At 44.3% G+C, this 144,179-nt stretch overlaps 1 protein-coding gene across 1 annotated transcript; it reads left to right on the forward strand.

Moving 5' to 3' along the window:
- Window positions 1-15,493: 15,493 nt before the first annotated feature.
- On the forward strand, window positions 15,494-101,995 carry SFMBT2 (Scm like with four mbt domains 2; the record flags this gene model as incomplete). Its single annotated transcript, XM_082279904.1, has 20 exons — window positions 15,494-15,599; window positions 20,338-20,432; window positions 23,135-23,375; window positions 46,886-46,974; window positions 50,163-50,409; window positions 55,151-55,248; window positions 67,113-67,214; window positions 67,848-67,995; window positions 73,425-73,507; window positions 76,698-76,824; window positions 81,010-81,123; window positions 82,419-82,461; window positions 83,040-83,110; window positions 84,221-84,360; window positions 88,654-88,763; window positions 95,803-95,978; window positions 97,455-97,627; window positions 99,363-99,611; window positions 99,748-99,876; window positions 101,855-101,995. The coding sequence occupies 20 exons, from the start codon at window positions 15,494-15,496 to the stop codon at window positions 101,993-101,995; spliced, it is 2,682 nt and encodes an 893-aa protein (XP_082136030.1).
- Window positions 101,996-144,179: the final 42,184 nt, after the last annotated feature.

Genomic DNA, 144,179 nt, shown 5'->3' on the forward strand with positions numbered 1-144,179 from the left:
TGTCATGGTTGCCAACAAATGTAGCACTAAGGAGCATGGATAGCAGTGAAATTAATGGAGTTGCTTTAGATCAGTGGAAGATACATCCCTGAGTGTCACTGAGTCTGAAACTGGAGCTGACCTCAGTGTGGTTTTTCTGACAGGGCTTGAATCCATTTTACATTTTGGGATACTACACTGGGACAATTCAGTATTTCTCAAAGCACTTTCTTTTTTTCCCAATGCTGCTCTCAAAGGTTGTATTAAAATGAAATCTCTTAGCTATTACTGCAGTTCATGTCCACTAAACACAATTTGTATTCTCAGCTATGTACAAGATGCAAAGTCTTTGCTGCCAACTGGAGCAGTTAGTCATCCCCAGACCAGACTGATATAAATCTGCACCTTTTCATTCATATCTGAAAACTTTGCTGTAGCAGCCACTTAGAAAAGTTCCAAAGGAATTTTGTTCCTCAGCTTTAATTACTCCTAGTTTCTTTTTTTTTCCAGGCCACTTCCTTAGACACCATCCACAGACGTAAATTAGATCACAAACTCTTTGGACAAGGAGAAGGCTTTCTTCCACATCTCTACATACAGGAGCAATTGCATTGTCATTGCTTCAGAAATAGTCTCTAAGTAAAACTAAAAGAGGCCAGGACAGAGAAAATCAAGGTGAAGAGGGAAGAAGAAGCTCCAGAGAAGACAGAGGAACCAAAGCCTCTAAGAAGACCGCTTAAGCATGAATGGAAATAAAGCATGAAGGTATCTGGTGTTAAAAGAAAAGAGATGGAGAAACACCTGAAGCGCTGTGAGAACCACTGTGACTGTGTCTGTCCCAAAACTGGATGGTGCCTCCAGCTTTAGATGAAGATAGGCTGCAGCCAGAGGAAGCTCAGTGTAAACTAACTCAGAGCAGATTAAAAGGACAGCGAACACAGACATGGTGTTTGCAGAGCATCTTCCTTTCAAAAGTATGTTGAAAATTTGAAATGTCACCGTGCTGAAAATGTCACCCACTTTCCACAATCATCTGGAAAAACAGGAGTTCAATGCTCTGCTGGCATCTGGTTGGGTTTTTGGTCTTATTTCGAAGTTCTGACAGTGTTCCCTTGCTGTTTTGAAATCCCATCCAGCCCAAAGCCTGAAAATAGGAACTGCTTGATTTGTGTGTTTTCCAGAAAATCTGCTGGAACAGGAGAGGCTGAGTGCATGCCCGTGGCCTCTCAGAAATGGAGTGTGAATAGCAAGAACATGGATTGTGGTGAAGAAACACTGTCTGCAATATTTGCCCTTTTTTCCCAGTCTTCACTATCTTCTCAAATATATCCCAGAAACGAATCACATCTTTCTTCATCTTTATTCCACTCCTCACTTGTCCTCTTGCACAAAATCCATGTGGTGTGCTGGGGGTGTCTATGAGACGCCTGTGGAAAAGAAAGGGATTGGAGAGAGTGGAAGAGAAACGGACTGGGGAGGTTCAGTGATGAATCCCCAGCAAGAACCAGTGAAAAGGGTGCTGGTGCTTGCAATGGGGCAGAGAAGAGCTGGGGTCACCTGTGGGAAATCAGGGCTTCCCCAGGTGTGAGACCACCCTCCCTGCTCCTGCAAGAAGGGATGCTCAACAAAATCAACCTGGAAACTTCAAGCCTCGGCTCAGAAATGACCTGAGAAAGGCAAGTGGAGACAGCACTTGCATCTGAGCTTGAGGGGTGATGTAAATTTGGCAGCCCGGGCGTGGGGAAGGACACAGCAGCGTTTGGGGTTAATTCCAGGGTGGAAAGGACAAAGCCCAGGACTGGTTGCTGCCTCGAAACAGGGATATCCCTTCCCTCCGCTCTCCTCCAGACCTGTTGAATGCGTGTTCCCTGCACCAACCCCCACCCCGGAAGATGCTCCAAAAGCATCCACTTGAATTCTCAACCGTACCAATCATGACTGCAGGGAGGCAGGAGCTGGGGCTCTAAAAATCCCCATCAAAGATGCTTTACGCAGTCCCTGAGCAGGGCTGCAAAAGGGGAGGCGAAAACCCTGCAAAATTCACCCCCAGCCCCGCTGCTGAGCAAACCGGGACAAGGGAACCTCTGGGATCTGTCGGCGGTCGGAGCCCCCCGAGAAACCCCGGCTGCAGAGGGGGGGGTTTATCCCCATCCCACCCATCCCTGCGGATTTTTCTGGCCCCCCCGAGGACCGGACCAGCCGGGGTGGAGGGCATGGACAGTAGTGTCTGGAATAATTTTCCAGCCCTGCAGCGGGGCTGATTTCTCGAGACGGGAGAAAAGAGTATGTGTACCATCTGAAAAATCCCGCAGTGTGCCTCTACGTGCAAACACCCCCGCACCAGCACGGCCGCGCACACCGGCGTGCAGCGCGATGCCGCCGTGAATGCCCCGCAACCGCAGAGAAAGGAGAAACCATCAAATAACCCGAAAGAAAAAAACCCATCCAATAACCTGGGGAGCAAAGGAGGGAAAGTTGTGCGTGTCCCTGCGCGCCGGGAGGGCGGAGGGTACCCACCAGTTGATTTTGCATCCTGCCTTGTGCCTTCGCCGGCTTTTCTTGATGTATTTTATTTATTTTCTGCAACAGGGAATAAACAGGTAATGCCGGAGCCCGGCGAAGCGGAGGGAACGGGCGGGCTGAGGGATGCGCTGCATTTTTTGCTTTCCTTCTTTTCCCTATCTTCCCCCATCTCTTTCCCTGGAAGTTTCTTGGCGACACGAGATGAGGAGGAAAAGCTGAATAAAAGGTGGCGGGGAGCGATGGGGAGGGCAGGCTGGGAGGCAGCGCTCCGGTGTTGAAGGCTTTATGATATTTTATGGCATTTAACACGCGGGCGGCCAGTCCGGGATGCCGCTGCGCGCTGCCCCGCGCCGCGGAGCGCGGCCGAACCGCGGCATCACTTCCACGCGTGGATTCCATCCCTCCCTTCACCCGCTGAGCCCAAATCCCCGGCGGAGGCGCGGCTCGAGGCGCGGAGGCACCGCGGGCGCGCAGCGCGGCGCAGCCGGGGCGGTGTGGGTTGGGATGCGAGCGGGATTATTTTTAGGGATTTTTTTTTTTTTTTTTAATCCCTTTCCTTGAAACTGCTGAAAAAGGTCACCGAAGGAGTTGGCTGCTAAATATTGAAAAAAAAAAAAAAAGGGGGAAAAAAAAAAAAAAAAGAGAGAGAGAGAAAGAAAGGGAAAAAAAAAAAAAAAGAGAGAGAGAAAGAAAGAAAAAAAAAAAAGCCCTAAAAAGAGCGGCAGGCATGCGCACTGCGCGGATGCCATATTGGAATGAGTCTGCCGCGGGTGCGGGCGCAGGCACGGGTGGGCTCCGCTCCGCGCAGCACCGCGCACCGCTCCGCGGGGGGGAAAAAAGGGGAAAACACCCCAAAATAAGCCAAACTCGCACAGGTAAGGCACCGCGCCCGGCCGTCCCCCGTTCCAAGCCATCCCGGCTGGCATTTTCCTTTATTTTATTTATCGGGTTTGGCAGCGCTTGGGTGGAGAGAGTCGCTTTCCCCTTTCCAAGATGTATTAAAAATTCCGTATAATTTTTTTCTTTCTTTTTGAAGCGCGAGAGATGTGTGTGGACTTCTCCCCCTTTTTTCCAGAGGGTAAGCCCGTGGTGGAGTTGTTGGAAGTGTTGGCGTGCCGGGGCTGAGCCCCCGGCCGGGACCGGCGCTCGGAGCGCGGCTGCCGCTGCCCGGCTGCGCTCCGCGGGCCGGGAGGGTCCGCGCTGCCTCTGGGATCCAGCGCAGGCGTGGGGAGCTTTCTTTTTACCTCGACAGATCGCATTTTAGATGCTCCTATTTCCTTTTCCCCCCCCTTTTTCCCGCCCTCCCTATCCCCTTGTTTTCTATTTCTCCCTTATTCTTTTTTTCTTCTTTTTTCCCCCTCTTATTCTCTTTTCCCATCTTTCTTTTCTTTTTTATTTTTAATTTTTTTTTAATACCTATGATTTTTCTGCTTTCCTCGGGCGACATCCTTTCAGATTTACGAGGCTGATGCACATCTCTCGGAAAGAGTTATTTTGGGTGTGCGGGTGGGTTTCTTCTGAATCTGTGGGGGAAGAGGAGGGGGGTAAAAAAGCTGCTGCAGGAGGCGAGAGGGAAGGGGGAAAAAAAAAAGAAAAGAAAAGAGAAGAAAGCAATCAGCTGTGCCAAAATGTGCAGCCCTGATCTAGACGTATTTTCCCGTAGCGCTCCCGAACTGCGGTAAATGAATATTTATAAAGCTTGTTCAACATGGCGGGTTAAGGTGTCTTCAAAAACTGCAAATAAACATTTTGCGAGGAGAAGAAGAGGGAAGGCGGGGTGCCGCGCGTTTGGTTCAACTCTCTTTTGTTGCTCGGAGAGGTGCGCTGGGGGATTCAGTGCGGAGGGATGAGGATGGATCCCAATTAAGGGTCCTCCCCCCGCAGGACCCAGCGGTGGGAAAAGTACCGGAGCATTTGTGTGTGCTGGGAAGGGACGTGTGGAGTTGGGAGCGCGGCCGATTTGCCTTTGAATGCCGAAATTGCAGGCGTGCCATGAGAAAAAAAAAAATAAAATACGCCGGGAGACGGAGCGCTGATTTATTTTGCATTAGCCGTAGACGTGTCGTGGGATGAGATGTCCTGTTGGAGCTGTCAAACCTTCCTGGGCGCAGTCAGCCGGGAATGTCTGGGGTGGGATTTTTTTGCTTTTTGCATGTTTTTGTTTAGCAAAAACACTCTGGAATTGCTCCACGCAGAAATTTGGGCGGCAAACAAGTGACTTGAGCAGTGCGACCTGCGTCTCTCTTGCAGAGAAACCCTAAAAGCCCCACAGTGACGGAGGCAAATCGCAGCTTTTGGAAAGCAAGAGAAGGACTTTGCAGAGAGTTCTCAGGGAGTTATCTGTGCCCTTCCCCGTTGCCTTTTCCAAATGTATTTTCCAGGGGATTGGAGGAGTGAGGCTGCCTCAGAGGCAGGGGGAACTTCCCCGTTCCCGTTCAGGGAGCACTCGGTGCTGCTCTTCTGGGGCTGTTTCACCGTGGCTGTAAGATGTTAACTTTGGAGCATCGGTGTTTTGAAGTGCGGGAGGCAGTGGGATGCTCCAGCTTTGCAGGCTGTCAGTGCCTGGCTGTGGATGGAGGAGCCGGGGAGAGCCCAGGAGTGGCTTTAGAGCTGATCTGCTGCTCATTTCCCTGTGCCTCTTGGAGGTGCTCCCCAGAACCTCACTGTGATTTCATTTAGCAGGAACAGTTGGAGATGCTGTTTGCACACCTTGTCATGCAGGGTGAGGTTTCCCATTCCAAAAGGGCTTGTCATGATCCATCTGCCCTCCCATTTTCCCCCTCCTTTCTCCAGCTCCCGGCAGGACCAAGCTGGCTCAGGGATCCAGCAAGCTCTCACACTGGAGCATGTGGTGGTGGGGAGGGGGGCAGAGGAGAAGATGGGGGTGACATTGTGGTTTCTTATCAAAATAGCTGAAAATGGCATTAATTATAAGCAGAGAGGCTTGGAGGACAGTTATCAAACTGTGGTGGGATTTGAGTGGCAAAATCCAGGAGCTGCAGTGGGGTTTTCTTTGGGGTGGGAAGGGATGGAACCATTGCAGAAGGGGAAGGTGTCTTTGCTCTCTGCTTCCTTGCATCTCCCCATCCCCAACTTTGCTGTCCCTTGGACAGGACAGCTTCTAAAACCAGTTTGTGCCCCTGGTGCTCTTGGGAAGAAAGTGTGGTAGCACAGTGGTGACCTGGTGTCTGAGCAGAGAAGCAGCTTCTCCTGGTTGTGTGATGGGGATGTGGAAATGGAAGGGATTTGATAGGGTCTCTGGAGATCCCTCTGAAGCTGGGGCAAACCTTCTCCAAGGAGTTTCTTCCTGCTGTGCCAGAGAAAGGTGCTGGCTAGGATTTAGTGCAATTTGTTTTGCTCTCTGGAAGCCTTTAGGTGAAAACAAATTTGATTTCCTTTGCTGGTGGCAGAGTAAGTGCAGGCGAGGCAGGTTCTTTCTGTGAGATTGGCACTGCTGCCTGGGTGAGCAGGGATGCAAGTGGCTTTATTCCTCCTTTTTTTTTTCCCCTCTCTCCAAAAGATTATTTATGAAAGGGAAGAAAACATCATCACAAGTCTAGTAACTTCAGTGCTTATAGAGGATTAGGTCCTAATAACTCCTGCGATAAGATGGAGGCTCGGTGTAATCTAAGTGAAAATCTAAAAGCCATGTAAATAAAGGCAGCCAAGAGCTATAGCGAGATTGGTACCTTGTACACAGCAAGGAAATACGTTTTTAATGATTTTTAAGGGGTGCACAGGATAGTGGCACAGTAAATATATTATTAGCAAGACAGAGTAATTTCAGTTCTATACTGAGGAAACATTTGCAAATATTCAACAGATGTTCCATGTGGCAGAGGTGGAGAGTGTGTTTTGCACAGATGTAAGAACATCTGTAGAAGACAGTATATAGTTATATAGCTGTGATTATGAGTGATAATTGACTGGCTGGACAGACAGTTGATGTTTTGATGAAGCATTTATTAAAACTTTATGGAGGCGTTACTAGAAATAGGATAAACGCCACAAGTGCCAATGCTTCAGACTGGGATGCTTTTCCCCCACTCTTGGCTTGTGCTGTGCTGAGCTGGTGTATTTTGGGTCACTGCTTCTGGCCTTTCAGAGCTGTGGGATGCCAGTCTGATACGCATGAGGGGCTGTGATGTTACCTTGTTGAAGGACAGGAGATGGTAAAGAAGGTGCCATCTTGTTTCTCAACAGATGTTGTGAAGAAATTCTTGGCTGTGAGGGTGGGGAGGCCCTGGCACAGGGTGCCCAGAGAAGGTGTGGGTACCCCTGGATGCCTGGAAGTGTCCAAGGCCAGGTTGGACAGGGCTTGGAGCAACCTGGGATAGTGGAAGGTTTCCCTGCCCATGGCAGGGGCTTGGAACAAGATGGTCTTGAAGGTCCCTTCCAGCCCAAACCATTCTGTGTTTCTGTGAGTCTTCAAGGACTTTTCACTGGTTAAATTCAGTGGTTAAATTGGGGTGGGGTAAGCAGAACCATGGAGAGTGTCCGAGGAGGTTTGCAAGGATGATGATGGTTGAAGGAGGTGTCTGGTCCCTGACTGTCCAAGTGACAAAGTAAAGGAATTGTGGAAAACTTCAAAACTTGTGACAAGTAGCCAAAGCTTGAAGCAGAGGAGCCAGAGGTATGTTCATCAGGGTTCACAGAAAAAAATTAATGTGGTGATCACAGGGTCCATGTTTTAGATCACCTAAAGGTGTCAGAAGTATTTTATTACTATGAATATTGATGCAGAGTCTATCAGCTGGTGCAGCAGGGTCCTCAGTGCTGAAAATGAAATGCTTTTGATAACAGTGATGCCACCTGAAATATGAGTTGGTTCTGTCATTGTAACATCTGGTCCCTGGGAGCAGGGTTCTTTTAGGATTAAAGTAGCTGATGGTACCTTGTCAACATTTAAAACTCGTAATTTGAAACTTGATCTTTGCATGACAGACCCTGATGAAACCTGTCAAATACATCCTATGGGGTTTTTTGCCAAAAGATTTCTCTTTCCTTTATTTTCTGTGTCTTGAGGTATGACTCCTACAGTGGTTAAAAAGGTTTGAGTTACAAAATAAGGAAATACAGAAATAAGAGTGAAGACTTTGTCACTGACATTTAAAAAACTCCTGAAAAAATTCTATTTTGAGATTGGCCTTTTGTAAGACCTCAACAAAGCATTCTTGTGAAGGCTGGTTTGGAAAATGTGTTCAAAGTGTACTCCCATTTTTATGAATCAGAAGTGTTGCTCTAAAATTAAATAGTAACAGAAAGAAAAAAAACCCAAAACCAAGTAATTCTTGACAGCTGACCCAGAGATCAGTTCTGAGTAGGTGTGAGGCTTAAAAAAAGTATGTGCAGAATTCTTGCTATTTTTACTCCCAATTCCTGCTTTCATGACTAATACTCTTAGCATCACTGGATGTCTTGTGCAAAGGAGCCCTCTTTTTCTGGGTAAAGTTCTGAGACCCAATTTAAATATAAGTTAATTAGAAAGTCTTGCATTTATCTGCTTGGCAAGGAAGTGGAATTCCCTCCTAAAATCCAGGAGGTGACCTTATACTTGCCCCTGCAGTGTAGGAGATTAGCCAGGACAACCATGGGTTGAGGATCCTTAAAGTCTAAAAGTCCCTTGTGGAGCCTTTTGGGTCGAAAGCCATTTCTCTCCTAGGTGCATGAAAAATACACCTTTAAAGAAGGTTCAGGAAAAAGCAAAAATAACTGGTTCTTGGAAGGTGTTTTGAGCGTGGGATCTCAGGGCAAGTGTAAGATCAGACTGCAAAATGCTTTGTTGGGATGGTGGTGGGGCATTAAATCTGGATGCTTTGCAGCAGTTCTCATGTTCACATGAAAGGGAATCCGATTTGTTTTTGGAGAAATTGGGTGGAATTAGCCCTGTAAATGGGACTTGTAGGACTCTATGAGTTAAAATGTCTTGTGCAGTTTGGTTCTGGATAGACCTTGGCAGGGGTCTGCTGGCTGCTCTCCCGTGTGCTTGGCCAAGGGAAGGGTCCTCCTCTTCCTGCTGTTGTACCGTGAGGTGGCTGGAGATGGTTGTGAGGGCTGGATTTTTAAACATTTTTATTTTTTTAGCAGATCCTGCCAGTCGGTGGAGCTGCTTCTGGATGCAAAGCACTGACAGGGATGTCAGTGCATGTAGGACTAAGAGCCCAAGCACCGATCAGCTGTGCTGTTTAAATGAACCAAACAGTGCCAAGATCTAAAATGTCATTTTTTTTCCTAAAAAGTGTTGGAAGCAGATGGCAGATGTTTCCTGGATTCTGGTTTGCATCTTGTATTTTTTTTTTTTTTTTTTTAAATGGCTCTGACTGCTGCAAAGGCGTAGAAGGCAGAACTGATTGCCCTGGACAGTGGGAGTTTGGTTGATGAGGGACTTCTGAACTGGCCTCTAAATTAAGTCCGTGAAAACAGCGTTTTGTGATTCCTGCTGGGTGACTTCTGTGGCTGGGCTGATTGGTCACACTCAGGGGGTCTGACTGATTAATTTGGTCCATGTGGATGGTGTTTCGAGGTGATAAGCATCAGGTGATGGGGGTTGGAACTCAGTGATCCTTAAGGTCCCTCCCAGCCCACACCACTGTGTTCTGTGGTTTTACCTAAGGAGATGAGATGTCTCAGGACAATAAAGCAGCTCTGTGTCTTCAAGTTACCCCTCTCAAAGGCTTCCTAGTTTCAGCTCTGTTTCAAACACAGAGGTGGAAGAAGACAGAGTGCTGCACATGGTTGTTGCTGTGTTTGTTCCTTGCAGTTCCTTTTCCTGTTATAAAGGGCCCCAATCTTCTTCGTGGCCCTGGCTCAGGTGAAAGCTTTAGAAGATACCCAATCTTAAATATGCCATATTTCCAAGTAGTTGATGTATGTTGGGTGCTTAGCATGGGTAGAAGTGCTTTACCAAAATGGGAAATTGTGGAAATTGCCTGTGGAGTCGTGGAGAAGGTGACAGAACAGCTGGAAGCAGGAAATGTTAGTATGTGGTGACCTCCTTCTCCTTGGCACACGTGCTTCATGGGATGCTGAGCGTGGGGATGTCCAGGGTTCACAGGGGTGATGGCAGGCATAGAGGTGGGGCAGCAATACCTCCTTGCCCTTGCTTGTAAAACATCCAGCTCATTCAGAAAGAAAACTTAATCAGAAAGTGCTTAAATTTTTGAGGTTTGATCTAGTCTTCAGAGAAGTTTGTGGCAGGTTTTGGCTTGGAAGTCCATCTCTGGGGTCCTTAGGTTTTATTTACACACAGGACAGCTAAGAGGGGGATCTGTACCCAAGCCTGGGTGTCTGCCTGTTATCTGTCTCTCTTTTTTTTTTCTTCTTAATACTGCAGGGCTTTTTGCTGTAAACAAGTTAAGAGTCTCTAGTTAGATTTATTTTACTTCCTGTTATCTTATCTTACTACCATTTATCTCAGTGTGTATCCTGGACTCGGGAGCATGCCAGCTAGGGAGGATGAGAAAATTGCTTTGTGAGACAGGTTTGTCTCTGTTGGCATCAAAAGTGTGAAGCTTTTGGCACCAGTGCAAGAAGAGAGGAGAGCAAGGACCAGCTGAGTTACAGGGACTGCTACCACCTTGCATAATCCCTTCTCTGCCATGTGCTTTCAGAGGAGTTTGGTTCCTGTCCTTCTCTGACTTTGAGGTGGACAATCCAGGCCTTCCCTACTCTGGTGGTTCCCTAGTTTCCTGTTCTTGCATGTTTTCCCTCCAGGCTGACTCATTTATTTTCTGCTGCTGCTCAAATGTTGACTTCAAGAGCAGAAAGATGAGCCCTGTTGAGTGGCTGGAAGAGGCCTTGTACAGACCATCCCATACCCCAGGGCAGGATTAACTCTACCAAGATCACTTTCTGGACAGATCAGCATCCTGACTCCTCCAAAAAGCCCTTTCCACAGTGTATCCCACTTCTTCACCAGATTCATTGTAAGTGATTTCTTCTCCTGCCCAAATCAAATGTCCCCTCCCTGCAGTTTAAACCAAACTGCCTTCTTTGATCCACCAAGAACATGGAAAACACATTGTATTCTTTCCCCATTCAGCTGTTTTTTATGTATTTGAATATTGTGAAGATTCCTGGTTCTCTAGAGTACATGGTATTTGTTTCTTCCACCCTAGAGTACAACACAGAGCTGTTCAAAGCAGTAAATTTTCCCTTATTAAAATCCTATGGGGTCTTCAATATGAAAGAGAAATTGTCACTTGATATAAGTGAAAACATTTGGTGAGGGAAGCTCTCAAATAAATAATAAAAAACCCCTCACAGGAATTTGGAATAAAAGGTTCTTAAAAGGTTTCCAACTTGTACTTTGTCTGAGAGGAGAGACAGGCCCTTTTTCTAGGAGGTAAAACTGTGCCTTGATGTGTTCAGTAGCCCTTTTGAGTGAGCTTGCACTGCATTGTGCAGATGCTCAGGGATGTAAATGTTGTGGAAGGCTGCCACTAGCAATGCATCCTGGATCATGTCCCACAGGGATGAGTCCCCCTTCGTCCTGATCCACGAGCAGCACCAGTACCACATGGCATTTGAGCATCTCCCTTCACCTGGGCAGGGGGGTTGGAACCATATTATCTTTATGGCCCAACCCAAACCATCCTATGACTCTGATTCAGCTTGTCTGCTGGGGAATTTGGATATTTAAAATCTTAACAGGTGCTGTGCAAGAACAGGAACCCCCTGCGGGCTGTTCATCTCATCTGAATTTCAGGTGTCTGACTTGGACCACTTAAGTCATTCTTTGGACACGATTTTTCTTGGCTTGGTTTAGGCCAGATATTTGGAAAAGGTTCTTCACCCAGAAGGTGGTTGGGCACTGGAACAGCTCCCTAGGGAAGTGGCCACAGCACTGAGCCTGACAGAGTTCAAGAAATGTTTGGACAGCACTCCCAGACACATGGTGGGATTCTTGGGGTTGTCTTGTGTAGGGCCAGGAGTTGGACTTGGATGATTCTGGTGGGTCCTTTCCAGCTCAGGATGTTCTGTGATCCTCTGACCTTGCAGCCCTGCTGCCACTCTCAAAGTGTCACTGCGCTGAGAGCTGGGAACATCTCCAGTCAACGTCTCTTGCTGGATTTTGGAGGGGCCAAAATCAGTCCCAGTTCACTGGGAAAGCAGTGGAATTTATTTTTCCACTTAGCATTACATGGGCACACCTGATTCACCATTCAGGCAAGAGGTTTCAAGGATGTACGGTCTTCCTTGTCCTTATTGTGTCAATCCCAATTAACCAAGTGTGTATTTGAGGGAGAAAGTAAATTTTTCAGGGGTAGCTTTAAGGAAGAGCCCCAGGGTGTTGGATTTGTGTGTGGGTAAGGGACCTCTCCCTACAGGGAATTACTCCAAAGGGAGAAAACCCAGGATTGAGTTGACAGGAGAAATGTAAAATGGTGTGAGGAAGCCAATGCTGGTGCTTGTACAAGGAGCCAATATTGGTACAGATGACAAGGCTGGAGATAAAGGCAGGGCTGAGACTGACAGCCGTGGGAAGAAGGAAATAAAAGAGATTCTTTATTGTATTGCCTGGCTTTTCCTGCCTGCGAGTTAAGAGCCTGGATCTGAACTAAATACCAAGGGAATGGGAACTGCGTGGGGGGAAGAATCGGATCAGTCTGAACCACCACTGTGCAGAAACAATGAGCAAGGGATCTGAAACCAGGGAATTTCCCCCCTCCCTGTTCTCTCAAATGCATTTCATAGAATTTTCCTTTGTGCTCCTGCCTGGTGTAATGTCACCTCGAGCCTCTTTTGGTGCTGTTTCCCATCACCTTGTTCCCAGGCTGGCTGTGTGGCTTTTGTGGTCCTTGATTCGGTTTCCAGTGGATTTCCACTGGCAGAGAAATTGGAGTACAGTGGTGTGTGCTGCTTGTGTAATGTTGATGATTGCAGGCCAGCCAGCGTGCTACTGTTAACAATATGGCTGGGGACTCTGTTTGAAGTGTTAATTAGCAGCAATTAATAAGAAGTGAAAAATTAATACCCTGTGTCAGCTTTCTTTGCTAGTTAGTTATATCAACACTAAAGCTCAGAGCTGTTTTGAAGCTGGTGTTTGCGTAAGAGTTTGGTCTTGTTGTCACGTGGTATTGGGAGAATACTGAAGTGCTCTCCTGCCCTAATTTGTAAACTAGTTATTCCCAAAGTAAGCCAAGTAATGGCCTCTAATAGATCCAGTTGCCTTGGCATGTGAGTGCTCTCGACATGACGTTTGAAAACCAGTAAGTTGCCCATAGCTTAAGCAAAAAATACATTAAAATAGAGTGTAAAAACCCAAAAATGTTGATGATGTTGCTGAATGTGCCTCAGAGGTTCTGTATTTCCCCCCTCTTAACTGAAGTGGGCTCCAACCCAGTCCCAGATGGGGCCACTGAGGATGGGTTCCAGTTGTGTTGCAGACACCTTGGGCAGGTTCCTGCTGGTTTGCCCATCCATTTTCCATTTCTGATGGGAAATTCCATGATCCAGGGGTTTGAGTCCCTCATAGGTCTGGTGGCAGATTTGGGGCTTGGCTGTGTAAAAAAAAAAAAGGCAAGTACTGTTGTTGTCTGGTAGGGCACCTTCAGCTTTTTATCAGCTCATAACTTTGTTTTATCAGCATCATAGAGGCATCACGAGATTTAACTACAATACCAAGAGGGTTATGTTCCTTCTTGGTATATATATTGTTACCCGTGAGCTCTCTTTAAGATGGTGGATTTGTTGTGTTTAAATTGATCTCTTTGTTTCTCTCTGTTCTTTGAATTTTTTTGGTAGACCTGGGTTACCTTCCATCCTTCTGTGGTCCCACGCAAAAATGAAAACAGCCATGTCCACCCAAGGTTCATCTTCAGCTGGCATCTCCCCTCCTGTCACATTTAACAAGCCTGATGTAAAATCCTGATACTTAACTAATTTATTATTAATGATATTTATGGAAGTGTTCTCTACCAAAGGAGAAGTGGGGTTTTTTTGGCTTTCAGTAAACTGACTGCTTCTAGTTTCATGGTTAATTGAAACTTAATATACACTGGGGATGAGTGATGTGTATGTTCTGAGGTTAGCTGCACTCAGAACACTCGGAGTCTATAATACACTTAATTCATTAGCAAGTCTCATGTCAACAAAGAATAAAGATGAAGTGCTGTAGTGGCAGTGGGAAAAGGGTCGTATTTATGGATAACTGAAAGTTCAAAGAGCATTTTGTGAAGAGACCAACAACCATATTGCTCTGAGCTGGTTTATGATCTTTCTTTTTAAAAATACTTTTTTATCTTTCATTAGCAGGTTCCTTTGGGGTGGGGAACATGAATTTCTAACTTTGCCTGAACAACCTTCAGTGGGGGGTCAAGTCACCTGCCTTGGTAATTTGCTTCCACCAGTGATTTTTCTGTGAAACACCCGTGGTTTTTGCAGGGTTTAATTGCAGCTGTGATTGCTCCAGCAGACAGTCCCACTGTGGTCCAGTTAATGGATATCAAACACTTGACATGCTCCTCGTCTTTTTTGCTTCTGCTATAACTGCTCACACATCTCTGTTTCTTCTTTTAAATTGCCATTGTGGATGCCTTAAAAACTGGGAGTGAGAAATCCATGACAGAACACTCTCCTCCTTTCTATTTTATAACCATCATATCTAGTCTTCTAGAATATGCCTCCAGAGTAGTAAAAGTTGAAAAAAATCCCATATATTTTTACAATCTTATTACACCCTGCTTTGCCTGGCTTCTGGCAGTAAACTTCTTTCCTACTTTTAGTCACACATTTTGCAGAGCATTTGGCATGGGTGCTGCCAGCACAGTCCTCTCTGTCCTGCAGGATTTGGAGGCTCCTCTAACAAGCAGGACCAGTCCTCCCCATCAGATATTCTGGACACACACCTTCCCTACTGCCTGTCTTTGCTTTAGCATATCTTGTGTGAGAAGCTGGTTCCCTCTGTGCCCATAACCCCAGCTCTTGGTTTCTCTTTTTCAGTCGTCCTTTGACATCTCGTTACTCATTGGCATCTCAGAGTTTTACTGAAAAGCTCACTTTGGAGTTCTTTTTAATCTACTTCTAAAGGTGTATCTCGGGGTATTGCTTGTCTGGTGGCTTACTGGGGCTGGAAATGCAGTTCTCATTTAGTCTGGTGTCTGATGCAAAATCTGGTCAGCCTGGATGCCCTTTCTCATATAATTTTTAATTTCTGTGTGTTTTTATTCCACTTTGAATTTACTCTGGTCATTCCTTCTAGAAGAATCTCCTCTGCTGACATAACCCAATTTAAAATGAGTTAGTATTTGCTGCCCTGCATGTTAAAACTGGTAGTTATCTTAGGTCAGTCTAAATTCAATAAACAATTGCATCTAGCACTATTTCATGAGGGTATCTGCATTTTGCATGCTCAGTTTTATTTTTTAGAGTTACTTCAGTCTCTCATGAGTATTTTTGCTTCAGTGTTTCCTCTGTTTCATTATCCCAAATCTCCCCATTTGGAAGTTTGAATATTTATGGAGTGAGATACCTCCCACAGTGTTAGCCATCAAAAAGCTGGAAATCAGGGGCTGAAATGGGTGGAAGATGGTGGAGCTGGTTCTTGCCTTTTTTTATTTGTTTGGTTTTTTACCATGGGTTGTGCTGCCTTGTGGGCTGATCCTTCTGTCTCTGTTGGTGGCATTGGGAGCTGGAGGGAACTTGGAGATGTGAAGCCTCTGAATACTGTTTATTTCATTATTGTTGCTGTTGATATTATTGCCACTATGGTCCTTTTTTGTGGTTTTCATCCACCCCCAGCTTCAGCTTGGAGACAAGAGCAGGATGGAAGGGTCACCATCAGAGAGTCATGGAATTTTTTAGTCTGGAAAAGGCATTTAAGATCTTTTATTCCAACTGTATCCAGATGGGATGACATGAGTACCATTGGGAAAGGCTGAGGGAATGGGTTGGTGTAAAATAAATCACTCATTGCTTTCTTTATTTTTCCTTTAGCTTGTCCTCCTTGCTGCAAGATGAATTAGGAAGGCAAAGCCTCTTCCTCTGAGCGATGGAGACAAGGGCATCCTTCATTGCCAGCATGAGAGAGACCCAGCACCTCTCCCCAGAGCAGGATCCCAGCCCAGCCAATGGTGATGGGGAGCAGTTTGATTCAGGTGAGCTCCCCTTGCCCTCCACGAGTCCTTGTCACTGCTGCAGCTCATCACAGGTAGAGGTGGGGACAGCCATGCAGCCAGGGAGGCGTTGGGAATGGTTGTACAGCTCCAAACCCTTTTACAGTCTTAGGGATTCGACTGCGTCCTGCGATTGGTGGGAAACAGGAGCTTTTCTTCTTCGAGGTCTCTTTGACAATATGTATCAGCTATTCAAAATTTAAACAAAAAGCCATGGAAAACTTTTCTCAAGGCATCATATTGTGTTCTCCCAGCTTCCCCACCGTTTTTTATTACGTTGAAGTTTTGTGGTTAAGAGCGACGAAACAACCATTCAGAAATTACAGCATTTCTCTTCTGTTTTGACCTTCCCCCTCATTTCCTTCACTATTTTTCAGAGTGCTTCAGGTGAGGGGGCTTCACGAAAACTAGACCAGCCAGAGGAGAGCTGGTCACATGTTGTCCTTGTGCTCATGACTGGATGCTTTGTAGTGTTCTGGGAGGGGCTCCCGAAGCTGCAGATTTGCTGTGCTAAATTTGTTCATTCTGTGATAGATACAGAAAAGTGGATGCTACATTCTGATGATTTCTGATGGAATTAGGTGCTTTAACTTCCCATATCCAGCCTTAACAGGAGGAGACCATGTCATATGATGAAAAAGTACAGTCTGGCTAGACCTAACCTACTTTCTTTCTGATGCCAAGCTTTTCCCTGCTTCTCCCTCAGCATGACAGAAATTTGGTCACCCAGCCTTCAGTTTCTGCACTTATTGTAGCAGCTAAGTGATTTTCCTGTTCCCTTGGACACCAGGTCTTTGGATTTCCAGCGTGGACATGTCCAGGGTGATACAGTCACCCCGGATCTGTTTTAATCTGTGGAAGAGAGATGGGAGCCTCTAAGATGAGGTTCAATTGGCCACCCATAGACATTTTTTTGGGAATGAGGAGAAACTGGCCTGCAATGCCTAAATTTCTGTGAGGATAAAGATTTTGATGGCTCTTTCGAGGCCATTTGTGGTTGATCAGGTGTCTGTGTGTCTCCTTGTCCCCACCCCTCGTCTGTGAGCACTTCAGTGTTCTATTCACTCAAAAAGTCATGTATGTGTATCTAGCTGCTATAAATAGGATATTTAAGCAATTTGCCTTAAATACTTTCTCCTACAGTGAAGCTTGGGAAAAAAAAAACAAACTTGTGTTTCTGGAGCCACAGAATTTGGGTATTTTATCCCCTTTTTTTCCATAGCTGAACATCCCAGGGGGCTGTTAACAGCTGGAACAGTTGCATTTTTATGGTGTCAATGCATGAGCACTTTAAAGCCATTGAGAGGCTCGCAGATAATGACTTGTTGATTTTATTTGCCATCCTGGGCTTGTTTATACATCACTGTATTGTAAACCAGCCAGCCTTGACTCCTTCATTAAGAAAAAGCTCTGGACCTAAGTACCAATAATTGGAAAGGGAGCTGATATGTAAAATAGGTTTAATGCCAGATTTATCACCTCTCAGGGGGTCCTGTGCTCCTCAGCTGTTGGGTTTTTCTGATGGATGAGGAGATTTGTGTGCAGCCCTGTTGCAGGTGTAGGTGGTGTTGGGTCCTTCGGGCTTGTCTCATCCCAGTGCCACTCTCTGCCTGCTCTGGATGCTCTCCTGCCAGAATTCCAGCAGGGAACAAAGTCCATTAAAAAACCGTTTTGAAAACATACAGTCCCTTCAAAATTCGTTGTGGTGAAATGAAGCAAAATAAACCACTGATGCTGTGATAAATGAGTACTCTGACATTATTTTTACGGACCTTGTAAAAGTAATTTCCTGATAAAGTCTGCAGATAAAACACGGTAGAGGAGCCAGGCTGGTGATGTGTCAGAGAGGAATGAGCTGACAGGGAGGGAAGGCTGCAGCTCTCACTCTGCCTCACCTGCTGGCCTTGCAGCCTCTTTATTTGGGTTTAGAAAGGAGAGATCTGGGTGATATTTTGTTGAACAGGTGCTGTTGAGAGTTTTGCTGGACAGCATGTGAAAGAAGCTGCCAGCAAATATCTCTATGCTGGCCTGTGGCAGAGTAGGTCAGGGTTAATAAGGTTATGAAGCACAGCAGGACTTCATGCATCCATAACTAGCACCTATTTATATTTATTGAAAAGTTTTGCCAAATTCTGGAGATGACTTCGACCCCTGGAGACATTGCTCCTTGCAAGGGCTGGAGATTAGGCACTGAACAGACTAAAAACCTCTGCTCCCACTGCTCTGTGGAATGAATCTTTCCCATAAGATTGCTGAGGAAGACTGGAGAAAAGGAGACATGCTGAAGGAGGGCTTGGCTCACAAAGGAGATTAGAGCAAAAACAGGAATAAAGATTGAGAGTACACAGAGAGCATCCTGGGCTGAGGGAAAGGACGCCTACTCTGAAATGGAAGTGTTTGAGCAGGACAGAGGAGAGCCCAGGGCTGACCTGGAAGTCATAGAATCACAGAATTATTTAGGTTGGAAAAGACCTCTAAGAGCTTTGAGTCCAGCCACTCCCCCAGCACTGCCAAGGTCACCACTAAACCGTGTCCCCGAGTGCCACATCTGTGTGTCTTTTAAATCCCCCCAGGGCTGGCGACTCCACCCCTGCCCTGGGCAGCCTGTTCCAAATCTCCTGTCCATGTCCTGAGGTGGAGATGCCCTTGGGGTTGTAGAGCAGCCCATCCCCAACTCCACAGACACAGATGGGTGTGGGAACAGGGAGCGATGAGGCAGAGGGGATGATGCACTTTTAGCTTTTCATGTCAGGTGCTTCTGACTTTTGGTGGGATGGGGGTTGGTTGTGCTCAGAGTAAAAAGTTAAGCACTTTTAAGCCTGGAATGGATAATCATATGTGCCCATCTACTGATGGACTAACAGACTTGGTTTTAGAGGCCCAGCCTTTGAAATCTCTGCACCCAGCTCTTCTCTGTAACATTAACTCTGCAGGGTTGCAGGCATGAAGGCTGAAAAATATCCCTGTTCATCTAAATTGCCTGCCTGCACGATACAGAATTTTTCCACCAAGCTCCTACCTTGTGGTTAAGTTGTGGCTTATCATTCAGTCAAGGTTGAACAAAGCCCTCATTCTGGGTCAGATATCTCAAGTAGAGCCAGCTTCTGTGCCTCAAGGTTTTTTGCAGGGACTGCAAAAATGAAAACGAAGCCCATTCTTTATTCTGCGTTGAATTTGTCTGGTTTTGGATTGTAATCATGGAGTTGGGTTATTTCTTGCTGAGTTGAAGAGTCAGCTGATAGCCTCTTTATCACTGAAGTAAATGTTGATTTACATCTCCATATTTAAGAGGATTATTTGAGTTTAGGGCAAGGAGTCAGACTTGATGCAGCAGTGTGCAAGTGTTTAACAGTGTTGACAGCTCAGCTTTGAATTCCCAGACAGATCTTTACCCTCCAACAGCTCTGTCTCAAAAAGCCTCTTCTGATCCCCTTTTCCCCCCCTCACCTACGTGGGTCTGGTGCCACAGGCAGCAAATAAAAACTGAGTCTTCCCCTTTTAATAATGAGAGATTCCCCTTGCACAACATAATTTTCTCTGGTCCTGGAAGCTGGAGACCTGTAGCAATAATTGCAATAAATTAACCCTGCCTTTTTCTTCATAAAACTGTCTGGGGAGGGTTCTTAATTCAGTTTGTCATGAGTCACTTTAATTACATCATGACCACGCTGATGAATGTTTGGGCAGGTAAAGGGTCTCTGAGAGTTTGCCTGATAAATGCTTATTGCAAAGAGCTCATTGCTAGACTGTAAATATTTTTGCTCTGGGGATGAAACTGGGCTTGCAAGATTGCTTGGGAACAAAATGAAAGCGATCAGATTTGGCTGATTTTCTGTAAGTGAAATAAGATTTATTTTTAATTATTGCTGTGTGCGTTTCTGTGATGGTTTGGGGCCTTGGCTCTGCTCAGCGTGGTTATAAAGAAAGAAAAGAAAGAGTGGTCATGTCAAGCCCTTCCTGTGGGGAGGGATTGTGTGGGGCAGTAGTGTGGCTGGGCAAGAGAGAGTGCAGAGTCCCAAATCTGAAGGGGAGCAGGGAGCAAGAAGGCTGTAGGGGTCTAGTGAGGTGTGTTGGGGGGTTTGGGGAAAAGCAGCTGTAGTCTTGGGGGAAGAGGGAGGCAGGGGGGGTTTATCTGAGATTTATGGGTGGAGCAATGCTGAGGAAGGAGAAAAAGGATGGCAGGAGTGAAAATGGGTCTCCCTCACCCCAAGGATTGGGGTGTTTGGTCTACACACTGCTCAGCCAACAGAAGCATCTTCTGATTTATCACTGGGGCTCTGCTGTAATTGACGGTGCTGGGTGAGCCACTTGGAGGGCACAAGGACATGGCACCTCAGTGACAGTGGGCAGGCAGCCACCTCCCTCGCAGCCAGAGAGTCATCAAATGCAAAATAAAAGAGCACGAGTGCCTGTTGCAGTGTATGACAGTTTTTGTGCCCCCACTGCCATGGAAGCAAAGTCATCGCTGGTGTCAGTGTTGGCTGCTAAAGCCCCAGAGTCTGCTGAAAGCATAATAAGAGCTGGTCAAAACACAGATCCTTACAGCAAGCTTTCTGTTTTGCCTTCTGTTGATGTTTATACTGGTTGCTATTCTCACCCTGAACTCTTTGACACAACTTTTGCCTTCTTTGGCTGTGCTTTAAGCTGCTTCTCTTTCTCTCGTTTGGTTGTTTTTTTGGTTTTTTTTTTTTAATTTTTAAATTTTTTTGCTTTTGAGCAGATGAGGGCTCCAGCATTGAGGACACAGACTTCAACTGGGATGAGTTCCTGGAGGAAACAGGAGCCAGTGCTGCTCCCCACACCTCCTTCAAACACGTACGTGCTTCCTCTGAGCCTTGTGGGTGTTGTACATGTTCCCTCTTCTGGTTTTCAGGGGCTCCCTGGAGAACTGGAGTGGAGTCTGACCATTTTGGGGAGAAACTATCCCTCCACACATGTGACAACCTGAATGGGAATAGCTCTCAAGGTGGTGTTAGGTCACCTTGGGGTGTTTGCAATCATAGCTTGGAGCTCTGTGTCTGTGCCACTCCCTTATCCTCTCTCTTCCCATCAAATTTTCCATTTTTGAGGGCTTAGGTTGCTCTCCTTATAGTGCACTCATTTTTTTCTCTTCACCTATTTTCCCCTCTACATTCATTGTTGTCCATGCCAGCCTGTAGAGATTGATGTCACAAGAGTTTCTTATTTCTCCAAAGGTCCTTTTAATGCCTGATTTACTGACTGGCAGAGTCACTCAGCTCTAGAGTTCAGTGTGGCTCTTAGGAAACCATCTCTCAGCCTTGTGCCTGGAGATGCTTTCTCAAAGTGTGGGAAGCAGGGAGTTGGGCAGGTGGTGCTTTTCCTGGGTGAACATGGAGCATACGGACAGCTGTGGTAGTGACAGGTCTGTGCACAGATCCAGCACAAGCAGCATTGGAAGAGACCTCTGGAGATCATCAGGTCCTCATCTTTGATGATCTCTGGAGCTCATCTTTTTCTTCCAAGTGATTTTGTGGCTTATTTTGTAGGGCTAAGGAGCTGCAGGGATGGAATAGCCTCTCTTTTGTCTACCAGCACAGTCCTCCATTCCCTATTTTGCTTTCATTTTAACAACAGTGGAGTACTGCAGGGTGAAGGACCATAATTCTCTATACTGGAGAGTTACAGGGCAATGCTTATTATGGAGTTTATTCTTCATCCAGCAGCTGTCTGGACAGAGCATCTTGTCCCAGATTTCTGCTCCAGGCCCAAAGTAGAAAGTTTTGTCCTTCATGAAGCCCTTAAGGATGTCTTCAGTTGTGTGGAGATGTCCAGCTCCTCCTGCTGATCCTGCTGACTGCAGTGTCTCACAGCACCTCAATCCTGGGAATGTCAGCGTGGGACAGGTTGGTGCTGGCGACAGTCCTTGGTGACTGTGCTTCACAGTCTGAAACTTGATCCTCAAAAATCTGGCCAGGAACCTGAAAGTTGTCAGAGAAAGATTATCTTATCTCTCTGATTCCGCTCTTGATGTGATTTCCAGTCACAAGTCCCTTGCCTCCAGAGCACCATGTTGGTGTTATGGTGACCACAGGGAGAAAAACTACAAATGAATCACACTCTTCAGTCATCAGGCTCAGGTGCTTTGAGCTGCAGCTGCCAGTCTGTACTGGGAGGAGGCCAGGAGATCCAGTTTTTACTGGAATTTGGGCCAGTCTGTACCCTGGATTATTTATGAGGACCCTGAGCATCACCAAGATCCTGTCTTAGCACTAAGTAAAGCAGTGAATGTCACAGACCACCTTCAGTCTTAGACCATCTCCAGAGGTCCCTTTCAGCTCTTTCGTGACTCTGGGCATTGATGCTGCTGGAAATGCCCACACAAGGAAAGGTGCATAGAATTCTGCCACCTGCAAATGATAAATGGGTTTGGCTGGGCAGCCATTGGGTCAGAAGCTGGAGTTGGATGAGTGAGGGATTGCTGGTCACTTGCCAGAGGAGTGTTTTCTCAGCAGCTTGGCATCTCCCTGTCTGTGAAATCCTCCGTTGACCAAGTAGACCATGTTATATTTATCTTTGTGAGTAAAAGAGTAATTTTAACCTGCCATTTCAATTGGAAGTCAGTCAGAGACAGGCTTACCCAGATTTAAATCCCTCTGGTTTCAGTAGCAGGTAAAGTTCAAACAAACCTGTAAGAAGCTGTCCTTAAACATCTAGGGAGTAACAGGTTACATTTTGGATGGTTTTGTGAAGACAAGGCTGGCACCTGTCCAGTGAACTGCCATCCACCTCTTCCTTATCAACAACAGCTAGAGGCATCCCACTGGTCCTTGGGACATAGGTTATGCTGGAGCAGGCCCTGGTGTTCATCAGCAGTGTCCCAAAAGAGATGCACTGGCATCTCCAGTGTCCTGAAGCAAGTTAAAGGTGACCTGCCACTGCTGAGATAAATGGAAGTGACCCAGACTATTTACTTCTTTCAGTGACAGGTCATACCTCAATTACCAGGGTGCTGGGAGAGGGAATTAGCTGAGGCTTGAGCTGGTGAGGATGGGTGCAGTGGAAATCCCCTCCTTGGTCTGCCTGGTGCAGCATTCAGCCCTTGATGCTTGTCAAGCCTCTAGAGGTGTTTCAGTGTTATGTGACTAATTATTGTGGTTGGGCTTAACTCCTAGAGGTGCTTCATACCTGCCTTTTTACCTTGCATGTGTCCTGTGGTTTGCCTGATGGAGCTGTGCAGTGGGAAATGAAAGCTGGTTTGAGTTACGCTGACTGTATCCCAGGCATTAGTGAGATTCAGGGAGTGAGGATGGGTGCCAGTCCTCTCCTGGATGTAGTACACCTGAAGGTATCACTCCTGCACTTTGGGACCTGTGGGACTTGCATGATGGCATATGTGCTGGTGAAGCAGGAATGGAACTGCCCAGACAGATGGAGAAGGAGGTGGTTGGATTGAGACACCGTCAGCTCATGTCCTATCCCAGGGCAGCATTTCTGGGCGGGGTGGGGTCTCCCTGCAAAGCAGAAAAGGTAACACCATGCCTTTCTCATTTTGCAAGGTTGAAATCAGCCTTCAAAGCAGTTTCCAGCCAGGGATGAAATTAGAAGTGGCCAGCAAGAGCAATCCAGACACGTATTGGGTGGCTACGATCATCACCACCTGTGGGCAGCTCCTGCTGCTCCGTTACTGTGGCTACGGAGACGACCGCAGGGCAGACTTCTGGTGTGATGTGATGACAGCAGACCTGCACCCCGTGGGCTGGTGCACGCAGAACAACAAGGTCCTGATGCCTCCAGATGGTGAGTTCTGCCTGGTTTCTGCTCTAGGGTTGTGCTCTGCTATTGGGCTGTGAGTTCATCTCTGGATTTCTGGTTGGTCTGGAATGGGCACTCCAGGTCTTCAGCTGGTGTTGGGTGATGTGGGCAGGGTCATGTCCCCACAGGATTCAGTTTGCCAGTCAGCCTCCAGCAAAGGCATTTTTGCCCTAGTTGGTAACAACAGAAGGCACTTCCACAGGGAGCTGTCTTCTTGCTGCTGAACTGTAATGTTGTGATTTTCACTTAGGGAGAAAACCGTCCTGTTCTGGTAGAAAGGAGGGGTGAAATTCAAGAGTGAGAACAAACTAAAATAAGCAAGATCAGTTTGGGTGTAACTGAAATCAGAAGCTGACTTTGCACTCAAAGTGTTTTGCCCTGAAAGTTTAAAACCTTCCACCACCAGACTCCAGCAGCTTTTAATTCCAGTGACAGATCCACGTGATTAAAGATAGCAGAATTTGGTTCTTACTGGTTAGGACATGTCCTGATTGGCAGCTCTTAGGTGCACAAAAGCTGAATGGAAGCATTGTAGGTTCCTGAGTGGCCCATGTGGAGCAGTTTGTTTATGATACAGTTTAATCCCCAGTGTATAAGAATATATATATATGTGTGTGTGTGTATATATATATATATATAGGCTGTGTACATCAACAGAGCAGCTGTGGTGTATCCTTGCTACTACATCGCTCCAAGCAGAGACATATTGTCAGTGTTGCTCCTAAGCATTCCTGCCATATACCCCATTTATTCTGGATTAAGGGAAGAAGAGATGAGTATTCAGCCTCCAGCTTGTGCATACATTTAAGAAAAGTCTCATTTAAGGGATCTGCTGCTGAAGTTACTCTTTCCCTTTCTGCTACGTGTAGCCATTGGAAACAGTGCATGTGCCAGCTGTGTGCCACGTGGGATTTCTCCTGGAGTAAGTGTTCCCTGATTTCCCCCTGAAGTGAGCTGTAGACACAGTCTTTGAATCAAAGCTGACATTCCTGCCTTGCATATGCCCAACTCTGAGCTAAACTTACGTTTTTGTTCTGGTCTGTGTATCTTGAATAAACACAAGATTGATTGTTTAAAAGAAAAAAAAGAAGTCTTGAAGATAAATACGGCTGAGAAATCTCTTGGTTTAGCACCAGTAAATCAAGCTGATGTGAGAGGGGGTGAGGTATTTTATTTTATTGGCCTCTTAAACTACGTTTTGTTATGTGGATTACAATCAGCATTACCAGAAAGGTGTACAGTGCTGCAGACTAAATCTCAAAATGTGAGGGTCAGGGGGGTAAGAGAACTTCCTGAATGTCATAATAGAAAATAACAATTCCCTTATAACCGGAGGCAAGTGCTTCTCCTGGATTTGTTGGAATTTGCCCTTTGGGTCGTGGCCGCTCTGTGGGAATTGCCTTGCTTGAGTGACTGCAAGTGTGCAGTGTCCTACATCCCTTCTCCTCTGGTGGGTGATGTAACTGTACACCAGGGTCTTGAATTTGGGCAACTGCCCTGTTGGGTTCTTTTTTTTGTTCCCTCCCCCCCCCCCATTTTCAGTGAATAAACTTTGTTGAATATGTCATAGTATAATTCTCAGAAAGAATAAATTAAATGCATGATTTGTTATTTCAAAAGAGATTTAAGCATTTAAAAGCTTGGCTCGTATTTTGGAATGAGGCATCTAAAATGCCCAAGAGGATCTGAACCTTCAGGACTTACAGAATCATAGGATCTATGCGTTGGTAAAAGAGAACCTGATCTTCTCTGTGAACTCTGTGGAGATTTTTTTAAACCTCTAGAGCATTGCACTGCTCCTTATTTTGTTGTCAGACCTGTGGGAGAAACAAAAACCAGCTTTAAATTGCATGGACCCATTTCTGAAGGGATCATTTCTGCACATCTTAATTACAAGAAGTGTATCTGTTGACCAGAGCATGCAAACAGCATGGCCAGGGCTGGTTATCTGTCATTAGGCTGTGATTTTAATCAGGAGCTGAAGGCTTTGGTTAAAAAGCAGAGTTGCCAGAATGGGCTAGTTTAACAGCCAGAATGACAGCGCTGGGACGATGCTCTGTACGAGTCAGGTTGGACTGATCAGTGCTCCTCTCATAAATGTGATGCCAGACAAGAATGGCAGAGTGATGGCACAAAGAATTTCATTAGATGGGAGAGAGATGCAACAAAATGGGCCGGTTCAGTTCAGCAGATCGATAGAACTTGATTTAAAGTCCAGCACACACAGAGCTTTTAAGAGGCGGCTGCCAAATAATTGTTGTTTATGATCCAAATCGGAGGAAGCCGATTAATTTACTGACTGCTGCTCCGTTATTTATGGGGTGACGTGTGTGTTGCATCATGGTGCCTGTGGCCTGTGAGTAAAATGTCGAGTCGTGTTCTGTCCTCCCTTGACGTGTTGGTGCAGTCACTAGATAGGAATACCTGAGGTGGCAGTAAAATGTCTTGGTTTGTGGCAGGATGGTGCGAGTGCACGTGTGCCTGTGAGCTTCACCCTCCAACCCCCTCCTCCGCAGGAAATCAAAGGAATAAAATTGTAGTTACTTCAAGCTTTGCCATTAATTATATTTTTCTCATTACAAATCGGTGTGTAATTTGAATTGCAAACTCAACTATCCTGGCAGAATAGATCTGTTTACCATTCAAAGCAAAATGAAAATTATTTAAATTAGTTAATATAGAACTCATTTGAATGAATTGGATGTTTATTCATGAACTAGCTGAGGCAAGTGTGAAGCTGTCCTTATGGTCTGTAGCTTTGGCACTGATCAGCTCTAATGTCACGTCCTGGGACAGAGATTTCTTCTTTATTGCATATTAACTGTGGTGTAAGCAGTGGGTAACTACTGCCTGATGTAGCTGAGTGCGAAATTTTCATCCTTTCTGACAGGGCCCTTCAGCAATTGTAATTCATATGAGGAAGAACAACCTGCTTCAGAGTCCGCTGGCAGTGGCAGGGCAGTGATGGTGTGGGAGGCTTTGTTTCCTGCACTGTAAGGGTGGGATGTAAGGTAGATTTTCCATTGTTTAGTTAAAATTTCCCCATTATATCAGCCTGCATAGAAACAGGGACAGCAATTATCCCCTCTTTGTCTCAATCAAACACTGCCTTCCTCCTCAGCAAAGTGCAGTTGTTTGTCGACATCCTTGATCCCGTGGGATGTTTTACCCGTTGAGCATTAAAAATTTAAGCCTAACTAAACTTTCCTGACTAGTGAAAGGAGCAGAGGTGTCTCTCCTCTTTTAGCCTGTTCATTTCCATGTGCTGTTTTCCTCTGTTGATGACAGTTGAGTTCATGGACACATCCGCCATCGGGTGCAGGAGCGGCGTGGAGAACCTGACAAGTGTAGTAGCTAAATTATGCATCGTGAAAGAGCAGGGACGTCCTGTGATTGACACTCGGGGGTTTTTGTACAGATTGCAGATTTACAGCTGAGCCAACAGAGCCCAGTCTCTCCTGGCACTGTTTTAATGCATCCTGGGATGAGCTGAAGACACCGGACGACAGGATTGTTGTGTACACTTGTAATTGCAGCAGTGGCTTTGCTTTAATGTTATTGACAGATGGAAATTCAAACAGGGCATTTCTGTGTGCAGATCTGTGAGCTGGAGTCTGCTTGCCATGCAGACTGGGAGGCTGGAGATGGAAAGAAACACAGCAGGGAGAGAACCAGGTCTATACTTTGCTTTTACAGTGGACTGGTGCGGATGGGAAAACCTCTGAACGCTGGCCCTACCTGGGCTTGGTGACCAAGATGATCAATCACTCTGTGATTCTGTGTAGGAAAGCAGCTTTTACTTTCCTGTTGCATCAATACAAGGGGGATTAAAGTTCTGAAGTCTGATCCTGGGGTGAAATAACCTTCTCTTTCATGGTGTTGAGCTTTATAAAGTTGAACCAATCAAATATACCATTAAGAGGGGTAGACTTAAAGCATTTTGGCTGCCCAGGCTTTCTGTGAAGGCAAACACCATTATTTGGTCACTATTTGAGACAGGTTTTCATGTGGCTCTCAGGTGAGATTAGCTCCTATACCAGATCTGGGCCAAAGGAGGGAAATTTCACTGTCATTCCAAGTGCTGGGTCAGATTCTGGGCAGGATATGGTTGAAAAGGGAGCTAAAACTTGTGTCATGGCAAATTGAGTTGTCTTCAAGTGACAACTTACTGCTTTTTTTTGTTTGATTGGTTTTATATATTATCATCTGAATTTATCACAGAGCAAAATCCTGCTCTTTGGGGTCACTGGTATAAAGGAGGGGAGAAATGGATCTGGTTGGCCTTGTCAAAATTTACAGCATGATGACTCTGAATGGATTCTGAATGGCCAGAAGATGGACTGCTGTGTTGCAGGTGTGGATTTGGTGTTCCCCCAAGGCACACAGAAGGCTTTTTTGAGGGTCAAAGCTCATGGTGGTGGTGATGTGACCCATGCCTTTGGCTTTCAGCATCTTTATTGGAGCTCCCTTGTGACTGCAAAGCTTGTCCATAGGCTTCATAAAAGAGGGACACAGAGATCAGAGATAATGTTTCTGACAATGGATGAGGGTGTTCAAAACTTCTCTTTCAGAAAATACAGTCATGGATATTTTTTTTTTAATGAAGGCAGCTTTTCCCTGGTAATCTCATCCCAGAGGAAGTAAAAATTAAATTGTGTGCGCCTGCAAGTCTGTACTTACAGTGCAGGTGGAGGGATCAGATGGGCAGGGTGGACTTCTCCTTTTGCTTTTTTACCTGTATGGAGAGCAGATCTGGCCCCAGTTTAGCTCTTTCACCTGAAATATTACTTCCTAAGAGCTTGAGGCTGGAGAAAATAAGTAGGCATTCACTGAGCTTACGCTGTTTTACATCAGCTAAGAACTGGGCCCTCAAGCCAAGTAAAATGAAACTCGGAAATCTTCTTTGGCAGGTTGCACTGTCAAAGACTGTGGATGTTTCTAAAGCAGTATCCAGGGCTGTTTTTTAAAATCTCTGCCCAATCTTTATCCTGTTATTCCATCAAATCCGAGCTTAGACTAACCTAATGTAAATAGATGGCAGGATTTCTTTATTTTAAATGCTGCAAATGACTCCTAGTACAGTGTTTTATGTGTGCTTTTCAAGTCGACTTTAGCAGACTATTAATTATGCAGGGGTGACGTTAGCATAAATAACTAGTCAGCAAATAAATGTCAATTAAATATTCTATTAGCATAGTAGGTAGCTTTATGCATTGGCATAGAACATTTAGCAGATTATACTTAACAAGCATATAAAAAAATAGCTTTTTTTTTTTCCTTAGCTCTCCTGATGACGGCAAAGGGGAGGAGAGGAGGTAAAAATGCTGGCTTTGGCTGAAATTTGCTGTGGTAGGAGTCAAGTCAGTTGACTCTGGTGTATCTTAGGAGTTTCCAGGAGCTGGAAGTCACTGGAGCATGTCATGGCTTGGCATTTTCCCCCAGCCTCTTGTAGCCCCTTGCAGGCTTGCTCCTGAGGAAAACATACTTTGATTACAGCACCCTCAGTAGTTTTTCCTTCCCTTCCTTGGCGTGACTCAGATTCCTCAGTCTGGGATGTGAAAATTCAAGAGTTAGCCCGTGGCTCATGTGGCATCAGGGTAATGTTGTCTTGATAGGGAAAATGGTCTTTTCACTGTTGTGTGAAACTGCAAATCTTTTGCATGTGCTGCTGGCTTTAGTTACTTTCAAAAGACTTAATATTGCCAAGTGAGGCCCTTTTGGGGTAAACTGAGCATAACAGGCCCCCACGTGTCTTTTGGGAATGTGATTAATTGTTGAGCTACTGTGTAAATGTGACACAGCCTGGCCAGTGGGTCAGGCTTTGCAAGAAGTTTGAGGCATAGGCTTCATCAAATGCAGAGGGTTTTGATCATCTCCAGGTTTGCTGGGCTTGAGGTCAACATTTTCTGTTTTGATTTTCCTTTTAATACTGTTTTTTAGGTCTAGAGGCATAACTGCAGAGAACCTTGCAGGGATGAGATGCTCGCTGGTTTATTAGGTGGAGTGGGGAGTAAATTATTTATCCTGATGTTTCAGTTGTGAAACTCAGACAAAAAAAACACTTCCTGAGTAGGAAACACGAGGTGTGCACTGCTCTGGCTCTGGCTGGGACCGCTGTGAGTGATGGAGGAAATTGAGGGGAAAAAACAATGTTTGGTTAAACACAGGTCTTTTTGTTTAAAGGTTTTTGGGAGTGCTGTAGAGGTGGTGCTTAGGAGCACACCTACCACAAGATTCCCAGCCTTGGCTCTGCAGTGGCCCTGTGGCTCAGGTACGTTGCCTTTGGCCACTCTTGGCTCTCTGCTAAGGGGAAAGTTTTCCCCGAGGCCAACTCTCATCATCTGGGGTCACTCTTTGTGCTTCTCTTGAGTATCTGGTGGAAATGCCTTAGAAAAGTTCCTTTTTCCCCTTCACAAAACTGTAAATTCAAAGCCACTGCTTTGTATTCACCAATATTTTCCTTTGGGAAAAAGTCAGCGTTTTTCCCCTCAAAAACATCAAGATGGCTGTTTTTGGGATTAAACATCCAAAAAACTGTCTTGAGCTGCTGCAGACTCAGCACCCCAGAAGTGGGTGCTGGTCCCTCCTTGCCCTTTTGCCTGGGTTAGACTTTGTCTCAGGAGGTTTTTGGCCTCTCCTTGTGCAGTCGTCTTGACATTCTTCTCCTTGATGCCCCGAGATGCACTTGTGCCTGGGGAACCCAGCCCTTGCTGGGGATCAGGCATTTGAAAAATTGAAACCGTGCAAGATTGTTTACTTTTCCAGTGAAAAAAAAGAAAGCCCAGAGCTTGCACATGAAGTAGGCTCTGTTTATTAAAAGCAAGAAAAGAAATGCACTTTAATCAAAACCTAATTTTCCAGTAAGAAGCCGTTTCAGCAGAAACATGCCCTGCAATCCTAGTTTCCAGGGACAACTGCTTATGCTGTATTTATATTTATTTATGCTCACAAACAGATGGAGGAAGGGAAAGAGGAGCAGGCTGGACCAGACAGCCTGTGGTCCAGTGAGGCAGGGATGTGTGCAGTGCCTGTGGACAACCAAAACTGCTCAGGACCCTGCAGTGCACCTAAAGTGCCTCTTCAGCATCTGTGTTTGGGTGCTTTTTTAATCATAGAATCCAAGAATGGTTGGATTTGAAGGGATCTTACTGTTCATCTCATTCCACTCCCTGCCATGGGCAGGGACATCTTCCACAGAGCAGAGTATTTCTAAGGATAATTTGGAAAAATCAGATTGTGCCTACACCTAGGTTAGGTATCAGTGCAAGTCCTTAGAGGGTTGACAGTTTCACTGATGCAATTGTCCCCCAGTGCAAATCCTGGATTTTTTCAGATTTATGGGTGGAAAATACTTTTCACCTATAACTACAGCCTGTCCTTGTTCCTGTACTGGACTGAGCCATGTAGTCAGCAAACCTTGTAAAAGAATATTATTTAGTTTTACAGCTAACACTGGGGATAATGCAGCACTGTTTACTCTAGTGTGTTATTAACCCAGCTCGGAGCATGGGTTTAATCTGGAGGTTGGCTGGCAGCCAAGGAAGGGTTCAAGAATTGGTTCTCCAATGGATGAGGTTTGAGAGCCAATGACTCAGACACGGCCCTACTGAAATGAATCCGCTCTCTGCCTGCTTTTCCCTCGCTTGGGTGGACTCTCTGTCCTGACTTGAATCTCCACATGCTGCTGCCTTCCTCCACAAATGAGGGATGTTGCCATTCCCACAGCAGCTGGATGGTTTGTAGCATCATAAAGGGTCCCTTTTGGGCGGTGCAGGAAAGGCTGAACAATGAATCCTGTTATGATTAAAGAAGCAGCACCTTGTGTACAAGCAGCAGCAGAGCTGAGGATCAGGGATATTGCAATGAAAACTGAAAGCCTAATCCTTTTATAAACAGTGTGGAGGGGGGGAGAGAAAAGCAGTGATTTTCGGGGACTTTGACAAGTTATAAATATATCCTGAGTGAAACCAATAGTGTGGAGCTTTATGAAAGATTTAATGAATGAATATTTCATGCCCACATGGTGCTTCTTCTGTAACGTGTGCTGTTGGTAAAAAGCAATAAACAAAGAACCTCCTTCAGGGTTTGTTTGGGCTTTTAAATTAAACTAATTTAATCAACTTTTTCAGTCAAGCTTGATATTAGTTCATTTCTGTACACAGCACTGTACTCGGTTCTGTTTGTTTTCTCCTGATACCTGTTCCGCTGTTTGGAAGATGCTTGAATATCAGAGAATGATTCATTTCATCCTGCCCATATGCTGCATCTGGGTTTTCAAGGCAGAGAGTACAGTCCTGACTTTTTCCTTTTCCTAAAGCCTGAGGAGCCATCCATCCTATACCATCACAGCTGGGGGTGTTACAGGACTCCAGCTGAGGTCGTTATCCAGCAGGAAAATCACTTGAGCGTGTTGGTCATTTCTGATTATAAGCAAGAAGAATTTTTCTGGGTTTTGGAAGCCTTCAGCACTCAGTTTGCTGCTGCTTGAAGGACTAGAACTGACCCAAACTGCTCTGGAGTCTGGCCCCATATGGCCAGCGAGGCTTGGACACTTCTGTACTGGATGTCAGAGGTTTATGCAGGGAGATTGAAATTCTCCTCAAGCTCAGGCTCTTGGCAAGGTTGGGGCTTGGGTGTGCTAGTGAAGTTTCTTTATGCTTGGCTGTCATGACAAATAGCCAGGAGGAAATCAGGGTATGTGTTAGCTCTGTGTTCCATGTCTTTTGCAATAATTTCCAAAAAAACCTTGGGGACCTGATTCTTCCTTGGGAACAGCAGGACTGAAGGCAGTTGATGTTTTCTCAGCTGGACCAGCAAGTGAAAAGCCAATGAGACACAGTAGGGAGATAAATGCAAGGGTGACTGGAGGGGTAGAATTAACTTTGGGGAGGCTTCAGCATGAGCTGTGGACCCTCTCAACCCCACACCTTGCATGGAATGGGGCATTTCTTAGCTACTTTTGCCATGAGAAGGAGCAAAAGTGGGGGGCGGGGTGGTTTGTTGTTGTGGCTTTTTTGTGGTTTGGTTTTTGGTTTCGTTTTTTTCCCTTGTGGAACCAGTTGATTTTGTAGTGGGCAACTTTGGGAACTGAAATTCATCCCTCTTGGCTGAATGCAGTATGGTCCCATGAGGTTTCTGCTACATATGAGCAGGGCTTTGTATTAGAAGAGGGGTTGTATTAGAAACAGAGTGAATTTTGCTTGTCCAAACCCACACAGACCTCAGTTTCATTTATTTTTGTAGCATTATTAGGCAACTTGTGAGATTCTCTCTATAGATCAAAGCTCAAGCCCATTGCACAGCAAAAGGGTTAAACTTCAGCAAAGACTGGTGCAGCAAAACTCCTTGCAGATGATGCTGAGCTGCAGCAGTTGACTTACCCAGCCCAAAACGTTGGCAGAACCAATTTCTGTGTCAGCTCCTGACCTCCTGCAAGGAAAGCTCATTTCAGTGGCACTCAGGCTCTGTTCAGGATGCTTGGAGCTCTTGAGGTGAGCAGTTGAGCCCCCATGGCTTTGCCTTCTGTTGCTCATGATTCTGGTCACGGTCTGCAAGGTAACTCTGCAGCCTCCACTGTGACCAAACCATTGGTTTTGGGCCTGATGTTTAGTGCAGGTTGTGCTGGAGGAACAGAGATGGGGAGGAAAGGAGTAATTGCAGCGTGAGGTAGAGACTGTGAATGAGAAGCTGCATTTCCAAGGAAATACTGCAGGAAAAGGCTGTGAGCAGACACCAGAGTTTTCTGTGAGTAGAGATTCAGGTTCCTGAGATTTCCTCCTTCTGTAGCAGCAAGTGGAACAGGGTGGATTTTTGGATGGTACCTTTGAGGCCATTTCAGAAAAAATCTCCCATCGACAGTTGTTGCAAAAAACTTCTTGCATCCACTGAATCAAACAGCAAAATCCTCCTCCCAAGACACTGAAGTGCCAAGATGGAAATTACTTCATAATCAGCCTCAGTGAGGCTCCTAAAAAAAGAATAAGTTTTAGAACCCTGTTGCTCTGTGTTGAGCCAGTGTTTGACATCATCCAACCCCTTGGTTCAGACCATGTGAATATGAAAAAAAATGCAGAAAAGTTGAGAATCTGTTCAGTATTGAACAGAAGAATTACAGCCCTGTTTGTAGGCTTGGTGTGTTGTCGTTGAGGAGACTCCAGTGTCACTATTCATTATTCAAGCAAACATCACTGACCTGTGCACCTTGCCTGTGACTCTGGAGGTCTCCACACCCTGAATATCCAGCAGTGAATATGCATAGTTGTTCTTCCACACTCACATCATGTCCTTGGACATCTGCTCTGAACCTGTGGAGATAAAAAGCCCAGAAACCAGAGAAAAATGGGAGGATTGACCCTGAAAGCATAAGAGTGGGTGCAGACCACTCATTTTTTGTAATTGTTAATTTAATTAATGTCTGGCTGAATGCATTTTTAATAAAATACTCTTTAAAAATTATTAGTTTGAGAAATTTTTAAATAGTCACTTCTGATAATTGCATTTAATTTCCCTTCCCTAGTCTCCTGTAATTTTCCCCAGAGGAGTTCTGGAATGGAAATGCCACCTCAGCTGTAAGACTAGACTTAGGTAGTTAATGATACAATAGGTAAAACATGGTCAGATTTAATTAATCTCTATTGGAGACATCTGTGGAGACTTAAAAAAAACCCCTATAGCCTTCATATTCTGAGTTAGAAACGCTTTTGGGTGTTTATATCTGAGAAGTAGGTGATTTTTTGGTGCATTGGATAGGAACTGGGAAGGGTGAGTAGCACAAGGGATTTGATCCAGAGCATGCCAAGGTTGAAGTACACTTTTCTACGGTGGACCTTTTTTGGTCAGTTTGAAGATTAAATTACGTCTTTTAGTCCTGAGCTGAGGGAGGATTTTCTGAGCTCTTTTAGGCCAAGGACAAACCCAACGTGACCAGTGCCACGTCTTCAGCAGAGCTTTCCTTCAGGTGCACCAGGGGCACCTCGGATTTGTGAGGAACAGGCATGGAGTGAATTTGGGAAGCTGCTAGTGGCAGATGCAAGCACCAGCATGATCCCAAGCCAGCTGTGACTTGCACTTGATTTTTCCTTCATTATGCATGATAATGTGGGCTCCCAGTCACCGTGGAAGGGGCTGGATTCCTGAAGCAGACCATATGCTCCTGGAGCCCATGGAGGTGGCTCGTAACACAGTGCGGAGGTTTAAGGGATGCTCTTAGAAAGCATTTCCCTGATGACACTTAAAAATCAATTCTTCTAACCCAGAATACCAAATTCTGGGTCAATTCTGGCCCTTCTGCGTGACATTGGAAAAGTTTTGCTGTGAATTCCCAAATAATCTGTTTCTATCTCTCTGTGTGTGTGCTCTCACTTCCATTTGATTTCGGTCACAGAAGGAGAAAAGAAACCAGACCCACAAACAAGCTTAAGGACATGCTGAAAGCCTTCCTGATTGATGGTTTGTGTTGTGAGGCAGAGCATCCACCTCCTGTGTTTGTAGCTAAAAAAAAGCTTTTTTCCCCATGCTGTCACTTGGGAATGAAGAAATGAGGGGAAAGTCAGCGTTTTTAGGTGTAAAAATATAGCTACTTCCTAAAGTGCTGGAGTTGATGTAGAAGATTAATTATATCCAGGGAAAACCTTGCCAGATTCAGGAAACCATCCTGCTATGTGTTGTACCAGTTTTACTGTAGAGGCTCTGCCACGATGCGTACAGAACCTAAAGAAGGGGAAATCCTGCAATTCTCCTGTGCCAAACAACTCTGGGAAAGTCAGTGAGGAGTCCCTGGCCATGTGAAGCATCTGCACCCTGAATATTTTGACTGCTGAAATGACCTCTTCCATAGAGTCCTGCTTTGCTTTGAGCAATTCTGCTGTTGCCCTTGGCCTTTTCAGCCTGGATATCAGCAGGTGGATCTGTTGGGAAGGCCTCTTCCTGTACACCATCTAAATTTATTTAGAAAAAAAGAAGCCAAAAAAACCTTGAAGCATTATATGATGAAGATGAGATTAAGGGCTCACAAACCAGTTTGATGAACCGTGGCTCTACACTAATACCTGATTTAGCAGTGAAGGCATTTGGGTTCACCGGAGCATCATCATCTCCTATCAAAATATCCTAGGTTGATGGCGAAGCTAAAGTTTTATAATTCAAAGGAAGTTTAGAGCACTGTGGAAAAGCTGCTCCCGTTTCAGGTCCTGTAGCACATTGTCATTCTCATTTCAGATGTTGCCTTGCATAATGTTCCACGTTGATCTCAGATTCAGATTTAAACTCTTCAAAGTTCGGGGGATGTTTTTGATCCTGGGATTTATAGTTCAAGCCCCTTTTCTGTTTCCAAGTGAAGAAAACACATGTTTAGCAAGCACAAAATGAGCCTTGATGGAGTATTTCTTTGATGGTGTTGTGATGATGATTATGAATTTACATTTTGTGCATAGGATGTTAAGCACCTCATGGGGCCTGGCTGTGCTTCGACTGTACCATTAATTTTGGGAAGGATGCATGATGAATGTTCATCAGGCCCTCTAGGTTCTGATTTGTGGTGCTCACATCACACAGCCGAGAGGCTCCGGAGTGATTAAACGGGATTCAGTCATTAAGAGCTGGCACTGCAAATGTGATTAATTGCAGAATGCGCTGTATATTGTGAAATGAGTTTGATGATTTTTTTTTTTTTTGAAAACATATGTTTCTGCTTCATGGGGTGTCAGAAGTTGGTGGTGTGGTGAATGAGGCTTGTTTGCTATTTCCATGATAACTTGGGAGTGTGCTGGGTCATGGGAGTGGTTAGATTTCCACTATTGTCTCAACATCTGGGTGTGAGCAGTGAGATTTGTTGAGAATCATGGCCAAATCCTTAAATTAGACCTTACAAGTCCAGCTTTGCTATTTGTACCTCACTAACTCAAGCACAGTGGCACCAGCCTCCCCCAGAGTTTTCAGAGTTTTCCTGAAAAGGAAAACAGAGTTTTCGAGCAAAGAATCCCTTTGCCTCTTGCCTCTGAGATGCATTTTTGTGTTGAGGGTCTCAGGCTGAAACTGGTAATGGCTTGCTTTTTTCTTTAAAATCACTTATTGTGGAAAAAAAAGTTGGAAAAAATTTGGAACACACTGCCCAGAGAAGCTCTGGCTGCTTCATCCCTGGAAATGTTCAGGTCTAGGGTGGGATGGGGCTTTGAGCCACCTGGTCTAGTGGAAGGTGTCCCTGCCCACAACAGGGGGTTGGAACAAGAAGATCCCTAAGGTCCCTTCCACTCCAAACCATTTTATGATTCCAAAAAAACTCCCCCAAAACTTCAGTCCTTTTTTTTTTTTTTTAGTTGGTGTTTCTTCTGTTGTGTATTAAACAATATACTAAACTTGTAAGCATCATCACCATTCATTTTCCTCTTTCTGTAGAGTACAGAAAATGAAAAAAATAGTCCAAACCCAAAATCAGAAGGGATTTCTTGGACATCACATCCCTTTATTTGTCTTCTATGTTTTGATGCCTTTATTTGTAGTGGATATTTGCTGTAGTCTGTTGGCACTAGGAGGGAAAAAACCCCATAATTGTGCAGTTGAACTGGTTTATGCAATGTAAGAACATTGTGCTGCTGTAAATTTGTTGGGTTTTACGGAGCTGTCTCCAAAGAATACCCTTCAGAAAGCGACCATGGGGTTTGGGAGTGAGAAAAGGCACTTAGCATGGGGGATAATTGGATGGAGTTTGGAGGTGTGAGGTCAGAGCCCTGGGCAGGATATTTATTCTGCAGCGACATCCCCAGACAGAATGACCCATAAATTTTAGGTGTTGTTATGCCACAAAGTCTGTCTGGGGCTGGTCTGTGAGATCTCAAAGACACAGGGCATGGAGCTGCCTCTTCTGTCCGTTGCCAAGGCAAGCCAAGGGAGGGTGTTTGGTGTTCAGGAAAGCTCCAGCTTTTCTTTCTTCTACTTTGTGGCATCAGTGACACCTGGGGCAATGCAATTTTATGTGAAAGACCCCAGTTCATACCCGCTGTTGGCATGGGCCAGTGTGTGCCTGGTGCTGCCCAGAAATACTCAGGTCTGAACCAAGCTGGTGGCTGGCTTGCAATAGTTCTGGCTGTGGTTAGGAATTCTGACTTGGATGGGGATTTATCTAGGAATTTAGCATTTTGCTTTGTAGACATATTTTTTTTCCTCTTTCTGCATTTTTGGTGTGGAACTAGTACACAAGGAGCTGTGGACTGCTACAGGAAGGCTTTACCAGGGTGGTGCTGGGCAAGCAGCACAAATATCCTCCCCCACAGCTTTCAAAACTTTTAAATCGGGATTTTACAATCTTTGTTACATTTGTCTGTGCATTTCTGTCTACCTGCAGCAGCAAATCTCTTTTCCTCCATAGATGACTAAATATTCTCTTGGTTTTCACGCAGAGAGACTACAATTTGGAAGGAAGTAACTGTGCAAATGCCTGCTAAGTGAAGTTTTGTGCAGAGAGCCTGGTGTATGTACTTGTGTCTCATATGGGTGAATTCATAACCTTCTCACGCAGTCACACCCTGAGCTCTGTGGTCTGGTTTTGCTTGTGAGCACTTTGGTTAAGATGCTGATTTTCCCTGGATAACAGCGCTCTTGCAATTTTATTGTTACTAATTTTTTATGTCTATGGATAAAAATCGATGTAGAAATTACAATCACAATACCAGGTCCCCCCTCTTTCCCCCGATTTGAACTGCTGATTTGAAAGGGCCTTCATTAAGACTCCTAGGTCTGGAGATTGGGAGCTCTCAGTGCACATGATCCATCTCTTCTGAGCCCTGGGCATGGTGCTTAATGCACACGGACGGAAAAAATAATCAGGAAATGTGCGTGGAGGCTTGGGGTTAAGTGCCAGGAGCTGCAGAGTTTGGATGCTCATTTTCACAGTGAGCCATCACCCTAATGGACATTGATACTAATGATGGGGGAACCCCTATGGTTATGTGGTGTGTGCAGAGTTTTCAAAATCCAGGCATTGCCTGGCTCTCAGAAATGCCTTTCAGGAACTCTGTGTACACATCCAAGATCATTTAAAGTCAGCTAATCCTGATTTGTTTCTAAGACTGTTGTTGACAACAATGAAATTCAGTTAGCTTGTACCTAGAATTGAATTGGGCAGAGAGCAGTGCTATTGCTGTGTTTAAGGAGCATGCAGTTTCTGTTTAGGTAAGAAATTTTGGAGGAGCACAAACCACTCGCTCTGGGTGAAACACTCTGACTTTGTAGTTATGCCTCAGGTTTTCTCCTAATTTATCACACAGGTAACTGAGACTAAAATCAGCCCATTTTTGCCACGCTGGATTGTGTAGCAAAATCAGAATAATCAGCCTTCATTTGTGCCTGCAGATACAAGAGAGCAGATAAGTGACCCACTGAAAAATGGTCACGTCAGGAAGATATTTTTGCATTCCCTTCCCAGTTCGTGGTGGTGTTAGTGAGGGTGGGTTTTGGTACTAATCGAGGTGACAATGTTGCAGAATCGTGTTCCAGGTGAAATCAATGTAATAACATCTTAAAAATAGATAAATAATTGCAGAATCATTTGGGTTGGAAAAGACCTCCCAAGATCATTGAGCCCAACCATTAACCTAGGCTATAAATATGTGGCAAAGGCTCTAAACAGCCGAATGCTTCATCCTTGAATTCCACCCTGTTGAGGCTGGATGGCCACACGTGACTTCTTGTTATGCTGAGGGACCAGCTGAATGAATTGGTTGCATCCCTGCAAAGTGAAGGATGGGAAGAGATTATCTCTCTCCCCTCTTCCCCCATTCCCATATCCCGAGGGAGAGCAGTGTTGTGCCTGGGTGATTCCAGGCTGGGTGGTGCTGATCACACTTGAGTGAAGTCCTGAAGCAAAGGGAGGTGACAAGTGCAAGTGGAGCTGATAAATTTGCTGCTATTTGTTATCTGTGTAATCTGATTGCAATTGATAAGTAACACCACCAAGACAGAGCAGAGTCGCTTCCCATTATCAGCACCCCTCTCCTTTTTATCCTCTTTTTTTAGATTTTAAATAACTTCAGTGCAAGCCAAGTATTGACTTTGACTGAAGGGAGGTAATTAATCACAGTACTTATGAGTAGATCATTTATTGCTGGATGGGTACCTGATGCTGTTGTGCTCAGGGAATCAGGGCAGGCTGATCTGGGTTTGTGGTCACTGTGCTGTTGGGATCTATGAGGCAAATTTCTCTTCTGATCTTCGGCAGTGTGACTTGGAAGCAGAAAGCCACAGCAGTGGGATCTCAGAAGAGTGTGTCTGTATATCCGTAGTGTTGTGTTTGGGGTGAAGACAGCTGATCCTACTGCATGGGAGTGCCTCAGTATTTGGTGGTGACCCTTCTGCCAGGCAAAGTGTATTCAGCTTCCCGAGCTGCAGTGAGTTAATGGAGGGGATTTTTACAAAATTTTGCATAATTAAAAAAAACCACCTCACTCTAATAGCATCCACCCACCCTGTCTGCACACACTGATGGTTTTCTCCCACAGCATCCACCTCTTCCACCCGTAGTTCCTGCAGCTGGGTTGGAGTTTGTAGCCAGTGCAAACTTCAAGAAATGAAAAAGCAACTCCCAAACCACCCGCTACTCTTCTTATTGTTAAAAAGATAGCAGTTAATTAAGGACTACAGAAACCTGAGGGGAATGGTGTGCACATCTGTGAAGGGCTCAAAGAATGTTAGGAAGCGAAGTGTCCTGTGGACAGTGAGGCGGCTTTCTGCACATGAACTTGCTTATTTTGACCTAAAGAATATAAGTAGATAATTTCTGGAAACCCTGAATGGCAGCAGGAAGGATAAAAGTAGCATTGTACTGAAATTCAGTGTAGTTGAATAGAAAAAACTGTAAGGGAATTGTTCAGGTGAGAACCTAAAGTGTGTGTTCATGCCTTTCTCTGTTTGGTTTTTTTTTTCCCTCTACTTTTTTAATCAAGGAGTGCTTTTTCATGCAGAGTTGGGCATGCAAGGATTAAGGTCTGTGTGTTGACCCTTTCTTGAGTCAAGACCATAGAAACTGCAGCATAATCTTATCTTAGAAATGATTTCAGGATGGTTTAGGTAGCCTGAAAAAACAGAGGGCACCAAATCTCTTGAAGACAATTAAAAAAGCATGCAGAATATTCTTACTAAATTAAGTAGCTCATGTAGGCCAAACATTAATTTGAAGATTGCATTTATCCAGTTTTATTTTTTTAAAGGTGAGATAATTAAGCTGTAAGAGCAAGTAGATCAATCAACAGCTTAAAGGAGCATCTACTAAGGGAATACAAGAGCTACACATTGTCCTACAGACATCACGCTTCCTTCCAGCATCTGTTCATTAGCCTGTTGTAAATTCACATGGTGGGGCCACAGAGTACTGCTGGTCCAGAGGTGTCTTTTAAGCACCTGTATTCTTTGATGGACAGTTGCTTATGACTTCTGGTTTCCATGAAAATCCTTGCTGTAGAATATTTTCCTTGAACACTTTATTTAAGGCAGGTGTATAAAAGGCAGTGCCTGAGCTCTGAAGTTGGGGCCCCATGATATTTGTGGCTGCACCACAAGAAGATCAGATCAACAGTTCTTGATGCACTTTCTTTTCTTTTCTGGACTGAATTTGCATTGTTTTGTGATCCAGTTCAAACCACAGAACTCTGCTGCTGTGATAACAGAAGACTGTTTGAAGTTTTAAGTAAGAAGTTTGTTTGAAGACGTCTTTAGCCCTATTTGGCTTTTTTCAGGGAGCCTACAAAAGAGTTCAAGGCAAATAGTAATTTTTATTAAAAAATGCTATTAAAGCACTAAGTAGATTCTTCTAAAATGTAGTTTTTATTTATTTTATTTTGGAAATACTTAATGGAGGATCTGGCTTTGTAGGGTATGCAGTGAAGTGTGTTCCCAGCCCTGAAGGTCTTGGGGAGGGTTCAGAAACAGCCTGAGCCTTTTGCTTAGGGACAGCACTCAGCCCCCATCCTGTTTTCACATCCAGTCTGGTTCACAAGGATGTAAATAGTTCAGCAAGACGAATGAAAATGTGGGGATTCAACCGTTTCCTGTCAAAATGCTGTTTTATCAAAATGGAAATATTTTGTGAGAACATGTCAGTTTTGACAAATTGTTTTGATGGGTGAAGTCTAAACAAATTGTTTTAGCATTCTATGTTATTTTGATATAAAGACATCTCATTTCGACTCCCATCATTTAGACCTTTATAACATAGTTACAACATTTATATGTTAATATTTTCGTAACTTATAAATATTGCATCAAATGTGTGACAACTTTAAAATTAAAAGAAAATGTCAATATTGTAAGCTTTCTATAGTTTTGCAATATGCCGTTTAGCTTTTAAAAAACTGTATATCTTATCACAGAGTCACAGAATGGTTTGGGTTGGAAGGGACCTTAGAGATCATCTTTTTCCACCTCCCTGCCATGAGCAGGGACACTTTCCACTAGACCAGGTTTCTCCAACCCCTGTCCAGCCTTTGTTTTCCTGGATGGGTGACATGTAGCAGATCCCCACTATAATGTCACCTGTCCTTGCTGGATGGAGTGGCTGGAATTCCTTTGTGCTGCCCTTCACGTGCTCTCCTGCTGATCTGTGATCCTTCTCCAGGCTCTCAGCATCTCTTGCTGGCACCAGCAGCTTTAGTTCAGTGGATCTTAAATGTATTTCTAATACACCTATATATAAATTTTTGGACATCCTGAATTATTTGTTTAGAAAATGAATTTTTTAATGAGATCCTGGTATTTTAGTTTATTTCACAGTGGAGTGAGAAGAATTGCCTGGGTCCTGCCCAACTATAATTCATCTTGTTAACTATTTTTGTTCATTCCAGTCCTAGGAAAGAGTTAAATTTTTAATGATAAAAATAGTTTCCACACTGAAAGTGTTGTCACTTAGCAGATTAATCTGAAAGATCTTAAACCATTTTATAAAGCTGTTTAAAATGCTGTTCTTCACGTATGAGAAAATTAAAACTCTGCTGTTTAGAGGTTGATGGGTTCCAGTGGGGATTCTCCTGTAGAGGTGTCGACAGGTTGCTGGTGATCCTGGGTTATTAAAAAAAAAAGAAACCCAACATGAAGAGTGTTTTGTTGGGTTTTTGTTGGTTTTTTTTTTAAAGTATAGGCAGAAATGAGCATAACTTGATATTACTGCTTGTTGGGCATGTGTATCCATGGGACACACTGAGGTGTTTCCAAGGAGTAGCTTATTTTTAGGTGCTGTATGCCTGTAAGTTATTTATGCTGCCATTCCTTTATTTTACCAAATGTAGCAGTTCAAATCCCTGAGTCTTGTTCTTGTCAATCAAGTGGGTGCCTTTGGGGGGGGAAAAAGCAGTCATGAAAAGTAAAAAACAAACCACGTTCTTTCCATTGTCCTGTCGGTTTTTCACATTTCAGGGTTTTTCCTGCACTTTGCAGTGTCCTGTTCTTGAAAAAAAGAAAAGAAAATGAGAATTCTCGTGTAAACCCATGGCCTGAGAGGAGCAGCTCTCAGAAAAACAGCAACTACTAGAAAACTAGATAAAATCCCAAGAGTTGCTAATGTGATAATAGTATCTCATATTCATTGAATGGAGTGCCTGTGCCTCAGTGCTGTCATGGGACTGCGAATGTGCTTTTAATCTCTTATTTCTCTGGAGAGGCAGATAAATCTGAACCCATTATGTGCTGAGGCTGAGGCAGGGCACAGAGATTTACAGGGTTGCAGGGGATGAAGCTGCTGTCCTGCCTCTCGGGCACTAGTTCAGTGGGATTGGAGGGGATGGGCTGTGCTCCAGCATTTCCAGCTGCTCCTGGAATGGTTTTCATGGTCAGCACGCACAGAGCAAGGGGAAAGGGCTCGGTTTGAGCAGCTCATGGGGAAAACCTGGTGCCCAGTGATAAATACAGGCCACAGCCTGGAGTCTCAGGACACAGCTGGGAGAATGAGACCAATGAGTAAAAGTGAGGAAATGGCAGTGGGTTAGGAGGGGAGAGGCCTGAGCGTCAGAGAGGTTGTGGGCCAGGTGAATTGGGTAGAGCAAAGTGGGAAGAATCTGAGGGATATTGGATCAGATCCATTTTTTGGTGGAGTCCAGGCCTCTGCAAGGGGAGCTCAGTTTTATAACCTGAGTCTTAAGGTGGAATGGTCCTTTTTCTTTCTGATTTAAGAATTTGCTTTAATGTTTGCCAAACTAGAAGGTGCTCTCTGAAATAAATACTTTTTTTCATGGAAGGAGGCAGTGAGCTGCAGGGACCTGGTTTTTACTGTTGCAGGTGTGGATAATTTCACTGAGGTCTGTTAGGAGTGGCTCAGCCTTCACCAGCCCAGCACTGAGCCTGGGAACTCAGGAACGGGTGCATCACTACAGCTGCTCCTCGGGAATTGGGGAGGGAAATGTGGGATCTTTCACAGCTCTTTTTGTAGTGGTCTGGATTCAGATGGGTTTTCCTGTGTGTGCAGTTACTCCTAAATGAACACAACCTGGAGCAGAGCTACTGGGGAAGTTCACTGGAGTCTTCTGGGAAAATGGATCTATTGAAAGGTGAAGGAAGCATGGCTGTCTGAAACCCATGGACCACTCCTGACTCACTGAAATTATTTAAGGCAGGAAAAAATGTTTTGAAAATAGGAATTCTAGTGGAGTTTAGGTCACCATGGAGCAGGATCCTTTATCCTGGCCACCTTCCCTTCCCACCAGTGGTCCAGCTGCAAAAAAACAGCTGAGTTCTCCCAGCCTATCTGCAGTAGGAGAGGTTCAGCAGAGCCTTTTCCTGTAGCTAACGAGGGAAAATGGGAAATAGTGATTGAAATTTCACTTCTTCAGTCCCCAGGTGCTGAGTCTGATATGCCAGAGGAGCGCCCGCATTTCTGGAGAGGGATGCTCAGATTGGGCACCCATGCATTGCACTGACAGCTATTCTCATTTACCCAGCAGATTTTCCTTAGTTTGAATATATTTGTTTAACATTTTGCTTGGTCCTCAAAGGCTTTTGCAGATATTGTGATCATTCAGATTCTCTTCATTACTACTAAAAATTTATGTTTACATTGTGGTGACTTGAAGTGTAGAACTGAGAAGGCTGATTGTGCTCTGTAGGCACAGAGGAAGGTACAAATCCCTGTTTCTACAACTTCCAGTGCAATTTATTGTCTCTCAGAGGTTTTCAGAGTCGTTTTGTCTATGCCACAACAGCGGAATAAAATAAAGGAAAACCCTAGAAATTAGATTTGTGCAGGAGGGATGGTTCTGAAACCAGCTAGAAACTGAGAATAGCTCTTTTTTTTTTTTTTCAACTGAGCCTGTTTAGTGTGAATACAGAGGGCACCTTGGTACTTAAGGATTTCGGAAGCCCCTAATCCAGATTTGAATGTGGAGAGAGGCATCAGTTTATTTAGATGTCAAACTGTGAGGTGCAAATCTTTTAAAAAGGACAAGGGATTTTTTTTCTCTCTGAAAGGCACTGGAAGGGAGACTGACTGACAGACAGCCAGATCTGTGAATCAGGCACTGTTACGACATCTCCAATGGTGCATCTGGAAGTGGAAGCCCCTGAAATCTGTTAATCTGTTGTCAACTTTGAAAATCCTATTCTCCCCCCACCTCCCCCGACTCCTGCCAGCTTTGAAAGTTCAAACTGTGTGCTTTTTATCACATTTGTCATTCCTTGGTAGTGAAGCTCTGGCATTCAGAATTTGGCTGACAGCTTTGTGGGAATGAGCGAAAATTGAGTTCAACTTGCACCTTTCAGTGCTGTTCTCAGGGAGAGGCAGAAGTCTGAACTAGAGGGACTCCAGCCTCATTCATTACCACAATTACTGTCCTCTCCCTGATGCCAAAATTCAGCTTGTGTTCTTTATCCTGATGTAGGTGGACAGGAACTGATGAGGTTACGCAGCAGGAGTGTTGAGAGAGAAAGTGTCATATCTAAACCATTTCTTCTCAGGCTGTTCTTTTGTCTTAAATAATGCAAAGGTCATAAATCTTCTGGAAATCATGCAAAATCAATGCTGCAAAAGACTTAGAATGGTACCAGGCAAGTTCAAGTGTTATTTTATGGAGGCTCGAAGTCCAGCACTGCAAGGTTTGATAATTTTAAATACATTTAAATGCACTTTTAATGTAATTTAGATCTATAAACTGGATTTATAGCTCAAGATGGGAGCACTGGCTTTTGAGGAAGGAGCACAACTCAGAAATGAGGTTGAGGTAAGGTGCACTGGGCATGGCTTGTGTCTTTATCCATGCCCAGTCATATGGATTGCCATGGGGTAATGGTCTTTACACCACGTATCCAGTTGTTTATTCAGAGGAAAGGTTTAAATTTTCAAATGCTCCTGATTTTTCCCTTCTATAGGTGTTTCTAAGGTAGCAACATAACTGTATTCCTAATGATTCTGTCACATATAAGTAAGATCATTTTTGGGAGAAAATGAAGTTCCAGATGTAATTTAATTCCCATTTACAGGCAGGTGTAATTAAAGTCTGATTTCTTCATTTCTGATTGCAAATGCACAGTGCCTTTGAAGAGGCATCTCCGAAGCTGAGATTAGCTGAATTATTGCCTTTATGTGTCCACTGATTTCAACCAGAACTGACCTGGAATGTGAATCCTAGAGGCAAAATTTATGTATTTCAGTTCAAGTGTTATAAAACTGTCTGGATGCATGTCCTAAAGTAACACAGGTTCACAGTGTTTAGGTCAGAAATTACTCAGTTTCCTCTAAATGAAACAGAAGTTCCCGATAAAGGAAAGACTCTTTCAATCTTTCTTCTTGCTAGTGTATTGACTCAGCAGCTGATATATGATGTTCTCAGGCTTGATTTTTCTAGTTTGTTGGAAAAGCACCTGGAGTTTCTGGTCTCCTGTCAAGGAACTGAAAGTTTGCACAGCTTCTTTTTTTCCCAGAGGTCATTAGTGAACATACAAAAAGACTTTATAAATCACATCTGAGCCCAGGTGATAAGCAGGAAACGAGTGGTTACACAAGCAGTGGCCAATTCTGAATGGGAGAGATGGGGATGATAAGCCACGATGTTGTAAATCACTGTCAGTGGCTCCAGTGGAGCAACACCTTCCCTTTTTTGGGGGATTTAACCGTGTGCACAGGTTGCCCAAAGAACTGGACAATAAACCAGCTTTTCTTCTGCTCTGAGTTGCAGTTGCATCCAAAACTTTAGAGCTGGTAAAACCCAAGGAGGTGTTTCTAAAATCATAGAATCACAGGATGGTTTGGGTGGGAAGGAGCTTAAAGATTGTCTCGTGGCACCCCCTCCCAAGGCAGGGACACCTTCCACCATCCCAGGCTGCTCCAAGCCCCGTCCAGCCTGGCCTTGGACACTTCCAGAGATGGGGCAGCCCCAGCTTCTCTGGGCACCCTGTGCCAGGGCCTCATCCCTCTAATAATGAAAAATTTCTTCTACTAAATACACCAAATCCATTGCATGGTACACACATGGTGAGTCAATGCAGTCTGCTGTGCTAAGCATTTCTTTTTGTTTCCTCCCCTTCCCCAGCAATCAAAGAGAAATACATGGACTGGACAGAGTTTCTCATCCAGGATCTGACCGGCGCCAGGACGGCCCCTGCGAATTTGCTGGAAGGTGTATGTATTAGATTGCAGTTCCTCTCCTCCTCAGTGTGTGTGCTCCCAGCCTGCAGGGCCGTGTGCTTGCCGTGTCTGTGTGCCAGCCCTAGGACCTGACCCAGCCCCACCCCAAGATCCATGGCACCAGTGCCTGGACTCTGCTTCTGACCCAGTCACGGGGAGTTTGTTTTGCCTTTTAGTTCTTAAGAAAATCGGGTGCTCAACAAAGGCTGGGTGGGGAAGGAGAACATCCATACGAAGGAGAACTCAGCCCTTCAGTGCCCCAATAGATCCATCAAACTGGTGGCCTGAGCTGCCAACTCAGCCCTGCCCCATCCCTGGAAGCATCCAAGGCCAGGTTGGATGGGTTTTGGAGCAATCTGGTCTAGTGGAAGGTGTCCCTGCCTGTGGCATGGGGTTGGAACTGGATGATCTTTAAGGTCCCTTCCAACCCAAGCCATCCTGTAATTCTGTGGCACAGGCTGGGGAGGGGGTTTAGTAGGTTGATGGGGAGCACTGTCAACTTTATCTCTGTATGGAAAGAGCTCCCCCAAGGACATTCCCTCTACCTAAATCCAGCAGTCACATTTAGCGGGGAAGTTGTTGGGTGAGGTGGCCTCAGAGGAGCAGAAGGGTCCATTGTTTAGATGCACCCATTCAGCCAAGAGGCCAGTCTGTGCAGCAGATCCACAGGGTGACTTGCACCCAGGGACAGCCTCTGTGTGCCTTGAGATCCTGGGTAAAAATCCCACGGCTTCACCTTGAAACCATGGGCAGCTTTTCCATCAGGGCCTGTCCTGCTCTCATGTGGATGCTGTGGGGACATTTGGAGAGGACACAGATGGTCCTGCAGGAGCCCCTCATTCTTTGTCCCTCTGCATTTAGGCTGAGAGTGAGGGGCATACAGAAGCTGACCTTTGTGAAAGTGCTCATGTTGGCCTGTGGGAAGCCAGTGTGCATCCAGGCACCATTTTTGATCTTTTTGTCTGTGGTCACTTCCACCAGCCACAGCTGCATCCTTTTTCCACATGCCCATGCCTGGCAGGGAGAATTAATATTGTACCACTAGGGTCTTTTTTTCCTCCCCAATCTGAGGGATGAACAGCCTTTGCAGACCCCAGATAATCCACCTCCTCGGGCCTGCTGCATCCCCATTCTTGGACCACTCCCAGGTGGCATATGCAGAAATCTGGTGGTGTCCAACCCCCATCTCTGGTGTGTGCCAAACCTCTCCTTTCTGCAGGCAGGAAAGAGAGGCAGCCCTAGGCAGAAAAGCAGAGAGAGAAAACATTGTGTTGTCTTGAAACAGTTTCTGACCCTTTTCTGGTGTTTTATGTGCTCAGTGCTGTCTGTGTCGTGCAATGTATGTTGGCCCCTGTTGACAGATTTGCTGTTCTTGAGTGCTGCAGATTGTTGTTAGACTGCTAAATCAATATGTAGTGCTACTTTTTAAATCTTTTTTTAACATGCCAGCTACGCATGTGAAGGGTTCTTGCATTATGGTAAATGTTAATATTTCATGCAAGCCGATTATTAATCCTAGCCATTCAGTTCTCGTGGGGTAAGTGACAGCCCATTGGCTTAAAATTTAGCACACAAATCAGAGAAGCAATATTCACTTTGATACAGCCAGGGATTTATTATAATAAGTTAAATCATTACACCATAGTTTCATATTAAAGAATATTTTGTTGCAATGAAGCAGTTGTATGAGAGGGAAAAAAATCCACATTAAAGTGGATTTCTGTTGTATTATTAAATTCTGACACTGCATTTTGCCATGAAATAATATTTGAAGAGATTATACAGATGCTTGCAGCTTGCACTGTAGAAAAGTAGCTTATAATGAATGGCAAATAACATTGTTCTGAGAAATATCTATTAATCATAAAGCTGTTTAAAAGTGTACATGTGATAAGCTTTTAGTTAATTTTAATTGCATTTTTTTTACCATATTCTCATTCTCTTGCCTGCATTTTTGGATTAAGAGATGTATGAAAATCAGTTGCATCTCAAAATTTGAATATTTTCAATATTTGGTAGGAAAAATAACTTACTGAAAAATAAGGCTTTCTACTTATTTTGTTTTGTAGCCACTGCTAGAAAGAACCATCCTGGACTGACTCTTGATTTACAGAATTAATATTTTTAAAAGTAACGTGAAATGTTTATATGGTTTAATTAAGTAAAAGTGGGACAAACACACAGGAAAAAAAGAAGTTCTTGTTTTTAATGTGTTTTGCCTTTGCTTAGCATTTCCATTGGGGACCAATGCTTCCAAGTCTTGGGGTCATTTTAATGCTGCACTTAAAGCCCCGAAATCGAGACGCTGCGTAAGAATTCAAACTTGTATTTAATTTAAAAAAAAGAAATCTAACCATTATGTTAAAGCTTGGGAGCACAGAGATGCTCACAGTCACAAAACAAAAACACTGAGCCCCAAAGTGGTTGTTCTGCAGAGCACCTCATGGTTTTTTAATGGCAGTGCTTGGCAGCTTTGCAGGTGGAAAGTTACACACGTGTGTGAGTGGCTGCAGAGTGGGATCCCAGAAAATAACCACATATAAGTAAATAACCTCAGTCACTGGGATTTGTTGGGCATGGTGGCTTGACCCAACAAATCCTGTGTGCCTTGGGCTTGGATCCAAACCTGCTGTTGTCTTTGAGCTTTGGAATAACCCCCACAGACTCATGCATCCATGGCTGGGGGGGATAATTTTCTCTCCACGCCAGTGAGAATGAGAAAAAGCCTTGGGTGGAAGAGATCAGTACACAGAGTGAAATTTTTGGGTCATCCACAAAGTGGTCATCTTTCAGGTAAATGTTAGGGTCCAGTCCTGTGATTGGTTCTTATCAGCTGCAATCAATGAGAATTTGGTTTGAAATCCTCCAGTATAACTGGGCTTTGAGTAGTTCAGGAGATTCCCAAGTGGATGTGCTATTCGAGCTGTTCCACCTTTTATTATTCTTTCTTCTTATTGTTGTTGTTGATGATGTCGGTTGAGAAATTAGCACAACTGTTGTTTTCTGTTTTACTTCTGAATTTGCACTTGGAAGACATTGGGTAAAATAGAAGAAGAACAGACTGTTTGCTGATCGCTTGGATGATGGTGTGAAAAACAAAAATAATCTTCTGCTGTCATCTGTTTCCTTGAGAAGTCTTCAAATAAAGTTTAAAATAAGGAGTTTTGCTTCTATTCAAACAGCCTCTGCGAGGAAAAAACCCTGTAGACCTCATTACAGTTGATTCCTTAATAGAGCTGCAGGATTCCCAGAATCCCTTTCAGTACTGGATAGTTAGTGTGGTTGAAAATGTTGGAGGAAGATTACGCCTTCGCTATGTGGGATTGGAGGAGACTGAATCCTATGACCAGTGGTTGTTTTACTTGGATTGCAGACTTCGACCAGTCGGTTGGTGTCAAGAGAATAAATACAGAATGGACCCACCTGCAGGTAAAGAACCTCCCCAGAATACTGTCTCCCTTTGTGGCGTTCACTGATGTTTCGAGATACTTGTGCAGCCTGTTTGTCCTTCTCCAGCATTCACATTGCTTTGTCAGTAGTTTCTGGCTGTGGCACAAATGGGAGGTGAGATCCATCTAATTTGGGTTCAAAGTGAACTATATTGTTTATTAAATAAATTCAGTTGACGTCTTTACAAGTCTGTCAGACCACATTAAACATCAGGAGATTACAGCCTGGGAAAAAAGCTCTTTAGGGTTGAGTTTAATTTTCAAACCAGCTGGAATGGAGAGGGATTGGGACTGCAGTTAAGCCAGCCTGGGATCACAAATTAACCCACCTTTTCCTGTGTAGGTTAAAAATGTGTCCAGGTCTGTGCCTCATTTTCTCTGTGCTGCAGGTGAAGTTTTTCCATGGGTATTGAATTCCCCTCCTTTAGGAAGGTGTTTCTGCTGTGGCTTCTGTCCTTCACACCTAATGAGGAGAGTTTACCCCAATAACGTTCAATTCTCATGTTCACAAATTTGTAGAGGACTTGGGTCTCGAGTGCTTTTTGGGAATGTGTGTTTTTCTTCACTGATAGGTAGGAATCAATGTTCCCCATCACTTCTAATTAAGAAGTGAATGTTGGAGAGCATGAATATCACCCACTCTTTTATTTTATAGACTCTTTGTGTTACAGAGAAACAACTTTTTTATTGACCATCTCTGAACCCTCTTGGCCTGTATAGGTTTGGTGAATATAGAAGTGGCCCAAAGAAGATCTGTGCTTCCTCTTTGTTTATTCCATTTGCTTTCTACTCTTTCCTCCTTTTATCCAGTTGTACATCCTTTTCTGTTGATTCTCCACCCATCGTGCCTTTCTTTTTATTTTAATTTTTTTATTCAGTTGTCTTGTCTGTTACTGGACTCTTACTTGCTGAAGTTGTTTACTTTTCTTCTCCCCTCTCCTTGATTTAACTTCTAAAACTTCTGTCTCTTGTTCTCATCTGATACCTGTTTCCTTTCCATTGCATTTCTCTGGTCATTCACTTTTTAGTCGCCATTGTTACTAATGAATTCAATGTCCAGATCTTCTTCCTGACTTACATTGACTTAAGTAGGTATTCATTACTTTACACCTCCTAAAGTTGAGCTTCATAGGAGTTTGCTGAGAAAAGACCCTTCAAAGAAGAGTGCACTTTTGTTTTTGCCCAAGTCTTCCCCTGATCCCTGCTTTGAGGGTCTTTCATTGACCCTCCCTTCTGACCCAGTTGTCAGGCTCTGTACTGCAGGGAGTAGCCAGTCAGGAGTGGAAATCTGAGGAGTTTCTGGAGGCAGGAATGCTGGTTGTTCCACTCCTGATCATTTGATGTCCACCTAACATGGAGACACAGAGTTGTTAAGACTGGAAAAGAACCTTTAAGATCTTCTTGTTCAACTATCCAACGTGTTCATGAGGCACAATGAATTAAAAAAAAGTGTATGAGACCTTAACTCAGAGGAAGAAGAAAGTCAGGGATGAAGCTACTAAACCACAGACTCTTAAAGAATGCAGACTCTCAAAGACCTGAGGCCTGGAGACTGTGCCAGGGATACATCCTGGCCTGCTTACCCTTTCCTAGTGGCTTCTTTAGGGAAGAGCATTTGGACTAGGAAGACCTCTGTTGTGTGAAGGACCTAGTGTGGACCTTCTTAGGAAGGAGAGGGAGTCTGCGGGCAGTACCTTGTTTTTTACACATCAGGGATTAGATTCACCTGCTGTAGTGAAGGCATCAGAAGATAGTTCAGGGGGAGCAATTGCTTTCTCTTTATAATGGGTAGGGAAAAGGGGGTGCTAAGACACACCTAACGTAGGTAAGATAAAATGACATCTTTATAAGCTTATTTTTGTCACTCACGGGGGTTGCAACCCATGGGCACATACCTGGTTGTCCTAAATTTTGAACATCTGAAACCAGTTTAGGTGACTCCTTGATTGATAAAGGGAACAGCCTTAGACTGTGTATCAAAGCTGTTATGAATCAGCTCTGAGGAGATGCTGAGGACATGCAGCTGCTTCCAAATCAGGCTGTGTGTCCCCTTGCTATCAAACAAGGGTGTTTTTATACATCACTTCTGCAGCTTGTGACAGTGCCTTGCCTACCCTCAACTTGGATGCTGCATATCCACCTTGAGCTTTATTTCCCTTTGTGTCTGGGGTGTGACTTTTCCCTGTTGATCCACCTCTGGCACTTGACAGGCTTCACTTCCAGGTCAGTCTTTCGAGATGCAGAGCAGCTCAGATAAAGGAGATCCCATGGACCCAAAGAGTATTTTGGATGGAGAGGTCTCTTCCCTGAAGCCACCCACATCCTAACACCCACTTAATGTGCAAGAGGGTCCTTTGGGACTTGGAACTAGATGATCTCTGAGGTCCCTTCCAACCAAACCATTCAGTGATTCTATGAAACAGCATCCCAGCTGTCTTCCCGCATGGACTCTGTATATCTCACAAGCCCATTTAACTGAAGCAAAGGGGTTATAGCTTATTTTTCCCTTCAGATCTATATCTGAATCTGGAATAAACCTCCTTGGTAGTGCAAATTGGCACAGGCTGCTCGACACAGAGCCACTGATGGCCTGAGCTCAGCTGTTTATGCAGGACGAGATCATCTCGGTTTATGTTACTTTCTATTTAAAGACAAATTGCTAGTCATTTTAATTGCTCACTACTTGTGAACCCTAATACAATTTGACACAGTACACTTTGTTCAATTACCTGCTGCCTTGGCACTTAAATAAAATGCTTTATGCTCTTTTAACCATGCAATTTAGTGTCCATACGCTCGCCAGCATAAGCGAGATGCCACTAATTAAATGTGCATATGCTATTCCTTGCTGGTCCTTGAAACCACCGGAGTTGCCTTTGTATCTTGAAGTCTGTTGACATTGCCCAGAGAAGTTGCTGCTTGTTTTCACTGATTTTGGCCAAAGTTGCTCAAAACTTGGCCAGAGTTACCCAAAATGCCAATTTCAACTTTCCTGTGCTTCACTGCCATCACAGCAGAAAATGAGGGTCTGTTTCCAGCAGGGAAGCATCAGGCACAGTTTTTCTAAACTCAGTCTTGAAACAACAGGCTGGCTGCAGCGTGGGGCAAAATCATGTTATATGAAGTATTTCCCTGTAAGTTAAACCAAAAAAAGAAAGAAACAAGTGAGTCGTTCCCCTCCCTGCACTTCATGCTGATCAGAGTTCCTGCAAGCAAGGGAGAAGTGGGGCAACAAAACTATAAAATAATGAACAATTATTTAAAGAGTGCACTTCTTAACACTTGTGCCCCCTGCACACGCTGTAAACAAAGACTTGAAATCTTTATTCCCATTAATAACCAGACAGCTGAGGAATTAAAAATACTGCCCTGAAAGGTTAACATCCCCCTTCAAGTGTGTTTAAATTCATATGCATATCCTTGATGTCTGTTCTGAAGTAGTGGGATTTGATATAGTGGAAGTATAAATACATCCACTTCAGTCAGTGATTCTGCAAATCCTGTTTTGATAAGGTCTTAAATCTGTTGAGTTCAGAGCATAAAATTCTCTTGTACCATCAGTGCTAGGTGGAAACAGTGCTTGCTGGTTCCTTTCTTTTTTTTACGCATATTTTTTATTCCCTCCTTCAGAATTGTAAGATACAGCAGTAAATCTTCTGCTAGCCAGTAAATATATATGGTTATTAGATGTACAGGATTTAAATGCAAATTGGGCCAAATTGAACCTTGATGTAAGTGTGGTAAGTCACACTGGCCAAAGAAAAGCTCCACACTCTTCACTCTGTATTAAGTTCAGGTTTATTATTGAGCAAATGTTCATTTCCATTTTAATAATTGTTGCAATCTGTCTACCTATCTTCTCTCTTTGAGGCCTTGATATGAATGTTCTGCAATAACTTGTTATGTGCAAGATAACAATATGTTTTCTAGGGCAGGAGTAAATCCAATATAATGTTCCTCATCACAGTATTGTTTCCTACATTGTTCCCTTTGATGATTCATAGGCATTTCACTGCACTGCACCACAAAGGGCTTGTTAATATAATGATTTTGTAATATTAAACCTGTGTAAAGAAACTCACTGGAAGCAATGTGAAGCTGCACAAAGATGTTGCCTAAAAGTATAATGATGAAAATTCATAAGTGTAAGTTTTGCTCTGGTGTGATGCTCTGGTTTGAGTGTGATACCAACAAATGTCTGGGTAGAGACTGAGCTGAAATGTTTCTTCCCACACCCACCCCAACCCTGCAATTAAAAAAAACCCCAGCCACTTTCCAATGAACAGTTGCCTTAATAATTTCTGTTTTGTTCAAATGTAACTAATATTGGCTGAAGACCTGAGGCTCCTCAAACTAGGAAACATCAGGTATTTTGAGAAATGAAAATCAAAGGAGAGTTTTTTTGCTATTTTCAAGAAATGAGGTAATACAATTCTTATTCCCTCAGCAGTAGGTGAAGAATGTGAATTTTTCTGGGTTTTACTTCAGGATAGAAAACACAATCTTCCTCCAGTGTGCCCCTGCTAGTTGCATTTGTGTTGAATGTATCCATGCTGCATGGCCTGGAATGCACATATTGTTCATTTCACTTGTTCTGTCCAGTCATATGACTTAAGAAGTTTAGGCTTCCAAAAATGTTTGATTTCCAAACAGTGACCTTTTGGTTTTTTTTTTTTTTTTTTGTTGTTTTTGTTTTTATTTTATTATTGTCATCCCTTTAGATATCTATTCTCTGAAGACTATAACTGAGTGGAAATGCGCTCTGGAAAAATCCCTTAATGATGCAGCAAATTTTCCTCTTCCAATGGAAGTGTTTAAGGTAAAATATACTTTTCCTTTACTTATGGAACCTGTGATGAATAAATATCATGCCATGTTTAGCAGCTTATGTTAAACTTTTTTCAGGAAAGGCCTTTGCTGTAATACATAACCATGGAAGGTCACAAGTGGGATGGTTGTATAAAACACATTTTTGTGTGTGGACTTACCTTATTTCATGGTCAGTATTTTCTGGGGCTGGGGGTGATCAGCCAGGGTTTCTCCAGTTATTTTTCGTGTGTCTTACTCTGTTAGACCTGTGCAAAGACATCATATACAACTGTGAAGTAGTAAGGCTATGGATAGAAAAGTTGACACGAACTGGACAGATTTCTGTGAGCCTTCTACCAAAATTTTTAGCTGATCACAAGCCACAAGGTAGAGAAACCTCCTTCAGGGACTTGTAATGAAAGTGAGAGATAATTTTGTTCCCACGTCTTCCTTTTTAAATTTTTTTTTAAATTCTCACTCTGGTCTGTAATAGTTAGAGATGTGCTCCAGCACCGAGGCACCGGCTTTAATTTCCCATGTAAATCTGCACTGCTGTTAACCATGGTGGCTGCAGATAATCCTGATCTATGGCTGTGCCTGCCTGGTTTCCAACAATTCCATCTTGGCTGGGGTGGGATGGGCAGTGAGAGGATGCTCAGGGAGGTGTGTGGGAGCACAGCAATGCCCCCATGTCTCCAGTGTCACCTCCTGCTTGGGGACCTGGTGGAGCAGATTGCCCTCCCCACCACCAGCCTGGGGGACCTCTGTGTTCCTTCCTGGCCCTTAAGCAACACTGCAGTGGGATACTCCAAAACATCCATGGAATTGGTGCAGTCCCTGTGTGGATGTGGCACTCAGTGGTGGCCTTGGCAGTGCTGGGTTAATGGCTGGACTTTGATCTTAGAGGGCTTTTCCAACTGAAATGATTTTATGGTTCTGTAACTGGAACAAGGCCCTCATTGTTCCCCATTCTAGCTACCACAAAACCCTGGTGCCACCTTCACCCTCCCTGTAGGGATGTGCCAGCAGCTTCCTGTGAGGAATCCAGGCTCCTCACCCAGCTGGGATGCACTCAAATTAGCAGCATTAATTTGGGGACACTTTGCTAATGGCCTGGGCAGTGGCTCGTGCTGGCGGTGTGGGAGCTCTGCTGTGCTGGGAGACGTGGGAATATTTGTGTGTTGGCCTTGGGCACGGATGTGGGCTTGAGGAGCCCCGTGATGGGGTGGAAGTGGCTGCAGAGTGTTCTGGGTCTCTGCCATTTATTTCATCCACGACTTCCATCTGCCACCTCTACTAAAAGTTTGCATTGGAAGCTTGGAGATCAAAAATGCGTTGTGTGGGGCAGGGATTCAATCACAAAAGGGAATGTCTAATGTGTAAATTTTATTCCTGTGTATGTGAAAGAGTGAGGAATGTTTCTGATGAGGCTCATGAAACATCCTTTTTGAAAAAAAAGTTTATAACTAACAGCTGTGTTGCTGCCTCTTCCCAGCGTGCCAGACTTATACCCACTTATCTTAATTATTGCATGCAGGTCATAAATTTGAATTCAGCAAATCCCAGTTGCTGTCTGTGTGGCTGTAGCTTGCAAAGATGTTCCTCTTAGAAGACAATGCAAAACCTTGGAATGCTTGAATGGCCCAGGAGAAAAGTTACTTTGGGGACAAATGTAGCAAAATGTCAATGTTTAGGTCATTGATTAGGTCAGTAGGACTTCTTTGTTTGCTGTAAAGTGGAAGCTGAGCACAGGATGAGCAGAATTCAGAGTTTGGTGTTGTCTGAACCCCTGTTCTGGTGCTGGGAAGGCAGGGGACTGAATAAATTTTTTGTGTGTGGGCATCACTTTATTCTGCCCATTTAGGGTGAATCAACCCCATCTTGTGCATCTTAATTAAGGAGAAAAAGACAAGATTTTATCCGTGTCTGTGAACAAGTCTTCTTCTAGTAATGACTTAAACATGAGTTAAGGCTTTAGGAGACTATCTGAGAGTAAACTCGACTGGTCTTGCAAAGAAAGCAAATGATTATGTGTGGGACCTTCAAGGAGAATGCAAGATCCTGGCAAAAAGTGTCATATCCAAAGATGTATTCTTTTTAAATATTTTTTTTTATTTTATTTTACAAACCCAGCACAGTAGTAATGTCTCTACACGGTGCCTGGGGCTCCTTTGCTACTGTAGCTGTCATGTGTTAGATGAGATAAAAAACACAAGGTTTGACAGCTGGCAACTCTTAGAGATCTTGTGGAAAGCTGAAAATGTCTACTTTGGCAGACGTGGTAAACTGCACACTGAGCAGTTACATTCTGTTTTTTCCACGTTTTCCTACAGAATTCCATGGCCGAGGAGGGTGTAGGTGTTTGCTTGCTCTTCGTGAGCCATCCCCAGGGCAAGCACATTCACGTTGGTCTGGATTATGACTTGAATCCATGTTGTCCTTAAAGCTGTGCATCACTGTGGGAAGTGGTGCCATCATACTGTCCCCAGGAGGTGGCACTGGCAGAGCAGAGCCGCGTTTGTAGTGGGAGAAGTAGCTGCTCTTAGGGGTCTGTCAGCCCCTTGCTGCTGTCGGCAGTGACACTCCGTGGTTTTGGTGTCACAGGGTTGGGTTCTGCCTGAGAACTCACAAACCATGGGCTTGAGCCTGAATTATCAATGCTCAGGAGTGTGGCAGAGCTGGACTTGGCACGTGGTTGGTGTTCAGCAGCAGGTCCAGAAACTCCTTGCAAAAGCTCAGCCCTGATCCCCTCTTGGCATCCGGGGAGAGGACACCGGACCACAGAAGCCGGTTGCAGAAATCAGGGAGAAGGCTGCAAACAGGATTTTCTTTTTTATTTTTTTTTCCTGGTGCTGTTTTACACTTGGCCATATGTTGGAAGTGTTTGTAAAATGCTTTAGGATCCTTTGAGAAAGGAACGTGATGTTTAACTGGCAGAAAATGCTGCTATTATGCAGCTTCTAAACATAGTGTTTTGCAAACTGCACATCCTGGAATAAATTTTTCTCCTCACAAAAGCTTTTTGCAGCACACCTGCTATTTTGTTGTTCCCTGCTTTTCAGAAAACACGTTGATCCTTGAAGAAAAATAAATACAGACAGGATTTTCAAGGATGTTTGAATGTCTTAGGAGCACAAATCCTTCCAAAAGGCCACAACCCAAGGACATGAGTCCTTTGCTGTGTCTGCTCTGATTTCAGGTTACTGTTGGGATGCCCCTACACTTGGTTTGGTACTGGTCATAAATGATGGCTTGGGCTTCAGGGGACACCTGATAAAATGGTCAAGGCTTGTTGTGCATAAAGATGGTCCAAGGGTTATTGGGGCCTGATACCAAGTTGTGTGGAACAATATCAGTGGTTTGCTTCAATGCTGGCATTGCTGGTGCTCTCTAAGACAAACACAGCCCTATTACTACAAATCAGTGCATATTTTAGAGTTTCAGCCCAGCAGCTTGTGTAAGGTGAATGGATTTAGATTCCTGGAGAGAGGCAGACAGGAGATCCTGTAGATCCTCTCTGACTTCCCATTCTGCTTCCTCCAGTCTCCTGTGCTAGATCTGTGGGTCCCATGCACATGTCGTGGATCCTCACCTCAGACACCTCTGTTTGGGGAACTAAATCCCACCCAGGATTTGGGGTGCTCATCATCTTTCCATGGATTTTGCATATTGGCATCCTATTCCCAATTCCTATGAAGTGGATTCTGATGGCTGCCCTGGATGGAGCTGTTGCCAGCCACATCCCTAAACCAAACTCTGATGAATTGCTTGAAGGCCGCTTAGGAGAGAGAGGTGTTACCTAACACAGGTGGAAGTTCCTGATTCATAGCCTTTGGTCCCATTCCTCTTGTTTTCCACCCTGCTCTCCTTCCCCAAAGTTGTTTGTTTTTTCCAGCTCAAAATCTTTCTGGCAAAAAAACCCCCTCTGCATTATGCCCAGCCTAATGTTCCCCTATTTCTGACTGGTGCTTCTGGATGTCTCCTGTTACCAGTTAATAGAGTAAGACTAATGACATGGAAGGAATTGGCTGGGACAAATCTCTCCTAAGGAGACTGATGGAGGGACCATCCACCATCCAGGCAAGAGCTGCCCCTGAAATTCAGGACAGAGTGATGCTTCTAGTTCTGCACTCACAAGCCTGAAGACAAATACTAAACAGGACTCCTTCCTACCAAAAAAATACGGTTTTTTCCATTGGATGAATTGTGCATTTTAGTAATGACAGTAAGATTGACACTTTCTCCAAGACCTTGATTTTTTTTTTTACTAAAGGAAGGCAACATCTCTCAGAATTTGGTAAACACTTCGGGTGTTTTTGAGTGTTCTCTTCCAGTGTTCTGTATTCTGGAAGAGTTTAAGTTAGAGAAACCCATGGGATACTTTCAACTAGTAGACAATCCTGACCTGGCTGCATGAGTAGCCTTGAAGTCCAGCAGGGTTTTACTGTCTTCATCCCCCCTCAGTTGATGGGCACGTGCTGATGCAGCAGCTCAAAATGAGCATGCCTTTGGTTTCCCTTGGAAGCCAAATCCCAATCCCGAGCCCCTTCATGCCCTGATGGCTTGGCTGGCCCTGGCTCCGCACGCTGCGCTTTAATAACCTGCGAGTTGCTGTTTTGCCTGCAGGCTGCCAGATTATTTATACTCCATCTGTTCTTCCCCACCCGTGGGCTCACCAGCCCTTTTCCACGGCTCCTGTTTGCCTGGCTGGGAGACAGCCATGGCTTCCCAGTCCCTCTGTTGTTCCACTCCCTTTTGATCCACTCTTGCCTCAGCTCTTTTAAAAGCATTTATCTTTGTAAGTCCCAAGGGATACCACAAAGGGAGTAAGGATGTCTCTGATGCCAAAGGGTGAGTTGGAGCCTGGTGGTACCTCTGTGAGCAGTGAACAGCTCTAACCCTCTCCAGCTCCGTCCTGACTATGGGCTGTGCAAGGATTCGGGTTGGGAGAGCAATCCAAGGAGGTGGGCGAAGCCAAGCCCTGTCTGAGGTGCCCCCAGGGTCTGTTTGGCAGCACCATATGAAAGTCAGGGTTGGGAGAGAAATGCCAAAGGCAGTTGAAGCCAAGCAGATGGGCTGAGTGAGAACCAGGTCCTTCAGCCCTCCTTGTCCCCCTGGCATGTGTAATTTTCTCCATTGCATGCTGGGGTCTCTCAGGATGGGGAGAGGTCAGCAAAAGAGCCTGGTTTAGTTTACTTACTGCGTCCAGGCTTGGTTTGAGGGAGGCTGTGGCATCCTGAGCTCCTACCTTCTGCATCCCTGGGCAGTGTTTTCCACTGGGAGGGGCTGATGTGCACCTACAGCAGCGTCTGCTCCCATGTACAGGGTTGGGTGATAGCTAGAAGTCACCCACTTAGGGCATTTTTCATGGGAATGTAGTGATAGGGCAAGGGGGAATGGCTTAAAACTGAAAGAGGGAAGGTTTAGATCAGGTAATAGCAAGAAGTTCTTTCCTGTGGGGGTGGTGAGGCACTGGAACAGGTTGCCCAGAGAAGCTGTGGCTGCCCCATCTGTGGAAGTGTTCAAGTCCAGGTTGGACGGGGCTTGGAGCAACCTGGGATAGTGGAAGGTGTCACTGCCCGTGGCAGGGGGGTTGGAATTAGATGATCTTTAAGATCCCTTCCAACCCAAACCATTCTGTGAGTCTACTTTGTCTACTGCTGTATGATCTAAAGATGCCTTAATGTCTTCAAAGAAAGCAAAAGCAGCTCTGGTCCATAGCTGTTTTTCAGGCTGGTTGCAGCTCACTATGTGCATTGAACTGGCTCCTGATGCTCTCTGCTCCAACAAATTCCTATTGATTTCTCAGTAACGATTGCTGCCATGATGTTACCAAGGGCAGCCTCTGTCCCTCCTCACAGTTGAGGGGCTGTGTGTCAAGGGGGTGTGAGAAGAGACGCTGCTGGTTTCACTCTGAGCACTCGAGTAGCTGTTCCCACCTGTGTCACCCTTTCTGTGTGACTTCACCCCCCATGAAATGGGACCTGTGTGTGTAACACAATCGCGTCTCACAACGCGTTCTCAAAGCGAATGCTTGTGAAACACTGTGGCTCTGAGATGCTAAAAAACCCAAACCAAACGCGCCAAAAGAACCCCAAGTGGATGCATATCCATCTCTTTTACCTCTGCCCATGCTTCCAGCGCCCAGGCAGAGCCAAACAGGTGCTGTGTGGGAGGGGATCTTTGCCCTAATGCCATCTGCGGCGGGCTGAGCCATACGGAGAAGGTGTGCTTGGATTTCGACCGGCTACTCTGCAATGTTGCTGTTTCTATGGCAACTATTTTTTATTCAACAAGAGGAGCTTAAAATCCGTAGGGCTAAATCCAGTCCTCGGCAGAAGCATTTGCAGTTTTTCAAGGGGCTCTTCAGTAGGTGCAGTTTGTAGCTGGCTCTCATTGCTTCAGGGTCGTGGTGTCTGTAAAACCTCCCTCCCAGCACCCCCTCCTCATCATCCCACCCCACATCTCTACAGTTTGGTCTTCCTCTGCTGGCTCTTGTCAGAACAAGGGGACAGTTTGCACATGTTGTGTCTTACGGGGTATTTCTGTCTCCCTGCAGAGAGTGCACCTTCAGGGAAAATTGCCCTGCGTTTAGCAAAGGAAGTTGGTGAATCACAAACAAGGCTGATTCATCTACAAATAATGCAGAGGGTTGCATTTGGTAGTGTTTCTTTCTTTATTTCCTTTCTTTTTTCTCTATAAAAAAACAAATGCCAGATTCCTGTGGAGGCAGTTTAACCACTGCTATTACTGTGTTTGTGCCTGGTTACCACACATGAGCTTTGTGATTAAAATTAGGCAATTAGAAACAGCCAGTTTCTTGGAGAAATCAGAGAAAACACAGAGGGGAAGTGATTTCTTCAAAAACAAAAACCAAATCAACTAAGATATTCCCATTCATACCAGGTGGGGCTGGCTTCTTCTGTGTCCTTTATTAAAGTAAACCAGGAGAGATGGGACTGAAGGGAAGAGCATTTCCTGCTTTTACAGCTAAAGGAGGCTCAGGTCAATCGTTTATTAAGTGGTCAGTGTTTCTAATCAGCCTCTCAACCTTGCAGCTTTTCAGCATTCAGACTTAGTTCTGAATTTTGCATGAAGCTGCAGTTTTGTAATTTGTGTGCATCTGACTATCCTGGACCAAAAGAGCCCTGACTTTTAAGAATATTTGAAAGTTAGCCTCTAATTTGAAAATTAGGTTCAAATGAGAGCCTTTTGCTCTTATCTATACACTGTGTAAGCTGCTGTGTTTAAAATTACATTATTCCAGTGGTCTTCAGCAGAATGGGCTAAAAGTGGGCATTTTACAATCCGAAGGTGATGCCTTTCCTGGGGTTTGGGGACACAGAGCAACCAGCCCTGAGTGCAGCTTCCCTGACTGTCACAGACAAAAGCAGCTTAGCCAAGTCCCCCTGCTCTATCAGCTTTACCCAGTGCACTGTAAAATTGCCTGAGCTCCATTCTTGTGACGTGGACAAAATAGACTTTATTTATACCTAAATGACATTTGTTGAGCAGAAATGACATTTGTTGACCTGGTATTTAGGTGCCAGGTCAGGCAAATGGCTGTGATGATTTTGAAGTCTCTCTGAGTTCATCACCTAAAGCTAATACTTAGTGACTTAATTATCAGGACTTAAGCAAGTCACCCATACAGGTACTTCACTTCCCTAAGGCTTATTCACATCTTTTAAGAGTTGGAACGCTTTTCTAAATCTGTGGATCTCTTTTGGAGTGACATTTAGGCTTCCATGTCACCTGGCATTTCTGAAACCTGCACTACTGGTGGTAGTTTCTCAGCTGAGAATCAGAAAGCTGTGTGGCTATCTCAGACCCTAAAGAAGAGGGTTGGGAATTTGGAGCCTGTTTCTCCTCCCAGCACTGTTCCTGACTTGTTACTTGACCTCCAGACGTAGCAGTTCCCAGCCCTGTGTGCGATGCTGGGTGCACTGAGCTGTTGCAAAGCTCATCAGTATTTTTTGCAGAAAAATTACAGAAGCACAAGCCACGTGAAGATGGAAATGATGGTGCAGATGTGTATTAAAGCAGGTCTGTCTTTCAGGTAGCCCAGAGAGTCACAGCCTGTGCATTTGCAAATGCACCCTGCTCTAAAGCTGTGAGCGTGGGACTGAGTTTAATTGCTTTTTGGGGATTATAGTGAGAGCTGTGACAGCTCTGGCTTTTGCCAGTGGGTTTGGACTGTGAGTGACAGACATTCATTGAGGGGTTTTGCAGTGCTCCACTCATTACCCATGAGCTGTAATCCATCATGTTAGAGATTGTGACCCTTGGAGTGAGCAGCTGTGCTGCCCATGCCACGTTAATTTGTTGAATGTTTTGTGGCATCATTTTTCACACTGCTCTAAGGGACTCTCCTGCATCCTTGCTGATTGTCAACCCAGTTTATTTGGCTGCTCCTCAGCAGCCAGAGGGTGTTTCCATTGCCCCTTCAGGGCTTGTGAACCCCAGGACAGGCAGTCTATTGGTATGAATTATATAATCACAGAATCGTTGACTCACTCAGTTTGGAAAACACCTCCAAGATTGAGTCCAACTATTAACCCAGCACTGCCAAGCCCACTATGTCCTCAAGTGCTACATCTACTCAACTTTTAAATCCCTCCAGAGATGGTGACTTCCCTGGGCACCCTCTCCCAGTGCCTGACATTCAGTGTAGAAATTTTTCCTAATATCCAGCCCAAACTTCTGTGTGGTCAGTGAGGCTGCTCCTGGGAAGCACTGACTGCCAGTAGGAGTAAAGGCTCACAATGCATGGGGCTATAAAATGCTCCAGCTAGTCAAAACTATTCTGCCTGTTGAGCTCCATTTCAAAGAAAATTGGAAGTCACTTGGAGAAGTTGCTGGAAAATAATGGCCAGTGAAATCCTCACTGGTGGCATTGAATGCTGTGAAATAGCAGCAAAGGGTTGAATTCTGCCACCCATAATCATTTCAGGCATTTCTTTTGTTCAGCTGCAGAGCCCAGCGGGGACCAGGAGAAAGTCTCACCCCTCCAGTCCTTTCCCTGTAGCTGCTTTTATTAAACAGGCGTCGTTCCTGTCAATGTGAATAAAGGGAAGAGACAGCAGTTCATTATCCAGTGTATCACTTTGAGTCTAATACTAATTAAAAGCTTTGCCATCACTTCTCTGGAACCTATTCTTAGAAATTATGTAAATTAATTGGAGTTTTGAAGAGGAGCATATGCCAAATCCTAAGTAATTCCCTGCTGGCTGAGGCAGCTCCAGCACTGGAACCGGAGAACGGCATCAGGAATCTTTTTTCTTTCCTTTTGTGGCTGCAAAAATATAGAGCTGCTTTGGTAAATTTTGATGATTCTCTTTAGTCAGTATACGAGACAGATCAAATATCCAGACCCTGACCATTTTCCAGAGAGGTGCGATACAAAGGCTTTTTCGCCATGAAAGCTTTTCCATCTCAAAAATGACATTTAACACAGACAGGGTTTTTACTTCCACAGCATTTCTCCAAAGAAATGCATGTTCCTGCTTCAAAGAGGATTTTGACCCTCAAAAGGGAGATGTACTTGAGATCCTGTGAACTCCCCCGTGAGTTCACTCTTGTGACTGATTTAATGGGGAAAATATTTACTTGCTGTGTCGAATGACAAGGGAGATTTGATCCCAAGGTACAGAGGGCTTTTGAAGTAAAATAGCTTTAAATATTATTAGTGCATTTTTCCCCCTATCTGATTATTTTTCCCCTTTGAAAAAAAGCCAAAGCAAATAGAAGGAGAAACACCAAAGGAAATGATTCAGATAAAAAGGAGAAGCAGTATGGTTTGGTGTCAATATATTTTGGTCCTAATCAACAAATCACTTTAAAAGTTGATTAAACTACTTGCATGTTTAAAGATAAACATGATTAAGTACTTTGGTGGATCTTGGCTTATTACATATTGAGGCTGGATCCGAGCGTGAGTTGAATCATGGAACGTTTTTGGGGAGATGCTGATTCCAGATGCACATTTTGCAAAGTTGCCTTTTCTTTACAACCTCACCCCATATATTAAGAGGCTCAGGGTGTGGATGCTCAGGGAGGAGGAGGAGGCAGCCCTGCAGTCCAGATGCTTTTTTTGCCTTTAGGAGTTTGTAGTTCAGTGCTGGTGAGGTTGGATTTTTTTCAGCCATCATCTTTTCCCTCTGAAGCCTTTTCAGTATTAAAGGTGGCAGTTTTTGATAGGACCTTAAAGCTCATCTTGTTCCACTCTCTTGCCACGGGCAGGGGCACCTCCCACTATCCCAGGTTGCTGGCCTTGAACACATCCAGGGATGGACATCCACAACTTCTCTGGGCAGCCTGTTCCAGTGACTCACTACCCTCACAGTAAAAAATTTCTTCCTAATATCTGATCTAAATCTGCTTTTTTTCAGGTTAAAACCATTCCTCCTCACCCTATCATTGCATGCCCTTGTGAAAAGGATGCTCAAACTCCTGGCTGTCTGCCTCTTCCTCAGCCATTAGTTCCTTGGGCTCTGGGCCATTATTGTTAAATGTTCCTCAGTTTCCTCATCAGTATTTTCTTCTGCTATGAGACTAAATCCATTACAGTTTTTTGTTTGTTTGTTTTTTGGGGTTTTTTTTACTGCTTTTTGGTTCTCACCAGAAAGGGTTCTGTAAGATGAAAACAACCATTCATTTAGCTGTGGCTGGAGCTTGTAAAAATCCTTATCTCTAGCAGCAGTTGGAATGTAAGATCCCAGAATAGAAGTTGTTAAGCCCTTACAAGTGCAGACAGTTCTTGGGAAAAGAAAGCACAATGACACACAACTCTGGATCAATAGAAAATCATTTTAGAACAAGAATACCACGTGTAGCAATGAATGTAGATGGGATTGTTGTTGCTAACCACTTATTAGATAGCAAGCTTTCTGCATGTATTTTGGAGTAGTCTGTGAGTGTGTGCTAAATATAACATCATCTCTCTTTATGCTTGTATTGGCTAATGCACCAGTGGTTTAGAAATACTGTGGGACATTTTTATTGAATGAACACAAAATGCAGTCATTACCCTGGAATTAGGGTGGCAGCTTGTATGACTGTTAGATAGGGGCCACAAGGGATGGAGTAATTGGGTGTTAAACACTAAACTGGTGGCAAAGCAGGGAGTTGAATCTGGGTTGATTCTGAATTTCAGGACAGCATCCTGCTGCCATCCCCAGAGGTGCTGTGGGGAACCCTCTGCATGTAGCCTGTGGGTGCAGCTGGGTTTTTGGTCCCAGGTAGAAGTGTTTTGTTGGGCATGTACTTGCACACAGCTGCCTGTTTTCCCATCAGCACGTGCTCTTATTGCCCACATTTTGGGTCTGAGCCTTAGTCCATTTCCAGGTATTTGGAAAAAAAAACCTTTCCATCTTCCATCTTGGAGACCAGCCCAGGTGCTTACTTTGGTGCCCTGCAGGTGCTGGACATCCATCAGGGTAAATAAGGGCCATGCTGAGCTGTTGGCATCCATGTTGTGCATTACCCTGGGGGGCTTCAGTTTGAGTCTTGGCACCTCTGGACTCTCAGCTGCTCCCAGAGGGTGTCAGAGGTAGAGAGGCTTTGTCCATGGGAGATTGTCAAGCAGCCATTTCTCAGCCAGGTCCTCATTTTGGTGAGCACAATCTCCTTGTGGACCCAAGTTCTGGTTGGATGCTGCTGCTGAGATGGACATACCCTGTGCTTTAGATATGATGGCTTGGTGCTGTAGATGTGTCCTCTAGGAGAGAGGTTGTCCCCCTGCTTTCTGTGATTGGGTTGGCATGAAGAGAACATAGGACCAGCTAAGTGACAAAACACACGTGGATGCCTTCCAAATAGGTTTTCAGATGTATTGGTTCCTTCTTGGTGTCACCATGTGTTCCTCTCCCACAGGACCATGCTGATTTGAGAAACCACTTCTTCACTGTGGGGATGAAGCTGGAGGCAGTGAATATGAGGGAGCCCTTTCATATCTGTCCTGCATCAGTGACCAAGGTGAGTGCTCAGAAAGGAGGGGTGAAAAGAGCCTGACTGGGAAACCCTTCCTGATTTCCACCATGTTTAGAAAAAAACACGAGTGGTACTTAAGTGGCTGGAGAACATGTTAAGCAATAGGTTTAAAATCCATGGATGTTCCCAACTAATTCTTTCTTTCCCACAAGCATCACCAGCTGACTCTGTGCACTTAAAACCAATGGGGATGAGCATGTTCATGTACCCCTTGTGTGCAAAAAAAGTGGATCCCTTGTTTGTCTCCTGTCCCTCTATATGTATTTTCCCTGCACATCTTTGGAAATAAAACAGTTGAATGACAGTGGTAGCTGGATATTTAATCCACATTCTCAAAAAGACAAGAGAAAGGAAGACTCTGGGGTCTCCAGGATCATCTCCAGTCCCTGCTCAGCTGTGGGACCCTGACCCTCAGTGCTTTCCATTGCTCCATTTTACCCATCTCTAAAACTCAGGGTTTGATCTCTTTGGTAGAAACACTTTGATGAAAAGGTTTAGTTGGGAGCAGGGTATTTTCAGTAGTTTGGTCCCCAATTTGGCTCTTTCAGCTTTCCAGGTTACCTAATGTTGTAGCAAATCTAACTCGTGATTTTGGTTCTCTTCTTTTTCACCCCTCAGGTTTTTAACAATCATTATTTACAAGTGACCATTGATGACTTGAGACCTGAACCCAGCAACATCTCGATGCTTTGCCATGCGGATTCCTTGGGAATCTTGCCAATACAGTGGTGCCTTAAAAACGGAGTCAATCTCACACCTCCCAAGGGTCTGTATTCCTTCTCAGTGATTTTTGGGTTTACTCTGAAGGAAGTTTGCTTGTTATTATTGCCTTTAAAACTATGCTGGTGGTTGCTGCAGAGCATCAGCTGAAGTATCTCAAGCCAAGAGTAGTTTTCTGGAGTGATTGAGGCTGTTCTGGCTCCTACCAGCCCATGAACTTGTCAGCAAACCTGTGTTGCTGGTGGATTGATGTCCCTTGTGCTTTGAAGTCTGATTCAGGCGGTACCAAATCCTCGTGCATTCCTGTGGAATGAATCCTAGCAATTTGTTGTGTGTGTAGAGAGCAAAAGGAGCATTAAAAGGTCCTGTTATTGTAGAGGCAAACCCTATAGCATCCACCTTGGTGCAATGCCGAGGCCAAGCAAAACTCCTAAATCTGAGTGTTTGAGCTATAAACAGCTGCCTGCCCAGGAGTGGGGAGGGATTTCCTTGGCTGTCTCAACCAATCCCAGGGCACATTGCAAGCAGTGTTCGGGTCAGGGCCAGGAGAAACAGCCTCCAGCCCTGCTATTCCCCAACTTTGTAGCAGTGCAGATAATTACTCCAACTTCAGACAACCACCTGTGGTGCCCTAGCAATATTTATTCGCTTGCAAAATGCGTTGGTTCCCTGGAATTTCAGGTTTTTGAAGCTGGCCAGGTTGTTGCTCTGATGCCAAAAATTGTTGTTGCTTGGGAGAAAGAAATGCCTCAAAAAAAAAAAAAAAAAAAGAAAAATCAAGCTAAGTTTTGTGTATGAACATTTGTCTTCATTTTGGAAAAAGCGTGATGCTGCCAAACCCAGGGAAGGGAAGGGTTATTCCCTACCAGATTCAGAATCCTCTTATGTATGTCCAGAGTGCTTCTTCAGCACGTGTAATTTGAAATTCCCACCAAAGTCCTGGAGCCCTGTGCGTGCAGCTGCATGCAGTGCATCCATGATTGCTCTGCTGAAATAAATCTGCTCTCTGGGGCTTTAGCTCTCTCCTCCTGAAACCCAGGTGTAATGATAATGCCTGTGTAAGCACTCACTGACACTGGCCAGAAAATTTGCTAAAAATGAAAGTATATAAAATATTTTAGGGTTTTTCCACCCAAATTCACATGCAGCTTGCCCCAGGCAGGATAATTAACTGAAGGAGACTATAGGCCAGACATTTCTCTTGATGGGGTCACGGCCTAAAAATTTCCAATCCATGCTGATACAAGGCCTGTCTGAGATGGTGTTTTATGGGTCAAGTGTGTGTGAACTCTCTTTTAGATGCCAGCATTTTAAGACATATCTGAAATATCTGTCATGGGAATATTTTTCAACTTGGACAGGCAGTTACCTGGTCTAGTGAAAGGGATCCCTGCTCTTGGCAAGGGGTGGAACTGGGTGACCTTCTAAGGCTCCTTCCAACTCAGACCATTCTGTGATTCTGTGATTCTGTGATCTGGTGTGATGCCTGGTTATTGGGATCCACCTGGGCACCTGAGAAAGTGTAGAAAGCCTCTCCTTATTCCCCTGGTGAAAATAAAATTTGCTTTCTGCTGTGAGATCAGAAATCCTGGGGGGAAGCTATTAAAAAGGCATAAAGCCAGTGGCAGATAGATGCATTCTATATGTTGCTGTATTTTTATTCTTTGTACGAGGGCTGCATGTCCAAACTGAATTTTATCACCTTAGAAACCTTTTCTATGGGCAGAAAAAGTTTTTTGAGTTACTGAAATGCAATCAGGTATTAGAATGAGTTATTTGAAAATAAAACAAACACAAACTAAACACAACAAAAACCCATAAGCCACGAAAAAAAAAGAAAGCAGAGGGAAAGCGAAAAGCATCCAAACCCCTTCTGGAGGTGCTAGACTTCTCTGAGCAGAATAATAGCAGCTTTGGGTAAAAAAATATGACCAGGACTGATCTGAGAGGGCAGCAGTGCTGTGGAAGTGAGGAAGGTTGTGGTGTGAGCTGGCTGCCGATGAGCAGGTCTGCCGAGGAGGAAATCCCACCATTTCTACCCTGGACAGCTCTGCCTGCCCTGGAGAGTAAGGAATTGCTGCTGCTTGCTCCTGCTGCCCCAGGGGTCACACATTTCCCCACCAACATCACCCCTAATGGAGAGGAAGTTGACAATACTTGTTCACAAAAAGGGTTGTTAAGCATTGGAACAGGAGAGGGTGGAATCACCAGTCCTGGAAATAGTCCAAAAACATGTAGGTATGGCACCTGGGGACATGGCTTAGTGGTGGCCTTGACAGTGCTGTGTTAATGACTGGACTTGATGATCTTAGAGGTCTTTTCCAACCTAAGTGATTCTGAAATTCTGTTTAATGTTGCCCAGGTGTCTCTCCCTGTTGAAAGGCAGGAAGCTCCCACGATGAAAAGGGTGGCAATGGAAGGAGTACCTTTTCTTTTTGTGGAAAGAATTTCTTTGCTGTTTTCTGGGCTTGGGTTTTTTGGTTGATTTACGGTTTACAAGGAGGTTTTCTGATTGTAAAATTACTGATTTTATTTCATGAGAACAATGTGCCAGGTTGGGGTATTGGAGTTCAGAGTCCTTTATTTGTCTGATATCCATTCTCTTGCCTTTTTGCTTATCAGGGCTTTATTGAAGCCAAACAAAGAGTAAATGGGTCATGAACAGGAGGTGCAAATATTTGCTACTCGAAATAGAGAGCAGTATTTTCCTGTACAGTGCCAGAAATTAATACCCATTAACTGCTGCTGTATAAACATTGAACAAGCTCTGTTTATATTTATTAGAGCTGGATTTATAGACCACTTCCCTTTAGAGTAACAACCATTGTTTTATGAGCTATTAAGTGGGGGAAAAAACATTTTGATAATGCTCCTAGCTGTAAAGCTTACTAAGGAAATGCCACTTCCAAAACTTCCAGTACATTTGTATTGTTATATTTGCTCCTGATTAGGCTGCTGGGCTCTTCCATGCCCAGAACTGAGATGGCAAACACAATGAAAGGTGTTGCATGTTTGAGGAGCAGCAGCTGAGTTGTGCGAATACAGTTCTCAGTGTTGTCACTTGGGCTGGCAGGGTGTGAGTGCTGTGTGCTGATGAAGGCACTGGGTACCTGGTACCTCCCCATGTGCTGAGGGAGGCAGCTGAGAGCAGGATCACAGAATCAGGGAATCTATAAGGCTGGAAAAGGCCTCCAGTCATGTAGGGTCATAGAGGCCAGACTTTGACTGATCCCACCTGGTCACCCAGACCAGAGCACTGAGTGCCATGTCCAGTTGTTTCTTGACCACCTCCAGGGGTGTGGACTCCACCACTTCCCTGGGCAGCTCATTCCAGTGCCTGACAGCCCTTTCAGTGAGGAAATTCTTCCTGATATCCAACCTGGCCCTCCCCTAGAGCAGCTTAGTGCCATTTCCTCTCCTCCTGTCCCTGTTCCCTGGGAGCAGAGCCCGACCCCCCCGGCTGCCCCCTCCTGTCAGGGACTTGTGCAGAGCCACAAGGTCCCCCCTGAGCCTCCTTTGCTCCAGCCTGAGCCCCTTTCCCAGCTCCCTCAGCTGCTCCTGGGGCTCCAGCCCCTTCCCAGCTCCATTCCCTTCCCTGGACATGCTCCAGCCCCTCAAGGTCTCTCTGGCCATGAAGGCCCAGAACTGGACGCAGCCCTGGAGGTGCAGCCTTGCCGTGAAAAGGCCACGTACAGGTCAAGGCTTCTTTGAAATCAGTTCCTGGGTGTTCCCCTTCTTAGAATCCACCTTGTGCTGCAGCAGTGAGTTATTTTAAATTCTCCAGCTGCCCTCCAGGTTCCGTTCCTGCTGAAGCCTAAAGAGAAAGGTCTTCCAGTGATTCCAGTGGTGCAGGACCAAGCCAACAGGTGGTTGTGTGGCGACAACACAGTCAAGTTTTAGTACCTCACTGAAACCTCTTTAATGTGCCTTTTCCATCTGCTCTGCCAAGATCTGTGTAGCTTAAAATGGAGATGCAAAACCCATCCATGAGGGGTTTAAATTGGAGATAAAAAAAGAGATGGAGAAGAAGTGTGAAGAAAATACTGTTGAAGAAATTGTTGAAAAACAGTGCAAGGATATTGTTTTGTATGAAAAAAAGAACATTCTTTATAAGTAACTGCTCTTTTTTTTTTCTTCCTTGTGCCTGTTGAGTTTTTTAGTTGTTGTGCACTTTAATGCCCCACAGAAACAGGCATCTTAGCGCAAGGCTTTATCTCGGTAATTTGTTTGTCATGAATGCAATTACTAGGATTAGAAATCATCTTATCCCAGATACTTGGATCTTAGCAGGATGCTTGGCACGTTGTTTTCAAAAAATTTACCTACTTGTTTTTGGGATCTGGCAGACTGATAGGGGATTACACTTGGTATTCCAGTCCTTGCCCATAAAAAAAGTCACAATTTTCATTGTCATGAATGATTCATTCACATCTGATCTTGAGTGTCCCTTTTTGACTATCAATGCAAAAGGCATTTAGGGATGTTCTCTGAAATGAGGCTGGGCTGAGATGCTGGGAAGGGAGATTGAGGGGAGAATTTGGCCTTTGGGTGACTCTTGAAACTTTCCAGTGAGAGTAGTTCTGCAATAATGTCATTAGAATATGCACAGGCCCCTGGACAGGATTAGCACTCACTGTTTTCAAGCCCTGTAAAAAATAGAGACTAAGACACAGGCAGAAAAAGGCCCCAAAAAGCAAATTAAAAAACCCATTTCTGTCCCAAGAATTTATTGCCTAAATAGCCAAGTAAGAATAGTGGGTGCACAGAGGTCTGATTTGTCTTTCTGTGATGCGACTCCTTGAGATATGCTCAAGTAAATGAATCCCTTTATTTTACCTTGAAGCAGAGGCTGAAGGGATCATCTCCTTGCTGAGACTGGGAGATCTGTGCTCATTTTCCAGCTCTGCTCCAGATTTCTGTAACATTTTTACTGTGATGGGGTTCAGCTCACACACCCTGAGCTGCTGGGGAGACAGTCAGGGAGGGTATGTCAGTGAAGAGAGGAGAATTTGTCTCCTGCTTTGAAAGAGAGGATGGATCAGCTTCTGATTGTGCTGATCCTCTCCCTGTCCCCTGCTGAGGGACCAGCAAATAACCCGTGTCCAGACCCATCTTTTGGACATCTGAAAGGAGAAGAAAGAAGTCCGTGACTAGCCCCATGTGGAAATTTGGGACAGTGGCACTTCTCATTAGTTATGGGTTTATTAAAAGTTGGGAGATGCTAACAGAAAAGGGAAAATAAGGAAAATAATTATGTCTTACTACTTTCCAGTGGAGACTTGGCAGTGAAATGCAGGAGGTGTGTGAGTGGAGGCTGGAGAAGCCATTGTCTCTCACAGTGTACAAGCTGACACTGCACAGGTCACTGAGGCAGGATGAGATGCTGAAACACAGATGTTCATCTGCTTGGGCACATTTTGTCCTCTGTGGTGTGGAGTGGTGGCTGATGGCTCTTTTTGTTTTGTCCCCCTGCAGGTTACTCTGGCCAGGACTTTGACTGGGCAGACTACCAGAAGCAGTGTGGAGCCGAGGCAGCACCTCACCTGTGCTTTAGAAATGTAAGTTCTTCCTTTTGCTCCAGTCCATCTATGTGAAACAAAACAGATTGCACAGAAAAGCTGCTGCAAGACTTTGGGAGGTTCCCCCAGGCTGCCTTAGGAAGGAAACTGGAGGAATGTTCCAGGTCTCCAGCCCTAAAAGAGAAAAAGCTTGTTTTAGTCTTGCCTTTATCTGTAATTATCCTGCTCTTCATCCCCTATCTGGTTGTGTACAGCACAAAAAGGATCTCAGCTGGTTATTGCAAGTAATTCAAGTGCTACTAAAAATAATCTAGGTAAAGAAATTGCGTAGTACCATTTGCTCCTTTTCACATTTTGGGTGTTTTCTCTGTATCCCAGGGGGCATACATTTAACCAAACCACATGTATTTTAAGCTAAATGTGTGTTGAAAATGTGTGAGAGAAGTGATTAACCCTCACGGATGCTTTGGTCTTTGGGACAGTTCATGTCCTTCCTTGATGCAGCAACAGTGATGTGAGAGTGATGGATGCCATTAAGATTCACAGCTTTTGAAATGATCTTTTGCCGGCTGTTTTATGGCAGTGACAGTCCTGTGTGGCTTGATCTGACAGGTATTCATCACTTGGGGAAAGGCAGATGTAGCCTTCTGCCTCTTCCAGTAACCCGGTGCTCTTCTTCATGTGCCCATCAACTGATGGAGGTTAAGATCCTGTCTGTAACTGAAAATGTTCCTGATGGTGGTACCTAAATGTTACTAGTGTACCTAAAATGAGCACAGAAGGCTTTGCAAAATAAAGTGGTGGTGTGAATGATGGACAGGCAGGTATCTGTAGGAATTGTACAGCTTTTCACTGTACTCAGAGGTCACAGGACTGAGGGATGGGGTGTTCACGGAAAACAGAACGGAGACAGGCACCAGCTGTGGTTTTCCATGGCCTCCCTCATCTGCCTGGGGCAGCCTGGCTTGGAAGCTTTGATGGTGAATTGGTGATTTTTTTTCTTGATGAACTTAGAAGACCTGTACCATGAAGAGAGTCATGAACAGAGTTACTCTGGTTTGACCTGGGAGTCAAGCCAGAGTAAGGATTTCTTTGCCCCATTTGTTGTGCTGTCCTACGCAGAACCCTCTTCCTGAAGGAACTTCAGGCAAAGATTTCCAGCAGTGCTGAGGGAAGTGAGGCAGTGCTGCCTAACACCAGTACAGTGGGGCTATTTTTGCATTTCTTGTGTCCTGCAAGCACCCCTGCCTTTTCTTTACATCTCTCTTCATGTTGCCAAGTAATGGATCTGTTCTCTCAGCACTGGCAGCCTTGAGAAAAGTCTCTGCATAATATCCTCTAAGATTAAGTCAGGTCTGAGCACTTTCTTTATCCTTTTTTTCTTTTTTTTAAGGAAACATTCACCAGATGAGCATGTGTCTGTTACTCTTTCACTCTTAATAACACGATTCTTTGCAGAGGGAACTGCTCTGTTGTCACTTGTGCAGCCTCCTGGCTGGTTGGTCCCCTTGATTTGTGGCTGTGAGGGGCTCTTTGATGGAAGCTTTTTTCATCTCCCACCTCGTGCAGGCAGACGTGGTGCTGGCAGTGAAGGTGCTGTAGCTGTTTTCCCGGGAGGGATTTTTAACAAGGAGAGGCAGTTATGAAATGGATTGACGTGCCCAAATGCTTAGTAAAATAAACTCCACCTAACTGTTTTGCCATTGATTCTGTACAAATGAGCCTCCAGCACCGAATTGCAATGAAAGGAGCTGGGGTGATGATAAATGGCGTTTCCTTGTTAGGGAACATAAAAGGCATTTAAACAAACTCAGCCTGCATTCCTGCAGCCCTGGCCATTAGCAGCTTTTACAGGGTGAAGCTGATCTGCGTGCTGAGCAAGGCTTGAGGCAGTCCAAACTGTGTGAGAGTAGCATCATGTTCTTGAATGGGAAAGAGACCAAAGCCATGAGGTTTTAGTCTGTAAAAGAGCTCTCAATGGCTGTTCAAAGTGAAGTGCCCATGGCCGTTGGTGTTGCACTAACAGGAGAAGGGTTGAATTTGAGCCTGGCTTCCAGTTTCTCACATAGGATGAGAGGTTGGTGTCATTTTGAGTCAGTGACAGTTATTACCCATCCCAATTATTGTTAGCAAAAAATCCCATCCCAGAGGGGTAAACCTTTCTACTGTGTGCAGAGAGATGCAGAGCAGGTGGGACAGAGGGGAGGAAAATCCAAGGAAGGGAAGCCCTGGCATGGCCACAGGTATTGCATTAGTGAGTTTTCAGGGATGGTGCTGGGGGATATAACTGGGAAGGGACTGAGCATAAGTGACAGTAGGGGACACTGGAAGGAACAGTGGCAGTGAGCACAACTGGATCCATCTACACTCCAGCCAATGACCTCATGTACCTGGAAGCCTTGTTCATTGAACTGAAAATAGAATCACAGGATGGTTTGGGTTGGAACGGACATTGAAGACTGTCTAGTTCCAATCCCCCCATCCCATGGGCACTGCTTCCACCCACTAGATTGGGTTGCTTAGGGGCCCATCCATGAAAACTCCATGAAGAGAAGGTTACTCAAATTTCTTCAGCTTCAGTCAGTTTGGGTGACTGAATATATGAAGAGGTTTCTCTGGTCTCAGGCAAGATGGTTTTTTGCTTTATAAGGTTTCTCCTAGCAAGGTGAGAGATGCTTAAGCACAGGAGTTCTGGGAACCCTGTGGGTAATAGTACATTAACAGCAAATGCATCACTGGCAAACATTCAAACATGCTTGGAGCTGATGTGGAACAACTTCCTCCCAGTCTCCTAAGAGTTAGGGATAGGAATAGAACATGACATGCATTGCATCATTGATTTGTTGTCGTAACTGATTTTTCACGTGGGTGGCATGGGCTCCTCTCTCCACAAGTCCACAGGTCCCTGCCAGGAGCCTGCTCCAGCACAGACTTCCCAGAGAGCCCCAGCCTCTTTTGGGTACCCATCTCCTCTGGCATGGGGTCCTCCAGGGGCTGCAGGTGGATCTCTTCTCCCCTGTGGACCCCCGTGTGCTGTGGGGACACAGCTGCCTCACCATGGGCTGCACCGGCCCAGCTCTCATTTGCCTCGGGATGCCTTTGCATTCTTCAGGGTATCCTGCCCTTCCAGTGGAAAGCAAACCATGCTCAATTTATGCTTCCCAGCAGACAGTCTGGTTGGAGTTGTGCTGCACTGCTGTGTTTCAGCATTGGCTCTTGACTCTTTCAGACGTCCTTCAGCCGTGGCTTCACCAAGAACATGAAGCTGGAGGCGGTGAACCCCAGGAACCCTGCAGAGATTTGTGTGGCTTCCATCACCTCGGTGAAAGGCCGGTTGATGTGGCTGCACCTGGAAGGTACGTGCTCTAAAGGCTGCTTGTGTTTGTCTGCTTCACTGACTCTCTTAATTTTGTCCTTCATCCTCTGCACAAAATTGCTCTCTCAGCTTTTCAGTTTTATACACATGGACCAATAATGTGTCATGAGGAATTGCATTTCCCTGCTCTTTCTCTGGGGGAGCTGCAAGCTCTTCCACCCTCCCATCCACAAGGTCTTTATCACCATGATAACAACCTCCTCCTTGCCATCATGATACACCTTCATCCTGGGAGTGGAAGTTTGCCTCACTTGTGCAGCTGAGACTTCCACAGCAATTCCCAACCTGACAATTTGTACAAGAGGAGAGGTCTCCAATCAAAGCCCTTAAAGTTGGTGAAAACACTGCCAGGTAACCCCGAGTATCATAGTTCCTCCTGAGTGTTCGTTTTTGGTAGAGCTGTGTGCAATGGCAGGTTTTGTTTTTTTTCTCTAAGATAATTGTTTGCCTTCTAGCTCAGCGTAGCAACAGCTCATCTGCAGCCTGGTCTGGACACAGGGCAAATATTTTTTTATAAGAGCTGGAATCAACACTCATTTGAAATTCCATTCTCACTAAGGCTGTTGTTGAATTTACCCCCATCTGGGCAAGGAATCTGACCCATTTTGGCAACTTCTTTTCTTAAATGACCAGGTACCTTCACTTGTATATGCCAAAGATGTGGATAGATGCAGGAAGAGGGCAACGCACTCCCACCTTGCTTCCTTCTCTCATCTCTTTCTCCCTGCCTTTTACTCTTTAATTTCTTAAAGGATGTCTTTTTACAACTTAGCATAAAGAAACCCTGTGTGCATCTCCTTTCTTTTGAGTTCTGGTATATAGATGCTTTAAGCTTGGTTTATATCTCAATACCAGGAATGGAATGATCTGTAGTAAACAGAAAAGATGCAAAAGACTGCAAAAGATGCAAAAGACTGGGGCATAAAAATTTTGCTGCTGTAGGAATACATCACTACAGTATGCACAGTGTTATGCTAAAAGCAGGCATTAAAAATAAAAAAACCACAACCAAAACACGCCTGCTTGCAGAGTTGTAAAATAAATGTGGCTTGAAGTGTGGCATGGGTTTTTTTGACTCCATTAATACAATGTTGTTTCTAACTGATTATTTATATTCTGGAAGCAGCAAGGCTCCCCAGCTACCACAGGAGCCCCTCGCTGAACACCTCGAGTCCCGTCATTTATCATGGGCACCTCTGAAGCTTTCATTGTTGCCCTCCCAGTTTCCCAGTTTGACAGCCTGGGCTGCAGCCATAAACCAGGAACGCAGGAGTTAAGCAGGGCAGAGTTAGACATGAGGGAACATTGTGTGATAAATCACACTTTGTACAGTAGCAAAACCCTAAACTCGAGGGTGAGCGTTTAATGAGCAGCAGTGCTGTTCTCCCGTGGTGGAGGGGAAGCTCAGGACTGATGGGATGCTCTGCGCTTTCTGCTACTTTATTACTCATCATCTGCATTGTTAATTTTTACTGGTTCATTTTAGATTTTAGAGCTTGAAGCTTTCTGGTTTGAATTTATACAAGTAATAATGCACACTCCCTGCACAGCCCAGGAATTTGAGGAAAGCCCTTTGGTTAATCACTTCCCCAGGGGGGCTTCCTGAAATTTCCCCTTCTACAGTTTTCTAGAGTCGCTGCTCTGTTCTGCCCATCCTGTAAGATTCATAGCTGGACACAGACATTTTCCTCACCCTGTTTCCAGTCTTCTTATTTTCCCTTTAACCTCCCAATTCCCATGGACACTAATGGCTCTGAGAAGAGAGCAGCATAAAACGCAACAAATGAAACTAATGAGTCTCAAAAAAGCTGTTTTCCACTCATTTGAGTGAGGCCAAAGGAAGCAGTGAGATGTTGGGAGTGGAAAGCAGGGTTATCAGTTGCCAGAGGGTGCAGTGCCAGGGTCTTACAAGAGGAATAGAAGTGTTGCAGGAGAACGGGCATTGTGGTGCTTTCTTGCTCCTCAGGGTGGCTGCAGCTGTAAACTTGAGAAACCAGAATGTTCATAGAACCATTTTGGTTGGAAAAGACCCTTCATGTCACGTTTATTGTTGCTTGCAAGCAGGAAAGTACATTTGATCTGCTTACTTTATTATAATAATTTAGAACTGTAGAATCATTAAGGTTGGAGAAGACCTCTGATATAATTAAGTCTGTTTTGTGAAAATAGCACCATTACAGTAATGAAGTAATGGGTATTCCCAGACCTGGTGACATTTCAGTGGGGTCTGTGTTGATTTCCTACTCTTTTTAGGGCTTGATCCAAGGCTTGCTCACTGTGTGTGTGTCTGGCCACTGAATCCACTGTTCTCACATCAGCTCCTGGCCTGGATTTGTGCTGTCAGGTGAAAATGTTTTCCCCACTGGAGAGCGCAGCTTTCATTACATTCAAACTGAGCAGTGACCACGTGGTATTATCTTGTGGAGGGAAATGGTTTTGCAGAGAATTTCAGCTGCTGAAATCTTGTATTCCCCCTATGCCTTCATCCCGTCCTCTTCCCTTCCCCATATCCCAGTGAAAACGACACTGTATTATCAATGTATAGTGCATAACCACAATGCAGGGCTCAGAGAAACGCCATCAAGACATCCATGAATCTACACAGACATCATGATTGCATTTTTTAGATTATTTTCTCCAGCACTGTGATCACCAGCACCTATTTCCCTGCCTCCTTTGGGTTTTTCATGCAGCTGCACACTCTCAGAGCAGCAGGTTTATTACTGATCCAAATGCTGCACCTCAGCCTCGGTGCTGTTCCCATCACAAAGTTCAATTACTGTTTCAATTACACCACAAGCCCTTGATGTACATTCATTAGTGGGAAGCTCCCTGTAGTCATCTGGCTGTGCACAGTCAAACACTTGCTGCCTCAAGCAGGAGGCAAAGATGTTGTAACAGATGCCAAGGCAAGGGTGATGCAGGGGAAGCTGCTGATCCCTTGGTCCCTTTTGTTAGGAGATCACCTCCTGCTGGTGCTGGAGCTGCCTGTCCTGGGGTGGAATTGATGGGGAGAGGAGGTGAAGTTGCTGGCCCAGCTGTGCCAGTGCAGTTGAACTACTTGGAGAAGTTAAATGGTGCATTGACTCAGGACACAGAGTTGTTTTTGAAACAACTCAAATCCAGCAGTAATATTTTTATTGGATTTTGGGTGGAAATCAGGTAAATTAGGAAAAAAAAAACCCAGGAAAAATTTCTTCACTGAAGGGGTGTTCAAGCACTGGAACTGCCCAGGGTAGTGGTGGAACAACTGGCCCTGGAAGTGTTCAAAAACATGTAGATGTGGTGCTGAGAGACATGGGTTAGTGGTGGGCTTGGCAGTGCTGGGTTAATGGTTGGGCTTGATGCTCTTGGAGGTTTTTTCCAACCTAAATTTTTCCAACCTAAATTTTCAACCTATTTCTTTGGTTCTATGAATGGGACCCACATAAATGAAGACAGGAGATTGTCTTCTAAAGGAGGTGTAATGACCAAATTGGAAGGTACTTGCTTTAAATAGAGACTTCAGGTGAAGTTTTGGAGTCCACATTGTGCCAGAGACCGTGGTACATGTGCCCCATTTGGGGTTTTTATACTGCTTCTCTCCTGTTGCGTGATCAGCTGTTGTTTCATGTGAGGAACCCTAGGAGTATTTAGGGCACTTCTGGACAGAAGAGGGGCCACCTCTCACCCTTAAAAAATGGGACTCAAGGGCAGAGCTGCGCAAAAAGCTCCAGGGAAGCACTGGGGCATAAAAGCCTCTCTCTCACATTAGCTACCACCCTGTGAAAACCTAAATACACTCTCTTACCATTAAGAGCAAGCACCCAGCAAGTCCTTCTGACTCACTTATGCAACTTCACAAAAAATCCGAGGGTCAGTCAGGCCATCTTGTTGAGAGAGGTCGTGTCTGTTTAACCTCCCTGACTTTTGGCTGCTTCACTGCACACCCTCAAAGTGCTCTTAATGGGGTTTTCCTCTGGGCCACATGGCACTGTAAATGCAGCAGCCCCATCCTTGCTGTCTGTACAAAACTGAAGATGAAATGGTGCCTGATTTTGATGCAGGGAAGCAGATTTATTTTTACACGCTCCATCATTCGCTTCCCTGGGCTTTGCATGGGTGCTGGATGGCTCTGAGCTTGGTGTTCCCATGCCTAAATCTCATTATAAATTTGTGTTTATAGGTTCACAGATGCCCTCTCCAGAGTACATTGTTGATGTGGAGTCTATGGACATTTTCCCTGTTGGTTGGTGTGAAGCAAATGCTTATAACCTCACCCCACCACACAAAGCTGTTTGTAAGTACAAGGAGACCTGAGAAGTGCAGATGTTACATCAGTGGAAATATCAGGGTTTCTGCCTTAAATCTGTGATGCCATTTTTGACACTATCAGCCTACCCAGTAGACCAATAACCAGGCTGGAAGTGTATTGCAATAAATGGTAATAAATCTAATTAGTGACCAGACTGGAATTATGCAGTTTGTATTTGTCTCTGTGATCGGCCCCTCCAAAAATGGGATTGTCTCTGCTGGGAAAGGCTGTTCCATGGTTTGGGATTGCAGGGTGAGTTGTGGGTTTGTAGAGGAATTGTTGATCAGTGGGGTTGTCAGAGGGAAACCAGGTTTTGTTGCTCTGAGCCAAGTTCACTCAGGCAGCTGAGTGGATTAGGGACAAAGACCTCAAATTGGAAAAAAAACCCATAAAATACGAGGTGGAATGGACATACAGAGGCCATCCATGTGCCCCTTTCCAAAACAGGATCTGCTCCATCTAAATGGAGAAATAATTGCTGCCATTCTGTGATGGGGTTTCTGCCCTTTCCCAGGGTATCTGTCCTTTATTTCACTGCCCTTGCCAGCTCAGAGATTTTCCTAGCGTTCAATTCAAATCCCCTCGCAGCACAATTAAGCCCACAGTGTTTTGTCCTGCCTCCAGTGCATATTAAGACAAATTTCTTCCCTTTCTATTTGCATTTGAAGGCAGTTCATGAGAGCTCAGTGGCTTGGTGGTGTTCTCCTGTTCCAACATATCCAATCTCAAGCCATGAGGTGAAAAACTGGCCTCACTGTTTGTATTAATTAACATCCGAAAGGCGAATTTTAAAATGTGTCAGCCCTTTCGAAGAGTTAAATATGCTTAAGTTAAAAATCAGGCAGCCAGAGCCTAATTTAGGAGAATACTGCTATGGCAACATTATGCAGCCTTATCACAATTTATAGCTGGGGATAAATTATACTGGAGGTAATCATGCTTGTAAAATGTAATCTTATCCATATGTGTTTCTGTATGGAAAAATATTTGTGTTTTTATTTTCATTTTTTTTCTTTTATGGTGATCCCATAAAACACAATATTAGCATTCCAGAGGAAAGATTAAATGTATTATTACATCCTTAAAGTAGGTTTTAATGATGTAGTGACTTACTTAAAAAATACCAAGAAAAGATGGTGATAGTAATTAAGTACCATTTCATTGTGTTCGAAGTCGTTTTATAGTCAGTGCATTTACACAGCTTTTTATGCATTCTGGGTGTACTTTATAGGACAGAAGGGTAAAACACTATTTTTTTCTTCCTTGCTTCATTTTTGCAGTGCGAAGGAAGAGAAGAATTGCAGTTGTGCAACCAGAAGAACAGTAAGTTGGGTTTTTTTTTGTTTTTTTTTTTTTTTTGTTATTTAAGGTGGTATTTCTACAGGAATGCATCAGGTCTTCCAGTGGGGATAATACACAGCAGCTGTGTGGCTTGGTAACTACTGCCCAGATACTGCAGCACAGTCAGCAAGAGGATTCTTTGAAATATTTGTTAGCATATTAGAAAGTCTCTGAAACAGCAATTTTTTGCTGGTTGGGGCTGCTCAGCCCCTGTCTGATGGCCAGCAAGGGATGCTTAGGGAAGATGGACATGCAGTTTGTAGAAACTTGAATTTAAGGGACTTAAGTGAGAATAGTTGAAGCCTGGAGGTCTAAAGCTGACACATCAGAGTGTATTTTTGGAGAAGGGGTGGATCTGGGTTCTTCATCTGCAATACCCTGGTCTGTGATAAACCACATGGAAGTGGAATTGTGTTGGAGGTATCTCCATTCCTCATCCCAGGCTGTTGCTGGTGTATCTCTTAGTCTAGCCTGAGGGCAGGTTCTGGCCCTTTGTCCTGTCTGACACTATTAAGAACACCAGATACACTATTAAATGCACTCAATTGCTCTTTAAACAGGTTACCATCCACAGTGCCTGTTGAGAAAATACCTCATGACCTCTGCCCGGTTCCTCAGCCAGACACGACAGGTAAAGATCTTTACTTCAAAGACCCATGTCCTGTATGGAAGGGGAGGACCCCAAAAAGGCAGTGAGTTTCATAGTGCTGGGGAGATGGAACCACATCCTCAGGGGGTGTAAAGTGGAGTGAACCCACCTGATGTGCAGCAGGTGAGGGTTTGGTCCTCCGTGTATGTTGCTGGGGCTGTCAGTTCTTCTGGAGCTTGCCCATTTCAGGTAATGATATTAAGGCTGGTGAATCTCTCTGGTGGAGGTGGGTGCAGGTTGTTAATCGGCACCCATGAAATTGGGTACAGCAGGACCTGATGGATCCCTCCTCAGGACTGTGTGGCGTGGCTGCTGCTTCAGTTTAAGGCAGATTTCTCTCCCCTTTAGCAATGGCAGGAGGTATCTGATTCCAATTAATGGCGTAAACCCAGCAGCAGGGACAGGATTTCACACTCTTTATTTCAGCAGGCTGTGGGATAAATGTTGGCATTGCAGCCAACACCCCGTTACAGTAGGATGGAGAGAATTGGGGTCTTTTTGGGTATGATAACCAAAAAAAGTGGATAACCACTTTGAAAGCATGTGAATCACATCTAGAAGTTCCTGTTTCTCTCCATGGGCTATAAGGGAGCCCAGAGTAATTAGCCTAGACAAGGAAAACTGCTCTGCAGACCCATGTAGGGTCAGGGAATGGCACTGCAGTGCTTGCTGGGTTGGACAAGCGCTGAAGAGGGGTTTCTAGGGCTCTCCACTGAGAGAATGTTCTCCCTGAGCTGATTGCCTGTCTTTGAGACTCAGCTCATACATCCCTTTCTGGCAGGTTGCAGTGAGTCACTTATGTCCACCTGCAGTGTGAGTTCTGGAAGAAGCCTGTCTCATGACATGGATGAAATCCATTCCCTGTCCTCCTTTCTGTAGGGTGTGCAGCCAAATCAGTCACTCTTAAAAACACCCACTTTTCCCATGCTGAACAGATTTGATTAGTAGGGGCTTCCCTCCCCTCTATCCCAGGGTAGAAGTTTGTGCCTCCTTTATTCTCCTCCCCTTCCTCCCACATCTAGGGGGAGGAAGCACCCTTGATTTATGCTACAAAAGTGCTACAGGCACATCACTGCTGCTTTCTTCTTGCAGGCACCATCAATGGGAGATACTGCTGCCCCCAGCTCTACATCAACCACCGCTGCTTCTCAGGTCCATATTTAAACAAAGGCAGGATCGCAGAGCTACCTCAGTCTGTGGGGCCTGGCAAGTGTGTGCTGGTCCTCAAGGAGGTATGGCCCAGCTCTCTTTTGGGGGAATTTCAGAGGGAAGTATGGGTCATGGCTTGCCAGACCCCGAATTTGCAAACAATGCCCCTAAAATTGTCCTGGAGTGGTTTCCACAAGGCAAAACTGCAAGCTGGGAAGAGGGGGCAGGTTTGTGCTTTGTGGGTTTTGGTGGTTTTGAAACATGGGGAGTTCTTTTGGTTGGGAGCAACTTTTGTGTGGGTTGCCATCAACATAGGAGCAACTAGCAGTGTCATGGAGACGTGGGCATCTTGTTTTGGAGACATAAACAACTTCCCAAGGAGCAGGACAATGGCAAGGGCCCAGCATTGGGCAGTGTTACTTGGCAGAAAAAATTCAGGCTTATTATGGCCATAAACTCAAGCTTGTTCTGGCCATGGGAGCCAATTCCAAATTCTGGAAAGGGTGAAGAGAATACATTCAGGGTGATGCTATAGGGGAGGTACACCTGATTCCTGATGAGATGAGAGGTGCCAGCAGCTTGGAGAACCATGGGCAGGATGGGGGTGAAAAAATGCAACACAACTGAAGTTCCTGATGCTCCTCAGCCCTTTGCACCCAAGGCCTTGTCCTTACCTCCACCACTGATGCAGTGAAGCATCATCCTGTGTGTGTACTCTTGAATCTCAAAGTCTCAGGTGAGTAACAAGTCACTCTTGTGCTGTTTAGTGCCAAACTTATTTTTACAGCCTATCTGTTCCTTATTCCCAGTGCCAGCACAAGTTTTCTGCTGGGACCACAGGCTTATTGTGGTTTCTTTCACTGTAAGAGGCAAGTGAGGTGGCAATGCCTGTGGTTTGACATCAGCTGCAAAGTTTGTCTCATTTCTGAGGTATTTTGTTGGAAAACAGGTTGACACCTGGAGCCAGATACAGTGGGACAGCAGCTATTGCCATCCAGCCATTGCACCTGGGCTGAAAAGTGGTGACTGTAAAGTAGCTATTCTGTATAGTAAGGGCTGGCTTGAAGTTAAATTAAAATAAATACATTGTCAGCTTTAGATTTAGTTCTGGGGTCAGAATATCTAAGAAGCACTTAGTAACAGTTCTTCATATATGCCAAGAACTCCTCAGTGGCATTGTAAAATAAAACAAGGTGTCTTCTTAAGACTCCAGATGATCTATAACCCACCACATCTTAGAGAAATATGCTGTAAAGATTAATTAGCCTCATTGCTTACTGCTCTTACTATTTTTAAGACACTTTGCTCTTTCTCTATTTAAAAAGAGAATGGACTGTGACAAAAGATGCCTTTTAGATCCTTGATCATCTAATGAAAGAATCCCAAATAACTCTTAATGCTCTACTCTCTCTATCCCACAGACACATCAGTTCTCCAAGTTAAAAAAAAAAAAAATTAAGTTTACTGCCCTCCCTTGAGGCTGCCCTGGGATTTAGCATCTCTTGTTAGGTAGGAGATGTGGGATTATCTCTGTGAAAGAGGAGGGAAATTGAGTTTCTCCTCATAAGAATGCTGATCACTGAGGTCTTGAACAGAAGAAAAGAGGTGTGATTATAGTTTTAACTGTGTGTTGTCAGTGATATCTCCTAAGAAAACTTCACTGAGGGTCGAGACCATTTAAAGAGGGATGGAGATGGGAAATGTGTGAACATCAAAGAGCTGTGATGGGAAGAAAAGTGCTGAACTGCCCAGTGGCATCAGGCACACCAAATATACTCAGAAAAGAGCCCCTGTGCACGTGAAAATACATGACATGGAGAACTTTATGAATATGAGGTGCTTGTGAGGTTGGGCAGAGGGTTTTGGTGGTGCTGCGTGATCGTGTTCACTGGTGTGACTCCCAACTCACTCAGCTCTGAAAATCCGAAGTTCAGCAGTACCAAAATAAAACCTAATCCCGCCCCCTCTCTGCTCCAAGGCACAGGTGGCTGTACCCAAACCATTCCTGATCGAGAGAGCTGAAATTAAACCACTAAAATCTGAGACTGGTCACACTCCAGCCAAAGGAAATTAGACTGGTCTGAGATGGTTGATGTCATTTTCCATCTCCAGAGAAAGTTGGAAAGTGGTCTAGGTTTCTTCACTGGTTTTGTTTAAATCACAGTTAATTTTTTCCAAAAATCTATTTGTTTGCATTTAATAGAGTGTAATATGAAGTGATACTGTTGCTAGAAGGTACCACTGTTACTGTGATGATGGACCTTTGCTGTAGGGTAAAATGCCAAACCTAGTGACTCATTTGAGATACAAGAAGAGTGAAAGCCAGAGGTTTTGATTTTCTTTTTCCTTCCCTGAATGGGAAATAATTGTTCTTACAAAACACTCTCTTTTTGAACTGAGTTTAGAAGTTTACGGAGTTCTGCTGGTGGCAAGCCAGCTTTGAGAAAAGTCCTGGCACTGTGGGTGCCTGTGTAGGGCTGGAGTTGATTAGGTGTCTGGGAAAATGCCCAGACAGGGCCGCTGGTATTGCAGGGTTGGGTTTTCTTTTCTTGCTCGTTTCCCAGCTATTCTGACAACTCATAAAAGCACTATCATGCTGGTGAAGGGGCAGGACAGCACTGTTGGTGGAAATTGGTCAGCAAGATGCTTTCTGCCCCTGGCTATCCCACCAGCATGTAGGGTGGGTTAGGTGTGCTTGAGAGCTTTGCCAACAAACTCCTGCACAGAGGTTAAATAACTCCCTGGATTTGTTGATCAAGGCACCTGATGTGTTGTGAATGAGTGTGGTAGCTCTGAAGGCACTTGATGTTTTTGAAAACCCACTTCTGGCTTCCTGACATCAGGTGTCAGAGACTCTCTGTTAGAGGCCAATGTTCCTCAGTTTGTGTGGGGAGGGACAGGCAAGAGAAGATGTGGGTGAGCAACAGGAAGGACTCACTCACTTTAAATAGCATTTTAAAATGGTTTGAGTTGGAAGAGACCTTAAAGATCATCCAGTGCTACCCTCTGCCATGGGATGCCTTCCAATATCCCAGGCTGCTCCAAGCCCTGCCCAACCTGGCCTTGGACACTTCAGGGATGGGGCAGCCACAGCTTCTCTGGGCAACCTGTGCCAGGGCCTCAGCACGCTCACAGCCAAGAACTTCTTCCTCGTATCCAGTCTAAATCTGCCCTCTGTCAGTGTTTGGTGTCTCTAATTGGACTTTCTTGAAGAGTGGTTTGAGTAATGTTTCCAAGGGCCCAATGATAAATTAAATTTTGCTTCTAGTAAATAACCTATCCAAGCAACTCCAACTAATGCCATTTTACAGAGTACTCTGCAGCATTAAGTGAAGCCCTTGCCTGAAAATGATTAATCCTGTAGGGTTTTCAAAATGCTAGCAAATCCTCAGGTTGCTGGATTTTGGGGGGGCGGGGGGAAGCCAGCCCAGAAAAAACCAACCAAACAAACATAAACACATTGGTCACTGCAGTATGACCTAATTATTATTCCATTTCTGATGAACTGCGTTCATGGGTGCTGGATAAACTTAATGTTCATCATACTGAAATCATTTGCAGGCCCCCAAGGAATTAAGAACAGGCATTAGGTAAAGAGCTAAATTAGATGAAAAGCAATCCAGACTCACTGTGGGGTCATTCATGTGCATACAATGCAGAGTGTTCAAACACACGCTCTGGTGCTGTTAAGAGATTTGTTTTCCTTGTGTTTATCTCCCTATGCCAAGTGTAGGCTATTAAAGCTTGGATTTCCCGAGCCAATAGCAGGAATCATTTTTATTCTCAGGGACTTTGGATTAAAAGGATTGGCACACGTGTTCTGTTGTGCGGAGTGGACACACACTGGGTTCCAGGCACACCTCCTGCAAACTCTTTTTGTGGAGACTTCATTACTATTCTGTTAATACAGTCAAGGCACACAGCACTCAGGTTTATGAACATGACCTCAAATGTGTGAATTTCCCCTTCAGTGTTCACTGTGGGATGGTGCACATGGCACTGAACCTGGCTGTGCCTTCAGAACTATTTCTGTTTTCACTTTTTTATTAAATGGATCTGTGGTGGATGCAGCGAATGGAATCTGCTTTGGGTGAGAGGGTCTGTCACAAAGACAAAATTACAGGTTAGCAGATTTTTGGGGTTAAACAGCAGCATTTAATGCAGTTACCTTATCAGACACAGGTGTTATCTATAATATGGCAACAGTGATCCATTCCGGGGCCTCTCCTAATTGCATCCAGCACTTACCCTGTGCAACCAGGACAGAAACAGGCACCTGCAAGCTGCTCCTGCCTGTGCAGCACCTGGGACCGTATTCAGTATGGTTAAGGACTGCTTTTAAACCCATCATTGTTGTTGGTTTTGTCTCCCCATAGGTTCTCAGCATGGTGATCAATGCAGCTTATAAGCCAGGGAGTGTTTTACGAGAACTGCAGCTTGTGGAAGACCCTCAGTGGAATTTCCAGGAGGAAACACTGAAAGCAAAGTAAGTCGTCAGTGTGTGTTCTTTTATTTGGGAGGTTTCAGAAAGGGAACTGACTAGGGAAAAAAAAAAAGATAAGAAAAGGGTTTTTTTCTTTTGTGAGTGTTTTACTTTTCTAATTATCGTTTTGCTTCATTGAATTATTTGCCTCATTCCATAGCAACTTCAGAAATGAAATGTTCACCTGAACGGTTCGTTCCTATTGTCTTTCTCCAAGCAGCCATCCAGTTTTTGATGAAGTGGAGTCCTGAGTTTTATGATAAGCTGTTCTTAGAAGCTTGGCTATTACTGAATGAACTCAATTCCTGGCTTTCTAAATGGAGGAGTATTGCTGCTTTTAAATTAGAGCCTGTCAGGCTAATGCAGAAAAAACTGGTGAGAATGAATGGCACCCAAAAAAGTTCAAGCAAATCAGCAGGGACACATTTTTTAGCAGGAGTGTGATTAGGGCAAAGTAGTAACAGATCAGAGATTCAGGTCAAGATTTGATGCCTTTCTAGAATATATTCTTCAATTCTGAATTCCTTCTTATGACATTAAAATCTACCTATTTGTGTCTTCTTTATGTAATGGGCACTATACTTAGGATGTATTTAAACAACTGTTGTCTCTCTGAAAAGAGGGGAGTCTCACCTAAGCTCTCTCCAGAGTCCTTCTGAAGAAAATTCTTCCCACTTGAAGATGGATGCCAACAAATAGTTCTTTGAAGACAGCTTTCTTTGTTGACTAATGGTTACCTTGACTTTTTAAGTACTGAGTTAAATGCAGTGAATCTCACCCTTTATACTGAACTCTGTTACTCCTTTTCAAAGAAAAGCAATTTTCTCTTGGCTGATATGAATAGCTGCCAAACACAGCACTGTTGATGGCTGCTGTATTTGATCTTTGCCCATGCAGATATTGTAGAGAGTTCATGTGTTCTCTGGCTGAGGGAGAGAGTTGAGAAACTTCTGTTCTGCGTACACTTCGGCTGCTTTTCTGAAGGAGGATTGCAAACTGAAATGAAAATCTACTATTTTTAATTTGCTTCTTTCACATGTGGGGAAAGTCAGGCTTTTGTGTTTGTCAGTGGAGATGTTGTGGATGGAAATCTAAAAGTCAACCTTGTGTGTGCAGATTTTCGTTAAAAACAAGTCTTTGTCTGTGACCTGGTTTTCACTGCTTCTAGGATCCCACAGCTTGTGCTACAAATACCAGATAATTCACTCCTACAGGTATTTAGCAGTTGTGAAATCAAGTTGTAATGCTCCATCTTAACATCTCCTCCTGCAAAGAACTGAGCTTACAGGCAGTTTTCCTATCAGCAGTATCCTGAGTAGGATTTTGTTGGGGTTTCCTGTTTGAGTGTGGGGATCTGCCTTGTGCAAAAGCAGAATATCTATTTCTTAAGGCTGCTGCAGTTCATATTTCTAATGGGAGACAGCCTGAGAAATGTTTAACTGACCATCCATGATCGTATTTTATGTTGGCCCCCCAGTCATGGCCCCTGTACATGTTCCTGTGTGCCAGCTGCCCCAGCAGGCATCAACCTCAGCTCTCCACGGAGTCAGGCAGCATCTTTCAACTTTATTAAGCCACAGAATGGATCATCACAGGCTCAGAGCTGGGACAGCAAGTTTTGAAGTGCCTTCTGAGAACAGCAAAGGATTCTCCTCCAGAGTGGCATTGCCCTCTGGCTCCTGAGGAGACAAAGCCTGTGGGGCTGGACAGCACCTTGTTCTTGAAACTCTCTGGCTTCTGGGGCTGGTCTCTTCACAGAGCAGAGTTTGGTGGCCATGCCAGCTTGCCAGTGGGTAGTTTGAGTACTTTTTAAGAGCGGATGGCAGAGGGTTGACATGCCCCAAGACTGTCTGGCTGCCTTAGGACTTCCTTCTTTTTTCCTTCCTGAGTTTTCTTGAATTGCTTCATCAAGAAGTTTTGGTTCTGCAGGAGCAGAATAGAAAACATGGTCATGAAACCAGATACTGTGGAACGTGCAAACAGCATGTGACACCTTCCATCAGGTGTGACAGTGCTGCAGAATCTCAAACAGAGACCTGCAATGAGCAACAGAGACCTGCAATGAGCAACAGAGACCTGCAATGAGCAACAGAGACCTGTAATGAGCAACAGAGGCCTGTAATGAGCAACAGAGACCTGTAATGAGCAACAGAGGCCTGTAATGAGTGACTTCCAGCTCCATGGGGGCTCTGGATGGTGCCAGTTGCTAAGGATGACCGCTCCAGAGCCAGCTGTGGTGGGACACATCGTGTCACCACCTTCCTTCTGATGTGGACTGGCACCCCCTTGGATCTTTTTGGTGTTGTTTGTTTACAGTGCCTGCAGTAGGCTAGAGCAAAGGAATTGGTGAAGAGAAGGCTGCTTTTCCCACTGCCCCAAATGCCAGGTTTTGCACTGCCAGGCATGCATTATCTCAGTGCTGGGGCAGCCTGCATTTGGTTCACTCTGCTGTCATGAGTGACCACTGTGGAATCAATTACGCTCACCTTGCAAAGAAGATAAAACAATTTGGGTTGTCCAGAGAGATGTGTTTGCTCTGTGTGATGGCAGCCGTTTCCCATCAGTGCTGCTGGCTCTGTGTGAGAAGAGTCAAACCTGATTTATTGGTGATGATGAGTTAGAAATGTCAGGCTGGCTTGATCCTCTTGAGTTCCCATCAGGGCCAGTTGAAGCTGTCAGCATTCAACCCTTACAGTTTTGATGCTCTTAAGTTCAGTGCCTACATCTTGATTTGCCTTCCCAATTCTACATAAAATGCTTAAGGGACTTTCTGCTTTTCAAGGGTTTTCATTTTGAAGGGCTGATAGTGGGGCTGTTTGGACTTACCCGTTTTTGCAGGACTTTGGACATAAACAAAAGCAGTGTGTGCAGAGAGTTATCTCCTGGGTCTTGTATGAAGGCCAGTTGATCAAAATAATAAAGATGAGTATTCCTGGACTCCTTCATTAAATGAAATTCTGAGAGCTGCTCAAATCCAGCAGCTGAACTCTAGGAATATTTACCCCTATGCCAGACATCATCGCTTATTTATGAGGCTGCATTTCAAAGAAAGCCTTTTCACTGCAGTTGCTTTAGAAGACTGCCTTTCACTTGTGATAGGTGAGGCTGAGGTGTTTGAAATCTTCTTTGCCTCAGCCTTTGCTAGTGAAGGTCGCTCTCAGGCCTCCCAGGACCCTGATCCTGTTTGGGGGAGTGAAGTGTTACCCACAGTAAATGGAAAAGAATCCAAGGACACTGGAAGCAAACTGGATGTGCACAAGTGCCTGGAAGCATTTGGGATGCAGCCAACTCTGCCTGGGAGAACTGGCCAATGTCATTGCAAGGCCACTCTCTGCCATGTGGGGAAGTTGATGAGGATGAGGGAAGTTCCCTGATGTCTAGAAAAAGGCAATCATCACACCTATCCTCAGGAGAAGGGCAAGAAGGAGGATCCAAGTAACTACAGGCTGTCAGCTTAACTTTCCTGGAAAGGTTATTAGCCAAATCCTCTGGAAAGCCGTTTCTGAGAACATGTGGGACCTTTAGGGGACTGACAAGAACCAAAGGCCGAGTTGTACCTGATGTGATGAGGCAGCTGGTTTGGGGTTGAGTTAAAAACAGTGGAAATTAATTTATGTTCATTTTGAGCAAAGCTTTTCAAACCAGGACCAGTGGAATGACTTAAACCATGTATTTCTGTAATCGGGAGGAGACTTAATGAGACAAGGCCTTACAGCCAGAGCATTCCAGTGCCCTTTCTGAATCCTGTCTTCACGAGTACAGAGTGCCTCTGGATGATAAAATAGCTTTGAAGGAAGTTAAGTCCTAATGTTTGGCAGACTTTAAGGTAGTAAGAGGGAACAAACTTACTGCAAAAGAGCAGAAAGGAGTTTTTGGTCCCCCAAAAGGAAATTGAGGCTTTTATCTACTGAGTTGTTCAAATTAGTCTCAAGAATTTTCAGAATGCCTTAGAATGAGGCTTTTGAAAATGAGGTTCTCAATGTTCTTGCTGTTTGAAGTGCCTTCAGCATGAGGCTGTGTCATCACACAGCAGTCCCTAACTGGAGCTCCTAGAAGACACTGTTCTTATGAACCTCTCATCTATTTTAGGAAGCTTCAACAGAAGAACTCTATTGCAAAGTGCTGTTCATTTAATACTTCTGCTCATGCATCAGCAAGTGTATTTTTCATGAAAATAGTTACAGCCTTAAGGTTTTCTCTGAGTTTGGGATCTGAGGGCAGAGAAGGGGAAAGAGGAAAGAAAGGTTTCTTTGGTTTTAGCTGAATTTTTTTTTTTTTTTAAAGAGCAGCAATTTCTAAGAGAACTCCTTGACACAGCAATTTTCCAAGTCTCCAGTGCTGCCATGCTATGCATGCAGATACTTGCTGCTTACAAGTGAGAAGACAGGAGCCCTGGTATAAAAACATAAATAGGAGTATCAGTAGTTGGTAACTTTTTGAGAGATGCTAATGGAAAAGGTTTTCTGACAAAGGAGCTCCTTCCACATGGCTGTCCTAGAAACAGCTCAGATTACATTTGGTGGTGCCTGCATTAAAAATCTTTAGTGTGTGAGGAATGTGGAAAATATTGGTAGAACCTGGTTGAAAGAGGTGCTGCCAAGACCAAAATTATGAAAAATATATTGCTGTGGCCAGTACTAACACCTTGGGTTATTGAGACTGATTGATGCAGTCATGGAGATCTCCATTTTGCCATCCTCTCTGTTAATTAAAATGTGTGTTGCATTCAAAGCAGACTATGAAATCAGTCAGTTGTTCATTTTCCTAGTTTCATCTTTTCCTTTCAGCAGGCACTGTAGTACAATGGGTCCTTCCTGGGCAGCCAAACACAATAGGAAGCACACAGTTAGAGAAAGTCAGCCATCCTTGAATAATACCCATCAGGCAGCTTTCTTAGCTTATAAGAAAGAAGATCAAGAGGCAATTTGATTAGAGTGCTTTTGCAGGGAAACAAAACCAGATGCAGTCTTTTCATCCTAGTGGTGAAAGTCAGAACAAGGACAAATAAATGTGAGTTAAATTCAGATGCATCCAGACATAAAATGAGGTGTAGGCACATGAGGTGTAGGTACAGGTGCTCCCTGTGCCGTGATTTTTCCAGTGTGGAGACCCTTGAGGCCAGTGCTTGTCTGGAGGTGCTGGTTTAGTCCAAGCAGAGTTATTTGGGTCCAGGTGAAAGCAGCACAGTGAAATCCTGCAGGCTGCCACTCAGTGACCCAACGATCTGGGCTGTTGTTAAACTTAATGGCTCTTGGAGAAGTAATAAGTGCAGGAGTCTTTTCAAACACATTGAAAAGAAATGTAAAACTTTTATAAGTAGGTACATTTAAATGCCTGTGGCATTTGGTCTTTTTGGTATTAGGTATTGCCAAACCCTCCTCAGCCAGCCTGCCTCTGCAGCTGTTTCGTAGGGAAGCTGGGATCGTAACAGTGCTCTGTTCCTGAAAGGAACACTTTTCCCTTTTACATCATCTGTCCAGGTCTTTAAGGGTGTGTGAAAAGTTGGCTCATTAAGTCATTCATGCATTCAGGTGAATGAATCCAGGGTTGTCTTGGCACCAAATGGGGTATCAGAGTCAGCACCTTGCAGGAATGCTCGTTCAGGTTTTATGTTGAGGTGATAGTTTGGATTGCTGCCTGAGGATGGTTGGACTGGGCTGTTCTCAGACCCAAGTTTCATTTGGTTTTCCCCTTCATAACACTTTATGTGCCACAGTTTCAAACCCTTTTCCCACACCCCTTTGTTTCGGAAAGAGCTGTCTGAATGTTTTAACTCTCTGGTCACATTTTTATTTCACCACCTCCTCCTCTTCCTCTCCCATATCTATCAGCAGCTGCTAGGAAACTGCAGATCTTAATACAGTGATAAATGCTTTGTCTCATTTTTCCTGGTGACTGTATCTTTGTCTTTCCTTGCCTCCCATCCAGTAACCTTTCTTGCACTGTTGTTCCCTCTTTTTTTTCGTGTGTGTTACTTTTCCCTCCTCTGAGCACATTTATAATGCTACAGCACCGGCTGCACACGTGGTTGTCTCTTGTGTTGCATTCCTCAGGATGCGTAAGAGATGTTTTAAAAACCTTATCTCGCTGTTTACAACAGCTTGCTGCTGCTGTTTAATAAATTACAGGGATAATTGGTTTTCCAGGGTTCACATCTACATTGTAGTACAGCAGGGATGTAACTGTATCTTTCTCAGCCATTTATCACTCAGAAACACTTTGTATAAAACACCAAAATAAATGTTTTAGTAGCATAGCAAATTTGAGACAAACCTTTCATTTCAGGTTTCTGCTCCAAGCACTCCCTGTAGGAATCAGTTTTTAGGGCCTGTTGCTGCAGTCCTGTTAAATAACTCCAGAGGCTCCTGATGGATTCCTCAGGTTTTGTAGTGCCCACATCTGTGACTGGGGAAGTCATCTGGTCCTGGGGTGGCAAAGACTGTTGTTTCACTCAGATATTTCTTCACAATGATTATGTGTCCTGGTAGCCACGGCTGGCACCATGAGTCTTGGGTCTTGTTGGAGCTGGAATGTGATATGGGAGCAGGAAAGATGGCAATGGAGAAGACCAAAAGTGCACTGGGGGCTTACAGAGTTCAGCCCAAACACAGGATGGTGACCAGAAAGCTCTTCAAGGTGTATAAACATACAATCATGGGTCAGTATATGAAGAGAGACTGCATCCCTCTCCCAAAAGCTTTCCATCAGTTCATAATAAGGGCTTGCTTTCCTGTGTAGTATCCTCACCAAGGCTGCTGAGGTTTTTTTCCTTCTCTTGCCCTATCTACAGATATATCCAGTGTGCACATGTATCCCTTCCCAAATCATGTCCACACCTTCAATTTATTTCACCCTTTCCTTCCTCGAGTCCATCTGAAATGCAGCCACTGAAAAAAGTAGACGTGTTCCACCTGCATTCCCAAAAGAGACCCTCTCCCAAAAGTCCCTAGGGAGGATCTCTCCCTGGCAGAGGAAGAGTCTGGTCTGTAGCACCACAGGATTTTGCTGGATTGGTGACGTGGGGTCTTGTACTACTCCCTAGGTACAGAGGGAAGACGTACAGGGCGACCGTGAAGATCGTGCGGACGTCGGACCAGGTGGCAGATTTCTGCAGGAGGGTTTGCGCAAAGCTCGAGTGCTGCCCCAACCTCTTCAGCCCTGTGCTGGTGGCCGAAGTCTGCCCTGAGAACTGCTCCATCCACACCAAAACCAAGTACAGTGAGTATTGGAAAAATCCCTCTTGGGTGCTGGCTGGGAGCCAGAGAAGTGGGAGATGGTGTGTGGTGAAGAACAGGAGTTGTGTGATATGTTAATACTGACTAGGATTCATCTCATCTAAGAGCAATTATTTAATCCTGAGGCCACCGCAGGTTCCCTTAGAATCCTGTACCAGAAAACTGCCCCATCTCACTCCATCCTAATATATCTCTTTGAAAGTCATAATTTTTTTAAAGTCTTGACTTTCTTTCTTATCTAAACTTAACACAAGGATCACATAAAAGGAACCTGCAGTGGGAAGCTGAGATTTAAACTTGCTACGTCTGAGAGGGCTTCGTTAGGTGAGATGAATCCTCTTGGTAAAGAATTCTGGCATACACACCAGCACAGGCCAGTACCACAGTGCTGAGGTGCTGGAAGATTTGGGAACACTGACTCCCTACTCAGTGTTTAATATTTAGACATGATCCTGCCTTTTCAGGAAGGCTGTTGTCAGGCATGTGTTCAGCACTTGTTGTTATCAACGTTACTGATACTGTTGGCTCTTAAACAGGTCAGGAAAGTGGAAGAGTGCTGTCCTTCTTCCACAAAGGTTGCAGAAAGCAGTATGATTGATTTAAAACAATTCTCTTGTGTTTGGTGCCACAGTAGAAGAAGGGGTAGGCTTAGGGGGATACTGAGATCACTGAGGATGGGGCTCTGTAGAAGTCTACACCTGAGCTGGAGTCCTGGCTCCCACTAGTAGCAAATGGGGAGCTGGAGGAGTGCAGCTGGGGGAGCTCCAGCTGAGGTTGTCCCATCTCCAAGTTGATGGGTTTATGTGACTGGATGAATTTTTTCCTCCAAACAACACTGATTTGTTGAAAGGCTCAGTTTAGTTATGAACTTTGGCATGGGTGCCAAGTGCCACTTTAGTTGTCCTGGGATACCCTACGTGGTCAAGGACAGAGTGTCTTTCATCCCCAAAACATGTCAGAAGGCATTTAACACAAGCATCTAAGAGTCTGAAAGGGGACGCTCACATCCTTAATTTCAACTTGGGCCGCAAAATAGTTGAAAGCAATAAAACCCCATTCCTTTGTACATGATTGAGGATAGCTGGCCCTCTCCCCTCTCTGCTGAAAACATTAGCAAGTGGAAAGGTGTCTGAGACTGTTACCTCACACAGAACTGCATGGGATCAAATCTGGAACTTGTTGGCCTCTGTCCCTCCAAATCACTGCTCAGCTCTGCCTAAACACATACTGTTAAATTCTGAAGTCTTCGTTCATCATCAGTAAATCTGGATACATAACAGCTGTAACACCCTATGCTAGTCCAACATGACATCTTGTGTTTATGCTGGACATTTTTTTCCCAAATCAATGTTTAAATTGTACCTAGAATACATTCCTGAACCTGTAGCAAGGAAGCAAGGCAAGGTTCCTTCTTTTGGTGGTTAAAGTTTTTAATGGGCATTGTGCTTTGTTTCTCCAGCTTATTACTATGGGAAGAGGAAAAAAATCATTAAGCCACCAATTGGGGAAAATAACAACACGAAAAGTGGCCATGTCAAGCCAGCCAGACGCAGAAAGAGGCGGAAATCCATCTTTGTGCAGAAGAAAAGGAGGTCTTCAGCTGTGGATTTGAATGCTGCAGCCTCTGCAGAGGTTTGTGTTGCTGGGATAAATCAACAAAAACCCTTTGGGGCTTCTTTTTACCCCCCATTCTGCATTTTCCTTTTGGGGGGCTTCTCAGCACACCCGAACATTTCTAGTTTCTGTTTTGAATCCTTCCTTGCTCCTCTGTTCTTCTAAGGTCAGACTGGTTTTATTGGGGCACTTCGGGGATTTTTACCTGGTCCATTTCAGAAGTAGCAAGCAGATTTTTGCTCCCACCTTCCCAGTGCTCACTGGCTGACATGCTGCCTCATATATCTTTGTTTTATTTCCTTCCTTGAAAGCAGGCAGATGAGCCTGTTAGATGCTTTGCACAGCATTTAGCAGAGTGAAGGAACTCTGTGATCCATGTCTAAGATCTCTAAGTATTATAATAAATAATGATAGCTCATGAGCCATTGTGGTTTGAAGGAATTTTATTTTTTTCGTTAACTACTTGTCATATTTTTTGGCTCACGACATCAAGCCTTAGCATACAAGCAAATGGTTTGTGTCCCAGATACACAGAATGTGAGGGCTCAGTCTTTCCACTCTGCTGTGTGATGCGACAGGGTCTGAGCATCAGCAAAGATTCATCTCCAAATTAAACCTGGAATAGACTCAGTTCTGTGTGGGCTGTTTCTGGGGGCTTTTCCCATGGTAGCAATAACAAAGTTCATGTGTGGTTTCCCTTCCTCAGCTGAGTGCCAGTGATTGCTGCTTTGTGCAATGTGAAATAAAACTGGTTTACTTAAATTCCCTCTACTTCAACTAGAGTAGGATATTTTATTCAGCTTTCCGTTGATTGCCTTCATCTTCACGGCTTGGTCCTCATTCAGGTGTAGTTCTGCTTCATTTCCTTAGATTATACCTGCTTTAAAGGAACTTAAACTTATGTTAAGCCTAAATCAACCATTAGCAAAGTTTTTCAACCTTTCAGCCAGTACAACTATCTTTGTCTAAATTGCTCTTTCACTCAATACCTGAGCATACAGCTTTGGGTGCCTGCTCACACTTGGATCAGAGCTAAGCTGTCAAAGCTGTTTGGGCAACTCGTGTATATAAGGTTCAAAATGCACGGTTTCCATCAGCTGGTGTGTGCTTGCAAGCTCTGTGTGACAGAAATAACAAGAATCTGGTATAATACTTTAAATGGACCTTTGGGCTTCACCTCCAGCAGTTCAGTGTTGGGCTGAAAGCAGGGAAATCTGGGTGAAATCCTCTGTCCTGAGTTTTGCAGAATTGTCACTAAAAGAGTGCTATCTTGAACATGTAGATATTTACAAAAGGCACCAAAATTTCCCTTTTTTCAGGACCAATAACACCCAAACCAATTTGAAGCAATGTGAAGGTTTAAAGTCAAGCCTGTTTCTGGTCTTACTTCATTTCAATCAACCTGAATTTCATTTTATCCTCTTAGTATTTTCCATTTCTCCTCCTGTGCATCTGCAGCGCCACAGGTTTTGAGATACCAGCCCAAGAGAGGAACATTTCATGCCGGATGAGTTATTGCTGTTGACCTTTAGCTAGGAGGAGAAAAAGGATTTTCTGCCACGTACTTTTTTTCTTCTGTGTTTTGTAACAAACCTAAATCGAGGGCTAATTCACTTAGCGCTGTAATGAAAACGAGGTAATTCAGTTAAAATAAATGTTACCCCGGACCAACATGACCATGGGAATGCAGTTTGACCCCGTGCCTTTGGATTTGCTGCTGTATCCATCTCCTGGATGCTGTTTCTCTGTGCAGGAGAGCGAGGACGACGAGCCGGACGCGATGGAGGATGAGACGGGGAGCGAGGAAACGAGCTCGGAGCTGCGGGATGACCAGACGGACACATCCTCAGCCGAGGTGCCCTCCACCAGGCCCCGGCGAGCGGTCACCCTGCGGAGCAGCACCGAGCAGGACAGGCCTCCTCCCACGGAGAGAGCCCGCCGGAGCCGGAGACCCCAGCCCCACGCCTACAGCGAGGCAGAGAAGGGCACGCAAGCCAAGGAAGTGAGTGTGTCCCGTTTCATAGCAGAATTCCTCCTAAATTCACCTTCAGTGCCAAACCTCCCTGGCCTGAGGGGGGTATCCCTGCCCTGGTTCTCCACAGAAGGTAGTTTGCTTTATGAAAACTTTCCTTTTGCAGGAAATTAAGCAAGAAGAGGAAGAGAAGCTTGTCCTGGACAGTAACCCACTGGAGTGGACTGTGACTGATGTCGTGAGGTTTATTAAACTCACTGACTGTGCACCCCTTGCCAAAATATTTCAGGAGCAGGTAGGAGTCCTTTTGTCACTTGTCCCTTTGTGTCTGTGGTGCCTGTTTGTGTAACAGCACATCCCACCTTGCTGGCTGGGCCTGGGGCTTTGGTAAAGAGATCATGACCAGACTTCAGATCCATCAGGCCAAGTTATAACACCAGTTTTGGCAAGGCATGTAAACCCTTAGGAATTTGAGTCAGAGCCTTGCCAGATCCTCAGGGAGTCCAGAAACTCAATAGCCTTGTGAAAAACCCTTGGGGAAAGCAGGTTTAGTCATTTCATGCCAAGGTCCGTGGTGCCGTACTGGTGTCCCATAGGTAGGAACCTCAGTGTAAAAACAGGTAATGGCTGCCTGGCACATACCAGGCTTTCTCCTGGCCACATGGCTTGCATCCTGTTCTAAAATACTGGCCTGGGAAGCGGAAGAGTGCTGCTTGAAGCCAAAGCTGGCTGTCTGAATTTTGCCATTAGCACCTAGATGCCTCTAGTGTGTAGGTACCCCATTCCTAGCTATGTTCCTCTGAAGATCTGCCAGTCAGGCCTTGGATGACCTTAATTTAGGAGATGCCAATCTTCTCCCTGTTAAGGAGATAGGTTTGCAGGAGCAGAACCCAATGTTCTTCATCTCAAGACAGTGTGAGCATGTAAAATTTTTATGGAAAAAGCCATTCCTTGGCTAATGAGTAGCAGCCACTGCTGAGGGTAAAGGGCAGCACTAACGAGCCATAGTTAGGAAAAAGTAAGTGTGGTTAATTAGTCAGTGGTGTGGCCAGCTGCTCATTGAACTATTACTGATTCTTCACCATGGATAACTCCAGCTGCTGTGGCTGGGAGAAGGTGGAGGGTGAGTTTGGAGCGAGTGCAACTCTCCAGAGCAGGATGCCGCAGTTGCTGTGTCACAGCGAGCTCCAGCCATTTGTTAACCAGCCTGGAACAACACCAGGGCGTGGAGGCCAACCCTGTCTCTCCTTTGCCAGAGAGTTTTATAGGGACTTGAATCAAACACAGATGGCTGGGGCTTTTCCTTGTGAAGCTCTGGTGCAATGGGCCATGCCATCAGCCTTCAGTGGAGGATGAACCTGAGCTGCAGACAGTCCTGATCAAAGCAGCACTTCAAGTATCTAAATCCTCCTTGTGTTCAGTGCTGCCTAATCAGGGCTGTCCTGAGGAGTTTATGTTGGCTGTGAGTTGCTGTGCACAGGCTCTGATCTTCCCTAAGGGGTAAAAAGCAGTTTTGTGGCCTGATCATCATCTCAGTCCTTTAAAGAATTAAGAGAACTCAATCTCTTTATTAAGAAGAGGATCATAAAGCCAACAGTTGTCCCCAGTAAAATTGCTCATCTGGGGTACTGGTTCATGGAGTTATGCCTGAGGGAAGGACATGACCTGCAGAGGTCCTTTCCAGCTTACACTATTCTGGGACTGTGAGGCATTAGAGATTGCAAGGGCTCTGGGCAGTTGGGGCTCCTCTTTCTTGGTCATTCAGCAAGGGAACAGGGCAGGTCCTGGGTGGACCTGGGGACAGGGCATGGAGCAAGGCAGACACAAACCTGTGCTGAGCAAATTGTGGGCCAGAGGAGGTGGGGAAAGCGTCTGACTTGACAGTGGGACCAGCATCAGTTTCTCCATTCAGCTCCCTCCTCTGTCTCTGCAGCCTGCCCCTTGTTTCAGTTCCTCAGGCATGAAATGGGACTGATCAGATGTCTGTGGACTCTGCAGAGGTTCTTTAGGTGATCCCTCATTTCAGCAGCTGTGAGGCTTTTCCCAGACTGGGGGTTAAGGTGAGAACCTATGAAGAGACCCAAGACAACTTCTGAAAAAACATGTGTCTCAGGGAAGGGAGATGGGCAGCGTCAGAGCGGGACAAAAAAGCTGAGGACAAAAGGACTTAATTTTTAGGGCAAACTTCCCTTCTTGTTCCTCCAAACTCACTTACACATTCTGCCCTCCAGGGTCCACAAACAAATCCATTGTCCCTGTGTTTCTTTCCCCAGGACATTGATGGCCAGGCCCTCCTGTTGTTGACGCTGCCCACGGTGCAGGAGTGCATGGAGCTGAAGCTGGGTCCAGCCATCAAACTGTGCCACCAGATCGAGCGAGTAAAAGTTGCTTTCTATGCACAGTATGCCAACTGACTGCAGTTCTCTGTTCCTTCCTGTCCTCCTCCTTGTTCCCTGTCTTTTTTTAACATCTCAGCTTGTTCAAGAGATTTTCTTCCCCCATATCCTTTTTCTGAGAACAAGTGGAATTGGAAGCACTGGGAATTAATCCATAGCGGGGAAGAAAAACACAAAAGAAAACTAGCAACAAATGGAACTAATTTTTCTGTACTTGTAAAGCACATGGAAGGACTGCTGGCATCTCTCCTCCTGAGCCTCTCCAACCCATTGCCCAGTGGTGCAAGGCCAGCACGGATCAGGTGGTTTGTCACCAAACCAAACCTACCAGTGGCAGACACATTCCCTAGGAGAAGGGTCAGACGTTCCCAGATGGTGATGCTTTGTCTAGGACAATTTCTGGACATGAACATTTCTATTAGATAACTCTGACACTCTTCTTTCATATTGAAATGTAAGTGATCATTTGTAGCATTACCTGGGGTTTAACTGCAAATTTGATCTTGGTGATCAATGGGCTTTTTTTTTTTTCTTTTCTTCCACCTCTCTTGTTTTACAAAAGGAAGAAGTGTTACACAAGGCTACACTGGTAATTCCTGAGTCACTTTTGAAAGGGGACTCAATCCATGGTCTCTCTGGTATCAAAGTTGCAGTGAACTGACAGGGGTGACACAGGACCTGGTGGGGCAGCAGCACATCCTGAGCCACGCTGGCTCTGCACAATCAGCTGAGTATCTCTGTGATGGGATCTGTACAACGCTGCATTCTTGTACAGGAACATGAAGGCTTTCAACCTGACTTTTAGCCATATGGTGACAGCAGACTGGGATCAGGGACTCCTGCTTACCCCTGTGCTCAGAAGAACCTAGTGACCAACACCAGGCTGCACCTGCTGCGTTCTCCTTCATTGGTTTCCTTCTTAAATTCTTTGGAGAAGAGAGGCAACCTTGAGAAATAAATACTCTGGAATAGATCTAAATCTTGCCCAGCGAGTGTGTTAGGCAAGAAGCATTGACTCTGTTTGCTATGCATCACTTGGGAATTCCTAGCTGGTCTTTCAGTGAGTGTCCTGATTTGCCACTGAGGAATGGGCTGGGTGCAACTGCTGCAGGCTGGACCAGATGCTGAGACATTCATCAGAAATGTTCTTACATGGGAGATGGACAGGACTGGATCTGTTGTTTTGTACTGAAGATCTTGTTCAAGTTTTAATCCGTTGAAGGGAGTATTAGTTGCCTCTGCATCAAAAGGGTTTTGTTCTTCAGAAGTCCAGGAACATGGTTCTGTAGCGGGGCAGATATTAAAAAAACTGGGTTTTAGACTGGATTTCCTACTGACAGTAGCAGTGAAATGGGTCACTGCAACTGGTTTGAGAACTACTTTGGATCCCTCTCAGGGTCCCCTAAAAATGTTGCTCCTTGTTTCACCTCTGAAAGACAGAAGGATTGCGCCCAGCAAAGTGAGAGCACAGCTGAGAAAATCAGGGAGGCTGCTTCTCCCATCTCCTCCTTGCTTCAGCCCAGTCCTGGTGTTACAGCTGTCAGCAGGAGACAGCTCCTGGGAGGATTCTGTCAGGAGAACTGGCGCATGAGGACATTCCAAGGAAGGGAAGCAGAAAGGCTGTTTGCTGAACAGCGTTCCAGCACCAATCCTTTACTCGTCACATCCAGCTTCTTTTGCTGCTCTGATGGTCTTGGAGTTTCTGGCCTCTGGGATTTGTCAGAGACATTTAATGCCTTCTGGGACACACTGCAAAAATGTCATTTTTTGTCTCCATCAGCCTTGTAACTGTAGATATTCCTATGGCAGCTAATTCCTCGTGGAGGCACAATCGGGGAGCAGACACACACAGACTCTGAGAGCAGCCAGCTCTAGTCCTGGCCAAGCAGGGAATGGGTGAAGCATAGAGCCAAGAACATGGGAATCTTTACTGATTGTTCAGGGAAGTTTAATCATATTGAAAACTCGAACTATTAAACAACAACAAAAAAGTTTTAATTTTACCTTGCGCTGGCTCTTTTATTTCCACAGGTTTCTCTCTCCTCACCATTTGTCTTTCACTTTACTGTTCATCAGTGTTGCCTCATTTATCACTCTCTGTCCTTTCAGAGAAGTTGATAAGCTAAATCTTTATGCTAAAATTACCTTGGGTGGTAAATGCTTTACTGTTTATTTTTAGTCTGCAGTTTGGAAAGAGATATGGGATTGGGGTACTGTTGTCTGTTGCATTGATTGCTTTCCAGAAAAGCTGGAGCTGAACTTCTTTGGCCGTTTCTTACACAAGTGGAGAATGGTTGGTGTGTGGTTTAACTGGACAATGTGCTCAGATTGAGCAGAGATCAGAAGGAACTAATCACTCTTGCCTGGACTTCATTTAAATTCTGGAACATCAGTAAAGCTTTGGAGTAATGTATTTCAAAGAAGATGATGGAAATCCTATCTTGCTAGGGTAAAATGCCACTTTACTTTGCAAAGTAGAAGTATAAACCACTGTAAGTTTGGGGGTGTTTTTGGTCCAGACCTGATTGATTGTAAGTTAAATTCAGAGCTGCTGCAGTTTCACAGATACACAAATGACAGTGGTGAAGCCACATCTTCTCGCCTCCCTGTCCTGAATTTGGCACCTAGGCCTGAAGTTTATTGTGTTATCAGCTGCAAAAGGCCACTGCTGTGAAGTGCTGAACTCATGGTTATTCAAGGCCGTTGCCAAGGGCTGGAGAGCAGCCCTGCTGTTGGATGCTGACCTTCAGCACACTGACACAGAAGGCTTTGCAGGTGTTACTGGGCTCTCTTTGGGCATAGGACCAAAGATAGGCACTTTTGGAACAAAAATAGGGGGCTGAAGAGTGTGTGGTGCCTGCCCATCGTCATCTGCACTGGCTTCTTTGGAGCTTGCACTCAGCAGGCTGAACAGGTCCATGGGCAGGTCCCTGCTCCTTTCACAACCTTTGCCTTGAGAGTATCAGCCAATTCCCACTTTGCAGGCCCAAAGCATCCATCTCTGAATTGAATGAAATCAATAACTTAAGGAATGTCCATGATTCCCTGTCTGGTTGTCCTGCCTTCCTCCTGCTGTCATGGATGCTCTTCAAGAAAAGTGGTCTTTGGTTTCAGGGCTTCTCTTCCTTTTTCAGTTCACAAACACAGCTCCCATCCAGACTCTCATTTTTTAACTCAGTGCCAGGATGACCAAGCCCTGGCTTTTCCTACCTCTCAGAAGCATGAAGTCCTCTCAGCTCTGAGAGGGATTTCAGGGTCTCCAGCTCTTTTGTGTTACCTATATTCCATAATTCTTGATAGTTTGGTCCTGCAGGGTGCAGAAACTGCCTAAAAATGCTGTGTGCCCTCAGGAAACACCAAAATCCAAGCACACCCTGTCCTTAGTGAAGTATCCAGTAGGTGCATGTCCTAGCTGAGATGGCCTGACCCACACTGCCAGAGGTATTTGGATACTTGCTGAGATGTACAGAGTTTGTAAGTGGGACACCTAAACTCCTTTATTTTACTCTGGGCAAACAGCTAATTTGCCTTAACCTGGAAAGTCGCCATTCCTTGGCTTTGACCTTCGGCCTTTTGCAGTCCCAGTTGTGGTGTCCCCGTCTCAGCTCTCTGAAGGCAAACCAGGCAATGCTGGGCTGCCATCATCAGCATTCAGTCACCTTAAAGCCTGCCTTGGTCTTGTCAGGGCACAGAATGGAATTTGGCAGAGCTGCTGTGCCGTGTCCGTGTTTCAGACGCTCCGTACAATCAGGGCACTTCAGATACTTTCTGCTTTCCTGGTGCAGTGCATCTGGAAAATGATGAACTCAGAGTGTTCCTCTCATTTCCAAATTCAAGTGCCAAAAGAGAAGAACATGCTGCGACTGAACTCCATTAAAACCAGCTTTATTGCACGTGGATAAGTACAGTCCCAAGGGCTCCATTTTGGTGCTAAGATAATGTCACGCTGTATTTTCCATTGCTTGGGATTGCAAAACTGATTCCTTATTCCAGGAAATACTTTCTGTAATCTGCAACATCTTGAACATTAGGATTTTTTTTTTTCTTGTGACTGTACACTTTTTAACTTTGATACACTCAACAAATACCCCTTCACCCACAATCCTGTGAGTTTTGGAGATGTTTTATACAGTATATTCATGTAAAAATTCTTTCAAAATGTGGATGCATGTATATTTTCCTCTCAATAATATTCTTCATCACATAAGCTGACCCAGTACTAAAGGAATCTGTTACTCAGGATTTGATCCAGAAATAACTGAGGTTAACATTAGGGCCCTCACTGATGTGTGGGCTGTGGGACCAAATCTTCACCAATTTCTCTCACTTAGAAGTCAAAAAGTCTGTGCTTAATTAACAGAAAATTTAAATGCCTCCTTCTCCTAGAAGGCAGAAATGCAGCTGCAATCTGCCAGGCATCACAAGAGAGGGCTCATGTCGTTAGGTGCTCATGAACTCCCAGTAAAGGAGCAGAGGCCTTTAATGGTCTCATTTATTCTTTGGTACAATACTCCAACAAGAAGTGTAGATGGTGTTAATGGCTGCATGTAGAATATGAGCCAGTCATCAAATATGAGAATTTTATAGCCCAGCAGTCCTTTAAATGTCAGCTGTCCTGCAGGAGAAGAGTGGTTTTGCAGGGGTTTGGTGCCATGCACAGGAATTCTCTCACAGATGTGAACTGCACAAACCTGGGTCATAGTTACAAATACTTGTGGCCTTTTTTTTGTTGTTTTTTTTTTTTTTTTGTCTATTGTGTTAATTTTTACAGTGAAAAAGGTAAGTCTTGATGACTGCCAGGGATGTGGGAGAGGGGAGAGGGGGCTTCAGGAAGGAAAGAAGCTGGAGTTCTAGGTTTGAGGTGTCTTTGTGGAGGGGGACCTCTCACAACAGAAGCACAGCTGGGGTCTGTGAGCATCATTCCTGAAAGCTTTTCTTTTCACAGCAGAGATGGTTTTTGAGTCCCAGCAGGGACCAGGTGAGAGGAGGGAAAGAAGCTGGCAATAGACTCAGTTCTTCAATGCTGAAAGGTTCTAATAATGTTTTCCCTGTGGAGGTACAGAAATTTGGCTCAGATGTCTCTAGGCTCCTTGGCTGGATAAAAGGGAAAATCAGTCTTTCTTGTACCTAATTCCTGTGTGTCTTCTGGGGTTAGGGGGCTGAAGACTGTTGTCTTGCACCTTCCAGACCTCCATAGGAAATAGCAGGCTAAAACTTGAGCTGTCTCCCACAGGAAAAGGCGACATTGCCCTGAGTTCAGGTTGTGGATCAGTGTTCTGGTGTGACAGGATGAAAATGCTCATTGCCAGGGCACCCCACCTGCTTCTTGTGGCTCCAGCCTCACTGGAGATTATGGACATATAAATGTCCATAATTTATACATTGTACATGTGTGCATTCCATTTCCCAGTCCCTCTTCTGCCAGACCTGGTCAGGGTGTGCCAACACATGCAGTTACTCCAGCAGCCTTTGCCTTCAGGGACCTGCTTGCTGGAAGACTCCTTGGGAATGGTATCATGACACTTTCATATGCACAGGCAGGGGTGTCCTGTGTGGACCAAGAGAGGTGAAAGTCTCAAATGCAGCCTTGGAGGGGAGTTGAGTCTTTTCATCTGCCTTGTGTAGGACAAGGCAAGCGCTTAAACCCTCCTGTCTCTCACGGAACAGCAGGAATTTGCTCCACAACCAGCAGTTATGCTCCATTCGTGGTGGTGCACGTTGGAAAACTTCGAATTGTTTTGCATTCCAGTTTGTACTGAAGGTTTTGACTCCAAGTTTGTGTACATAATCCCTTTGGTGTGTTGATACGTATGTGCGTGTATATATATGTATATATATGTGCGTGTATATGTATGTGTATATATATATACATATAAATCAATCAATGCTGGTGTTTTTACTTTTTAAAGTTCCCAGGGCGAAGGGCATGTTGTCAGTTTGCTGTAAGATTCTATTCTGTATATATGTTTTCATGTAAATAAGTGAAAATCTATATTCAGAGTTATATTTTAATTTTTATTCAGAATGAAATCCCTTTTTACTTGAAACAGTTGTAAGCCACGTTGTTAATAAAGTAACAATAAGTCATTTATCTCTCCAGGGTGGTTTTTTTGCTTGACAGGGCTGTGTTTTGATGTATCTGTGTGTCCAAGCTGCCTGGATCAGTTTTGCCTTCACTGAGCCCCCAAACTTCCAGAGGTACAGCACAGCCTCCCTGATGCCCTTCATAGATGCCAAAAGTTTGGATTTATGTGTCTGGAAGTTCTTCCCAGAAGCAGGATGTGAAACAAGGAAGATGGTGAGTGGTGAGGGGAGGCAACAGCATCCAAGGAGTTTTTAGGAAAGTGAAGGGAGGAGGGTGAAAGGAATGAAAATAATCCAGTGAGCAACAGGCAAAGGAGAATGTAGTGACAGAGGAGTCAATGGTGGCAGGACAAGAGTTACAGCAGGGCCACAGCACATGGAGTAGGGAGGCAAAAAATAAAACTTCCCCAGGTGCACAGCAGCCATTGAACATGGGGGAAGCTATCCTGCAGTGGGGAAAAAGCTGTGGATTCATTCCAAAGGGTGGGCTTTGGACATACCTGCTTTGCCAGGCAAAACTTTGTGTGTGTTCCATGTCTCGTGTGATGTTTTCCCTGCAGCTACGGGCTGTGAAATGAGCTTAAATTCCAGCTTTGCAAGTCCTGTCACCTTTCACACCTTTTAATGGCATCCTGAATCCTGCTGTGAAGGTCTCTGTGAGTTGGACTAGCTTGGCTACCAAGCATTTGTCACTGGTCTCATCACTCCTCCCCTCTGCCCCAGTGGAAGCAGGGTGGTGCACACCCCGACAGGACCCATTGATGTGTGCATGGGAGAGAGTGAGCACAGAGTCCACAGAACTGGCTAACAAGTGTTTGGATGACTCTTGGTTTTGTTTTTGCTCCATCACTCCTATTTAGATGCCTCTTGTGGATACAGTAAAAGGGGAGAAACAAAATTTCTCCCTCTGTGTTCCACCATTTCTCCAATTCATCAAGACCAGCTATTTTCTGTCAGGCAAAAACACAACCATGGGCAAGCAAGTGGGGCTAGGGTGACTTACAAAGGGATCAAGCCACTGCAAAGATTGTTATTTTACAATGTCAACAAGTCTTGGGTGATAATCCTGTGGTCTGACTCCTTATGACACTGTCCTAAAGTCCAGGCTTTGGGAGGAGAAAAGTGTGGGTAGTCAGTGACGTGACCTGTCCAGACAGCCTTGAGAATAAAGCATCAGACCAATGGGTACTGCTGAGTGTTGACAAATGCCCTGCTGGACCACAGAAGAGCTCCCTGAAAGGCAGAGAATGGGAAGGATTTATCAAAGGAGATAATTCTGAGGTGAATCTGATGGCAGCATAAAACTGAAAGAGCAGAAGCTTGAATGGTTTATGATACTCTTCAGAATCCAGAGGTGAAAATAAATCCATATATCTCCCCATAGCTCATTACATAGTCATTTAAAAGTAATGCAAAGTTCAGATACCAGTTTTTAAATTTCTGCCCCAGCTGAGGCAAGACATGCTCAGAGCTCTGCAAAGAGCTAATTTTTGGAGAATGGGAAGTGATTTTAGTAAAACGCTGGCAAGATACTCCCAACTGAGTTCCTTGAAATTAATGACCAACACATGAAATATGGTTGCCATATATCATTTCCTGAGGGGAAAAACACCTACCAGCCAGTCTTGCTTCTGATACCACAGGCCAAGATTTTGAAGACCACCTCCATTTTTAGTGTTTTTCATGTACAATTAATTTGTGGAAGTCTTCCAGATACTTGATGTGATTTGTTGACACAATCAAGCAGTCATGTAGGTGGAAGTATGAACACCGACATGTCAACCATCCCATTAAAAAACACCTACAAAACTAAATTTTCAGGTCTCTGAGGAAACACCATCTTTCTTTCCTGCATACAGAATGAAAACAAGCAGATAGTTATATTTCACTCCCACGGTTTGTAGACAGACTTTCAAGGCAAATAATTATTGTTTTTAATAACCATGTTGTTACTGTTACTGCTGCTGTTGATAGCAGTTTTACTGCTTTTTTAATTTCGAGATTCATGCCTTTCTGTGAAATTGAATGATTCTCCAAGTCCCTCTACTGCTACAATATTTTCTTAAGACTGATACACCTCTTGCTGTAGTGTCTGTACTCAATTACTGTAAGTTGATTTTATAACTACATCTCAGCCGAAGTTGCAATTATGCTGTCTTCTCTAATAAGTCATAAAACCAGAGAAAAAATAGTGCTGCAGGACACCTGGAGGTGTCAGGCTGACCATTTCCCCTCTGCAAGGCAGGACCAATTAGACAAATCTTACTCCTATTTGGCATTTGTTTAACCTGACCTTCAGAGGGGTGTCAAAATAAGACCTCCAGCAACAAGCCTTTCCCCAGCACTTCCACAGCATGTTAAAAAAAATATAAGTGATGGCATTTGGATGATGAAGCGTAATATTTCCAGGCAAAAGCATGCAGCTGATGTTACCATGGAATGGCCGCTTCATTTTAAAAAGCTCTGTCTGACTGGTGATTAAACGTAGCAATTAATAAAAGTAAAAGCAGAAAATTCATGGTTAAGATGGATTAGATTTCAAGGAAGCAACTGTGGTTATCATTTCCATCCTAAGGAGTGGGTAGGCAGAGCTCATGATGGAGGTGACCGCCCAGGAAGAGCAGATGAGCTGGGAAGGGGCTGGAGCCCCAGGAGCAGCTGAGGGAGCTGGGAAAGGGGCTCAGGCTGGAGCAAAGGAGGCTCAGGGGGGACCTTGTGGCTCTGCACAAGTCCCTGACAGGAGGGGGCAGCCGGGGGGGTCGGGCTCTGCTCGCAGGGAACAGGGACAGGAGAGAGGAAAAGGAAGGGGAAGGAGGGAGGAAAGGAAAAGAAGGGAGGAAAGGAAGGGAGAAGGGAAGGGAAGGGAAAAGGGAAGGGAAGGGAAGGGAAGGGAAGGGAAGGGAAGGGAAGGGAAGGGAAGGGAAGGGAAGGGAAGGGAAGGGAAGGGAAGGGAAGGGAAGGGAAGGGAAGGGAAGGGAAGGGAAGGGGGAAGGGAAGGGGGAAGGGAAGGGAAGGGAAGGGAAGGGAAGGGAAGGGAAGGGAAGGGAAGGGAAACAAGTCCAAACCCAACGCCCACTCTGTCTGTATCAGCTGGACGTGCAGAAGGAACAGTCTGTGTCCCTAAATCTCCTTCCCAGCCATGCAGAGCACCTGGGAGATACTCCCTGCCGAGGCAATCAGCAGCCTCCCATGATGATGCCCGGCAAAAAGCAAGGACCTGTTCAGGGGAAGAAAGTGTTGTTACCACTTTCATGGACTTGTCACGGAGACCTGGGGACCTTGCAGGAATCGGGGACAGTGTTCCCACTGGTTTAAGGTGAGATTACACATGACTCCAGGGAGGAGTGTGCTGGGGGAAATCACCACATTAAAATGCAAACATTCCTCTGAAATTCACTGTTGTTTGTAGCTGGAAGGACTTCAAACATCCAAACTGTGAAACTTTAGGTTTGCACAGGAAAACTGCGAGCTCTGCTGAGCTCCTGGATATACAATTTGACCTTATTTGCTTTTTACCAGTGCAGTTTTCTCTTCAGAGCCTCCACAGCAGGACTTTCCCTGGCCAAGGAGGGATTGAGCACAGCGGGTCCCCAACCACAACCACTCAGTGCCCTGCTCCTGAATGCCAGGCTTTTACACCTTGTTTTTGTGCTCTGTCAGTAAGACATTAGAGAGAAGCACAAAAGGAGATTTCTCTCCTTTTTTGTTTTCACAGGAATCTGGACACCATCTGAGGATCTGCCCCAAGGACCTACAGTAGCCGGGATTAAAGCCCTGAAATACAATCTCATTGAGGGAAAAAACCCTCATTTTTTTATGTGTTTGTCCAACATCTACAACTGCTGGCTCCTTGGAGCTTGACTTCATTTTTAACCTATATTATTACAAGTGATAAATACATTAATGAGAATGTCTTCAACCAAGAACTGGAATAAACTGGAATAAATTCATAGACCCTTTTTCAGTTGGAAAGTCCTGCTGTCCTCTCTTATCACATGAACCACTGAGGCAGGCCAGGATGATCCTGCACATGATGCAGCGTGGCAGTGAGAAATTGGGAATCTGTTTCCTCATGCTCCCTGATCCAGGGTCTGTAACACACTTAAAAAGTCAATGTATAAACTTCCTTCTCCTTCAGGTGCTTGGGAACACAGTGTTCCTAAGGAGGGAGGTGGGGAGGTACCTTTGTCATGGCATTTCTGGGTGAAATCTGAGTTTTTATAGGAGTACACTGTGTCTGTGTGTGTGGGAGGGCAGGGTAGAAAAGAACCAGCCCAAGCCCAAATATTTGTTGAGAATGCAATGGTGGAGGATGAGATCGTGTCCACAGGTGTCAAAGAAGGTTCTCTCTCTTATTTCTCTTCTGGGAATGGAATTGCTATTTGAGGTTGGTGTTGGGGGCCTTTTGCTTTATTTTTTATTTTTTAAATTCCAATTTAATTTGTTTAATAAGCAGCTTTTCTGTTTCCACTTAAAGTTGTTCAGCTGTGGCATCAGTGTGCCTGGATGTGTCTCTGTGTGTGAGTCTCCAGTCCATTGTGAAACACAAACCAGAATATCAAGTCTTTGCATTGCCTTAGATCGTGTTTTTTATCTGATATTGAATTAAGTAAAGGGCTTAATGTTCAAAGTGGTGTTCGGGGAGTTACTTGCACAAATTCTGTTATTGCTGTTAATGGGATTTGTGCAGATTGCTTTGAAGATGAGTCCCTTCATGTGGAATAGGAAAAGACATTCTAAATTATAATTTATTTCAGACAAATCTATCTTCAATTTTTTACTGATAGAGCATTAGAGACATGAGGCAAAAAAGCACTTGCTGAATTTTTTATTAGTATTATTGACAGGCATGTGAGGACAGGTTTGGTTCAGATAATCGAGTGAGTATTTGGCTAACTTTTAGAAGTGGACAGAAAGGGACTTTAAATTTTGGAATAAAGATAAAATTTGGTGACATTTCAGAAAAACTACAAAGCTGGAAAGAAATGGTCACGAGATATTTCCTAGACACCATCTTAACAATGCAGACTAAATACTGAGGGAAATCTTAATTTAGAGAGTGGACAGCTCAGCCTGCAGCTCAGTAGTGCCTCTTAGTTATTTCACCCAGTGATGACACCTGTGGAAGGTGTCCCTGCCCAGGGCAGGGGATGGAACAAGATGATCTTTAAGGTCCCTTCCAACCCAAACCATTCTGTGATTCTATGACCACTCTGGTTTTAAGATGTAGCCAGGAGCAGGCAAGAGCAGGCAAGCCTGGCTGGTGGGACTGTAGAGAAAAAGGTTTGAGGATCCAGCTTTTTCTGGAGAAATCTCATCCCTTCTGACTCCACAGAGGAGTCAGATCAGGTTTGTGTTACATGAGCTGAGGACAGGGAAGTCTGGGCTGATCAGGACACCTGGGGGCTGAGGGTTACAGCCACTAATGCAGAGCAGGACAGCAATATTACAAGTGTTATTTAATTTGCAGGTGCCTGGGCAGAGAGTTTCTCACCTGACTCCAGCCAAGGCTGGAGATTGTGGTACCCCAGGGCATCCAAGATATGAATGGGATGGCAAATCCAAGGAGAAGACACACCCTCTTGGAGCAGCAGAAGTGGCATTTTGAAGTCTCTCAGGTAGTGGTAAACACCTATTTTGAGTCAACTCATTCATGTCCTGCCTGGATTTCTGCCTCTGCAGCTTCCCTGGCTGTACCAGGTGCAATCTGAAATGCTTCCAGACATGGAGACTTCCATTATCCTTTCTGGGAGAACCAAGACCCACACTCCCTTTGTTGTTTCTGTCTCTGAAAGGGTACGTGGGGTGATAACCACCCTGGTCCAGGCAGCTCCTAAAGATGGATGAGCAGTTTAATGCTGCTTTTCTCACTGCTGAGCTTGCAGTGAAGATTTGTGGGCTGCTTCCTCCTCAGATCCTTGCAACCCCTATCTTTTATCCTCTGATCTGGATAACAAAGCTGACAGAAGTTGTATAAATTACAGTCTTCAGAGTATTAATGGCCTGGTTCTAAATGATTAATTACAGGGGATCTCTTGCATTCACAGATCAGTATTAGTGAGTCACGCAGTATTATTCCACAATAGCTCTTCCTCAGTCAGCCTGCCCTGGATGGAAACAGGTTGGTAGTTTCTGAGCAGAGAGGTGTGAAGAAGTTACAGGAGGAGAAAGAGTTTGTGCTTTTTCTACTTGTCATAACTACCTAAATAATAGGCCTGTGGCTCAAAGTAAACATGGAGCAATTTAATGCTCTTAACTCACAAGCCAAGGTTACTCTGTGGCTTTGGAGGGAGCAATTGCTGCTTCACTGAGTGGTCCCATCCCCTCCCTGTGTTCCTCCTCCTTTGTGCCTCATGCTCACATCAGTATTTTGGCGGTTGAGAAATTCACCTTGGGAGGGAAAGAAGGAAAGCATCATCTTTTTCAGCTGCTCATGGATTTACACTGGAATCAGGAGCAGGATTTGCCACAGTCCTAAGGACAAGGGCAGACCCTTCCTCACACCACGTGCAGAGCAGGAGAGTTGCGTCTCACACAGCTCAGTTATTCACACTTTTCAGTTAGATCAAAACTTGGCTCACTGTATTTTTGCTCCATTAAAAAATAAATCTTTATGATTTTGAAATGAGATTTCCCTCTTTCCCTCCCAAAAACCTGAAAAGGCAGTACTCAGCTGTATCTTCAGGCACTTCTAAAAAACTGGCCCTAGGGGAGCAACTATTTACAACAAGCCAAAACAGGTCCTTTGCTAAATAAAATGATTCCCTGATAATGCAATTCCCAAGGTAGAGAGGGACAAGAGCAAGGACAACATAAGAGACTTTAATTGTCTCCCGTTTCCAGCAGGAAGCAAGCAGAAAGAATAATTGTTAATTGCTGTTAATTGTTGATTGCTGCCTGCTCCTTCTGCAAAGTTTCCATTAGGAACTAATGAAACCTTGGAAGAGCTTGGATGGGTGTATTGTTTGTTCTCTGGCTCTACAACTTCTTTCCTCTGTAGCAGGAACAGGGTGAGTTTTCCACTGAGCTTTGTTTAGAAGGATGCTCAGAGCTTCTGACCTGTGTTTTCAGCCATGCCAGAGGGGCACATCTCTGGGAAGAGTTTCATTTCTTCCACAATATGATGAGTATTTTGCTATTATTTTCATAGAATCACAGAATGTTTTGGGTTGGATGGGACCTTAAAGATCATCCAGTTCCAACCTCCTGCCTTCTAGTGGAAGGGACACCTTCCACTAGACCAGGGTGTTCCAAGCCCTGTCCAACCTGGCCTTCAACATTTCCAGGGATGGGGCACAACCCACCAAAAGAGGTCCTCAGGACACCCATTTCTGCTTTTCTGCCTTCCAACAGCAGGTTCTTGTGCAAATAAATTTAAGGGCAGTTCATCTGGAGCAAGTATTGATACTGAAGCTCAAAAAAGGAACCAAAAAATCCATTTCTCATTCCCACCATTAATTATTGTGTCAAAAGTGTCTGTCTTGACAGAAAAAAGTTGACAAGCTTTGCATCTCCCCTTATCAAGCCTTTTACCTCATCCAGCCTTATTATTTTACTTGGGTCAAATCTGGAGGCACTGGGCTGTACGTGGGACAGGAAGATGGCATATCAGTACCAGGAGCTGCCTCACCTCCTGCCAGCCACTGCATCTATTTCACGTATTTTTTCCATCTCCTTGTCTGTAAAATGTGCAAAGTGTTGCTTACTGCACTTCAAGAATCTTGTGAGTTCCTTAGCTGTGGATAACTAAATATTATGACATATAAAAGCACAGGGTATAGATATATCGTAGACTTCACACTTGTATTTCACACTCTCTATTAATGTGGCACTCCACAGTGACATGATATTTACCAAAAACTTCCTGGAAGCAGATTCAAAAATTTTTTTTTTTTTTTTTCGAGGCTTAAAACTGTTAAGCTCAGTGTTTATCTGCAATGGCAAGGCAAGGTGCTCAATGAATGGCAATGAAAGGTTTCTAGTCCTAAAAATAGCCTTTCCTATGCTGAGGAAAGAAAAAGAAAGAAAATACCCTGTGAGATTTTTCTGGCATTAAGGCAGTCAAATTGTCTTTTTAAATAGTGTGAAAATTGACAGATTATAAAAAATAGAGAGAACAATCACCGGAGAGTGTACGATAATCTGGCAATATGGAAATTACAAATTTTAATATTTCCCCAGAGCCAATGAAATATGCAAAGGAACAACTGCATAATGCAGCAGGCTCTGTGTAACCCTGAGGTAGCTTGAGTTAGCAAGATATTCTATCCCAGTTGGTTTTTTTTGCTTGGTTAATAACAAATCCACCAAATTACTTCAATGGTGAAGGACAGAAAAATCCTCTCTGACGTTCAGTTGTTGCACAAAGCTGCTCCATTAAATATCCAGATTTAATGATGCTCTGGTAGTTCCTGATCTTGCTGAATTCTTTACTGCAACATGAGAAGTCACTTGCTCTAAATTGGTGCAGCTGCCATCAGCATTCAGTTGCCATAATGGATTTTCTTGGTGATCCATCAAACACAGGTTTTCCTCCAGCAGAAACCAGCAAGCCATCCGGAACTGTGGAGAGGTTTGTTCCCTGATCCATGCTCTCCAGCTTGTAACTGGTTTCCTTTTTAAATCACAACATTTTCCTGCAAATTTGGAAGAAATCTGAATGGATGTCACATCCAGGATTCCTGCCTTTTTGGTAATGAAACTGCCGAGTAATTCCTTCTTTAAAGAGAACAAAATATTTTAACTAACATCGGTCACCAAATGGCAATGGTGGTATGTTCCTGCAGACAAACAGCAGCATCAAACTCACCAAGCAGAGTCTGCAAGATGTGAGTTTTGCTTAAGAGTTTCTTTATCCAAGAGCTTTTGTTTGGTTTCAGTGCCTGGGCTGCATTTGGAATAATGGATTGCAGCAATTTCAACATACAGCAGAAAATTCAGCCCAAGCTCGCTCAGGCTCCTGATTCAGAAGAGCACTTCAACATGTGCTTAATTTAAGCATATACTTGAGGGTCTGAAGGGCTGAACAACACACTTGTGCCCCTCTAATTAGAGATTACTCAAATCGTGCTGCAGCACAGACCAGCAACAAAAGATGACTCAACCCATCTTCCCCTAAAGCAGAGCTGGAAGAAAACTCCAGTGGATGAAAAACCTACTTCTGACAAAAAAATACAAGGATATGCCTATACTTACAGTTACACAGGCATGTTCTGGGCTAAACTAAACTGGGAGGTACTGGTAGAACTGTCCAGAGAGTTCTGAATGTAGAAATTGGATAAAACATTGAAATCAGACTGTTTTATTCAATCCCTCTCCAGTTGTCATAGAAGGCAGTTGCTCAATGAAGCGATGCTTGCTTTGCCTGGAGAGGTGATGTTGACAGTTCATGGTTGACCCACCTTAGGTCCAGACTTACTAAATGTAGGGCAATAAACTTTGCATTGTGCTAGACCTGGACAAGCAGTTTTCTTTGAAGGTGAGGCTCTGCACCAGTCAGATTTTATCATTCAAAGTTTCCACGAAAATCTTCCAGTTTCCAGTAGTTCTGACTGTAATTGTCCCAAATGCTGGTGCTTCAGACAGGAGATCCTCCTCACACATCTTCTCTTTTAACAACTAAACCAACCTGCCTTGCAGTGCTTGGGCTTAGAGGATTTCAATAATGGTTTTGATGCAAGTTTATCATCTCCCTTCCCTCTCTCTACAAACTATGGGGGTTTTTTGTTAAATGTGCCAGTTGCCCCTGGATCAACAAGCCAGAACAAATACAATCCTCCAGTAGCAAGAGGAGCAGCCCTTTTTCAGGGGGAGCAATCAATCCCCTCCAGCGACACGTGCCTAATGGATCTGTCTCCTTCATTAGCTTTGGGCTCCTAATAACCACTGTCTTTGCCAAATGAGGGATGTGTTATGTCGGCCTCCTCTGCCGTCTTCTCCTCCCTTCCCTGCCTTGTCAGCAGCATGCTAATTTATGTAATCAATTCATAGTACTGTTTAATGAATAGCTTTGAAGTCGTTAGATTCATCTGCTGGTAAAGGGGCTGATTGGTCAGCCTCTGAATCGTTTCCATTTTCTGAGGCTCGAAAGTGTCAGCCAACATAATTGCTTTAGAAACACCCTTGGGAGACACTTGGGAAGTAGCTGTACAATCCCTCTTTATATTTAAGTGGAAGACAAAGTGGAACAATAATAATACTTAGCATTTTTACCACACTTCATATCATTAAAACGCTTCCCCAAACATTAACTAATTCTTGCAGTATGCCCAAAAGGTGAATTATTGCTTCACTTACACAGAAGAGAGCTAGCAGTAAAGACAGTAGATCTCAAGCCTCTTGGATGCTAAAGCTGATGGGTGCTTTTGTGCTCACGAAGGTGTAAACCCAGATTCACAGTGTCCCTATGGAAATCCCAGGGGAATGTGAGCTCCAGGATTTTAAACCACACAGAAGACAGAAATCTCCATTGGCTTGTAAAAGGCACATGGTGGGACTCTTGGGGTGGTCCTGTGCAGGGCCAGGAGTTGGACTGGATGATCCTTTTGGGTCCCTTCCAACTGTGGATATTCTATGATTTCTCTGAAATACTGGGAACATGTTGAACACTTGTTATCCTGCTCCTCTCAGGAACGTGGTCCTGATGGAGGCACACAGGCAGCCACTCAGAACTTACAATTACTGTGCTTTGGGGCAGCAAGATTTTTGATCTGATTAACAGCTCAATGGATGCCAGCCAAGCACTCTTCTGTCTTTACATCCAAGTCCTGACCTCCTGATGGAGAAAGCTTGTTGAATTCCCGCCCCCTCCCCCCCGCCCCCCCAAAGTGGATGTGATCGGAGGGGACCCTGTGTGGATGGAATTAGATGCCTGGGACAGACACCCAGCTGTGTGCACTCAGCCAGCCCCATCTGCACAGATGCAGGCAGGGACAACAACAAAACCACACTGATTTAGCTCAGAAATGGAAAGCAGAAGGTGAGATTTCCTTTCAGCTCAACTGTCTGCTACCGACAGAGCTGAGTACTTCTCTAATGACTTGAAAACTTTCAAACACAGACGGCATTTCAGTGCTTTGTAATGTTTATTCAGACTGCACAGTGAGCTGTGATGCAGGGTGCCCTCTGGCCACACCAGCTCAGTAATGACTCTGGCATTTCTGACAGAGACTAATAGCAGAAATTGTTATCAACATTTTTAGCAAAATACTGCAAGCTAGAAATTGGATTCCCCCCCTTTCTGCATCCTCCTTCACTCGTTAATGAGCTACTTCTTCAGGGTGCCAATGGTAAAGCTGTAAAGTGAGATGGGCAATTTATTTTCTGGGCTTGAGACCCTTAGACACAGGAACACACAGTTATTTATTTTAATGCATCATTCACATAAAATTACATCATGCTTTACTGGTGTAGCAGGAAGACACGTTTCCTTATCCCAGGGACTTATAAGGAGATATTGATGAGATGCTGGAGTAAAACGAGCATGAGATGAAGAAATCTCTCGCTCCAGGTGTAGGTGAGGGTGGTGAGAACAGTTTTTGCTATGCATTAGCATGGGGACTTCGGGAATTTGGGAGTGGCCAGGACATTTCTTTCTTGATAGGGATATTTGGACTTTTTTTTAAATCACTGGAGAGGTGCAGCATTTCCAATAGAATGATTTCTCCTGCACTAGTTCAGATGTTTGAAATCTGTGAGATCAGTAATGCTGTGTTTCCAATTCTCTATTTCCCACCGTAGCCAACTGCATATCTGTAACTGCTTCCAGTGTAGGTGTTTCCACCTACAGTCATAGACATTTCTGGACTGATGTTATCTGTGTAGTAAAATTGCTTTCCTTCATATTCTCCTCCCTTTCCAGAGCACCCTAATTCTTTGAGGTTGTTTTTCAGGCTGTAGAGATATATAAGTTATCTCATATTTGATGGATGAGCTTTGCTCTTTGTCTGTAGAAACTCAGGCATGCTTCATCAGCAAGAAGCTATTTTATAAGCATATTAATATTTTTATTAAGGTAGGAATATATTAATATTTATGGGTATATGAACATCTCTATTAATATTTTAAGGAAAATACAGAAAACAGAATATTCAAGTGTGCAAGCATGTGCCAGTCACTACCAGTGCTGCCCCAAAAATGAACCTCTCCTGCCTGTCCTGTGCCACATCAGCCCCACGGGGGTCATCTGAAGCATCCCAGGAGGGCACAGCCAGTCCTAGAGGTCTCTGTGTGAGGCACAGCCTCGTGCCTGGACTGAGTGGTGGAGTACAGCAAAGAGAAACAGGCACTGAAGGGGTTAGGAGAGGTTATCCAAGAGGTCTGATGGAGGATGAGCCTACCCAGAGGTTACAAAGGATCTGGGAGAGTAGATATTGGTGTTTAAAGGGAAACTCCCTTTAAGCCTTTAGGAAACAGTCACTCTAATCTTCTGGATTCTGCACATTGACAGATGGACCATGACAAGGTCTTGATTCTTTACTCCAGGTAGTCAGGGATGAAGGAAATATGTTCCAGAAAGAGGACAACTCAGACATGGGCTTTCTGCAGGCAGCAACAGTGACCCTTGGCAGATTTTTTCCCCCTGTTTTTCTGTTAGCGTTTTCCTTCCGTTTGCTGAGAAGGTACCGTGATGCTCTCCCCATTTTTGCTTCCAGCAGAATGGAGACAAAAGAAGAGAGTTGTGACCTTCCCTGTGGTCACAGAGGGGCAACATCTGGTTTTCCAGTGAAAGGTTGCAATACCACCCATCCCAGGTGGGGGATGCACCTGCTGACAGGGACCCCCAGGGTGTGTGTAACCCTACAGAGGCACCTGTGCCAGCCAGACCCACAAAGTCACCACAAGAGGTGGTGCAGGGAAGTGGGGAGTTTGTCCATGAGAGGGAGCACAAGGTGAAGCCAGGATGGATAGGGACACGGGGGACAGCAGGGACAGTCTGTGTGGGTCCTAGCCATCACTTATTTGCTTCTACTTCCAGGGAAGTCAAACATCACTCACCTTGTCATGGTCTCCAGCCCATGCCACCACAGGTACCCAACATGTTAACACCTTGCCAGCCCTTCTGCATTGCTCATCCAGCCTCAGTTTTAATATCCAGAGAAGTTTAAACAAGAAAACCACCACCAGCAACCCAAAGGCTTTGCCTTCACCACGGAAGCAGTTTAATTTCTTGATAGAATTCCAAAGCAATCCCTTCACCTGCGGTATCTCATATAATTACTGACAGCGTTGAGAGGAAAAACCTTGTCCTTGCTGCTCAAGAATGTCCAAGGGACCCTAATGCACTGTTATTATTTTGCGAGAACTCCTTTCATTCATGATATATTTGATTTGATTTATAAAGGGTGACAGCAAAGCAGTTGTCACCTCTTCTTCCCATACAGGTGTCAGGTCTGAGCAGAGACAAGAGGTGAGTGGTGCTTGGTGACAGGTTATTGCCAAGGTTGAGATATGGGGCCTTTTTGTTTTATTCTCCATCTAAATTAGTTACTGCAAGGAGATTTCCCTGGTGGGAAATGCGTTTCAATATTTATTTCCTACCTGACACTTTATTATTCTTTTATTGAGTGGAATGTGTTCTTGCTCTCTCAGAGTAGGTTTTCATGCAGAACTCGCTATAACACCGCTTTGGTCTATAAACTCACACCAGGTGCCTGATCCTGCTGGCTGTGCAAAATGAAAAACTGTCTGGGGGCTGACCCCTTGTCCACCCTCAAAATTAAAGGGAATGCAAACATCCACTACAATGTGACTCAAGATGGAAATAATAAACGGGTTTTTTTCATATTAATTAAAAAAAAAAAAAAGAGGGTTGGGGGGCACCTAACACAACATTCTTATGAATTAGCAGAAATACGTCATTCAAAGTGTTTTATTTATAATTTGGTAATTTGTGACAATAGAAAAGTAGACTGAGGTGGTTTTTATCCGCTGGGGAAGGGAGCAGCTCAGGTTTTGGAGATTCCAAAGCCTCAGGTGTTATTCTCTACCTCTCTCTGCCTGGGAGGATGTAAATCATAGAATCATTAAGTTTGGAAAAGACCTCTGAGGACATTGAGTCCAACCATTAGCCCAACACCATAAATGATTGGTGATGTTCTACATCTGCATTGTGGGGTTGGACTAGCTGGCCTTTAAAGGTCCCTTCCAACCCAAAGAATTCTATAATTCTGTGGTCTGATTCTTTCTGCTTTGTAGAATATGTTCAGACATGCACTGGAGAGGGACTGCAGACGTGGCCTAGAGGCAGGGACTCCTTTCTCCAGCAGTTCCGTCTCACAGGTTTTTCTACTGTCAGGTAGGGGCATATAAATTTTGCACAAAAAGCACAGGACCTGCTTTTCATGGTGGACCAGGGCTCCAGAAAAAAAAAGAAACAACTTAGCAACCTATGTAATTTTTAAATTTGCTTCCCTTGAACAAATTTCAAGATGCATCATATGGCTCCAAGAGGAGAGAGCAACACTCCTGCCTGTGTTACACCTCAGACTTTCCATTAAAAAGGATTAATGTGATTACAAATTCCTGCAGGTCAAGGAAATCGAATCCTCGTCTTCCACCTCACAGCTGGATTACAAAAAAACCCCACCTTAAGTGATTTAAATATCTTAAGTGATATAAATATCATGTACTAAGCCAAAAACACTGCACCTTCTTAATGATGCTTTTTCTTGGTCTTAAAATCAAGAGTCAAACACAGTTAGAAGGGAAAAAGGGATTTTACCTTGGTATTTATTTTAAGGATCCTTAGGTGCACTATGTCCAGGTCAAATGCACCTCAATGCACCCCACCTCAAAAGATCTGGTATAACATTATAGGTTTTACTGATTAGCATATCTATCAAAAATTCCCCAATGAGAGGCTTGAATGAGCCCCCCCCTCCCCAAGGAACCTTTCCCTGATGGCTCTATCTCAGTTTACAGAATGTGTTCTGGAGAGCACCTTGGGGTCTGGGGCACACTAACCTCTACCTACGAAGCTTCTAAGATGTTTCGTCTCCTGGCTGAACAAACAAGTCCAAGCATGTAGGCAAAAAGCACTAAGAATACAGAAGTTGTAAAAAGGTATAACGGGTAAAAAGAAAGGCAAAAAAATCTTCATGGCATCAATAATGTTCTGACTTCAGCAGAATTTCAGTAATTCAGCTGCCTCTGGGGCCCTCTTTATCAAAATATGTGGTGAACACATTGAAGTCACCCCTCAAATATGATGGAGAATGAGCAACTCTTATGGTGCTTTTCCTCAAAATGCATCAAAGTGGTAACCAAAACTCAGTTACAAATAGATTTTATGTATTTATAAGGTACAGTGGAAAAGATTTAGCAAGAGAATATTTATAATAGAGCTTTTTCACAAAACAACTCTATGCAGGACAATATAATATTACAGAGCATATCAGACCTTTACATTAAGAATGTAATCTATTTTCATAATGGAACTATAAGAGTTTCTGCTGATGTTTTGAAGACTGAAATGTGTTTTCCTCCTCCCTGAGCTGATTATTTTTTCTCAATTTGGCATCTTATTTGTATCGTTTCTTCTTATACAATTTTATTGTGACATCTGGCTGTAAAATAAAAAATGTAGCCTACAGGAAAACTTAGAATTGTGCTCCCCACAGTGCATCAGTCAGACAATAAAATAGCCATCACTAGAAAAGTATGTTTACAAAAGCTACTCTTAGTAAATAGAAAGGTTTTTTTCTGGGTTTACATCTGAGTGAATGCATAGGGACAACATTCCAGGTGGGGTAAGCTGGGTTCAGGATGGCTCTACCAATTTTTCCTTTCTACCACTTCTGAGATAATTTAAAAATTCACCTCTGTTGGGTGAGTTTGGGGTTGGGTTTATTTGGCTGGTTGTTTTTTTCCCTCTGTGTGAGGATTTTCTTCCATTGTGTTCATCCCACTGTTCCTTCTCATCCTGTGACCAACTCCTCTGACTCATCTCATGGTTTTCTCAGTGATGTGTGTCCAGATTTAAGCAAAGTAATGGTGATTTGGGATTCAATATCCTCCTTTGAAAACTGTGAATAATACAGCTAACAGGTCAGTGGGAGAGTTAATACCAGATTAGAAGCGGCTCCAAGATTGTTATCGCAGTGTTAATACATTTATCTACTGCAGGCTTAGGAAAAGAAGCAAAACAGCATGATTACCTTCTTACAAATTGATTACATCCATGCAAACACTGCAGAGGAAAATGCAGGCAGATCAAAGCACAATTTTGACAGCAGACTTGCTAAACAAGTTATTTTAGCAACTCCTTAGGAGGCAAAAGAAGGAAAGTCTTGGCTGGAGGACCCATTGCATGAAGAAGAACTTAAAGAAGGGAGGGATTGGTTTGAGAAAAGGTTGTTTGGAGCTGGTAACTCTGTCCTGTTCACCTTATTGTGCTGGAAAAGGACTGTACTGAAAGGATTGTACTGAAAGGATTGTACTGAAAGGATTTTACTGTAGTACTGCCATGCACTGAAATAGAACAGGAATGTAGAGATGAAATGGCAGCTGCTCTTACAGATCATGGAAGGAATCAAATACTTCTCAGGTATGACTTGTTTTGGATGGTCAGTTTAGGAGGAAATGAGGTGTGCACCAAATCTCTTTGCCTCCACTCAGAAAAGAAGATAGGTGACCAATACAGATGAAGAAACCTCCATTACTGTTCTCTCAGTGGAAATGAATCCTGACAGGATTTCAGGAATGGCCATTTTCAAAGAGAAATTATAAGACAAAAACCTAATTCTGTTGTTTAACTCCCATGCTCTTCTGGTAAAAGTAGAGTCATAGGTTTCACAGGATGGTTTGGGTTGGAAGGGACCTTAAAGACCACCCAAGGTAGGATGTAGGTAAATACAGCATAAACCAGCATGTAGTACCATGGCACTCAAAAATGTTCCCTTGTCTACCAAAAAACTTCACGGGCTCATGACATTTAGAGTGGCTTTGAGGGCTCCACAGTAAAGCCACAAGTACTCTGACAAGTGACATGTAGGAAGATCATAATTCCAACCTGTAGGCACCTGTAGCCCATCCCAGCTCATCTTGTTGAGGTTATGTTGGTTCTTTTAATATCTTAACGCATAGTAATGTTCATTATGACCACAGCTCAAATAAATCCATGTAATTAATTTTTTTACCAGTAATTATCTGCTCATCCAACCATGATTATGCAGATCAGGGTAACTGCACTAATGTTATCCAAGTTATACAGGCCTAATCAGACGGTCTTTTGACCTAAGATAACCACAAAACATGCATTTCTTGACCTCTCATTCTCACGTCACCCTTACACAAGTGGAGGTGATAGATCAATTCTACTGGGTCGAAGGCAACCAAACTGATCTAAAAGGTCCTTCCCTACCTGCCTCATGATCTTGTAGAAGATTTTAGTCAGAGGCAATTTATGTCTTCAGAAGGAAACACGACAGCAGGGCCCAAGCAATACAGCGCCAAGAGAGAAGAGCGGGAGAGGTGGGGATGGAAGAAGCAACGAGGATAAATTATTGTGGATGTTTTCAACCACCCAGATTCTTCAGCTTGTCTAGTTCCACTTCAAAAGCCTTTGGTGATTCTGTCAGAACAGGTGCAGAAATCAGTTTCATAAGGGCCAGAGTGTGCAAAAGAGAAGCACAAAGATAACTCACCGCTTTCTTCTGTTACTTTTCTTCTTCCTGACCCAAACGACCAAGGCAACAACCTGTGGTTGCATCAGCAGATGGTGACTTGATTGCCTGTGAAGAGCCCATTGTTTTCCAGTGGCTGCAGATGGCACAGGTTAGAATTCAGCTGATCAGATATGCAGCCCATGTGTGTTTGATTAATTCCACCTATACAAGGTGCAGCACATCACTCACCCCCAGCTTCCAGTAGAGCCAACGGACACAAATATTCATTTTTAGAATCCATGTGACTGATTGTAGACAGTTATTTTACAATGAGATGAATGATTTTCCTAAAAGTGCAGGAAAGTGCTCCACTGACAATAAAAGTAGTCTAGATAAGTAGTTTGGTACTGGAAGATTCTTGATCAAGGCAGGTGTGACCATTCCAGGCTGATTTCATACTCAAACTAACCTGCAATCCTTTCCAGATCAACAAATAGGCATTTAATTAATTTTAAAAATGATACAAAGGTGTGAATAAATACTAGAATATTTACAAATATGGGGTTTTGAGAGTACACAGTCAAATACTTGATTTATTTCACTTTAATAAGGTGCTTAAACTTATGTTGACAATATTTCAACATCAAGAATTGATATCTCTCTGCAAGATGAGATGTAGTTTAGCACAGCTTGTTGATCTGGAACAGTGACAACTGTAAAAATTATATATACCTGCAATTAAATGTCTATCTATGTATCTATCTATATTTATAAATTGTGTGATCTTGCCTTTTCTGTGGTGCAGTCACAGCATTTAACTCAGATATTCGTACCAAAGGAAAATCTTTTCCCAGGGAGTTAAACTAACACTGTGTAATTTAATTAACCAGTTGATACAAATATAGAGCAGTGTAGTCTCGGACTGTAACATTTTTGATGGTAGCAGAAATACACTGTGGATTTTTCAGTGTCATATTTGCTGACATTTTTCTTAATAAGCTTAGTGAGTGAAGCTCATTGAAGCACACCATCTCCAGAGGCCCTCCCGTTTAGTTTTACTGTGGACTTGGATTTTTCCATTTACGGCCATTTTAAATCCCCAATGGTCTCCTTCAAAGCGACTTTCACTTAAAAGTAAGTTGCTGCAGCTTCCTGAGCTCCCTTAGAAATCAGCTTATCCAAATCATGGCATTAAGTGGGGCAACAGTATTTAATTTCAAACAGTCGAGAAATTGACTGTTACACGGCTTTGGTGGTACAAAGATTGTTGATAATTTCTAATTTTAAAGGTCTTTTGGAGGATTCATAAAGCCCTGGAGAATACTGCAAAGGAACACGATTCTGTGTTCTGCTGCTAACGAAATAAAGTGTTTGAGAGATTAAACAGAGAAATCTTGCGTTAGAATAGGTTGACAAGACAGATGAAACATTAAGAATTCATCCAGCTCATCAACAAAGATCTGACTAGATCTCAAATAGCAGAAATCTCTATGCAAACCTCACTTGGATGCCTTTAAATCTGAATCTGACATGCCAGTCTCATATAATTCTCCTTTTCCCAACAAAATGGTGTAAAGGTTTCATTGGAGAGGGGAATGGAGAAATTGTATTTGCAAGAAGCACGTATTTGGAGGCTACAATGTGAAGCTGTACTCCAGTGTCAAGTCCTCCAAGACCCTCTTTGTCTGGGGATCAACTAGGGGTTGATCTCTTGGAATCACAGAATCATTAAGGCTCAAAAAGTCCTTCGAGATCAAGTTCAGCTTTTGACCAAATACCACCATGGCCACTAAACCATTCCACAAAGTGCCACACCCATTTGTGGTTTTGAACACTTCCAAGGATGGTGATTCCACCACCTTCCCGTGGAGCCTGTTCCAATGCTTAACCACTCTTCCAGTGAAGAAATTTTGCCTACTATCCATCCTGAACCTCCCCTGGCACAACCTGAGGCCATTTGCCTTTGTTCTGTCTCTAGCTGCCAGTGAGAAGAGGTCAACCCCCATCTCGTGACATTCCTTTGTGAAGAGTCTTGGGACATGGCCACTGATAAATACACCAAAAAAAGGTGCAAGATGAATCCTGAGATCAAGAAAACCAACTAAAGGGTGCAGTGAAACATGATTACAGGAGTTGTTCACTCAGCAAATCCCACCCCACTGCTCACCAATCTCTGTCAAACCCAGAGTACACTTCTTCAGCTACTCCTACAGCCCAGGCAGCTCTGTTGACAGGAAAAGAGGTTTTCTAACTTTATGGGAAAGAAGAAATCAGAAACTGAGTGTCATACTCAGCCATCCTCCTACCTGCCTGCTTCAGTTGTACAGGGGAGACTAAGGGATGATAAATCCACCTCCTTACTCCTCACAAGAGCAGCGAATTGGAGAAGTCATTCCAGGACTGAAAAAGGAGTTATAACTAAATTATATCAGTATATCTATGCCCTTGTCTTCTCTCTCTGCTGGCATTTTCCTCCCTACAGCTGAAAATATTACCCATCCCAGGAAAAGGAATGACAAATGCCCATGGAATAGGAAGGCAAATGCATCCCTGCTGCCTGTAGATCACACGAGCGGAAGGCTTCATGTCTCACGATGATAACACAGCACGTGGCTCAGGACCAGGAGGCTGCAGGACGAGTGTGCCACTGATTCATCCTTCCTGCATGGGTCCAGCACACAGCAGTACTTGAGGCACATTTGTCCAGCTGATGGTTTGACTTCATCTGAAATGTTTTCCCGGGTCACTGACCTGTTAATTGTAGGCAGAGCGCGGGAGATAATAAATAGTCGATACACTCCTGAGTCAGATGCTTTCCTCACAGTTACCAGGCAACCTCCTCTGGCTCTCCACAGCTCTGCTAACACTTTTCCCTGCCTTCCCGCTGCAAACTTAGGGATGGAGAGTGTGTGTTCATCGGAGGGTAAGAGACAAGGCAGGGCATATTTAAGTTGGATGGCTTTTTACAAGCATTAAGCAATGCACTCCTGTAATAAACAACTATGCCAGAGCTAATACTCAATAAACAGTGTGCTTTATAAGCAATTAGGGACTCACATTGTGGAACAGCCATTTCAGGGGAAGATACACTACCCCAGCAATGCTTAGCAAGATAAGTGGCTTGTTAAAAGCATCATAATTCTCCTTTAAAAATCAATTAACAGTTTGGTGCATTTTTTTAGTGTAAGGACTGCTGAGTGTCTTATTCAAATGACAGTGAATCCAGGGAACTGCTTCTCATGTTCTAGTCATTGGCTGGTGTTTAACTCCAAAAAGTGCAACTGGAAGCAAACCTGCAAAATAAAGAAATAAAATTATTTAACTGTAGTCAAGTTCAGTTGCCAAGAGGCAGCTGAAGATGCTCAGATGAGTCAGATAAACACATTTTCTCTGGGCAAAGGAGAAATCAGAGCACATTATAAAACCATTTCCTTTGTGTTTCTTATTTGGTGTTGGGGGTTTTTAAGATTAAATTCATTAATAATCTCTTCCCCAAATCACGATGGATTCAGCAGCAGAGGTTTAGTTTAGAGATACTTGATTGTGATTTCTACACAAAAAGGCAATGCGTAGTCCTTTTCTTGAAGTTACAGAATGTCTTCCTTTTCTTCTAAAGATCCCTGGGAAAGATAAGACCTTCAGAGTAGAAAGCACAGAAAAGAGGGAGAGAAAATCCGGGGAGAGGAACATCCTTGCCATGCCTCCCCTCCATGACCAGCAGCAGGTCACTGGAGAGCCAAATGTCTTCCTCTTTTCACCTCACAAAGCTGGAGGTATTTTCAGCCACTTCTGCATGCAAAGGTAAAAAGCAAAAGCCCTTTTCTAAGTGAGACTGAATATTTCCAGCCTCTCTAAATATTCAAAGGATTGTTTTTCCCAGCCCAGTCTGATGCACTCCTTATTTCTGAGCAGCAATGTGCTCTCCCTGCCATTGATTTCCCATCAGCCCTTTACAAATGCCTTCAGTCTTCCTTCCCTGATTAATTATTAAACTATTAAATCAATTGCTGCATCCAAGAGTTTGCAAACAAACCACAACCTCCACCTGCCTCTCCTCAAATGCAAAAGAGTTTGGACAGACAAAGTAGTTGCAAAAGAGTTTGGACAGACTTTATAATCCTGCTGGACTGTGCTGATCTCATGGATGGATGTACCCTTGCACTGCAGAGCCTTGGAGGGGGTACAAAAGCAAATTGGGCTGTTGTTGATGGGACACAAAAATGGAAAGCAAAGGATTTCAGAATCAACCTTCAGTAGGAATCGTGGTGTAACATGAGCTGTTCAGAGAAGTTTCCAGGTGTCATGCTTGGATTAAATGAACTAGAAAAGTGCTTTTCTGTAATCTACCATGGAAAGCTTTGTGCTTCTGGGAAATAGATGGGAAAAAAAAAGAGTACTTTGGCTGTCTAGAAGTCAAACAGTTTAATTCCCCCTATTGCCAGGGCTGCAGAGTCAGTTGGCTTTTCCCTGCTTTCCTCCCTATCTGCCCCAATGGGCTGGTTGCAGTGGTTTTGCTTTACAGAGCCACTTCTCCCAAACTCCTCTTTTAATCTCTACACTATAAAATCCAAAAGCAATTGAACAGACTGAAAAGTGGGAGGTGGTGCCATCCAAAGAGGCTGCCACAGCTGCTCCAGCTAGAGATGTGTATTTCTGAAAAGTGTGAGTGCATCTCAAAATATTTACTTTTTCAGTCTAGAAAACTTCTCATGTCCACACACCTACATAATTTTTTTCATCTTGACAAAGAGCATCTTCCACTAAAAAACCAAACAAATGGCACTGCTGAAGATAAACCTGTTCTTATGTACCCAAGCCAATATATAAATATCAACCTAATTGCCAGTATCAATGTCAATAGAGAAATCTGACTCTTACTCTAAGGTTTATACAACAACAAAAGCTTTGCAGATACAACCTGAAAAAGAAACCCAAATTACTCTATATGGCCTCATAGCTTTTTTTCTCCTTTGATTTTTTAAAAATTATTTTGCATTTAAATCACCTCTGAATGGGGTTATTGGCAGGTCAGAGAGGAACTAATAGCATTTCTTAGGTGAAGTTTCATGATCCCTGCACCCCTATTTCAGGCAGGTCAGACCCTCTTCAAGAGGAACTGAAAGGCTCTTTGTGACCTTTTGAGTGGAAAAGATTTTCAGTAACTTCAGAGAACTTTGGAGCACTCTTCCACCTTTTTGCTGAGGTAGTAAAACAAGGATAAGGCCTGTTAGCCTCAGTAAGCATATTTATACTGATTGCCTATGAAAAGTTTGCATTTAAGTAACAAAAGTAGAGGTTTTTAAAATCTTTCTGGGTTTCTAGTCATGGCAAGAATTAAGCTGTCAGGTCTCATAACTTCTCTCCTTACCAGGTCCTACTATCTTTTTAGCCTTGGTTTATAAAAAAAAAAATAGCACATGACTGAAATCCTGGCCTTTTTTACTCCAGGAAGCTGCTGAATTTAGAGGAGATACACTCAGCAAGCTTCGAGGGTGGAAATGCTGTCCCTGGCCTCCAGTCCATTGTTGCCAGAGCACTTCAGCTGTCACTGAAGGGAAGGCACTGCACAGGGAAACATCTCACCAACACTGAAGAGATTCCATCTCTTTCAAGGCCAGAGTCTTAAGGGGTCAATGGTATCAAGATTTTTACTATGTTTATGAACTCCTCTCCTCTCCTCTCCTCTCCTCTCCTCTCCTCTCCTCTCCTCTCCTCTCCTCTCCTCTCCTCTCCTCTCCTCTCCTCTCCTCTCCTCTCCTCTCCTCTCCTCTCCTCTCCTCTCCTCTCCTCTCCTCTCCTCTCCTCTCCTCTCCTCTCCTCTCCTCTCCTCTCCTCTCCTCTCCTCTCCTCTCCTCTCCTCTCCTCTCCTCTCCTCTCCTCTCCTCTCCTCTCCTCTCCTCTCCTCTCCTCTCCTCTCCTCTCCTCTCCTCTCCTCTCCTCTCCTCTCCTCTCCTCTCCTCTCCTCTCCTCTCCTCTCCTCTCCTCTCCTCTCACCATACAAAAAGGAAAGCCCTGCTGATTTAGTTCCTCCAGACACAACTGGGAAAAAAAGTGGTTTTTCCCAATTTTAGCTATAATATGGTGTATTTCACCCCAACCAAGGAAATTATTCTGCCCTCATGCACCCTCATTTTGTCTTCTAGATGACTTCGAAGACAGCTGCTGCTGATGGGCCTCTCCTCTCACCACTGATACATGAGCATCCCTTTGTCATAACTCATCTATGCCTCTCAGTCAATGTCAAAATCATCTTTAAACATTCACAATTCAGCCTGGAAACATCTCCTTGGCTCCAGGCTTCCTGGCTTCATAAGTCTAGAAAGAAGCATTGTGACTGAAGAACATCCAAAAATGTGTAAATTTTCCTATATAAGGCCTCCCTGGGAAGTTGTCAGGGTGAGCATCCTTTTGGGAGCAATCACCTCGGGATTCATCCCAGATAACCCTGCAGCAATGAATGGAGGCATAGCTAATTATCCTGGGCACCCTGTCAGCAAGGAGCTGGCCCCCTCTAAGCCTTTCCAGTGAACCCAAAAAGATAATTAAGGAAAGCCAGCCTGCAGTCAATAGATGGGAATTGCTCCTCAGGGTCTTCATCTCCAATGTAAAATATCTCCAAGGTCTGGCACTCGAAGAAGGGCTTGAAAGCCTACTGTGAAATCACCAGAGAGAAGCACAATCCCTTGGGCTTGATTTGGATTTCAGGGAATTACATTGTGCTCCTCAGAGAGTCCTCTGTCCTCTGGTGACTCTAGGGGAGCAGGTGGTGACTCAGTTTTTACTGTAACAACTCTGGTAATTGTCCAAATAATCCAACTTGCATGTATCTGGGCCCTTACAAAGGTTCAGATCACCTTTTAAATCAGTATTTGCCAGGGAGGGTGACAGCAGAAACTCTCTGCTCCGCCTGTCTGACATGATCTTGGCAATTCCCAGGGGTGTGTATTGCAGTACCACAGAATTTGGTGAGGGCTTATTTTTTTTTGGTAAATCTCCAAGTGTTGAAATGATAACAGAGTTGCTTCTTTCTATCTTCTTTGTATTCCTTCTTGTTACAGGAAAAAGCTGAAAAGTGGGAACCTGGAGCACCTTGCTGCAAAGATACAGAAATAAAACTTTGTGTTTCATTATTTTTTAAACACTTAATTTTTTAAGCCCAAATTTTATGTCAGGAGCTGACTGATGTTTCCATGTTTTGAGTTTTGTCAGTGCTATGAGTCATGGAAACGACCTCTGAGATAATCTCAGGCGAGGGGTCTGAAATTCAAATGCAAGCTCATGTTATCTTTAACCTGGTTTATGGCCAGTTGCATGGAAAATATACTGCGTTGTTAGGTGGCCAAGAAGTAGGCAAATAGGATTGTATCTTTCTCATTCTATGAACAATCCCTGCAGCAGTAAAACCTGGCAAAGCCTGCTTTGTAAAACACATGATGAAGAGTTCTGCCATGTGCTGCCCATTTTCACCCAGGAACACATACTGACTGCTCATGAAGTCTGTTATGATACCTGAAAAGCCTTCACTGAGCAAAGCTGAAATGGATCATAAACAAAACAAATCCTGTGTTTCTCCAGGTGTGTTTATGGGGGCTGTCAGGGCAAGATGTACATTCACAGAATCAGAGAATCCAGAATGGTTTGGGTTGGAAGGGATCTTAAGGATCATCTTGTTCCAACCCCCCTGCCATGGACACCTTCCACTCTCCCAGGTTTCTCCAAGCCCCGTCCAGCCTGGCCTTGGACACTTCCAGGGATGGGGCAGCCACAGCTTCTCTGGGCACCCTGTGCCAGGGCCTCCCCACCCTCACAGGGAAGGATTCCTTCCTATTATCTGGTCTAACCCTTCCCTCTGTCAGTTTAAAGCCATTCCCCCTTGTTCTATAGTTACATTCCCTTTTCTGAAGTCTCTCTCCAGCTCTCCTGGAGCCCCTTTAGGCACTGGAAGAGGCTCTGAGGTCTCCTTGGAGCCTTCTCTTCTCCAGGCTGGACACTCCCAACTCTCCCAGCCTGGTTCCAGAGCAGAATGGCTCTAGCCCTTGGAGCATCTTCTTGGCCTCCTCTAGACTCGCTCCAGCAGCTCCACATCCTTTTGATGTTGGGGACTCCAGAGCTGGAGGCAGCTCTGCAGGTGGGGTCTCACCTGAGTGGAGCAGAGGGACAGAATCCCCTCCCTCAACCTGCAGGTCACAGAGTCACAGAACATCCTGAGCTGGAAGGGACCCACAAGGACCATCAAGTCCAGCTCCTGGCCTTGCTCAGGACCATCCCCATTAGTACTTAACTGGGAGTGACTTCAGAGAGCAACTCCTGATATCCACTGACAGCCCTCTGACATCCTGGCAGTGCCTGTCTGAGTGTTCATCTGACAGCAGGCCACTGTTACACCGTGACAAGTTTAACTACTCCAGACACCTCTGAAACGCCTGTAGGATCTGGAAGCATTTGAGAAGGGAAGAGTGTCCCACTCTCCCTTCTCCACTCAAAGGAAGTTTGTTATCCTATTTAATGCAGCATGAACACTGCCTCATTTAGCATGACAACTATCACTGTGTGTATGTTAGCTCAACCCAGTTTTGACTCCAGTGTGAAATTATTCCTTTCCTGGTTGGAAATGAATGACACAGACTAGAAAATATCTCATGCTGAAATCCATATTTTACATACAGCATGCACTCAAGCTGCACAAGATGTTGCTTCCTCAGGCCATTTTTGTCTTCTGAGACTGTTCCAGCAATCCTCAAATTTTCCCCAGTGGGTTGGGAGCAGCTGCATGTTCTCTAGGCATGAAAAACAGCAGGAAGAGCTCTGAAAGTTTCCTGCAATGACACACCTTGAGCTCCAAAGACTCCTGATACTTGAACAGCGCAGACATAAAGCAGCTTCTACCACATGGCCTGGGGACCGTGGTCTGTTCCTTGGACAAATCCCAAACACTGTATAGATGAAGCCTATATAGTCCTGGCAATCACTTATCTCCCTGAGGACAAAGACCCCATCTGCAAAATATATGGAATAAACGTACCAGCTTCGCAAAGCTTTAATTCAGCTCATGGCTGCAGCTCTTCTAATAATGACATATGACAGCTCTGTAAAAGTAGTTTTAGCTGCCAAGACAAGCACTGGAAAAGGAAGGCCAGATTATGTTTGAGTCTACAACTTGAATCAGCTCCCCTTGTCTTCGCCTGTGCAGGTGGAATGCATTTTGAGGCAAAAGGGATTTGTCTTGAGCATGAGATAGGGCTTAAATATCTCCTGTAATGATGTGAATCCAGAATATTAGGGAAGAACAAAAAGTGCCTGGCTGTCAAAAAGGAAAAAGGGAGAAACAAGGAAGTGCTGATAATTCAGTTTGTCTTCAACTTCCTTTCTGGAGCAGAGCAAGCCAATATTTACACAATATAGGGTGAACAAGTCGAGCATATATGTGCCCATGCTGTTTCCAACAGCGTGGTTGTATCAGCTGGGCAATGGCCTGCAAGACAATGGAAGTCAGTCTTCTGTCTGTCCCCAGTGGCATCCCATGTCTGGTTTTGATATCAGCCTTCAAGGAAGATGGTTGGGCCAATGGAAGTGTTCCCAGGGGCAGTAAAGATAATGATCATCAGTGTGATGTGCATGGTCTGTAAGAAGAAAGAGCTGGAGTTATTTAGCCAGAGGAGAAGGACTTAAGGGGAAGGTTTAACAATGTTCTTACAAAGGAGAAGATAAACTTTTTACATGTGCCTGTGAGTGGCAGAGCAAGGAACGATGGACCTAAATTTCATGAAGAAATTTACAGGCTTTTTGATTCTCCCACCATTCAATCAAGCACCAGGCAGGGGAATGCTCAGTGTGCCTCCCATCCTGATTCCTTTTAGCAGAGCTGCTGGAATACATAAATGGATGGCTACCAGAGATGTCACTGCAACACCTCCTGCCACAGGCACAAAACCCCTCAATCTGTCTATGAGGACACCAAGCATCTCCTTAGTGTGCTGCTGCACCCTGCAAGTGGACTTCTTCCAGAGCTGACAAAACACATGAATACTGGATAATCAAACATCACCTGTCTGCCTCTCCTCCCTAAAGGTTTCTCCAAGCTTTCTTCAACAGCACATGTCCTTTTTTTCCTCCCTTTGAACCTCCTTTAGCTGAGCCTGGAGTTGCCCCATTTACTCTGCTCTAAATTCCTCCAAAGCTCACCCTGCTGAACAGATCTGACCTCCAAATGACATGGCTGCTAACACCTCCAAATTTATTTCCCAGGAGAGTTTTTCTAAAGCTTGGAAAGCAATTTGGGATCCTCTAGACTATCATATACAAAGGAATATTAATTTCCCATTGCTCCCAGGGAAGTGAAAATACAGAACAACACCAGATACATCTGGAGCTATATTATATTTACAGTCCATTGAGGGGGGAAGGGGCATTAGATCCCAGAGATTTAGCTTCAGGAGGAGTTTTGCCTGTCTCAGAGTTTGAGGCAGTCTTTGATGGTAGTGAAATAAAAGAGAGAAGTATTTCCCTCAGGGAGTGAGAAAAAGATATCCAAAATCTTCAGCCTGAGGTTTTTTGTATTGCTGCTCCAGCTACTGTCTCCAGAACTCATTACAATAAGCAAATACTCATATATCATTGGTTTAATATGACAACTGTGATGCTTAATAAGGCTGGAAGAAACATCACTGTGACTCTATTTGAGCCTCCTAAACAATCAGTTATTGCTGAGAAGGTTACACCAATTTTTATAGCTCAGGAGCTGATTTGCAATTTGTATTCATCTTTCATTTTGACTAGACCAATTGTGTGTTCTATCTGCATTATCAGCTCCATAAAAATTCATTCCTATCCATAAAAATAGAAGATTTCTAATAATGCCTCTCCTACTTTGTATGGGTGTATTTGGTTCTATTTAGAAGAGAAAGGCAGTTAATCTGGTAACTGGGTTGTCTTCCTGTCCAGTTTCACTGCAGGACCTAATCCATCTACTCTAAACCCATCCAGTCAGATTTAAACTGAATTGTTTTTATGATGAAATGGGAGAAATTTGTCTTTGCACAATGACAGTATGAATTCTGAGTAACTGTGAAATTATTGCCTATCAAATATCTTGCTGTACAGAGTCACTCGAGCAGATGAGGCTCCTGACAGGTATGGCCCATGTGGTCTGAAAGGTGGTAAAGAACCAAAACAATTAATGTTTGCAGCCTGATTGAGCAATAGACATGGTACAGAGGCTTCTGAGCTGAAGGTAGATGTTTAACCAAGGTCTGTCTCCAGAGAGCTGGAAAATCCCAGTGAAGGGGCAGAAATATAAATAATTGTAAAGAAGTTGTGAATAAAAGGAGTAACAAATGTATTTAAGCAATGACAATACCTTTGGTGTCAAAACCAGCCCCAGGAGCCTCAGGCACCTGTGATATCTATGACTTCCAGGTGAGTCTGTGCCTAGAAATACTCTGGGAGAGCAGAGCCAGTGCTGGATTGCAAGGGAAGGAAAAAACACTGACCTGTCATGACGAGATACAAATGCATGTCCAGAACAATGGCTATCACTGGGGCCTAATAGTTTCTCACCGTTGATTATCTTGGATGTTTGACTGGCATTTGCAGAGCAAAGAGCTGTGACACCATCAGCTCCTCCCAGATGTTTGCTGTCTCCTTCCCAGCACAGGTCGTGCTCGTGCAGCACAGGCAGCTGGAGCAAACATATGCCCCTGTCCCAGCAATGCTCCTTCACGGCCCAGTGTTCCAGGAGAAACAGGAACTCACCTTCACAAGAAGCTGGAGGCCGTGCATGAAATGGGGCAGCTGAGGTGGGACAGGTGTTTGGCTGTACCAGCTCAGCTGGAGGCCTTGAGCATCAGCAAAGGTGGGACAGACAGGTGGTGTGTCCAGGACTGGTAGAGGGAGATGGGCAAGAGCCCCTTGTGTAACAGTGAACAAGCTTCCAGCTACTTAAGCACTAAAAGGACTTGTATAACCCTTCTGTTCTCCCCATTCCCCCACTATTCCTTCTTTCCCCTTCTTCCTTTTCTCCTTTCCTTCTCCTTCCTCCTGTACCTTGTTAAATTATCTTTGCCATGGATGGGGTTTTTTTTCCATGATTCTTGAGCAATACTGCTCAGATGATGTGCAGGTAGTTAAAAAGAAAGCAGTTTGCAGCTTTTTCATTTTTGGTGCAACGTGCAGGCGTGTTGCTGGTCCCAGCTGATAGATCTCAACAAACTAAATATCCTTTCAAAATATTTTTTCTTAACCTGGTTGCTATTGTTGATCATTGTGATGATAAAATAAATCCAGAGTCTGCAAGGCCTTTAATAGGGACACAACCATATTTTATTTAAGAAGATAGAAGGGTGTAAAACCAGGCTAGCATGATAAAGAGCCAGAGGACCACCTGCCTGATCTCAGTGGGTAAAAAAAGAAAAAAGAATTTATCTTTGGGCAAGTGCACTTTCAGGGGAATCCCAGAGAGATCTCTCTGGCCTTGCATTCTTCAGTGTTCCTGCAATTCCTGAAATCTGTGAAATCCACTGGGCTGTATCCATTCTACCTGCAGAACATAAGCAACAAGCTCTGAAGTTTTGTCTTTGTCTTCCTCCCCAGGGACTTTGGCTCTGGCAGATCCCTGGGGGAAGAATCTCAGGAGTTCATTACAATTTTTCAGTGAGATACCACAGCAGTTGTGAGGCCTTACTTTGGCATTCATTGCCTACAGCATGAAATTTGGGCACTAGTGCTCTGTACAGGGCTGGAAACAAATGGCATCAGTCCAAAGAGAAGAAAGGGAATGGGGAAATGGAGAAAGGACAGCTCTGGATCACTTGTTGACCTGTGATGACAGGTAAGACCTAAATGAATATCTTTACACTTGGCCCCTTCCTGTATGAGACTGGGAATTAAGCTGTTATTTCTCACCACTGTAATCAATTTATGTCCTAAATTCTTTGTTAATCATTACACTTGTGGGATCCAGCCTTGGCTGAGCCCTGCTCCTCACTTCTTTGTCCCCACCTGCCTCAGCATCCTCCTCCCACTCCATTCCCCAGTGCTCCCCACTAAAGTACATCCCCTTGTCCCTACCAACATCCCACTTTGGCATGGCTGAATTTCCAAGAAGACAGTTCTCCAGCTGGGGAGGCAAAGTGGAGTCTGTATTAGGGTGGAAACAAAGTCATAGGGAGCTCTCTTCCTAAGAAGGCCTCGGAGTCCATGGCCCCTCTTGCTCCCAATGTGCAAACACACAGGTTGGCCAAAGCTCCAAGAAGACCTTTCCAGATTAATAAAGGCAGCTTCAGAGTCTGTAACTTATGATGAGTTTTAACTTGCAAGATACCCCAAACCACAGCTGCTTCATTCCAAGATACTGTGGCTTTACATGCCCAAGTCTTAGTGCATCCTGAAGCAACCTCTGACTACACCCTGCACTCCAAGTAAAGGAGTTTCTGGGCACCATTCAGTCCATTCCCTGCAACCTGGACAAAGTGGGACACTCAGTTCAAGTTTCCTATTAGCTTCTGCTGATTACATTGCATTCACCACAAGTTGTAAAACAGCTTTAAATAGTTGAAGCAGCAAATGTAAGCACCTTAGCAAATGGGACACAGATAAGGTTCTTCATCTGTCAGCTCCCAGGCAAAGATCCTTAATATTCAGGTAAATAATATGAAAGAAATTGGAAGTAGAGAAAGACTTATTATGGCTGTAAGGCATGTCAGGACATGATTATCCTGTTTCACGCTGTCAGGAGAGTGTGAGATAGAGTAACTGACAACAAGCAAGACTTAATCAATCTGAAAAACCTGAAAGGAGACAATTTTAAATGGGAAATTTTCCAAACAACCTGCTTTGCCAGTTTAATGAGGGCAATGATCAAATGAATGGATTTGAAGAGGATCGGCCAGGATGAAGGGCAGTGCATAGATGTTCTTCAAAGCCGGCTGGGCACCTGCCTTACCACAATATATACTGTCCTATATATATATGGGACACTGTGTCCGTCCCAGTGGGGAAAAAAATTCAGATTTTCACTCCTTTTTACTTGTCCTTTACTTTTTATGCTAAGCCAGTATAGATCAACACCTTGGCCTAAAGTGTATGAGCTTTCCTAAAGAATAGACATTTATATCAAAAAAGCACTACCAAAACCATCCAGTTACAGCTGTTTCTCCAGAAGATGCTATAGGAATTGGTGGATTATAAACTGGACCAATCTGCAAAGGTCTGGAATTTAGCTTTTCCATGGTACAACCAAGAAATTGTGGATTACCACCTCAAGTTCCCTATACACTAAATTTAAGATCACAAAACCTCTTTGAACAGCGCTAGGGGATCTATAGAAAGTCTGTTGTTGTTGTTGTCATTATTATTATTATTTTATTACTGTTATTGTTATTATTACTGTTGTTGTTATTATTACTGTTATATGAATAATGCAGTAACCATGTAGTGCATGAAACCACAAACTGCGGATGGTAGAGACAGAATATTTTCTTGATCTTCCCAGTTTCATTAAACACAAAACATGACACCAGACCTAGCAACCTTCTCCATGGTGGATGACAACATGGACGACATGGATGAAGAGAAACAGCTTCCACCCCTGTGAAGCATCACACAAGAACAAAAATAATGACAACTGCTGAAAAATTCCTTTGGCTGGGAACAGCTGAGATGTGGTTTTGTCCAGTTCTCATTTCAAGGATAGCGACCATTTCTCTCCTCCTCTCTTTCCCATAGTCCTATTCTTAGTTTGAAAACGTATCTCAAGAAATAAACATGGGGAGGAGATGGAGGTGTGGCATGCAGAGGAGGGGAACATTCAGCATTCTTTGTCTCAGCCCCAGCTGGATAAATGACATTAACACATCTGGAACAGCAGAGAGAAAATCAGCATTACCAGGGAGGCTTTGCTGGTTAAGAAACAGGAAGCAGCCCCGGAGAAGATGTATGGAGCAATAAGAAATGATTTACTTGCACAGCTTTTATTGTTTGAATACGCACACTCCCCCCATCTATTCTCGTTTGCCCCAGCACACATGGCAGTCCTCTCCGGCGGAGGATGACAGTGTTGCATTTGTCGGCATTCCCACCAATATATCATGAGGAAAAGCTGCTCCTGGGCCCGGATGGAGAAAAGCAATCCACTCCCCATGCTAGGCCTGGTAATGGGAGTTCTCCATCATGCTGCCAGCTCAGGAACGGGGTGCAAGGCTTGCAGAGAAGGAGCTCATTGAAAGCGGTTTTGCTATGAATGTCATCATAAAGTCCAAAACAAGCAAACGCTTCCCAAATAACTCTGTTCTCCTTGTGTGCTCTCATATCGTGCCATGAGCAGCCTTATTTTGAGGAAAACAAGCAGAGAAAAACACACAGGATCTGTGATGAGCAGTGTTGTTGCCAAGATTTTGATACGATGTGGATGACTCAGAGGGTGGCCATGGCTGGGGATGTGATTCTCCTTTTCTGAGAAGGATCTTCCATTGATGAGTCTGGCTTGGTACTTAGTGAACCAGGGGTTAACTTCAGCTTACTCCTACTCAGGCAGGTGCTGGGAGGGAAGAGGACCCAAGTGTGGCTGATGACTTTAATGGGGAGAGCATGAGATCATTAATGGCTTTTAGGTGAGGGAGGGTAGGGTTAGATAAGATATTGGGAAGACAAGCTTGGCTGTGAAGGTGGTGAGGCTCTGGCACAGGTTGCCCAGAGAAGCTGTAGCAGCCCCATTTCTGGAAATGTTCAAGGTCAGGGTGGATGGGACTTGAAGCAACCTGGGATAGTGGAAGGTGTCCTTGCCCATCAAAATGGGGGTGGAGCGAGATGATCTTTAAGGTCCTTTCCAACCCAAACCATTCTATGATTGCATGACTACATTTTAAGACCCAAACAGTACCTTAAAAGCTCTAAATTATTAATTAGGGATCCATGAACTTGGCACACCTTCCTACAGCCAAGCTATATGTGAAATAAGTGACATAAATGCTTCTACAGATCATGTGTGAGAGATCCCACCTGGTGTGTGCTACGGAGAGTGCCAGCACAGGGCTCTTTTAAATCTGGTCATCCTCTCCAATGCAGGAGTTGTTTGCAACTTCACTTTGCTCCACAGTGGGATCCAGACCATGCCAGGATAATCAGATGCCATGGAGAAATGCAGATGGGGATGGGTGAGTAGGGAAGTGTTTGTATGGCTGAAGAGGACTCTGGTTTTGGAAAAGTGGGGTCAGTAAGGTGAGATGCAGGGAGTTGATGTTGGACCTGGGGGCTGGATGAAGCTGGGGCCAGAGTGTCAGATAGGGGTATAAATTAATCTTCTTAAAAACAAAATGCAAAACCCACAAGAGTTTCTATATATTTTCTTTGGAGTTTTCAGGCTTGAACTCTTCCTAGGAAGATAAAACTGAATTAAGTCTCACAAAAAGCCTTTGAATCTAATTTGAAGTCCATTACAATGACTTTAGATTAGGATTTTTATGGGGTTTTTTACATGATTTTACCTCCATAGTACAAACAGGCTCTGCAAGAAGAAATATTGCAACCTGTAATGGTGTGACTGATGGGTTTATTTTTTTCAGTTGTTTTATTGCCTTCCCCTAAAGGTACGTTTATATACATTAAGTTTTGAGGGAAGTCTTAAGTTATACAAACATCTCAGTACATTAATCTATAATCACAAAGGCAAGTTATGTAAAGAGAGGAAATAGCTGGGATTAGGAAGATAATGGAACAGCCAATTGGCTGTTCAGAAAATTATGCCTTTCCCTGCAATCCAAATAAAACACTCCTCACAGCTTTGGGGCCTAATTAGTTAATTATTATTTTAAATTATTTAAATTACTATTCAACTTTGAGAAGTTAAGTAACTTTTAGCTCATTACTGAACATGTGCAGAGGTTTCCTTCCTTTGCTTTGAAACTGTTCAGCCCATTCCACTGCTCTGATAGTGGCCACATGACATGATCCACTTTGAAAATGCTGAACCTCAGTGGCACAAGGATGCAGAGAGTCTCGGGAATTATCCTGAGGAGTATTGAGATAAGCATAATGAAAATTCTGATGGCAACATCAATAACTGCTTCAGTGCTTAAAATACCTAGGGAAAAAATACCCAGTGCTGAAAATCTACTCTAGAATTTTCTAGAAAGAACAAAGGACTTCCTGGAGGCAAAGGGAAGGTGTGACTGCTCTCCCTGGCACATTATCTCTTTCAGGCTATATTCCCTTCCAAGAATTTTTTTACTAACTCTGCTTTTTACCATTTGTTGGCCGAATCTGTGAACAGTATAATTATGTCTTTGAAGAGATGTTTTGTTCTGTCATGGTGATGGCTTGGTCACAAAATCTTGCCTAGGGTTTGGTGAACCCCATTAATATCCTATTTAGTGCAAGGAATTTTCATCATCTATGCAAAATGGCAGAATTATTTTCCATTTGAGGCTGTGTCTCTGGTTTCAGTAAAGTTTCAGTTAGCCGCAGTTGCATTCCCTTTAGAAGTCCACAAACTTTCCAAACACTCTTTAAGCTTTCCAGGAGTCTTTCCAAAGGACCAGTCTCCAAGATGTTTAAAGTGTCGACCTTGCAAGGAGAGGCCCTAAAGCTGCAGTCAAGACAAAGTTCTCAGCCCATCCTGCCCAAAAGCCTGAAAGAGTTCAATTAAAAAGGTTAGTTTGGTTCAGTCTTCTCAGATTGACAAAAAAAAGGATGATTCATCAACTGTTCATTTTTCCACCCAATTTGTTCCTTGTTATTTTTAATAAGCTTTTGAAAGCAAGCAAAAACATCAAGAGGAGATTAATTTCTGTATGACAAGAAAACATAACAAAACTCCAAGCACAAGAGCTGAAAGTTTAAAGATTTTTGTAACTAACAGAACGAATAGAATGAAGAAACACTGAATCATCTTAAAAAGCAGTGGAAGGGAATTGTTGTTTTAGAAAAGCAACAGTCCCCTTGAAATTGTTACAGCCAAGGCTCTGAAAGGATAAAATCACTTTTTCTCACCTCTACTCAAGGCTGTGCACTCATAAACCATTCCAGCAGATGCTTGTGCTGTTCTGCATGGGTTTGTCCTTGCAACGCTTCTGCATGACAAGGTGACAGCTCCAGCTGCCGCACAAAATTGTTTAGAAGAAGTTGTCACATTTAGAAGCCTTTCCTGGACTCCATGAAAAAATCTGCTCCTGGCTTCAGCAACCCCTTTATTTAGCTCAAGATTCAAGAAGGCCACCTGATTCCACCAAAAATTGGTATGATTTTTTTCATGGATCTCCATGTTTGGGAAGAAGTACCAGTGCTGGAAATCGAGTGGATGACAGTCTGGGGACACGTGAGGTTTGGTCTGGACTTTGTCTATTATAAAATTAGAGGTATGTAGCCAATAGGAAGACTTCTGTGATACATTAGATCATTTCTCTTTCCTATCCTACACCTGCCTTGGTGTTTCCAGTTCTCAGATACAGATCTTCCATCCCCTTATTCTCTAATCATTTTTTCAGTGCACGCGAACAATTCAGTCTGTCTGAAAGACAAGG

Source organism: Coloeus monedula, assembly GCF_965178545.1.
Source record: "Coloeus monedula genome assembly, chromosome: 4".
NCBI classification, from domain to species: domain Eukaryota; kingdom Metazoa; phylum Chordata; class Aves; order Passeriformes; family Corvidae; genus Coloeus; species Coloeus monedula.